The sequence below is a fragment of the Orbicella franksi genome, chromosome 9 (genome assembly GCF_964199315.1).
Source record: "Orbicella franksi chromosome 9, jaOrbFran1.1, whole genome shotgun sequence".
NCBI lineage: Eukaryota > Metazoa > Cnidaria > Anthozoa > Scleractinia > Merulinidae > Orbicella > Orbicella franksi.
In genome coordinates, this window is record NC_138153.1 from 3,790,873 (window position 1) to 3,935,051 (window position 144,179).

Sequence of the window (144,179 nt, forward strand, 5' to 3'; positions counted from 1 at the left end):
CTTTCATTCATAGTTAAACCCAAGGTCCCAATTGTGAAAAAGCTGAGTTAGATTTACCCTGTGCAAAATCAGAAATCTTATAATCAAAGGAAATGTTACGAAATATCGTTTCTGATGCGAACTGTCTCTGTTAACCATTTGTTTTCTTTTTTGCAGAACTTCAATGGTGTTATTTATGAATAAATGAAACTTAATGGTTTTCAAATATAGCGCGCACTGCGAAGGAACTTGCTTTAATTTCTATGTGACTTTATTTCATTGTTTGTACTCTAGATCTCATGGACTAAAAGCCAAAAGTTCTGAGCCAATGGATGTGCGTGAATTCTGACAGTTATTCCAAAAAGGAACATATATGACAGGAAGTGTACTAGTACTATTTGATCACTCAACTTGGTCTCACCTTCGACCTGTATGTTGTATTTGTCTTGTAACTCTCTTCTCCAAGTTCCAAAGCCTTCATGTAGTGTTTCAGTTTAAAGTAAGCAGTCGCTTGATGACTTTCAACTGAACGTTTGAATTTCATTTTTGTGGAACCGTCTTCGGGATGAAACCAAAGTGCAAGGTTGAGGTCCTTGATGGATCTCTCGTAGTTCTTGCTCTTAAAGATTGCAATAGCGAAGTCTTTCCTTTCTTTAGCTACGTTCTAAAAACAAAAAAAGTGGGCAGAGCATTTTTGTGTCAGTTCTAATAAGACAGTACGATATTTTCCTGTGTTGAATATAAACTTCATGAACTTTGACAAATGGTGTTTCACTTCTCCTCACCCTTGCTAGATCACTATCCAGTCTTTTAATTTCGTTTATCTCCCTCCTGGCAGCATTTGTTTTCCCCATTTCATACTGTGCAAACGCCTTGCAAAGACATGCCTGGGCTCTTGTCGTGGAAGTGGTTTGGAAGAACAGGGCAAAATTTGCACACTTTTCGGCTGATACGAAGTCGTTTTTCCGCAGGAGTGTGTTTCCATGATCTGTCCACTTTAACGATTCGTCCTAAAAAAAAATAACAACAGCAATAAAAGCAAATGCGATGGAAAGGAGCTGTATTATATTTAATGTTAATCTTAGTACTTGAGAATGGACTCGTAATCCATTATTTGTTCGAGTTACTCGATCCCAAACATTCAAGCAATGAGCTCAAGAAACGTTCGTATAGTTGGTAGTGTTTGCGAAGCTCCTTAAGGGAAAATATAACTTCCTTGAATCTATATATTGGTGTCAAGTTGTTTTGGAATCCGTTTATACTTTTCAGACCAGGCGCGTGCTCCAAAGATATGACTCAGTAGTTACACCAAGTAAGACCATGCCTATATGCTTGGATTCAAAACGGCAACTGAAGTAAGATAAAAGAAAGGCCAAACACTCAACGAAAAAAGAATAGTATCCGTCATACCAAGGAAAACAATAAAATGGGCTTATGCACAATCGATTATGGCACTTATAGCTGCATTTTGACCAGTAGTTCCGTGTTGGGAAAAATAGGGTCGATCACTAAGCTAAAAGAATTTAAGAGGGAATCCACCACAATTTCCGGTAACAAGCGGACTGAAACTTTGTTCCGAGATTATTTACATTGTATTACAAATCATCTCTAACAGCACCAAATGTTGAAAACAAATTTTGAAGTTCATATGAAACACTTGAAAGTACTTGTGAACCGAAACTGATGATGAAATTTTACCTGTGCTCTTACAATTTCTCTGAACTTTGAAATTTATATTTTCAAGTTCCCATGGGAAATTGTTTTTGGTGTTATTTTAGGAATCTTTAGCTTTTAGAAAATGCAAAAAGGAATTTAATATTCTTAACATTATTCTGATACAAGATTGTTGTCCACAAAAACTAAAATTGCTCGATTTCCTATCGGATTTCGTCTAAATTAAACAAAACAGTCCCCCACATTTCTCAATCTTTTTAATACATAATGTTCATGTCAGTCTTATTGAAAACACAAAGTGTTTAAACACGCAGCTGTTACCTCGGCAAAAAAGTCGTCCCTTGGTAATCCATGACGCAGAGAGTCCTCCATGTCCTGCATCGAAGCTTGGACGTCACCTAACCGCCAGAAGCACTCTGCTCGATCGAGAAGGAATGGGGCAGCACAGTGGGGAGGCAAGCGTAGAAACTGCACCTGATCGAGGCCCATGGTAAACATACGTACAGCGTCAGGATAGTTACCTAGCTGCATGGCTTTTTTTCCCATCATGCCAAGCTGGCGGGGATCTTGCATCGGGTTCATCCCCTCCATGTCTCAAGCAGCTACCTGAAATCGAAACGCAACAATACTTAACGACCACAATATATAATGTTAATAGACCTGAATGCTAAATAAGTCGTTAGAAAACGATATTTAGGGTCTCAATTTTTTCAATGTTCACTGTGAAGTGTCAACCTCCCGGAAATATGGTCGTTTATGTTTCATGTCGAAAACTGTAATAATGAATATCGACTATGAGACATTCTCTTCTGAGACTTTCTCATCTGAGACTTTCTCATGAAGCTTCCAAGAATTAATCCATAACAACAGAAATAATGATTAAAGTGAAAGCACCCTGCTAGAATTGAAACCAGTAACTTCAACAATACCAAGAGCGAATGCTTTCCGTCGTTTGGTTTGGCACAACGAAGAGTCATATACATATTTGACCATATTTTTCATTTACCCTTTCACCAAACAGGAACCAAGTGTTTTCAAATCTTTTTTTCATCTAAAATACTTGTTTGGATGTTTTTACATTTCATAATATATCTGATGAAAGACAGACGTCAGGCTATGGAAGCATTCGCCAAAGGTTTCACGAATTCAGTCCGCTGCCAACTTCAGCTAGTTTCCTGCTCATTGAAATATTTTTTTCCTTAATCAGTGAATGTCACATTATATCAATTTATATTTTTTTACATGTGATTTACGTCGCAATTCAGTCAAGACAACATGCAGTCGTTGGTGATCGTTGCTTTTACTCTCGTTCTTTACTGGTCTATTTGATGATTTGAAGATGCTGCCGATTACCCGTAGAAATTATTATCTTTAATTGTTGATGGAAATAATTTAATAAATTCACTTATTGTACTGCCTCATCGATTAAATCACACTGTACGGCGTCTTCTTCGGCATTATACTATTCCTTAGTGTTCACCTTCATATATATTGACATAAAAAACGAATTACAGTTCAGAACTAGTTATTAATTTGAAAATGTCAAAGTGAAGTGAGGTCTGGCCGAAGCAACGGATTGAACCATGAAGATCTTAAACTTAAGAGCTTAAAGATCGTGACATCAGTCACGATCTGTTCGTGCATGTCTTCAGCACTTTAATTATGTTGTAGATGTATATGCCACGTATCTCTTGATATCTGAAAAGCTGTTGCCATCCTTTGCCAATTTACAGGATACAGAACTTATCAAACACTCCATCGCCAAGGTCGCCAATAATTTTCGACACATTTTTAGCAGGATCTCGAGTCAGTGCATATTGAATTTAGCTGTCATCATTATACAAGCTCGGTCGGTAGTTCTAAATCAATCTACTGCCGTCTGTAGACAGACTCGACTCCACATTCTATGCCTTTCTCCATTGTCGTGGAAACTCGTAAAATAGTTTACCGATACAAGAATTGTCTTTAGCTGATACAGCCAAATATTCACGAGAACCTCGGAAACGAATTCTGAAGCCCATTTAAAGGATTATTTTCTCACGGCAAGAAGAACCTTGTATTTTACGACACTCACCTGACCTTGAAATGCTCGCAGACCCGTTCACGTTACATTTAGTGTCCTCATTTCAATGTTATTAATCAGCGAACTGAGCGAAAACCCTCATCTTTGGATCGCTCCGGTAGAGAAAATATTCAAAACAGCACTTTTATTTCATTCTGTAATTCCAACCAACCGTGACAAACTAGTCGTTATTAGCCAATAGATTTCGTGCTAAGCTAAAACATCCATTGTTATGACTAAGTCGACAAATTCATGTCACGGCAGGTTTTTCTAAGAAACCGAAAACTATTTCCTAGAAAAATCTCTTGCTTAGCGCCTTTTGCCTTGATGCGCAAGGCAAAGACTTATAAATAAAACATATCATCATGCATATCACATAACCGTCATCGCTTGACGCCACTTATGGCAGTAAAAATAGGTCCGCTGTGGGTGCATAATGCTTGTGTGAACAAGACTTTCGATTCTCAGCAGTTTGGCGTTTCGTGCGACTCCAGTATCGTCCTTGTGCTGTGTGTTCAGAAAAAAATATGGGAGATCGCTGCACTTCATTCGATCTCGTCGAGGCGTAAATTCGAGGTCTCGTCGAGGCGTAAATACGACGCCCCAAGGACAAAAGTTGCCCACTCTAATTCATATGTTGAAAGACCTAATTAAACAAGAAAACAAACGATAAGCGATGTTTTTCATCAAACTGCTCACGAAGTAAGACTACTTCTAAGATAAGAACTAGTGCGGTTATGTTTTTTTTATGTCTTAATACTATGCTGTGGATAAAAGGATTAGCTTTGGCAGTGTACCAAGTCCGGCCGACCTCTGTTAGCGTGTAAACGCCAACCTTAGCCAATGATAGTACCTAACAGGGGTAGGGTCAGGACAGAGTTAACCCGGGAAAATTGTCTTTTGCTGTTACCGATTTTGTCCACCCTTCCTCCTCCTGTGGGTTAGTGCGTTCGTCTTCAGATTGAGCGGTCAGGGTCGAGCCGGTTGCCCGGAGACATTGCGCTTTGTTTTTGGGCAAGACGTGTCTCTCTCGACTTAGGTGTATAAATGTGTACCAGCGAACTTAATGCTGGGGGTAACCCTGCGATGGACTAGTATCCCATCCAGGGGGGAGTAGAAATACTCCTACTTAATTGCTTCGCACTACAGAAACCGGGAAAAGCTCCGGCCTGATGGGCCACCTGGCTCATATGCAAACTTTACTTTCACCTCACCCATCCCCCCTTCTACTAACTGCCTCTGGGTCTTCAAGGATGGTTACTAGAGGGACTAAACCCTTTCAAAATGTGACTGCACCCAGCAAAATCTTGGTGTCTTTTTCCAACTGACTGAGATTGAATTAGTTAGAAGTCAAGCCAAAATATTGTTTTGCGAATTAATTTTGTCAAGACCTGGGGCATTTCCAGGATCCTATCTGTTTACCCGTTAAGAAAGGTATTCATAGCTCAAAAGCGGAATTTAAGCATTTGCTCCTGGTGGAGAGTAAGGCAGGAGCACTAGCTTTTTTCTGGAATGACATGGCAAAATAGAGGGTTGTAAGTGACGGATTGAAACGGCGTCGCTGGCAATGTAACGTTTTTAGGCCTCATATTATTTACTGCGAAGGCAGGACTATATGGAGATCGCTACAGGTGACCATCACCATTGCAAATCTTCTTTTCTCGCATTCCACTTCAGAGTGCGTACAAACAAACAAAAAATTTCTACACAAACACACACACACGAGCACAAAAATAAACAAAACAAAACAAAACGAAAACATACTCGATCTCACCCGATAAGGTAAAGTCTGCCTACGGGCCAAGTGGCCCGTCAGGCCAGAGCTTATCCTTAGCATGAAGCGACTAGGAGTATTTCTACTCCCCTTTGGATGGGATGCTAGTCCATCGCAGGGTTACCTGCATTAAGTTCGCCGGTACCCATTTGTACGAATAGGTGGAGAGAGGCACCGTGAGAGTAAAGATTCTTGCCCAAGAACAAACAAAATGTCCCCGGGCAGGGCTCGAACCCGGACCGCTCGCTCCGAAGACGAGCACACTAACCATGAGGCCTCCCACTGATCTCACCCTATACTCTAACAAATTTGTACTGAAGCAGAAAGGCCATGAGATTGCTGTGGTTACAAGTTTTATTTTTAATTTGTTAAACTAAATTTCTACCGCCTCATAAGACTCTTATAATATGAACCAAAGTTTCCCTTAGAAATCAAACTAAATTTCTCCCTTATAAATTAAACTTCTATTATATTGTATTGTATATTTTGAGATTAATCAAGTCAAAACTGAGGGGCAAACAATTTAAAAAGTTACAGAAGTGAAATAAAAATTCTGGCTTAGCTTACCCTTATTAGCTTAAGCGTGCATTGCATAATCTGGCTCTGGTTAACTAGTTTGTTCTTTATTTGCTGACTTTCCAAAATCTAGATCAGTCTTTAGTAGATCCTTCATGTAATGTATGCTTGTCGCAAGCTAGAACTTCACTCGAACCTACCTAAACGACAACCTCTCCCAAACAACAGCGGCCATGTTTGATGCTGACAGCTAGTTTAATATATTGAATCATTTTTTGACCTAAGAAACCCATTTAGTGGGTAAGTCCGATCACTAGTTGAACCTATACGTACAACTTTAGCTTTTATGACGAAAAATTTCGTTCAAGATTACATTAAAACCCTCAATTGCGCGCTGCCCAGTGCTAGCTATACTACATCTAAAAACCGAAAAAAGGGATCATAAAAAAAAAATTAGGATCATAGTAGTAAATTTAAATGCTTCCCATCCCTACTTTCCTCCAAGCAAGCAAAACGCAAAAACGCATCCCTAGTAAAAATCTATTAGTCTTAAGGTGGCTCAAAAGAGTTTCCAGCACTCAGATTTTGATGGGTCAGTATAACCACCCTTTATCACTTGATGCTACAATCAAGGTACCAAAAAAAAACTGCCCAATCATTGGTGAACACGTTGTTATATCATTTTTGTGACACAATATGTTACCATAGCAACAGTATGACCTGCTAAGAACATCCTTAATTACAGCTTTGGGGACTTATAACTCAAAAACCGCACGTTGAAATTTTTTACATTATCAAATTTTAATAAGCATGATAGCACGCAACTTTGGGCAAAGTATGAAAAAAAATCTGTAAATAGGGTTCAGAGCTTTGAACGCTATGTACACATTTTTTTAAACGTTGCCAAAAGTGGTGTCTTATCCTGCTTGTCAAAATTTAATGCCGTTTTTGAATTATAAGCCCCTAAAGCTGTAATTAAGGGTGTTTTAAGCAGGTCATACTGTTGCTATGGTAACCTATTTGGGCAAATGTTTGATACCATGATTGTAGCATCAAAGTGATGAAGAGTGGTTATAATGACCCATCACAATCTAAGAGCTGGAAACTGTTTTGAGACACCTTAATGGAGGCGTTTTAACAGTCATCTAGGATAAGCAATTTCAAGCTGGTTTCATGACCGAAAAAGCTGAAACTGTCTGTAACTCAGGTATTTGCACCTCGAGCCATTTTACTTAAGGCACTTCCCTCCCTATTCATTAGTGTACCAAACCTGCCAAATTCTTCAACCTGGCCATTTTGTAAAACCACTATCATGTCACAGTCTCTAATGGTGTTCAAACGGTGAGCTATAGCTTAGTAATAACTGTGGAGTCCTCCAGTTTCTCACGCACTACATTCCAAATTGTTTGCTCCGTGTCTGGATCCACGTGTGCAGTGGGCTCATCTAAGATGACGATCCTGTTTTGTTGCAACAGCACACGAGCCAAACAGATGAGCTGCCGTTTTCCCACACTGCCATTTGCGCCATGTTCCAACAATTCGTGATCAAGCTGTCCCCCGAGACTTCCCACCAACTCTTTCAGCTGCACATCCTCCAAAGCTCGCCAGAGATCTGCTTCATCAAATTGTCCTAGAACATCGAGGTTTCTTCTTAGCAATCCACTGAAATGGACAGAACTTTGGCCGAGAACGGATATGTACCGCCGAGCCTCTTGCAAGTTGAGATCCCTTATATGAATCTTATCGATAATGATGTCTCCATGGGCATCTGGCATGCGCATAAGAGCTGCTACAAAGGACGACTTCCCAACTCCCGTGCGGCCTGCAACGCCAGTCTTTGCTCCTCCTTTGATGTTAAGATTGATTTTCTTCAGCACTTGAGGTCCTCCCGGATAGTAGGTCATTGATACGTCTCGGAGAGTGATATTTCCTTCGCTAGGCCAGTGTTCAGGGGGAAGTTGCGACACGTGGTATCCAGGCTCAGAGTCCAGCTTGGTGTACGTCATAACTCTTTCAACGGACGTCATGTAATTCTCGACATCTGATGTTTTCCTTACCGTGTATTGGGTCAGTTCCATAGTCTGAATGACGTAAACAAGAGCAAGTCCGGCAAAAGCTGGTTGAAGAGAAAACAAAGCGTTTGTTTCTTTGTTAATGTACCGTTTCAGAAAGCTTTTTGCGTAAACTAACTGCAGAAAGTCGCTGTTTCAAATCAGATTTCTAACTCAGAGATCTACAAGAACTCATTGATGCCGGTACAAGACTGAAATAAAACTCAAGTACAAATCTTTACTCATGCAGTCATCGTAAAGGGGCACTTAATGTTATCGGAGCTGAGTAACTTTGCGTCTGGATAATCTTAACATTAGATTAAAAGTTCAAATGAATGAAGCGGATAAATATAAAATGTTAACAAGTATCGGACTCTGAACCAGCAGTGTCAAACGAAGCCCGGAAGAAGCTCCACGCACGGTCATCAAGGGAGGGGGCGTGAAGGATAGGGGCGGGGGGGGGGAGGGAGGTTATCCTTGTCATGGTATTAAGACTACTGGCCTTAGGCAACATTGTCTTGATAGTAGCAGACACTACGATTAGTAAAGCGTCGTTCCGGGTGCCAGAGAAACAGAATTATTTATCTATGATTGGATACCTACCAGTATCTTGAGATATTAAAACTGCCGCTATAGCCACTAAGCCGATTAATGGGGACGCGAGGAGATCCACGTGCACACCCAGCCATCTTCCACTTGCCATCACCATGATATAAGACTGATTGTAAACATCCAGATATCTACAGGGAGGAACAGTTAGAAATTAAAACCATAATATCTAATATCGGGGATCGGAGGAGCTTCAGGGAAAAAAAAACGAGCCTGGTTCTCAGAACTCATCTGGGTCCATTAAGCCACGAAGCAACAGGCACAATCAATTACCGCGGTAAAGATAGAGGGGTAGCATCTGAGGTTCCCAGCCAACAAAAAATCGGCTGCGGGACAGATATTTCAAAGAACAATTCCGTTGTGACTCCTGGAGTCAGGAGAAATACCGTGCTCAGTAGTTTTCTAGCAAAAGGCGACTAGGAACCATAGATGAGCTGATACTGGCCCAATTTCCCCCTTTCCTTTACCAGCGTTTTGGCAGGTTTTGACAACAATTCGACTGTACGCAATTATTTACACTCTTAAATAAAGAAAGGTGCGAAGAGGATTACCAGATTAAAATAAACTTAATATTACCGAATTGATTATCACGATTATACCTGTGAAACTGATCCACAAAAGCTCTTTGTCTTCCTCTTGTCCGAATCGTGTCCAGTCCATTCAGGGTCTCAGAAAAGTGAGAGAACACTGGACTTCGACAGGTCGACTCCATCCTTTTCAGCTCTCTGGACGTCGTCAAGTAATACTTTGAGATGTACGTTACCAACACTGCCAGAGGAACCACAACAAACAGTGTCCAAGGATTTGTGAAAATGGGTACAAGAATGGATGTGAAAATCAGAGGAACTAACTGAAGTGACCTCAAGAACGTGTTGGGTAGCACCTCATCCATGCAGCCTACGTCTTTTGAGAAGCGATTCATGATTCTTCCCACAGGATTAGAATCAAAGAAATGAACCGGAGCTTGTAGAACGGCCACAACCATTTTATCATGAAGTCTTTCAGAACATCTCAGAGAAGCCAAAAGAAATCCACGAGCTCGCACGAAAGCAAGCACAAAAGATGCACCAACGAGATAACCATAGATTGTTAGATTTCTTCGGTCTTTCTGATCATTCGGGAGTTGCCTCGTAAATATCGAAACTCACACGTCAGGAGAAACTATCATTGCTGAGGAAAAACGAGACAAGGTCGTTTAGTAGAGAGATGGTTGTTGTAATCAGACATCCATCAGTTAAGAGTACGTACAGGCGGTGCACGGTTTTGATGAAAAGACTCGTGGCCGTTGTAAGGAGATCATACCGTAAATTTTAAAGACCTGTTTGAACTCAATATACCGAAATAGTGTAATTTTCATAAGCTAATGTAGACCCATTGACTGAAAAGGTCCTTTGGGTCGACTAAAATAATTCCTCGATACGCCTAGTTTGGTCCAAATTGTACAATAATAGCTGAACAAAATAGGCTGGCCTTTATGTTTCTGACAAAACGTTACAAGGGCGTAGCTAGGAGGGTTGGTCCTGGGATGCCCGTAACCCCCCTTTTGTAGGCCTTTTTTAAGCAAACAACCTACACCAGGTGGCGAAAACGGTGGAGGTCAACATGGCAATCTGGTAAGTACCCTCACTTTGACAAAGTGTGACCCTCCCCCCCACCCCTTTGAAAAATTCCTGGCTACGCCCCTGAGTTATGAAGACTTAGTATACTTTTTAATGCCACTTATAGGCCTTTAATATTCCTAAGGTGCTCCATTTCAGGTTATTCGTAGATGACTTCAGGAAGGTCTAGAGAGAGCCAATCTTGCGATGTGTATTTTTCTCACGCGGGTAACAGAAGATACTAACCACGAATTTTATTTCTCGAGGAAAGATTACCTTCCGAAGAACTGGCTGCCATGTCTAAAACTAAATCGAGAGGGATTACCTTGGAAAAAAAGGCCTTTAAAGGGATTAACCCTCTTATTCTTCATCCTCTCTTGACCTGGTAATGGAATGCAAAGAATTGGTTCTTGAAGTTCTTATTTTGTTTCGGTCAAGGGTCATCACTTTATTTTAATCACCGCAAATTAACCTGAGAAATCAAAGAAATGCAACCACATTTCACGCCACGTTTTTGCTCCTTAAAATGATTTAGGGACCGGAATTGTATTGTTCCTTCACAAGAAACCTTGCTAAACAACTGTGGAACACTTGTCTTTGACAAGTGACAAAAATGTACCGTTTCAGGGTGGACTTATTGAGACTTAAGTAACAAGGCATAAACAAACTATTCCCAAGATTGCCAATGGATGTAGCCCGCTTCTTAAGTAGTCCCAGTAAAGCTTAGATGACACCACTCCAATTGTGCGATCTTCGTCCGATATTTCAAGGTCCTTGGCTTCACTGGCCAAAGGAACCATTCTACCACCGTTCTCAGAGATTTTCCGTTCTTCTTCGTCTTCCTCCTCTACGCTGTTCTTCGACTCGTTTTCCTGCATCACTTTCTTATACAGTGGATCAGCAGTTGTACTGAGAATACCGTTGCTTTGTAGCTCAGTAAAACTTCCTTTCCCCAGTACGTAACCTTTGTACAGGACAATCACTTCGTCGGCTTCTTTCATTTGCTGTTCCTGATGGGAGGTTAATACTCGAGTTTTATCGCCCAGTAGCTCTTTGATGCACCTTTCAAAGATGTGTTTTCCAACTTTTACGTCCACAGCATTCAGAGGGTCGTCCAACAGGTGAATGCCTCCATCAGCGTAGACTTCGCGTGCTAAGTTGACTCTCGCCTGATGACCTCCACTCAAACACGGAAAACTGCACCGCGCTCTCCACCAATAGTTTGGTCGCCGCCGGGAAACTGTTTGATGTCTTCGTTGAGGGCGCATGCTTTGATTGTTCTGGCGTACTTGTGTTCATCGTATGGAGGACCAAACAAAATGTTCTCTCGTATAGTTCCGGAGAAGATCCAAGCTACTTGAGGCACGTAAACAAGAGAGCCTCGACGGCTAATTGCTCCGCTTGTATCCGAGACCTCGCCAGTGATTGCTGAGAGAAGAGTAGATTTTTCTCTGCCCACTGGTCCAGTGATGACGGTCAAACTTGTTGGTGATGCAGTAAATTGGATATCGTTCAGGATAAATTCGTCATCTCGATTAGTTTGCTTATACGTCAAATTGGATACACACAAAGCGAATGACTCGTCAATATCTTCCACCTCATTGTGATCAGCACCGTTTTCCTCAATATTCAGTTTTCTTTCTTCACTATTTGATTTGGTTAAGGTACTGTTGAAAACCCTAACAGCCGATGAAAAATTAACTATTGCAATTGTACATAAATAAAACTGAATCAACAAGTATTCTAAGCTTCGCCTATGATAATACAACCATAGAAGCGTTTTCCTGCTAAAATTAAAGTGCGGAAAGGTTATGGTAATCACTTAATGATCATCAATCCAATTTCTGCAATGACCCAAGTCGTTGATCGGGATTCTGTTATGTCACTCTCGACCAGTCCCGTGAGTAATGTCGAAACAAAAGATCATAATGGCTCTGATGTGGACATAGTTAATAGAGGGCTATGCTCAATTTTTCCTCGCGGTTTATTTACGTTCTCGCTAGACGGACTTTCTAACAAGCTAGAATTTACTAATCAGTTTGCTATCAGAACTCTAATGAATCTGCCCTAGTCAACTCCATATGGGGATCTACTTAATATAGTAAACATCAAGTCCCTGCAGCATCGCAGATACATGCAAGCCCTTATCCTTCTTTATAAATCTTTATTTATTACGGGGCCAAACTACATCTAGACTACGAGTAGTCCCTCTTTCGCTTAGTCCGTCGTGCGTGACGCGAAAGAAATTCGCGAGAAAAAAATGGCCGCGCGAAATCCTGGGGGCTAGGAGCGCGCGAAAGGAGGGACTACCGCCTAAGCCCAAGAGTTTGCCCTTTCACGGCCGAGTGATTTTTCGGTGTAGGATTTCTCATCTTGACGTCCTCTTTATATCGCCTGTTATCAATAGCCCCAGGAGATCTGAAAAAAATTGCTCTACTCTACTCTTCAAGTAGCCAGGCAAAAACATATGCCGTGAGAAGTATATCTTCGTTCAGTGTTCGTTCAGCGAAACTGCCAAAGAAGTTTTAAAAAGAAGACGGCGAAAGAGGCCTCTTGTAACGATTTTCACTGCGTCTAAAAGTTATTGCGAAAATTTCAACAGAGTTTCAACCGAGAATTTACATTATACATTATACATTATACATAGGAGATCATCCAACTGCGGTGAAATGTTTGTCGATAGCAGCGGAAAATTTCAGGTGAATGTCCGGTTTCAAGTGAGAGGCCGGGTCAATCTTTCAAATGGACGGCAGAAAAAGGCCAAGCTCAGTGAATTTATAGTCGCTGACTTTAATAGACGATGCTGTTGAACGGCAAAATCACTAACACGCTCCCAGTCGGGTTGGAGGCAGAAAGCTCTGCCAAACAAAACACTGGATAAATTTAAATCTTTCCACAGCCTGTTGGCAGATTCGTAAGAACATCACGGCTTGCGAAGCTCGATTCCAACGCTTCGATTTGCTCCGGTTCCAAAACATTCCTGCAAGACGTCACAGGTATCTCGAATGTTGACAACACGTTGTCAACGCTCCTAACATAAGCCAATCATATTTTTGCGTTGTGAGAGCAACGCATAATTCAAACTCTTGGGCTTAGACGGTAGTCCCTCCTTTCGCGCGCTCCTCGCCTCCAGGATTTCGCGCTGCCATTTTTTTCTCGCGGTTTTCTTTCGCGTCACGCACGACGGGCTAAGCGAGAGGGACTACTCGTAGTCTAAACTACATCAAGGAATTGTTCTCCTTGCGTTCTAGCAATTATGACCTAAGAGGCTATTGTAAGCTTAATCAGCCTACCTTTAAATCAAAGTATTTGCATAAATCTTATCATTACATAACTTCACGTTTATGGAACAACCTACCTGACAATATAAGAGGAGCGTCCTCTCTTAGAATTTTTAATAATTTACTGAACAATGACGGTTAGCCTGACTACCGAGGCCAATTGTTGCTGTAATCTTTGTATCGATTAGTTTATGTATTTAAATTTTTATAGTCTAGTTTTTAAATTTTATAGTCTAGTTTTTAAATTTTAAATTTTATAATCTAGTTTTTGTACTTTTATTGAATAGATAATATATTTAAATTTTACATTTTAATTTTAGCATACACGTTCACATTTAAACGAGCCCCAGGTTCACTGGTGAAATGTGTCTAAATAAAGCACTTACACACTTACTTACTAAGCGAGAGAGGGACTACTCGTAGTCTGGCCGGGCGCCATCTGACTGTTCAATTCGAATGATCAGCACATCACAAACCCCTATTAAAATCCCAGAATAAATGGGAAACTAGGCGAGAAAATTATTTCTTGTCCTTGAAATCAGAGACTCTTCTAACCAAATAATAACGTCCCACAGTTAGCTGATTGAGACTGTTGAGGCTTCTAACCAGCTGAACTAGCCATGTAATAATTGTCCATTTTATATACAACCACACTCATATTTTCATTATACTGAATAATGAACATGATAGACTGGTGTTATGAACTTGTTAAATATACCTGTCTAGTCTAAAACTTGAAATCTGAAACAATGCTGTAACAGGTTACTCAATTAATCAATCGGGCGCGCAAAATGAAACAGAAATGCCTCCAAAAATTAAGAAAGGTTTTCAAGAGTGGCTTTGACGCTAAACATCATCATTCCTTAATTGATATTAGGGAAGGTACGTTTTTTATTGGGGGGTGGTGGGGGGGGGGAGGGGTGGGTCGGGGTATTTTAGAAATTTTTTGCGGAAAACGTCGTGGCCCTCCCACTTCCCAGAATGGTTTGATGCATGACCCTTCACAAATACCTACACAAAAACATCTGACCCTCCCCCACCCCACCTCCTCCAAGACAAAAATAACCGGAAGTGAAAATAACTAACCGGATGAGTTACTTACATAACCGCGTCTGTGCACAAAGCAGTTAATTGCGTGGCGTGTGATTGCACGGTGAAAACTTGAAAATGGGCAAGGATGTGCGAGGAATAGAAAGAGGGAAATGCGCTTGTGGTGAATGCGAGGATTTCATGAGGTCAGATGGAGCAACTTGCTCAGATCAAGCGATTGTTTGAGGAAAGTGAACTAGTCAGTGAGGACAGCGAGGCTATTAGAAAGTTTTCAGATAAATACATTGTCCCCGAAAAGCTTGTCAGTCCCTCCTTTCGTGCGCTCCTCGCCCCCAGGATTTCGCGCGGCCATTTTTTTCTCGCGGTTTTCTTTCGCGTCACGCACGACGGACTAAGCGAAAGAGTGACTACCCGTAGTCTATCCGGTTTTCCTCTCTCCTCAAAAACCAGCATTTCTAAATTCCAATTCGATCTGGATTATTGTCAGGCACGTTATCATGAGCCTGTGTTTGACATTAAATTTGCATTTACATTTACATTTTTTTACAACATTTTAAACTCTAGCATCAAGAGTGGCCTGGTATGCTTGGGAGGTTGTTACATAGAACGTGCACCCCCTGGGGTACTCCCTGTAATCGCCTATACGGGGAGGTTCCCCCCGAAAGGGATACCTTTTTCAGGCTTTAGGTCAGTATAACAGGGTAAAGAATTCAAATTCAAAATAATAAGAAGATTCTCCTTTTTTGCCAATTATACATAATACGGGCCGGTTATGAGCATGTAAAAAGAGTGCCTTTAAGGGTATAAGAAAGCGGAAGTCTTTCTGTATATAAAAGCGTGTCGAGGCGGATCCACCCCGTGTAAAACTTTGTATAGTACCTCTCTAGATCTTCCTGGGAGAGAGAGGTTGATCTAGTAGATTTGAAACGGTAGTAGATAAAAAACAAACTAGGTAACCAGAGTCCGGTTATTCCAAGCACGATTGAGTTAATCGAGAATTAAAACGAATTTTGATTTCGCTTTTGTAACTTTTCAGTAACGTGTTTTTATGGTATTCGCCCTTCAGTTAATTTTTCACTGGACTAGTCCCGGAATATACAAAAGAAAAGACTTGAAAACATTTTAATATTTAGGGGAAACATTATAATTAAAACTCAGAGTCGACGATCAGTCCCAGAGAAGAATCAGCGATCGGCGATCGAACAACCGGGCGCAGATTTGTAGCAAGAGAAGATCACAGCAAATAATTACGCAAGATCTGGCTTTATCCTAAAGTGGAGTTGGCAATTAAGGGACGCTCGAAAATTAAAATCTGTAACCGAGTATGGAAGATGAAATTAAAATGCGAGGAAGAGAGAATGTCCTCTGTATATACATAACATAACGCTAATAAATCGATGTCTATTTGTTCGTTTGTGTGGATTTTTTTATTCTGCAGCAAACACTGATACCTTATGGGACAACTGGTTTGGATGAACAGCTTATGATGCAACTGTCTAGCATTTGTTTTACTTAACACTGGGGATCGTTTTTAACAACTGCTCTGAGTCACCTTAGGACAGTGAGCCCATTATGGGCTTAGTTAGGTTCATCTTAAAGTTATTTCAAACTGAAGCGTCTTAAAATTTCTACAAAATGACATATCAAATGATTGAAGTCTCCTCGAGGTCAATTTATGTATTTGACTACCTTGCTGTAATGCTGTGAAATAAATATAAATTCACGTCGAAGTGTGCTTAACGGCTTTAAGAAAAAAACGAATCTTCGCATTGATTCAAGCCTCAATGACGTACTGGCCTCCCTCCTTGTAGATGTTCAGGTTTTTCAACGTAGAAACTGTGATCTTCTCTGGTTCTTTCTTCTATATGAAAAAAAATACAGAAAAAAAAAACATGTTAATGTTGATAAAGTATTCACCATTCAAAAACTTTATGGAAGCAATTAAATTATACCGCGGTTGAAAGAAGTAGGCTGTTCTGTTTATTTCACGTTGTCGAAGTTGTAACAGGCCACGTTCGATCTATCAATATTCTAACATGCATTCGAGGCTTTCGGGTAAAAATTTAAATTCTTTTAAGCTTCTTTTGTCTCACAATTCCCAAAAAGACTTGGATACAAAGAAAACACCACCAAATATAGAAGTATGTCCTGAAAGCCTCGGAGCCACTGTTAGTAAGAATATTGATACATCGAACGTGGCCTATCGGTAAATTACATCGCTCTAAGCCAATAATCTTTTTCTACCCTGAAAATGGAACAATTCTCCAACTGATAATGAATTGAAATGAACTCTTATTGTACCTCTTCCACAACATTAGGGTATAGCATTGTGAGCATCATGCTTAGCAATACTAGAAACCGCCCTTATCGGTTTAGAGAGTCTAGAATAAATCGGTTTAACAAGAAGCAAGAAACCATGTCTTCGTTTTCTCTCGCTTGAAGCTTGCAAGCTTCTGGTTAAACTGGTAGCTGAAAATTGGTGGAAATTTTAACTGTCAGCTAAGAAATGACCTGTTGTTTAACTGCATGACAACAGAAAATTAAGGTCTGCAAAATTTACTGACAGTTGAGAATTGGTTGACATTTTCGCTCTAAGCTGAGATGCCAGGTTTTGGCGGCGCAACCGCCAGCGCGATCAAGATCGCAAAGCGCGAGTGCGTGCGCCTAGCGCTCGTGTATCGCGCTTTGCTTTCTGATACGCTTATAAACCGCCTGTTCTGCATGCTACTAAGATGCTAGCATCCCCGTTCACAAAGATGGGCTGTGTTTTTTTTTTTTTTTTAAATTAAAACAGGGACTACGGATGATAAACTTGAGAACAACTGGCCGATTTTTCAAGACGCACCGTCAGTTACCACTAAACACTTTACTACCTGAAAAATTTAAGATCTTTTAAAAGTATTTTAACTTACAGATAACTTTTTCTTTCGAGGTCTCTTCACTTGTCCTTCAGCTAAGTCGGTCTCAGGCTCCCTCGCATCATCAATGGTTTCGTAAATATTTTCGATGGGTTCTTCCGTAACGGCCTCGTTGTCGGCAGCGTTTTCTTCCTGTTTAGTGTTCTCGGGGCGTTTAATGAAGTCCTTTCGACCCTGAGAAATTTTTTAAAAAATATAGAATATATGTATGTTTTGTATCATAGTCTTGAGTAGATCCGGAAATATGGAAATGATGACGCAGTGGTTTGCAAAGTTTTAACACACTTCTCAAAACGACTTTTTTATCTGCAGAATGGTTTCTTTGAATTCTATCTTTAAGCTCAAGAAACATTTACACCAGTAGCTCTTTCCAATAACACGCCCCATCCCCCATTCCCCTCCAATCCCTCTCTACCTTTCTCCTGAATATAAGCCCAACAAAGGCCTTTCAATCAAGCATAAGTAAAGGGTGTAAATAAGAAATTCAACTGTAACTCTGTGGTTCCCGGATAAAGTTTTTATATCTTCCTTGCTTCCATTTTGTTTCACTCCATTTTCCACCTCATAGTACTTACCTCTCTTCCGAAAACAAACATGGCAATGGCCTGAAAAAAGAAAAATAATATTCAGTTCAGAAACTGATTGCTATAAAAGGAACTTGAAGAAGACTGTATAGATAATAGATAATAGATAATTGGGGTGCATATCTAAAGAAACCAGGAGAATCCATTGAAAACACAATACAACACAATAAGGGCAGGCAGGATGCCTCGTCGACATGTAATTTCTTGTTATTTCTAGGATAGAGGGCCACTAGTTCATTGTTGTCTTCTGTTATGTGCCATCCTCTTTAAGTAATTGTAACTTGCTACTACACGGCAGGCGTAGCATGACACAACTCGACACAGTTGCATCATGATACGAAACAGCACGGCACGGCACGGCTCGACACGACACGACAAGGCACGGCACAATTCGACACAGTTACGTCATGACAAGAAACGGCGCGGTACGACGAGGCTCGGCTCGGCACGGCCAGGCACGACACGACACAACACGGTACGGTATGGTATGGTAGGAAAGGTAAAGGTACGAAACGAAACGGTCCGACACGAGACGACAAAACACAACATGACACGACACGAAACGATACGACGCGACACGACACGACACGAAACGAAACGAAACGACTCGACAGAGCAAGACAGGGTATGACACGACTGAAGGCCAAATGTCCAGGAGAAAAGGAAAAACGTAAAGAGAGATAAATTCAACATAATAAAAAGTTGACCTGCAAGACAACAAAGATGGACAGCAAATACTGTTCAAGGAACCGTTCCTCCTCGACAGCTTGATAAGCAAGGGTGCAGGTAAGTCCAAAGCAGGCCAGAAATATGAAGTCCTTGATCACGCGAAACCTGAAACGAATTTACAATACAGTTACTTTCTCTTGCTAAAAATATCCATCCACCCCGAGAGAGAAGACAGCTTTGAAAAACAGTGAAGAGATTTTTATCTAAACCAATAGATTGTTAACTTATACTTAACTTATGTGACGGTCGACATAACAGTAGCAATTTGATAGCAACTGACAGACAGCCATGTTTGGACTGACCTCATTTCTTCATAGTCATAGCCATTCTTAACATCTTCGGTTGGGATCAAAAGCTTCAGCAAAACGGCCACATTGAACTGAAAAAAGAAACATCAATCTAAGCGCTAAACTTGTTTCCAGTAATTGAAGAGAGACTTATCACAGAGCAGATCTTTTTCAACATTCACTAAAAGGGGCAAGAAACAATAACAGTCCCAACAGAAGAAATCATTAGCATCGGCGAAACAATTTACAATTTGTTTTGAATGATATTACTGGATATCCTCAGTTGTCAAAATAAACTGATACTCAGTTTATTACTCACCAAGGCGATGATAATGACAGGCCCAGCATATCCCCACATTGCACTGCCAGCTGCCGCCTCCCAACAACTGTCACGTGATTAAAAACAATCAACGGTAAACAATTAAAGGTAGAAATGCGTTGTACACATTTATTCGTAAGCAACTGCTCAGGTGAAAAAACGTTTGTTTGTTTGCTTGTTTAGTGTTTGTTTGAATTTGCTATTACTAGCAGGGATGGCGCAGTGGTGAGAGCTCTCGCCTCCCACCAATGTGGCCTGGGTTCGATTCCGGTCTGGTGACATATGTGGGTTGAGTTTGTTGTTGTTCCCGCCTTTCTCCGAGGGTTTTTCCCGGGTTCTCCGGTTTTCCGGTTTTCCGGTTTTCCTTCCTCCGAAAAAGTCAATACTCCAATGGGCCACTTTCGATATGTTAAAATTCAGCCTGATAGTGAGGCCAAGAGCACACAAACAAAAGAAATGAATAAACATGGTCATTCAATTTCCTTTGTTTGTGTCCTCTAAGCCTCACTGCCAAGCTGAATTTTAATACACTGGAAACAGTTTATTCGACCAGGATAGAGGACCCGCGTGAAAACATCTAAGCTGATGTGGCTTATCTCTAAATATCGCAATTTATTTTATTTTACTACAATGGTGTCATGGTGATAGGCCAAACCAAAAACCTGTTGCTAGTAGAATTTAGCAAGTATTATTCTCAATAGTAGCTAACTTCATGACAGGAAAATAAAACACTAAATGAATCTTAAAGTGCTTACACGTCGTCCGGGTTCTTCAAATCGATTTGTACTCCAATAGCGATAAGAGCCAACAACATCGGCAATCCTGAAATGAAATACACGTCACGTGACCATTCTTGGTGAAATGGCTTTCTATAGAAAGACCTACTCGGACTGCACTCGGACTGCACTCGGACTGCTCTTGGGCATATCTAATGTTACGTGGGCAAAAGGTGATCATTTATAAAGTCATTATCATATCATCCTTCCTTAAAGCTCCCAGTGGGACATAGGGCCGCTTATGAAGCCGCATTTATAAAGTAAACACAAATATATCAACTGAATGCCAACCGTAAAAAATGTTAGTAAGCAATGACCGGTGCACAATGAAACACAATTTCAGATGAAAACGTGAAGATTGTGAATTCTTTTGCAAAACAAACTGAGATTGAAAATTGAACGTCTTTGCATTTCATGACTAAACAGTGACCATTCTCCTGTCTTCGTTCTCTCCAAAGACCGCTGAACCAAAACATCGGAGGCACTGTGTCTGCTTACCCCATCCAATGACGACATAAACGATCTCAATGTTGAGATTCGAGGCAAAGATTTTCTTGATTTTGCCATGGATTCGTAGACCGTGAAGAAGAAGCCAGCAAAACTCAGCCAACACAGAAAAATAAACTGCAAAGGCCAAGAAGCCACACAGAGTCTAGGAAATGTATGGAAACACAAGAAAAAACCCATTAAACAGGGGAAAATCGCCTAAAAAGTGGTAGAAGTCAAGCATCTTATGTTCAAAGAAGAAAGATTTCTCCTCAGCAAGTCCCTGTTGAAAATCTGGCATTAAGTCAGTGTTACTCTAGGATTTATTTACAAGTAGTCATGTACGTTGTCTTTGTCCTTTAAGCCCCGTTCACATTAGGCCGGTGGAATTTCAAGACGGAGGTTTCGCACTGTAAGCGCATCAAATGTTTTTCGTCCACACTACGCCAGAGGAATTTAAAAACGCAACAGTCACCGGTCATTTTGGATTATAGTGTTTGTGGAAAACTCAGTCAGGGAGATCGCATGATTAACGTGACGCAATCGTTTTCAAAAAGTTCCGTTTTCCATCACATTAAAACTCAAAGCTGGCGTTTTCAAATTCCTTCGGTTTAAAGAGCGCTTTCGAAGAGCTTCGTTTTCGTGACGGGTTAGTGTGGACGGTAGGCCTAACCGTAGAAATAAAGCTGCGTTTTCAAATTCCTCCAGCATAGTGTGGAGAGGACCTTAGTTTCAATTTACTCCAAGGACTCAAGGGGATTGGCTTTGCAACAAATAAAATCCTTTGGAAAGTTGTATTTACAAAAATTTCTACGAAGTGATCATTGCCAACAAAAATCCTTTCTAAGGTAATTATTCAGTGGATCCCAATCAACCTCAATTACAGATGGCAAAAAGATCCTGGGACCGAGAAAACACAATTACCTGTTGAGCTTTGACATGAGCGCCAATAAGAAACACGCTCTGCATAACAATGATGGCGGCACACATGTTAATACGCATGATCTCTCCACCGTGAACTTCACTGTAAGAACACAGAGACTATAGTGTAAGATTAGCTGTGAATCTGGAGTGGGGGAACATACGCCAAGCGCTGAATACTACCGACAAATTCACGATTTGTCCAATGTGATCTGAATTCGTGTCAGTTTAAATCATTGGTGGATAATGCACCTTTGCTCTTTTTGTTCAAACTTCTCTTGAAAAAAATCGTCAACAAAATTAACCTCAGATTGTACTTATTTTTTGGTGTGGTTAGGGACAGTTTGTTACCCGCGCCCCTCCGTACCCCCGCTTGTGAAAGTCACGTGACATTTACGTAAATTCCATTTGCTCTGCAGTTTTGTGCGTTGCGGAACGTTTTTGGAAAGTTTGTTTGTTTGCTTTTTACTTTTTAATTCCGTTTTTGTTTATGTTTGAGTCACCAGTTTGTACTTTGTAATTTTCAGCTGTACCAACCACGAGTATCGACGAGTAACGGATTAAGCATCTTCAGTGCCTCTAGTTTGTTGTGCGGTGGTTTTGTTCAACAGGTGTTATCACAGCAAGTTTCTCTACCTACATTTTCCAGACGATGTGCACAATCGCCAAGATGAGAATGAAAAATGAAATTCCAATTCCAATATAGGTATTCGCCAACAGCTTTAGCTTTTGCGATTCGATCTAGAGAAAGAAAACGAATAAGAGGGGTTCAATTTATTGATCTATCTTTTGCAGTAACGCGTAAGCAGCACTTGACAACATTTAAATACACTTAAACCCTTATGCTCTCAAAAGTCCGTTCTGGTTGTTAATATATCGAGAACTCAGTCTACTCTAAGAACCCAGGGCCGGGTGAACATGTATCGTACCACTTGATTGGATTTTTTGTGGTTGTTTTGCTTTGAGCCAAAATACGGCTGTATCTTGCAGTTTAAAAAAGTTGCACAGTATTTAACATTTTGAGCGAATAGAAAACCCTTGTTTGACAAAGTATCCTAGCGAAAATGTCTTGACAAAATGCCAACTAGATCAAGATCAGGGCTCTTTTTATATTTTGGAGTTGTTTTGAAGTGAGTAAAAATTTACTATACCAGACCTTTGCAAAATCGCAAGATCGTATTATTTCATTCAGGTTTCTATGAAAGCAGCACTTGACAAATAAGTATCTGTCCTACCTTCTTTTTTCCCACCACTGCAAATAACCCTTGATGATCGCAGGCGCAAGACGTGTGTGTGATGTTAGTTCTCGTAACTGTGCAGCCCTTCCTCGTCCATGCACCTGGACTGGAGACTGGAGACTGGAGTCTGTAAGACATTCATCGTGAGATAAATACATAGAGGATATTACACGGTGGCGAGAAGATATGAATTTTATGTTCGAGTGGCAAGAACAATATCTCACGAGTGAGCTTCGTTCACTCGTGAGATATTGTTTTTGCCACGAGAACATAAAATTCATATCTTCGAGCCAACGTGTAATGTTCTTTTTATTATATGGAGAAACCAATTCAACAAAAGCAAAAGGCGGGAATCGTGAGGTCATTGAACGATACGACACTCACAAAGGTGACATACGGAAAATACGCCACTCGGGTCCCGGATGAAGCGGCGTATGGAATTTACGAGTGGTTTAGTTCCCAGTAAAACACTCTTCTCCATATAATAAAAGCCATTAATACAGACATTAGACCAAGTACAACGTTTGCAATGTTCGTCCTGAAAGCGTCGCACCATCATGTTTAGATCGCTTCGAACGACGTCTAGTGAACTTCTGTGGTAGGCCGAGTATTTCAGTTGTTCCCAGCAGACTACACTTCCAGTGGGAAGGGTTACTCTACCCTGCATCCCTTTTCTAAACCCTTGGAATGAAGTCAATGAACAATTATACAGGAGAACACCAAGCATTATTTACCAGAACAAAAAAAAGCAAGTGTCAATTATTTGGTTCCCGTTCACGTTATACCTAAATGACAGATTTCGCTACACTTTCATATACCTCAACTTGTGAAATTCCTACCCTTTCATATGCCTGAAGACCAAGAAAGGTACCCCTTCTCCCCGTATAGGCTGTTATAGGAAGTACCATCCCCCCAGGACTACATTGACAAACATTACATCCTTCATAACTGTGGTGAGAAAACTTTGCTTTTAATAGAATATTATGGTTGTATTATGCGAGAGTAAGGATTTTTAAAATTTTGCGTGTAATGATATGGATTCAATGTAACTGAAATTTGTTAACATCACAAAATGTGGTTTATGATAATGTGTTTACTCTATTTATGAAGGTTTTATGCCCACGTAGGTATATTTCCTTAAGGTGATATAATATGACTAACAACAATCCGGCTAGTAATGACTTACGGATCAGAATCGTCAAAAGGCTCTTTCCTAGAGAATGCGAATCATGCGTTAATAACTACTTATCAACCGACAGTGAGGTCTTTACGGGAAAATCTCAATCTGTGACCTTGCTGTATTGACCGAGCAATAGCGAGGTCAATACGGCAAAACCAAGGTTTGAGATTTTCTCGTAAAGACTGAACCTTCAAGGTTAATAAGTTGCTTATTATATGGCTTTTTGCTTTGTTTTTACAAGCCCGTAATCGGCCCGTGGACGTTACGGGAGAATAATACCCTAGTACTAGCCAATCAGAGCGCGCGTTATATCGGCTGCAAATACAAGCCATATACTGTATTAACAGTAAATAAACTAAGGTCATTTGCAACAAGAAATAAATAGCGCGTCATTTAACCCCTCTTCCTTCCCCCACAAATCACATCATATTTACTTTTTTTTTTTATTCGAACACTTTGGTGGTCTTTTAAAAAAAGAACTTAGAAATGTGGAGAGTCATGAGAGCAATGGCTTTTTAACTCGTTTTGAGATTTTTCGAGATTTACCCTTACGGTATTTCGAGTGTTAAAGATCTTTTTGTGCAAGCTATATTTCTAAAATAACTTACATTGCTTTCTTATTCCAGGTGACACATTGCTTTTCTCCGTTGTAAATTGCTGGAAAGAGTTTTTCGTTCTGAAATGAAATAGATGAATTTAGACGTCGCTTCTATTGCTAATGTATCGCGCTTCCACGTCATAAATACTAAAACGCATGCATACTATAGATTAGGAAAGGTTAAAGGTAATAAAAATGAGGATAACCGGTGATGCGTACATAGCGTACCTATCACATGGTGTTTTGCGACTGAAATGAGGACATCGTAAACTTGTGTGAGGTCGTTAGTTCGTTAACGCGATCTCACCTCACCCACCCAACCCATGGTAACCAGACAGATTTACACGTCACTTAGAATTCGAACGTAGCTCTGCGGGGGTTTTAAAAGTACCCTTCAGGGGACTGAGGGGGGTTAATAGACTTGATTCTGATCTATGTTACCAAAGGCTACGCCAGTGGCTTAACAAACAATGCAACAAAATATCATGCATGTGGTTTTTGTTTCCAGTACGTTTTCAGTCTCAAAAAAGGCAAAGTACACTCTTTAGGAATATTCTCACCATTATGTGCTCAAAGTTTATGACGATCCTGTTTGTACCATCGAGCGGAAGATTGCGGTCAATATGGGCACTTATTAACCGAGAAATTATGAAGACTGTATCATCAAAGATGCATTCTTTGTCAATTGTTTGGCTGAAAATGAAATAGAAATCAAAAAAGGGATGTTATTAGTTGATACTATTTTGGGGTCTCGTTAATTCGAATTTGTACTCATCTACTCGATACAATATACGATACTACTAGATACAATAGTTAGAGCTCTTATTGGCAAGCAGTGCCTCTTATTAAAGGACAGGATTTTTTTTACTCCGGAGAAGGATTAGAAGGATTTATAATCTGGAGGTCCCGGCTTCAAATCCTCCTCCATGCCACTGGATGGATTAATCTGTCATCCCAGATTCACGTACAACGGCCCTTTGTAAATAGCCGGTTGGGACTTTTAACATTTTTTTTATTTACAAATTTGTCTGCTTATTTCAATGTTTCCAATTAGGACAGCAGTGCTAAAATACCCCTACACTTAAATAAAGTGAATCAATAATTTCTTTATTTTAAGTTACTTTTAGGGTTCTATGACATCTTCAGCTATATAAGGCGAATACCTTCGTCGTTTTTCAAAACATTTCCACCCCTAGAAGCAGTACAACACCTAACTGTCACCTATCAATCTACAGAACAAGCAAGTGTCGTGTTTTGTAAATGATCGTAAAAAGATATACAGGGCTTCCGATCCTTATCAGCCAATGAGATGCTTCCATGAGCACACAATGTTACCTAGCAACCCCACCAATAAAATTGCATGCTCAGTTAATTCCATTCCGGCAGAAAGCAGAAAAAAGTGCTCTCTGGTGTTGCCATAAATTATCATGAGTAGCTATGGGGACCAGACTGTATTGCAAGCGGCGCCAAATCGGCGCGTGCGTACCTGTCTGCAGGACATGTGGTTGCCGTCCCAAGCGGATAGTGGGTGTCGTTCACAGTCGGACTGTACATCATGACCAGAGTTGTCACGTGTTGCTCGACGTACTCTATCACTTTCTCCTCTGCAAATAAAGGAAAAAGAGCTGCTTCAAAAACAGTTTTTTTCATTAACATATCTGAGAGCCACGAGTTCCGCATAGCGACAGAACGGCATGCGGAGTGCAGGAATCAGTTTTTCTTTAGCTTAAGACTTGTATCGAGCTTACTCTAGACTACGAGTAGCCATGATTATTTGGCTCTCGTCCAAAATGTTGAAGATTTGACAAAACCTACTATGTTAAGTCTATGTTAAGCCTAAACAGCGCCCCGGTTAGCCTAAATAGCTCTTAGGTTAACCCAAATATCACTGACTTGAGGGTGGTACGTTCTCAATAATTGTAGGGGATAATCGTATCCCACATTAAACTCTCTAATAACATTATTTACGTTACTCGATTTTCTTACTCATTCTTTTAGTTTCCCACACAGCTCGGAACCCCTTGTAGTTTTCACTTTTGTCAGATTTAAACACCACCATAAGCTTCTGTCCCGTGGATTCAAGGGGTTGGGGATCGTGTCTTCCGCACATTCTTTCTCTGAGCAAATGGTGTTCTTCCGTGTCGCCGTCGAAGAACTCCATGTAATCATAAAAACACTTCTTGTCTTTCTCCAAGTGAAATTCTTCCAAATCTAACTTGACGGTATGATTGACCGGCGCCTCCAGGATCCAAACACATCTGACCCCGTCCGGATAGTTGTTAGGAAACAAAGGGGAGGTGATGTTTCCACCCTCGGTCATATTGTAAGCACAATCTGTAGGACAGCAGAAAGGTGAATTCGTGTTAGCATTAACTATAATAGAAGTTTTCTTGAGTTTTTCAACACTTGACTCAGTCGGGGAAACACATGCTCTTGTTACTGTTGTTGTTGTTGTTGTTGTTGTTGTTGCTGTTGCTGTTTCTGTTGTTGCTGTTGCTGTTGACAAATCAGATCTCTTAATTTTCATTACTATCTAGGGTAACTAAAAACGAGGACACGGTCAATTTTTGGGCAAGAGGTTTTGCTCTCAAAACGGTACTTGTTCCTTCAACTGTGTTTTTGTGGATAGGGGTTTATGTCCTACCATTTTAGTCGAATCTGTTGCGTAAGAGCTGCCATTTCAGCAAAAGTAAACCCCTGAAAATTGTTTCAACTGATGTACGTAGACAAAACCAAGTCGTATTATACAAGGAAGGGCAACAAGACCCAATCAATTTCAAAGAATTGAAATAGTCTGACGGCTCGTTATAATCGCAGCTTATCTTCATAAAGAGACCAGGGACTTCAACAATCTTTGGTTAGGATGCTAGCCCATCTGAATTCAGCCCCGCGCATTTATTAAAGTTCCCCAGCAGTTCACTGCAGCTCCCGAGAAAGATTTACTCTCAGCGAGAGTAAAGTGCCTTGCTCAAAAACTGCCTTGGATATGCTCGAACTCGATTGCCATACAAAATGAACCGTTAGGCGACCACACGTACAAGTGTGGATGGTGACCACGGAAAAGACTACAACAAATGCTACTGAGTCGAGCCTTAGAAGAATGTGTGTTCTTTTTTGAACCAGCCTTAAACTTGTAAGGTAAAGTAAAGTCAACATACGAGCCAAGTGGTCCATCAGGCCGGAGCCTATCCTGGTTTCTGCAGCATCAAGCGACTATTTGTACTCCTCCCTGGACGGGATGCTAGTACATCGTAGGGTTACCCCCAGCACTCATTAAATTCGCCGGTACCCATGCAACACAATATCCCCGGCCAGGGCTCGAATCCAGACCGCTTGATCCGGAGTCTAGCGCGCAAACCATGATGCCACCGCGTCTCCAACTTGCCTTGCCCCTTATCAACATGGACCATAGGATCATATTTCTTACCACATTTTCTGATTTCTTCAGGTTCGCCATCACACTTTCCTCCGTGCTCAGTTCCCTGGCATTCCCGGGTTCTATTGGTGTCAAACTTGTTATCACAAACTGACCACGGACTCCACTGGGTGTAATTACCATCAACTAACAACACGAAATTGTATCAGTTTACGAAGTAACAGATCATAATGTAAAAAAGCTATTAATACTGGTTTGCAAGTATTATAATATAACTTCTTCGAGGCGTGATTTAGTTTTATCACATATTGTATACATAAACCAAGCAGGACGCCGTTAGACATTTGCATTTTTATCTTTGCTGAAGAAGGCAACAGTAGTAGCCGAAACGTCCAGAATATATTTTTAGCCAGTGTCAACTTTTTATTTCTTTTTGCCAAAATTTTTAAAATGCCTCGCTACACACCGAATATTTTTAATGCCGCAACTGTATATTGGTATCGTAAATAATGTAAAGTTGCTGTATACATAATGTAAATAATGTAAAGTAGCTGTATTAGTATCGTAAATAGTGTAAAGTAGCTGTAAAAGTATTGTGCGTAGTGTAGAGCAGATTTATTAGTATCGAAAACAATTTTAAGTATCTACCTTTATAAGTAGTTGCAAGTAATGTAAAGTAGCCGTGCTCTAAGTCGGGGAAGTAGATGTATTGTAATGTTAGTTGCGTAAGTATCAGTATTGTACGTAATGAAACTGGCTTTATTGTATAAAAACAAAAGCTTATTATTCAAAAAACTCAGCTAAACAAGATAAGAAGGTGTAAAAAGGTTAATTTGTGAACAGAGGAGAAACTACTCCAACACTCAGTCCAGTGTATTCACCAAGGCAAAAGGAGACCAACAATTTACATGCTTTACAATTTAATGGCCTTTCAGTGATCTAATCTATCTTACATTTTACATCAATTTCAATCCACGCCCACAAAACAGGATCTTGGTATCTCTTTTCAAAATTTCCTAAAGAGCACCCCCGTCTTTGTTGTACAGGAGCCGCTCCGGGCTAGACCGTTAAAGCTTACCTATTTGCTCTGGCTAAAAAAAGCTACTCCTCGAGATTTCAAATTCGCTAACTCGTTACTGCTGTTGATTTACCTTGATCATCTTCAGGTTGATATAAATTTATACATGTAAATAGCTAAGCCGGTCCCACTTGCCCGCGGACACAGTCCAACAGTTTTTTAAGACCTTAATAACCTAAACTTACCAACAATCCTATGTATGGCTTGAAAAGTTGCTGTGTCTACTTCAAACTTGCCAAGAATGTCGTTCACGACAGTTTTGTTCAGTTCATCGATGAGAGTGGAATTTTCAATGTTGCCTTGCACATCGAGATAGAATGTGGCTTTGACCATGTTTCCAGGAGATGCAGAACTGAAATTAATAAGAAGGTGATAAAGGGTAAATTCGCTCGAGCGATATGCACTGTCGAGGCTAAGAAAGGATTAGAAAAACTTACGTGCGAATTCACGGAATCCAATATGGCGTACAACTGCTGAGGTTAGGGTTTTGGCAGAATCTGTTTTGCAGTGCCAATCTAACAGTTTTTAAACAGTTTTAAAAGCATTTTACAGTATGTCGAAGAAATATCGAAGACGAGATGTCTTTAAATTCCTACGTGAGAGTAAATTCATAACTGCAGCAGAGAAATCGTGAAGCTGATGTGTCGAGGGTCAGGCGTTAGTCAGAGCGAAGACTTACTAGTGCCTTCTCCGGAAGACGTTACTCTCACAGGGAACTATAGCTCCAAAGGTCAGCTTTATATTCTCGCTACAGCGGACAATTTACCTTAAATTTAACAACTTTGAGTTGATAAATAGGTGATAATTCACTTGCGCGCCGACACAGTGTTACTTTAGAGAACTGACAAACACCGTGATTTCGCAAAAGAAGAGTCTCAAGAGGGCTTGGTCAATTATTCCAAGTATTACTTGTCCATTGTTTCTTAAAGCAAAATTTGTTTTCAAGTTTCGCAAAGTAATGTTAGCACTGAAAGTCGATATTACTTTGTTTGGACAAATACCGTTAGTTCTCTTGTATACTAACGAGGGAATTAAGACTGAATCACATTTCTCTGTCTTTCCTGTTTGCCTCAGCCAACTCACAACGAGTCGAACCAAATTGCAGTTCGGCATAAATACATATGGGTCATTGACCAAGCATGAAGTCAAGATGGCTGGGTATTGGCCAAGTTCTTTTTTTGCGCGTTTATGGACCGACACGCAGTCGTGGTCCATAAACTCGCAAAAAAAGGACGAGGCCAATATCAAGCCATCTTGAGGGAACAAGCTTGGTCAATAAAGGATTTATTATATGGCTTTCCGGGAAGATAGCTCCATCTTGTCCGCTCGGGCAGCCGATGACAGCGCAGGATTTGATTCATATTGCCCGCTCATGGAGCCAGCCCTATAATAATCTGCATTATTGACCTGTGGTGGCCAAAAAGGGACATATATAACAAATACTTACGAAAAGCGGAGTATTTGTACCGTCTCCAAGGTAGGCGCGAGGTTGGATTTCAGCTAAAGTAAAGAAATAAATATCGATTACTGGCTTACGCTAAGGTGGAGGCGCAGTGGCCTCATGATTAGTGCGTTTGAGCTCTGGCCGGGGACATTGCGTTGTGTTCTTGGGTAAGACACTTACTTAATGCTGGGGGGTAACCCTACGATGGACTAGCATGCCATCCAGGGGGAAGTAGAAATGCTCCTGATCGCTTCACGCTACAGACACAGGGAGAAGCTCCGACCTAACGGGCCACTTGGCTCAGCTTGTACGCAGACTTAACCTTTTACTGGCTTACGCTATGATACCTAAGACCCGACTTATCATGGTAGATTTCAGCTCATTTTAACTTACCGTTTCTTTTAACTGCTCTTCCAACTCTTTGTAGTAAGCTGAGCTTGAGTTGTTAAGGCGAATGTCAAAAGTTCTGTTCTTGATGACGAGAGTAGTCTCAAACCGTTTTACTAGAAAACAATATATAGCAGAATTAATATTGACAGTGAAATAAATTATAATTAAATGGGCTATACGGTAACTTTCCTTCTAGCCAGGGGTCGATGTAATCCAAGATGGCCGCTGGTCAAACAGGAACAATCTTGAATTTGAACACACAGCCCTTTGTGAAATTCAGTCCTCATTTCCAGTTTTATTTTGCTGTTATACTAAGTCCTGTAATCTCATTGAACCAAAGTCGGGCCCTTGCTCGAAATAATAATTCTCCTTACTTAGCTTGCCCAATTTTGCAATTAGCCAATCAGAAGCCATGTCATTCTACTGCCTTGACATTCCGCTGCGATACCAAATCAATATATACCGTACCTAATATCGCCGGATTTGTGGCCAAATAAGTATCTTATCGTACCTTTTAGGTACTTCTTGCAAAATTACGAACCATCGCGTGATCGCACTTGCCATATTAGACCGGCTTGTAAAACGGACTTGAATTCCGATTTGGTATCATAATAGGGACCTTACGCAAACACGACGGCAACGACAACGAAAACGTCACTAAACAAAAGGTTTAATGAGTAGAACAATAGCTATGCACGCGCATTGTAATTCTTGGTACATTTCTTTGCCGTCCTCTGGAAAACAGCAACATGCATGAAATGACCAAATTCGGCGTTGTCTGGAGAACGTGAACCATATTTGGAATTGAACGCATTCGTAGCACATTCAGCAGGGGCAAGTTTTAATACCGACAGACACCCTAGATAGTAAAAAAAAAAATAAACAAATAAATGCGAAATTCCAAAGTAAAATGGAAACATTTTTTATTAGGCGTCGTCCTCGCCGTCGCCGTCGTATAAGCGTAAGGTTGCTAATTACTATTCTATTGGTGTAGTGGCGCTATTTCGGTGAATTTTGGTGAATCCGAGGACACAAAAGACAAAATGGCCTACTTGATGAATTCTTTACTATCATTACTTTTTAAAACGTGGACCAAAATTCTCAAGAAGCAATAGATCAGTTCTTGTTTTGTATACCGGCCCAACATGATTAACTCTTACAAACTGAACAACTGCAATTATAGGTGTCTCTTTAATTAGTTCTCTTACGCTAAGCGTTCCTTAACTTGGTTAAAAAGCAAATTATCTTCATACAATCTTCTTTAAAGTTTGCTTACAGGAGCTGTACGTCACGGTTTGCGCACTCTGTAAGTTTAGCCTAAATTTTTCTTGTTCGTCGTTTGAATTTTAATCCGTATTAGTCTTTTCCATCCTTAAGGGGTTCTACCTGAAAAATGCCCCTTTTTTGCACAGTTGTCACAACCCTGAGTTTCATCAAAACCCTAACAAACTATGTATCAATGAAAAGCTAATTGCTTGTACAATTACAAAATCTATCTGAACCTGTTCTACTCACCATCACACATCCGTGATTGACATTGCTGGTCACTCCTCCTGACTCGGGAGTGGTGATACAGCATCTGAAACTCCTCAAAGTCACCTTCGTCATCAGCACTGATATCCATGGTAACCTCAAACTGCATCTCTCTCAAATCTCGCCTTTTTCTCAAACTTGGACGAGTTGCTGTATGGAGTAAAAGAGACACAAGCAAACTTAAATTATGGTTTAATGTTGTTTGTTTTTCATGTCATTAATAAATCTCTTTGGTGCCCCCCCCCCCCCTTAAAAATGGCTATTTTTGACATGTTTTGGTAAAAAATGACCAGCTCACATTATATTCAACCAATTTTGTTATGCTTTATGTCATTTTAAAGCCAAATAAATAGACATCAAGACTATGTTGTCAGTTTTTCTTAATCTCTTTTAGTTAATTAATTTAGGCTAATTTATGCTAATTAAAGTTTCACGCAGTACACACTTTTTAGGAGAAATTTTTTAGTAACATCTGCTTTTTACATAGCATTGAAAACTAAAAAGAGAAAAGTTGCTTCCCATCAAATACTGAACATTTGACTGAAATTCAATGAAAATTCACAAAGTTATACCTATTTCTTTCAGGTGCCCTCAAAAGCCCCACTTTCTTCTTGGCGAAGATGACAATGATTTTTTAACGATCGAAACATATCTTGTTACAATCTGAAAGTGGTTGTTCTTATTTTTTTAAACAAAAAATATTCTTGGCTTTTACATAGTATTGATTGAATTTCATAGTTAGTAAGTATGAATCAAGTTAAAACTGAATTGTAAATTTGGTTACCAAATACTGTTTTGTTATGCTATTTTTTAATGGCCTGAATTAAAGCGTTCAGAAGACCCAGCACAATAATATAATGATAGTTTTTCTTGAAGTATTCTGATAGCACACATAGCCAACGCATTGGAACTTCAGCAAAATCTTTGACAAAATGTGCCAAAGATTTCAATTCAGGTCCAATTCCATTAAACAAACATGATAAAATTAAACTTCCCATCTTCTCTTATTATTTGGTGTCTTTCTATGTTCCCCAACCACATCAAAATGGAGATCTAGGGAGCGATTTATCTAATTCGCCTATTAATTTAATTTACCATTTTTCACTTTCCATGGACAGTCAAACTTCGCAGACACATAGTCTGTAAATTTTGTCAAGGCTTGGCCTGTGTCCTTATTGGAACGATCAGGTATTGCTGCCGACCTTACTTCGAGGCAGTCAAACTTCTTCATGGCTAGCACTAGGGAAGGAAAAGTAAAACTGACATTCTCTCTGACTAGTACTATAAGAAAAAAAATAGAGACTAGTAAGGAGAATGTGTCTGTCGACTCTAAGGAGACGGAACCAGTTGATAACAGGGGTAGGGGAGAGGGGCGGTTATGCGGTAGTCTGATGTTGTCAAATTGGGATCCAGAGCCCTGGCCTCAGTCATTGCGGGGTGTTCTCTGGGAAGATACTAATTGTGCCTACGTACACCAAACCAGGTGTATCATAAGGTACGGGCGAATTTGACAAAAATGTTAGAGGAAGGCAGACAGTCTCAAACTGTAATACTAACTCTCTCCTAGCGATACTCTGGAGATCAGAAACCAGTGCAGCGCCATCACCAATAGGCCACTAGGCTCCTTAAATCTTTTTTGTTTTACTTTCTATTTTTTAAAAAGTGATCAAAGTCTCAGGAGGGTCTTACTGTCTTTAGCTTTTGGAAACCACAGTCACTGTTTTGTATTGTATGGCCTACACTGCATCTACAGTATGTATTGACTGTATTGAATACGTAGAAAAAGACATTTCGATCTTGACCGTCCTCGCGCATTTTACTCACAACACTTGCCCGAAATCACTCTCTATGAAAAAATAAATATCCAGGCTAAGTGCAGACCACTATAAATAAGATTTACATTTTTTTTTTACAAGCTTTCTACTCTTTGCAGTGAGAACAAACTGATTGAAACATTTTAAAATGAAACACCCCTTCGCCTTGCGCCCCCTCCAGCAGCATTACAAACGCGATCTTACCGAAGCTGAAGTCATCGGTAACGTTAAAGAAGTCCACTGTGGCATTTACAGAGTTGTTATATTTCGTCAAGAGAGACAAGCCCTTCGCTGTCATTTTTGATAGTGTCTCGATAACGCTTGCATCCTTTGGTTTGGATTTTGTTGGATCAACTTCCGTAGTGATTTTCCCACCAAGCTGAAAGTTAAACGTCAAAGAGAGAGATATATAAGTATAAGATTAAGATATATACATATTTGTTAAACTAACCTGTCCCTTTCAACGGACCAGACTCATAACATCATCGACTGACTAACACTATTATATATAATAAAAAAAAAAATGCAGAATTCTTAAAGATTTCAGGTTTTCTGCGTATGTACGGTCTACAATTAACCTGATTTTTTGTTATTTAAGTGTACGAAGTGTAATTAGAGATGTTAAATGGTAAGGCGCAAGATAAAATTGTAATTATAAATAAAGATACTGGAAAGAGCCTTCTCAGGATTTACACTGGCAGTGCCGCAATATACCTCCTCAATTAATGGTGCAAACTCTTTTTGAAGTTCTCGTTCAGCCTCTGTCAATGTCCTCTGGTTTTCCTACAACGGAGACAATAGATTTAATTCAATAAGTGTGTGTTATTTAATCCTGGTGATTTACCTATATGCTTCGGTAAAGGTGGATTACATCGCGAGGTCCCGCACGTCTTGTCAGTTATCTGTAAAATTTCAGGTGATTTCTCAGTTATCAGTTAACATTTCAACCCATTTCTCAGCTTTCTGCAAACTTTTGCATAACTAGATCGCGGCTTAAGCTTAAAACGCGCTATATCTCGTGTGATAGTGAACGTTTTGACTAGTTCTCCTCTATTAGTTACAACCCTCCCCCACCCCTCCCCTTCTCCTCTTTGATTCCCCCCAAATCCAAAATCTCAGGTAGAGTCATGCCACGAGTCATGCTATCAAGAGACGAGTCATTTCGGCAAGTAAACATTTCTAATCATTTGTAAATTGCACAATGGACGTCACTCCGTAAATCTCAACTAGTAATCTGCTAAATGACGTTAAACCTACACAGGAAAACCACTCACCGTGACACTGGAAGACTGTGTAGAAATGACCGACGACGGACTGGGTGCCACTCCGGTATTCAAAATCCCGGTTGTCGTCGTGGTAGCATCTACCACTTCCACAGAGGTTGCCAAACTGGCAGTCTCCTCTACTGAGTAACTGATGGTCCACGTCACGGTCGCTGAAGGCTGAATAGTGACGCTCTCACTGACTGGAAAAAAATGTGGATAAACCAGTCATCATTTCCGGAAATAAGGGGCTCTTTCCCCATATATTGTGCCGGCCAAGCCGACCTTTCCTAACGGGTCGGATAACGTAGTTTATTGAAAACCGGATCATTAGATAACGCATTACAAGAGTTTTCATTGGCTTCGCCACCAAGATATATGACCAATTATAATCCATCAAATCTGTTCGCTCGCGCGCAATTGGTCTAAACGCAACACGTGATTGAATATCCCCCAGCTAAAACTGGGGGATATCCGAGTGATACCGGTATTCCCCAATTTTCAAAACCGCGCGTTGCGAAAAACATTTGTTTGGCGTGAAAAAAAATATGCTGTTTGCTTCTCAGAACAAATGATATGTCCGCGGACAAATATTTAAGCATAAAATAGAGGCTGTTGTTCACCTATTCACCTCTACTTCGAACAGGCTCTATGCAGGAAGGGCCTGCTCGCAAGCTAGATATTCCCCTGATATATGAACCAATTCTGAAAACAAACTTATTAAACTAAAATTGAATGCACAACCATTATGCAGCCAGTAAGGAGGATGAATTGATTTCGAGCTTGGGGCTGCCAAAGACTCAATGGGAGAGCAAGCGATTAATTTTACAAACAGCAGGATTTCGTTTACAATTACTTCAATGAAGTAAATTTTGAGTCAGTGTCTTTTTCTGTGGTTTCTTGAGTTTGACTGTCTGGAAGTCGTATCTTCTTTTCCCCAGTGCATAATGTTGTTTTTATGTTGTCATGTGGCTTGCTTTTTCCGGGGTTTACTTCACAGGATTATGTTCGCAATTAGAGGGGAGTGAACGGATATTTGAATTGATTAAAAACGTTTAAGCTCGTTAACAGCGCCATTAGCATGTCTGGAAAAACTATTTTGACTGTGTGGGAAAAGTTAAACTTATTTGCGGTTTGCTGTTACCAGACGTGGAAAATTAAACTTCCCTTTCTTCGGCCGGATTTTCAAAGTTTGTTTATTTCTGCGGTCACTGTACAATTATTACAGAGCTCGGCACGCTAAGAATATACAGAGCCTATTGTAGATTAAGAATAAAAATCATTTCGAAATAACAACAAATCGACCATCGGCTTCCAACGCGGAACACGACTACCAGCATGAATATTATTTTCTCAATAACTTCGTTCTGATTATCTATGAATGAACTATTTTTAGTCATATCGTCATGTGAAGCCCAAACAATCTTCGACACACAAAAGAAATAATCTACGGAACATTTGTATTGAAATTAAGATCCTCATTTAATTTGGCTTTTCCAGGGAGTTAAAAACAATTGGAATTGCCAAATAATTTCAGTGAACACACAAGCCCATTGCTCATCGTTTTGCCATTCTGTCAGCGAGAAATTACAGGGAACAATAAAGTCATTTCGCCATGCGAAACGCCCCCAAAAAATTTCTCTTCCTTTCTTCTGACACCCAGCTTAGAAGTTACACGAAATTCTCACCGACGCTAGAAATGCCATACTGTGACAATATTTTTTCAAATTTGGCTCTTTTAAAGGGTGATAGCAACGAATAATGCGTAAAGTAAAAGAAACGTTTTGAAGAAATATAACCTGGGCATATCTAGGAACGTTTATGGGGCAAATCATGTTCAAAGACTGACTCCGCATTCTAATAACATTGTCTGACTTTTACATTCTACACTGATAAATAACCAAAAATTTAATTCAGACTAACTCTCCCTGAACTGTGGAGTGCTTCAGGAGTTATAGATTTGAATACATCCTGGCTTCCTCAATAAATTGCATGTGTAAAACAATTACTGGAAAATAACAAAGAGAATAACGTTTACGAGCAATAATCACCCGCATCGAAGGGTTACCACAAATATTTTACCGTGAATTCAGATGTTTCAACCGCGCACAATTTCTAAAACATTGTAAATTTAAGCTTTCCTCTCTAACGGATTTGGGAGCAGTCCTTCCCCACGTCTCCCAGGGTCCTGCATAACCTTAGAAAAGAAATTTTGCGCCAAAGAAATAGAGAAAACAATGATGCGAAAAATTAAGCCTGGCGAGAAACAACCCGTACCGCCCGCCAACTATTTGGTTTCAGCCATGCGTTACACACGCGAGAAAAACATCAGCGCAGACTTAACATTAAAATGGAAGAGGAAAATCGTGATCCTTTGCTTGAAAAAGCTGTCCTAATGGTTTCCTCTATGTTTAAACGTCATTTCTGTTCTATTGACAAACGTACAAGACCCAAGAATGACCATTCTTAAGCTACGGTTAAAACGTTTTTAGGCTTAGAACTGATAAATTTTATCTTCAAAGCGAATACGAGATAGCCGGTCTTCGAATTTGCGCAACATTTAAGTAAAAGTATTTCTTTTGCCTCCGCAGAGGTAAAAATGACGCGAAAATGTCCTTGGCTTATTCCAGTCTTGTTTCGTTAATTAAACGACGAAGATAATTTCCATATTGGAGAGATCGATCGCTTTATACACCTGCTATACATCCTTGCAGAAAGTATTCATACGAGAAGCTAAGAAATTTACCAAAGAAACGTAAAATACAATCCGGGCCGTTTTTAAAGCCAAAAAATTTCGCAGTTATCTAACAAGCTTAGAGAGAAAAGCCCGCTTTACGTTGGCAACGAGACCGTATTCATGAAAACCTGCTTATTTACATTGTCGAGAAGAGTTTGTCAGCTTAAGATGGCCTCTAAGCGATAAGCTGTTGCCATATGCATTAAGTTATAGCGGCGTTTGGTTAAAATGCTAGTTAACAACAGCAAACTCTAGTTTCTTTGCATCGCGCGTCGTCCCTTAACAAGCCTTACGGTAATTTAAAAAACCGATTATTCGTGTGATAACGTTTTTAATTTACCTGTCGTTGTGGACTGAGCAGAAGCAATATACACAAGAAGGAGGCACACAACCTGCGAGTAAGGAAAAAACAAAGCAAGAAAGATCATTTTCTCTCAAAGCTTGGAAAACTTATGATAGCGAATTTTCACTTTGGACTTGTATCTTAATATCCATAGCTAGCGAATTTGCTAATGATCTTCGGAAAGTTAAAAGCCACACGTACTTGTATTGCGTTTTCAACGACATTATCAATCCTACCTTAAGCGGAAAAGACATGTCCGATCTTTTAGTGGCCATACTTATGTTAACCGCACTGAAATTTTCTATTTGGCAACCCGTGTTACAGAACCAAAACACTGTTAACTGACTTGTTTAAGCCAACGGAAGCGCGCCGGGTAGTTTGAGTACAAAATATGTCCAAAAAACTGAGCAGGGCTATACATTAACACTAACAAGCCACTGTGCATAATTTGACCAAGAGCCTAGATAATCATTATTTATTTATAACAGCCGATCTTCATCGATACGAGTATGTTTTATTTAACAGATGACGAATAAAGTTAATTGCTGATAGGTATGCTTCAATTTTATCGCACATTTTAAGCTCGGACAACTCCAATTAGGAACGAGAAACGGTAAACGAACTCAATAAACAAGCTCCAAATCATTGTATGCAATTTTTCTGTTTTCATTTTATTTTATGCTCATCGGGGAGGAAAGTTCTAATTAAGACCATGTTGATTCTGTTGTTTTGTGTCGCCAAGGAAGCCTTGGAAAATTTGCAGACCACCTGCTCAAAATCAAGAGATTTGATTGGCTTGCGGATACAAATCACGTGCTTTCAAATTGTTTGCTCCACGCCCTCCGTCACGGTATTTCATCCGCTTGTTGTCATGAGTGGGCCCGGAACCTTTGCAAGTTTCTTCTTACTCCGTTTCGGCACCTCGGGACTTCCAAAACAAAACCCGAGAACGAGTAAGCGAGTTCCAGCTGGTCACCAGATTGCTTTTATATGCGGTAAGACATGACATGACCTCTATTTCGCTCGCAAGTTTCGCTCAAGATCTCGACTTGCCAAGATATCTAGAAAAAAACTTAGCAACTTTTCAGTTGTGGAAAACGCATCATCGCGGCAATCGAACTCCGCTGAGTCACAGTAAATCCTCTCAAGGAAAACTTGGGCGGCAAACACGACTAAATTTCCGGCCTTGTCTGTGGAGGCGGCGTGGCTTACTGCACGTGGTTAGGGCGCTGGATTTGTAATCCGGAGGTCCCAAATTCAGATCCACCTCCCTGCCGCTGGGTGGTCTGATTTTGTTTGGTAGTCCCAAATTCAACTTCTCCAATTGTGGCAACAAGTCAACCTCCAACTAGTTGGGATTTTTAACGAGCTTCTGTTCACTTTTATAATAATAATAATAATAATAATAATAATAATAATAATAATAACTTTATTTAAGTTCGTTTCATAGAACGGTCTGTGCCACATGTTTGGTAGAGTGACGTTACATAAAGCGCCTGGTCTGTACAGTGTTACGCAGCTCTGGTTTTCCTTCAACACGCATAAATCTTTCGCCTTTTACTAAAGATTTCCGTGGAGGAGAACAACTCGAATGAGTCTATAGACGAATTTTTCGTCGCCCTGCCTTTTGGCGGGGCACCTAACTTAAAAGAATGAGTAACTTAGAGTCTGATGGGAATTGTGAAATTACCACCATTTCCGTAACTGCTTCATCACACGGCAAGTCGCACTCTTAGCCTGATCATGAAACTGTTAAGTCATTTTGGTCATATTTGAGCAGCTTGACAAAGAATACCAGCATGACAAAAGTGATTCTTAGTTTAGAAGGTCTGCATGAGTTTACCAGTTAGAAGTTACGTCATTTCTTAGCTATCGTTAACATTTGAGCTATATCTGAGTTATCAGTTGATTTTGACAAATCTCGGTTAACTTTGACTTCTCACTTGTCAAGCAGCGAAAAAAAAAAAGCATTTTCAATTAATACGAAAGTTGCAAAGTATCTTACAGTAACGTACGCTTTACAGATGCGCATGCTCTGAAGTAAGTGTCATAGACCAGACTGTCCCACATGTTTCGCAGAGTGACGTTACACAAAGCGCCTGATCTGTACAGTGTAACGTGGCTCTGGTTTTCCTTCAACACGCATAAATCTTTCGCCTTTTACTAAAGATTTCCGTGGAGGAGAACAACTAGAATGAGTCTATAGACTAATTTTTTGTCGCCCTGCCTTTCGGCGGGGCACCTAATTAAAAGAGTTAAGAACTTTACAACCGCTAGGTGGCTCCCATGGTAACGACCTATTCACTGATGAAGAAATCCGACAGAATTGATAAACGTTCGCAGACTGAAACAGTCAATGGCAACAATGTAAACTCAAATTCGTAACTTGTCATGAGAGCTTCCCAGAGGTTATCTTCACAGAAGAAGAGAATACAAAATGGGCGGGCAGGCTCTTCTCCATTTTTCCTTTCCCTCTTTTTTTCCCCGTGAGGAAACTGCTCGCAGAATACTTTCTTCACTTCTTAACACGTTAGATATTCGTTGGGTGAATGTTCATTGCTCTCACTTTCGCCCAGGTCTCAAACTCTGATCCATTTCGGAAAACAAATTCACATTCTGACTACCGTACAAATTGGTGTGGCACACCACTACAAATTGGTGTGGCACACCTGTACAACTTGGTGTGGCACACCTCTACAAATTGGTGTGACACACCACTACAAATTGGTTTGGCACACCTCTACAAATTGGTGTGGCACACCTCTACAAATTGGTGCGGCACACCACTACAAATTGGTGTGGCACACCTCTACAAATTGGTATGGCACACCTCTACAAATCGGTGTGGCATGTCTTTCCTCTCCAAGATTGACTTTCCTTTAGCTCCTCTAAAAACAAACATTTCAAATCACCAGACGACAGTGAAAAACGTTGCTATAAAAGAAATGACGCCGAGTGATTTAGTATTTAGCGTATTGGCCCGTGTGAATGCCGATCAATATTTATTTGCTTTTCAGCCCACTCAATTTATCTGAATTTCTGGATCTGGCCCTGTTGTCTAGCTTTAATTTGCAATCACACGAAAACTTGCTCCTAGAAGGTATGGTATACATGAACAAGCTTTAAAATCAAATTAAGTTGTGAAAAGGGTTACTTACAAGTCTTTCCTCTGACACTCGACTTGTTGAGAAACTGTACAAGATAAAAACAATTTACAAGTTTCTGTTGAAAAATTAATGCTTGATAGCTTAACAAGGGAGAACTATTTGCTGTTTACACTAGTAAACTAGCAACTTGTCAAAGAAAATTAATAATAGAAATAGAGGATATTACATGTCCGCGCGTGGATACGAATTTTATCTTCGAGTGTTCAACTCGATATCTCACAAGTGATCGCAGCGAACGAGTGAGATATTGAGTTGAACACGAGAAGATAAAATTCGTATCCACAAGTGGGCATGTAATATTCTGTTTATTGTATAAACATGCTAATAACGACGTTTTAGACGATTTTCTTAAGATTTCCGACCAGTTTCCGAAGATTTCCGAAGATTTCCAAATTTGCTCCGAAGACCAGACGCACGCTTCCGAACATTTTCCGAACACTTCCGAACATTTTCCGAAGATTGCCGAATATTGCTGAAAATTGCCGAAGACGACCAAAGAAGATCCGAAGATGTTTCGATCATACATTAACAAATTTAAAAGAAAAATGTTATAAAAAAGGAATGATATCTTCACAGTGTGAAAGATAAAAATAATAGAGAGGTTAAGCATGGCGTTTACGGCAAACGGCAAACGGCAAAAATGAAACTTGTGCCGTCTCTCGTCAGCTGTGTGTACAGTAGAGTGAAATTATTTGTATTTGCAATGAATAGTAGGAGACGTTATTCCATTTTTGTGTGCTTTATTTACGGATTAGAAGAAAAGAACTCAAAATCAAAGGTTATCTTTGCCGGTTGCCGTCTGCCGTTAACGTCATGCTTAACCTCTCTAATATCTTCACTGCGCGCGATGAAGATGTGAATTCCTAGTAAAAGGAAAAATCCTGGTATTTCACTGGTGTTTATATAATAAATATGTATTTTCAAGTAGCCTTCGAACAGGCTCCTGGCGAGGACGGAAAAAATCATTTGGCGAGCGAAGCGAGCGGACGAGCGAGAAACTGAAGAACTCAGAGAGCGAAGCGATCGGGATGGGACGGAGCCTGTTAGCAGGCTAATTTTCAAGGCGCGGCCCAGTCTTAACCGATACCTGAATGGTGGGAAGAGCAAACCATAACGAATATTGTTGACGATGGATTACATTTCTCCATTTTTTTGACGTGAATGCCTTTCCTGTTTAATCTGTGAGACTTAAGCCTATACCAAGAGGGGATCCGATGTATGGTAAATTACCCTATATCCCCTCTTGCTTAAAAGTATACTCGCTTTCCCCTCAGTCGATCGAGGAATAAACTTAAAATAACGAGTGCCAGGAACAAAATGGCCTCCCGAACATTACTGTTGAAGCGGGTTTAGCCCCTTTTGTATTCACACGAATATTTTTGTCAGTGAGATTTCCGTCCCACATTTTTGTTCCACTCAATGGTATTATGGTGGCCCAATCGAAACTGAAGTTGCCAATCCAAAATGAGATTTGACAGATCGATTTCGGCTTCATAATATGCCTTGTTTGCCGTGAAATCACGTTGGAAAGATGTTATTCGTATCAATGGAGGGTAAAGATTGAATGCTGCCTTAGCTGTTTTCAGTTTGCCACTCTCTTTGCCTCCTACAGCTTTCCACGCAGAAGCTCTTTTCGAACTGGTCAACAAATCTGTCGGCATTTTGTTGGTATCTTTAATATAGCCTTGTCCTCTACTAGCTACGTTTTCATTTCGATCGAATTTCAAATCCCTAACTCCTGGCTCCGTACACACTCACAGTACACTTTGGTCATCTGCGATAAAGCTGGCAAAAACCCAATAACAGCGTATTGTCCTTGCTTGCTAAAGAATGTATTACATGTAAATTTATGGCCCAGTTCAGACGTCGTACTTCTGCCTTACCGAACTAAATTCAGGAAATTAAGTTCGACAAACGCACGGCAGAAGCACGGCGTCTGAATCAAACTTTTGAATTAAGTTCGGCAAGCAATTAAGTTGGACAAGCTCTGCCGAGCTACACGACTCTGGCACGACAGCGATTCAAACATCGTGGTTCTGTCGCGCCAAACTAAATTCATAAATTATGTTAATGCATTTTGGCGAGATTGCGTTCCCTCGGGGAGTTAGGAGGAGGAGAATTGTTACGAGGCTTCAGTAAATGCTGAATTTGATTCGACTCTGTACTGTGTCACGACGTCTGAATCAGAGTTGATATCCTGCCGTGCTACAGTTGAACCAAATTGCAATTTAGTTCGGCACGGCAGAAGCACGACGTCTGAACTGGGCCTAAGTTACTTTTGTTATTGTCCAGAAACTTTTAATCGTTCCAAGATCGCCGATTGGCTCATTTGAACAATCCAAGCCAACGTTCATTGGTGGAAGCAAATGAACACCCGGAGAACGTAAGTGCGACAAGTGTATTCGATCAAAGTACAGTACCAGCAGTACCATCGTCATAAACAACTTCGGTAATTAAGTACCACATTTCATCATTTCTGTATACAGTATTCTTTTGAAAGGTTGTTCTTACCCTTGCCGAAGGACACAAATTTTAATTGGTTAACAAAATTTAATAATTCAATACGTGACGCATTTAATTCTTTGCGTTTTTTTTCGGCAGCACGTAGCCTGCGTAGCAAGCGTTTCCGTACGAGGAGAACGTGGGCCGCGCGAGGGAGTTTTTCGCATTCGGGCCGCGCGAAAAATGGGAAGGAGCAAAAAAGGTGGATGGAGCGGGGTGGGGGAGCGAAGGGAAGAGGTCCCTTCGCTCCCCTCCCCCACTCCCTCCTTCCACCTTTTTTTGCTCGTTCCCATTTTTCGCGCGGCCCGAATGCGAACACCTTCGCGCGGCCCACGTTCGCCTCGTACGGAAACGGTTGCTACGCAGGCTAGCAGCACGTGGTCGATCAGCAGACTTAGCCAGTCTTGAACATGGCGTTTAAGGTGCCTTACGTTCTTCTGTCGCTTTTCGTCGTAATCGCCTCGTCTCAGGCTGTTACCGATAAAGAGATCGACGAATTTCTGGATATCTGCATCGACTCCAAATACCACAAAAGTAAACCCGGGCCAGAAGCTGATGTCTTCAACAAGAAGTTTCACTGCACTCCATGGAAAGGCCACGCTTGTTGCACCGCCAACACCACGTTTAATATTCAAGAAGACGGCGCTTTGTCGCTGTATAATATGCATTGGGATCAGTGCAACACTACCATGTCACCGAAATGTCGCAGATACTTCGAGATTGATACGTGTATGTACGAATGCTCGCCTTATATGAAGCCTTGGATCACCGTCGATCCCAACTCAAAGAAGACACGAAAAGAGAGGTTTACAAACGTCCCGATGTGCAAGTCCGACTGCGATGCGTGGTTCGATGCCTGCAAAGACGACTTAACTTGCTCAGACAACTGGGGGAATTACAAAACCTGGAACTGGAAAACTGGAATGTGCAAGATGGAGTGTAAGACCTTCAAGGATTACTTCGGCGACCCCGAAAAATTCTGCAACAAAATCTTCAACTTCTCATGGAAATACACCGAGGGGAAAGCTGGCGACGATTGCATGACTCTTTGGCCGAACGGTACAACAAATATTAACGAGAACGTCGCTCGCAAGCATGCTAAGAGATTGCTGACTACGAAATCTTCGGGATCAAAGGTGGCTGCGGGCTTAATAGCCGTGATTTTACTAGCGGTCTTGGCGTATAATATATGCTAATTTGAATGGATGAAAAAATGGCGCAGTAAATTTACTACGAGCCAGTTTAATAACACGTGGTATGCGTGACATTTACGTTCCGTACAATGTTTGTTACGATTGTTGTTTTCATAATATTAATCGTCTGTCAACCGATGTGTGTATATTTAGGGACTTTTAATATTTAAATTTGTACAATATATATCGATGTTGTTTCCGCACCTTGACTTGCTTCAATGATCTCTGTTGTTTGTGTTCAGCTTTTTGTTGGTTTTCTCCTATCTGTAACAAAATTCTTGATTGTGATTGGTTCTCCATGCACGCCTGTCTCAATCAATGCTCCATGGTATGGTTGTGTATTGGATACCTATGCCATTACCAGGTCAATTACTGTGCATGAGATTTAATAGCTTCCTTCTCAATGTTCCATACAGTTTTTAACTTGTGAAAACAGTACTGGCTTTTTTGCTCAAAAGACTTTTTTAATCTCCCATTTTGTCATTGATATGGTTAATTAGTAATAGGACCTCATGTCTTACAATTCAGAGAGAAATCATGCTCATTATTTCAAATTGGCCTTAGCGCAGCGTGCTCATCCAATTTCGAAATTACTCGCCTGATTACTTCCTGAGTTGAGTTGAGGTCTAATAATTAAGATTTTGATTACCCTTGGAAGACTTCTGGTTACGGACTAAATTCTCCTTAAGTCAGTGATGGCAAAATGCAAGGGAATAATACAGAGAAATTCAATAATGACCTTGAAACAGAAAAGGATAATCAGTGGTGTTTCAACTTGCCTGCGGAGGATTGGAGTTTTTCTCATTTCTGCCAACAGATCGTGATATGTGGGATGTGAAAATATTGTAGAATGATTATCTTTGATTTCTTGCAATATGCAGGTGTTTTTAGTAACATGTTAAACCGTCTCAAGACAGTGTTTGACCGCAGTTACAAACACCTCTAAGTTTGTCAAAAATACTCCGCTGCATGTCTTATTTTCAACTGTGGAAAATAATGTATGTACGTGGTCAAACACAGTCATTTGAGTCTGATATATTGCTTCTCAGTCGAAACTAAAACTAAGGAGAAATTTTAATTGTAAAAATCTAAGCTACTTAAGATCCGATATCCATACACCGTCATGATCAGACTTTCCTTTATTTAAACTTAATGAATAAATTATTAATTAGTTTGAGAAGTGAATCCATAGGATTCAGTGGAGAAAAACCCCTGGCAATGTGTTTTGTAAAATCTCCAGATTTTCAGTTCTCATGTACTAGCAGGTCTGGGACATGGAAATTATCTTAGATGTACATTTGGCTAGATAAATGTTGTAAAATAAGACATATTCTCTTTGTTACATTCATTATGTTACTGTCTTGCTGAAAGATTTTTTTTTTTGGTTGATGTATTTGATAGGTTGCTGGTTAAACTTCAATACATGGTGGTAGAGAATTGTTTCTTGCAAATAATCACCCAGAAAACTTCCCAGTTAGACAGATAATATATGTAGCAATTAAGTGTAATTGCGAGTTAGCGTTAGAAAGTTGAGTTATTTAATTTCTTCAACATAGTGATTGGACCTGTAGTTTTAATTCTAACTGATGGTTAAGCTTTTATCATTGCAAATTGTGATAATTTCCATTTTACATGTGTTTGTCACAGGAAAATACTGCAAATTAATTCTAAATTTTTAATTTTAGATCTATCTTCCACATTTGAATGTTATTTGCTATTTCAATCATTCTAGTTAGCTATTAATGTATTCGTGTGTAGCAATTATTTTTTTCTACAATAAAAAGTAAAAACAATGAACCAGTTGAATCTACCACATATATAATTAACATGTAGTACATAAGGATGGGAGGGGATAGGATACCACTTCCCTGCATAAGCTAGGTGCTATAACTGACTAAATAAGCCTCCACAGGGACCTTGCACAGAAACTAATCAGACTGGTATCTTATTGTTGAGGTGGAGGGGCTTATTGAAGTTGGAAGTATAATGCTGAAGAGCAAAATGATCAACTGCTCAAACTGTGAATGAAACCTGATGGGCCAAAAATCACTTGGCGCTGATCTGTACTGTCATGGCTGAGTTCAGTGGCGTAAACACTCACTTGGGGTGCAGCACAGCATGCCACACTGAATAGAGATAAATGGAGAGGGATCATTGCTGAATATCCCACATGGGATGAAGATGATTAAGTAAGTATTAATAACTGAATCCCACAGCCTGCCATGTATTGCTATCATGCTTGATATACACATACAACACACAATCCTCTTTAAGTGGCCCTAAGGCTGTTGGCAATACATTCCAATGCTGTCTGTTGGCTGCCCATTGCAGGATCTGTCCCTAGGTCCAGCCAGCCTTTTTTGTTTTTTTTTTTCCCACTGTACTGGTTCACATCAGTTTCTGCTATTCTTTTTTCCTCATCCCTTCCCTTCCTTGGCAGCCCTGAGGATGGGGATGCTTGATGTGGGTATTCACAAATAAAATGGGAGGGAGGGGCGGGGGGTGGGGGGGTGGGGGGTAAGAGTTAGGGTGCTCTTGTAACAAGTGATGTTCAGTAGATAGGGAGCTTATTCAGACCAGGGGAAGCTTATTCAGTCAGTTAAGGTACTTAAGGTGGGTTTGACTTGTTTGGAGTCACCTGTCACCTGCCTTGATCTTCTCACCCATAACACACCTGCCCTGATCTTCACACCCATAGCACTTAGAGTATAACAACAACATGAAAATTCCCGTTTACCTGTAACATGAAGGCCTTGGCAAGCATAATTGGCCATAAACAGGTGTTATGGAATACAGTGCTTAATGGTAGCTTTGCATTAGGTACCAACCACGTGCACCCCAGAGGATATGGACTTTATCATGTTTTAGGCTAAACAATGGCCACATGCTATTTTAGTCTGAAGTTTGGTATCGGTTTGCCTTCTGGTCTGAAAGTCTCTGGTAAAAAAGATGCTGTGCCTCAAAATCCTTTGCGTTACCTTTAATTCTAAAACTTACATACGAGTTTAGATGCCAGTTATGAAATCAAGCATGCAAAATGAAAGATAAGGGTGGGAGGAAGATCCCACCAAACATTCCATGAGTACCCCAGCCCATCACTAAGCTAAAGACCACAATCTGAGCATAAAGTTCGGCCATACCATCACCTGTGCCAAGTTGTTCAAAGGGTCAATTTGTTATTATTTTGAATGAACTAGGATGCTGAAAATAGAAAGCAAGGTGAAATTAGCACCCTGGCTCCAGTCGACCACATAGACCTATAGAGGGGCTTATCTTATCCCCACTCCTACAGTTTTGTCAAGAAGGAAGGTACTGTACCATGTCACTCAGAAGGGTTTGAAGGAGATGTTCACTTAAGTAGTATAAAACAACATTTTGCTTTCCCATTAACAAATGGAAGAGTGGCAATTAATTAGTGTAATTGCCTCATCATTTACAGATGGTCAAAAGGACCATTCAGCTGGACTGCCAGTTTAATCTCCCAACCAAGGAAGAGGTTTGCAACTATTACAAACAACACAAACCATAAAGTAATTCTGTTAGGCTTTATTTCAAGTCACACATTCACTTTAGCTTTTCAACCTTAATTATCCATTAAGAATGCCACTTTTTACAGCTGTATGCACAGTTTCTTGTGGAGTTGAATCACAATAAACAACCCTACGGTATTAAGTAACGGAGCCCTTATCCACAGACAAAATTGCCAGTGATGAAGTGTTTTCTTTTCTTTTTTTTTTTTTTTACATTTTGCATTTTGCATTTTGCATTTTGCACATTCAAGGTACAGCAGTGTCAGTAGTTTTCATTCTAAGCTCCAAAAAATCGAAAAAGGTCACAAATCTTAATATCTCACTGCTCTGTTGAGAAGTTTCAAATACTTTGAAGCCTTAGTTCTCTCAAGAATGGCTCAATGTATCACAGTAAACGAAAATAATGCAATGATTAATTATCTTTCCTGGATCTAAAATTGAATAAATAATAAAAAAATAATAACTGCAATAAGAACACCAACAAGAGGAGAAATATTTCTGAGAAAAGACAAAAGAATAAATCCTACCTAATTTTACTTTGGTCTTGGTAAACTGTTCTGGATTTTGACATTACACCAAAAGTTAAATTAATTCCATCTGTGCACTACTTTGTTTTGAAGAAGATAAAAGACAGTGTGCACCACATGAGAGGAACATTTTCAATCCAACATCACTGGTTAATTCTTTTTTTCTAAAATCTGCCTTAAAAACATCAAATATCAGGCAAGCCGAGAGATATCGCTTCACACTACGTCCTCCCATGGTAGTTTTTACAAAATGTATGAAAAGCATTAGGGGAGTTTTAAAATTGATCTTGTGGATGTGTCCGAGTAACTTGTACAAATATGCCTTTTCTTAAATACTGTACGAAAATAATTTACCAGAGTGACAGGGATAGAAAAGCACAATTATATTAATATGTTTAATCTTACTTCAACTTTAACCTCCATTAGACTAAATAGCCAAGCAGTCTTGCTTCTCCCTGAAGCTTCGTCTAGTGACAAGTGAAACTTGAACATGCACTAAAGAGGCAGATTGCTGTGAAGGAGCTAGAGATGGTTGTCTTACGAAAGGGTAACTGAGTTCTGTCTCTGTTGTCAAAATGTGTAAATATCTGCCAGTGAAGTCTTCAAGCCCCAACAGAGATAAACCTGTATTTTTTTCTCAAAAGATCAATCTCAAGTTTAGCACATGAGTCACAACAAGGGCATGATTACAAAGGAGTAATGATATTATCGCATTGTTCCAATTCCTTCAACTACAGTAATACTCTGCCTAACCATTGATACAACCAACTGGTTATCATGGCCACTTCTTTGGCTCATAGAAAACGCTTGGTCAGTCATTAACTTCTGTTAATTAAGAAACCTGTTTATAAAGCCACCTCTTCAACAGGGTCAGTGTTATGGCCTTAAGCTACAGGTCATATTCACTGTGTACAGAAAATGGCTAGCAAATCAAATTTAATATGAACAGACAACTTAAAGGATAAAATGCTCAATGTGCAGTTCCATGGAATCTCCATTCCCACCCCCAAATGGATATGGAAATTATCATGGAGAGAGGGGTTTCAAAAGCTAAGTTTTAAAAAGATATTTAGTTAGATGTTTAGCTAGAGTTAAAACAGGAAGGTGGGTGGCAGAAGGGAGTCAACCAAAAAAAAAAAAAACTTTCATGGGGGGGAGGGGGGGGGGGTATGGATGCTTTCTGGAACAGCACATTGCCCCATTATCCAAAAATTGTTAATTTTAATTTATTTCCTGATTACTCTGAACTTGCAAAAGAAATGTTTCCTTGTTGCCTAAGCCACATGTACAAGTGTTTGCAGCTGAGTACATTACTTATTTCCTGTTAAAAATATTAGTTTGAAGTTCTGCAGCATGTGTGGTACCAATTGACGCCGGTTAATCATTGTCAGTGAGAGGAAATCTTTGCAACAACACTCCTCTGTTTAAAAAGACTTCACTTTGTACAGTTACTAGTTCTCTGCATTGCAGTATATAACTATTTTGAGCTTGAAGTGTATTTATATAACAATGCTAATCATATCATTATGCTTTCAAGTAAAGTAACATGGTAAATACTGGTACATTCCACACTTTAGGTTAATAATTAATTAACATTAATAATACAATATTTTTTTACCAATACGAGATGGTGGCCAGTGTCTGCCTGCTTCACAAGTTTGCTGCCTAATTTATGAAAAATTAATCTCTATCAACTGGCTAATTAATAAAATTCATGTCATGTGTATTCTAAAATATAATTATTCAAATTCCTGTAATTCCAGTTACTTATAAGGATCTCCTAGATGTTGCAGTTTGTGGGTAAAAGAAGTAAGGTCTCTGTTTGTTAAGATGCAATGCCATCATGGTTATTTGTTTCAGCAATGTTTTTTCTTATGAACAATTTTCTAACATTTTGAAGAAAATTCAAAGTTTTAGTTCCTTGGCTCCAAAACAGAAGTGCAACATGCCTCACTCCCTAATGCATAGGAGTTGCTGAGGAATCTACATGAAAATAATATGCATGTAGATATTAAAGTACAATCTTCATACAGTGGAACCCTCTTTATCTGGTCATGAATGGGCCATGAACGCCTGGCTGTATTAATGGGGTGACCATATTAAAGGAGATCTTTAAATAAGACAATGACTGACTGAGCTTTTGTTCAGGCAAGAATAAAGTGGTGACCATATTAACTGGCTGGCCGTAAGGTGGGGTTCCACTGTACCAGAGTTGTTATGGTTACGGTTTCTTTATGTTGAACAGGAATGCAGTGAGCACCATACAGTCAAATAAAGAAAATGTTACTTGAGATCAATTTCTGTTTTCTTAACACTGGTCTTAATTGCACTTCCTTCATCACAGAATTACAACTAAATTCAAGAATTTAGCATTACATGAAAGGGTGTAAGACCATTTCCTACCAATAACTTCAGTTACATTATTATTATTATTTTTTTTATGATCTGATGAAAAAGTACCAAAATTTACAAGAACCATAACATGGTGTGATAGGTTTAATGAAGTGATGTACTCTGTATATTGGCTTCAAAGTGAATACAAAATTACCTCTACCTGAATGTTTGAATTCTTTTATTAATTTTGCAAAAAGTGGAAATCCTTATACTTTTTCTTTGCTGTGGAGGCCACAAGAAATCAAAAATCAAAAAGGATTGCCTGGGATTGTGGTATATTATCCTCTATCAACGACTTGTTCACCATCTTGTATTGATCAAGCCCAGATGACATTCCACTTTGGGATGGATACAAGATAGCAATCACGTACGGTCAAAAATTTCAAAACAGGAACAAATGGTGCAGACATTTCCTGGGAAAATTTCCAGAAATTGTTCAATTTCCAAAAAGACCATTCTTGGGAATTCTGGAAATTCTGAAAATTCTAAGAGGAAAGCCAAATGGAATGGAAATTCCCAGTAAGAAATTTCTGGAAAGTTTGGTATACCCCATGTCCCCATTTCCAGAAATTATGGAAAATGCTGTTTCGTTTATCACTGGAAATTTCTGGGAATTCAAACCAGAATTTTTCATTGAATGGAGTGCACTCACAATTTTTGTGTCATATACATGTATTACAACAACACACATTGCAAAAATTTCAGCATCCCAACTGCCTAAGAACACATCAATTACAGTGGTGACTCCTGAACAGTGAAGAAAGTTGAAATTGACTGCAAAAAAGTTAAAATTGAGGGCGGAAAGCTGAAATTAAATTGCATGTATATTACTAACAAGTTCTTGTGCAATTTGCAATGAATAAGCACTTGTGAATTTTTTAAAGACTACTGAAAAATTTACTGGTGCTTATTTATTCCAAAATGCACTTGGAATTATTTAGTTACTTACATGTATACTTACTGTAGTCATAGTTAAACATTTACTTCACTTGTTAATTAGAATCAGAGTGAAACAAAAACAAAATCATACAAATTGAATATTGATTAGTGAGACCAAATAGGTCAACAGGAGACGCTTTTTGGTTCTGTCGTTTCTGGATAATGGTACTGACATGAAACTGGACATGACCATTACTGTGAAATCCTAGGGCTAGATTTAGAATAGCAACAAAATAATAAACTTCAGGGTTAACAAATACTTCTAGTTTTATAATCATTTAAATAAAACTCTGAAGGGTGTACTGTCACTTCAACATTAATGGAAATGTATGTTTCCTAGGTAACTGTGGTACCTAGTTGTTATGGACAGGAAATTTTTCAGTACTGCAAAGTTAACTCGAAGTGTCCAAGTTGATTATCGAAGTCTAAGTTAATGATGAAATCATCTTCATCAACAAACTGCTCAATCATGCGGTCATCCATGTTTACAAGGATACTGAAACAAAGAAAATTGTCTATTGTCAATAACAAACAACTCAAGATAATTTGAACAATTATAGCTACATTGTAAGCATCCAATATTTCAGTGCTTCAAAGCTCCCTTGAATTTTATTTTTTAATCCATGTATTTATGCTAATCCATCTATTTGGTATGGGTAATTGTATGAATATGAGACAGTGCAATTAAGGACTTACACTACAAGTGATACATGAGCCTTTAGGTGAGTGCAATTTGAGAGAATTTCCAAATACCACAAGAAGTGTACATCCATAATTGATCAAGCTTTCAATGATTACCCATTTATTACCTAGGACTGCGAAAAATTGCAAACACGCACACATTAATTTGGACTGCAGTGTAAACTAAAAATCAAAGATTAATTGGTTTGCTCTCAGCAAATCCTAGTGAAGTAATTTTCTATGTCATATAACAAATTTGCTAATCCTATCTATTTATTTGCTAATTCATCTATTTTCCAGCTGACAGCAACCTGCAGCTGGTGATGGACAAGAATGGCTGACAATTCCTCAACTTACAACCAAGAAACAAATGTATTCATTTACTACTGTGAGGATTCTTGAACTATAACACCTGACATGTTTTAGTACATTTTTTGTGGCTATAGAACGAGGGCATTTCACAGAGTAAATATTTATGTTAATGTTGTATGAAGATTCCTCATTCTTAAGTCAACAAAAAAATGTTGAATGTTAATGGTTTGAGTGTCTCCACTTTAAGAGTTATACGCAGATGTAGAAGAACACATGACTTGTGTATCTCTTACCCCTTCTTAGTCTTCTTGTACACATTCTTTATCATTTCTGGTGGCATGCCATATTTACTGGCAACCTGAAATATAATCACAAGTCAAATCAATCACACATTGGAAAAAATGGCGACTGGTACATTTACACATAATAATTTTACCTAACACAAAACTTTAACAATAATAATACGCATAACAATACGAGCCATACGAGCCAAGTGGCCCATCAGGCTGGAGCTTATCCCAGTTTCTGTAGCATGAAGCGACTAGGAGTATTTCTACTCCCCCCTGGATGGGATGCTAGTCCATCGCAGGGTTAACCCCAGCGTTAAGTTCGCCGGTACCCATTTATACACCTGGTTGGAGAGAGGCACTGTGAGAGTAAAGTGTCTTGCCCAAGAACACAACACAATGTCCCCGGCCAGGGCTCGAACCCGGACCGCTCGATCCGGAGACGAACGCAGTAACCACGAGGCCACTGCGCCTCCCAGACTCCCACCATGCACAGCTTCAAACCTTACCTGCACAGTGTTGTTAGCACAGGGGCAAATTTTGCAAAAATATGGCTTTCCTTAGCTTGCACTTTATGGGCTGTGTAAGGTTACCATGGTATTATCGGTAAAATGTACAGCTGTCTCCTTTGTTCAACGGAAGATTACTCTCTGATCCCAATACAAAGTTGGTTTTACTTTGCTGATATGGTTTCAATGCAAAGAAATCAATTTACACAGCACAATGCCCTGTGATAAGAGGAGGTAAAATCACTTACTGCCTCAACCATATCTCCAACTGTTAAGCTGTCAAGCATCAGTGCATTATAAACCTTTTCCTCCTCTTTCTTTACATATATGGTAACAGCTACAAGAAAATTAACACAGTCATACAGTACTGATGTCAATTTTACTTTTTTCTAAATAAACAATTCTGGTAAGAATTAAACTATCATTATGAAGTTACTAACCTGGCCTGTTAGGTCTGTGGATTTTTTGCACTTTTAATCTAGGAACGACCTCTAAATCAGCAAGTTCATCCTACCCAAAAAATAAATATTTGTAATTAGTTGGGAATAAATTTCTAAACTACGTAATACCTAAAACTGTCCCAGAAATCCACTTGACACCAAATCATGTGGAAAAGATCTACACAGAGCTAGAAGAAACATACAGTTAGTTAACAGAAAATTATTTACCTTAGCCATGACTAAATGAGACTGTAGTGTTCTCTTGTTTTCTCTATCCCTACAATATCAAAACCAAACTATTAATCTCTAAACATTCCATCACTTAATTCACATTTTTCGGAAAAAAGAATCAATTAATCAACAGTTTAAGTCAACCTACTTAATGGATGCCAAAAGGGACAAGGTCTGCAACGATGACTCCTCAAAAGATGCACCCTGAAAATTACGTACAGAAAGAAAAACGCATCAAAGAAAAGCAAGCGAATTTTAAACAATCAATCCCACAAAGAGAAAATTTAATTGTGTGGTTCCAGAAAACATTCATATACTACCTCCACCAAGGATGGTTATTTGGTTTTTACCCCCCTACCCCTAGAATTTTCAATTTAGCTTCATACTTCAGGGCTTGACCTTCAGGAAAAAACCTTGGGGCCAGCTGGCCCCTAGTTTTCAGATTTGGTCAAAGTGTTTCAGTGAAAAGTGTGAAAAGTTAAATGCAGCTAAAATAAATTGGTAGCATCGGCAAAGCCAGCAGTCACAACATCAAGCTCTGTACTCTCCCTTTAAAAATTTGGCTATTGAGATCCCCCCAACCCCCTTGGAATTTCCAATGACCATCCTTGGTGTGGGTATGAATGTGTTCTGAGCCTGCACATTGTGTTATTAGTTAATGATTCTCTTAAGGTCTCATTAATAACTTGCCAACAGTAAATGGGTCTAGCTGTTAATCTTAGTGTTGCGATTGTCCAGGTGACGGAAGACTTCAATAGCACTGTTTCTGGACACAACCAGTGAGGAAATCAACTTTAGAGTCATGTAAAAAGTTGTATATAAATAAATTAATTAGTTAAATTTACACTATTTAGAGAGGAAGCTACATCAGCCTCACATCAGTAAAGCACTTCAACGATCACTTCTTCCATGAAAAGCAATTCCTGGACATTATCCTTCAAACATTCAGTAGCCTTCATACAAAATCATGTAGAAGTCAACTCACATGTGCACTATGTACAGTCGGAGTAAAAAGAACAGGCTTAGGGCCTAAAGGAGTGGTTGTTTGCAGCTGCGTGTATTTACTGGGAGGATGGAAGAGACTTGTAGGAGAAACCATGTTAGGATCTGAAAATAACAGAATGATTATTTTTACTGATGGACACTTAGAAGTGAATAATTTTATTATTGTATGCTCATCGCTCTTTTAATGCAACAAACCTCTTGCACCGCTAACAACAGTCAATGTTGACATTATCAAAGTAAATCGTGATAAGTTTGGATGACTACATTTGACACACAGTGATCTAAGTTACACCTATTCAAGTGTCCAGTTAAACAATTTCATGAACTTTTGTAATGGGGAATGACTCATTGCAATAAAATATCAGACACAATTAAATTCACTTTGACTTTTATACAGAATGGAAATTCGAATTCATATGACTTATCCAAATCTGATGGATCTAGAAGAGGAACATCCAACTACAAAATAGCAGGACTAAAATCCACCATTAAAATGTTTTGGACATTTTGTTTAAAGCAGAAACTCATGACATCTATAGCTTGAGAATAAAGTTGAACTCCCAGAACAACAGTTGCATTATATCCAGGAAATAATTTCTTCAAGCATTTTGTTTGACTTAAACAAGGACAAAACTGACCAGCACAAGATGAAGTATTTTGCTTCACCCATTTCTGAATCCTTTTTTCTGCACTCTTGGATTCATCTTTGTTCTTTCTTTCTGCACCCTTGGTAAATGACAGTACAATATTTCAGCGTAAGCAAGATTATAGAAACAAGGAAAGAAAATTGCCAAATGACCTGTTTATTGCAGGTGCCAAAGTACATACATGTAGATCAAGTGAAGGGGTGTGTGGGAAAAATCCCTCTCGATCTCATGTCAAATTCTCCTTTCTTTCATAGAAGGAAGAAGAATCCAATTTACTAGAAGAATCTTGCAGTCTATCAGATGTCACTTAAGGTCTTTTTTCCATGCAACCCTTCAAGTATTAACCAAGATTCACTTACTTTGTCACGGAACACTTTAATCTGACAAAAGGTCCTATGCACTGGCTCTGCATCAGGATTAGTTAAATCTTCATAAGTATCTATCTGAAGATGCAGTGGAATTCCCTGCAGAAGAATCAACAGATCCGCCATGATCTGAGTTATAAATAATCCATTACAGAGACACTGTACAGAACAGCCTCTTTTATTAGTTCAAGGAACAACTTAAACATACCTAAACAGACTTGCTAATTCAACAGCAGTAAAGCCTGCTTAATATTAAGGATGGGGTGGGGGAGGGGAAAAGGGGGCAGGGGACTCAACTTAAAAAAAAAAAAGAAAAGAGAAAATGGAGAGAGGCAAATAGATGAAGCCATGATTTTACATTTCTCCCATGGCAAATTCTCCCCCTACCCTGCAAATAAATCTCAAGCTGTTTTACAATGACTTCCCCGAGAAGTACATTGGGTGCCACAATCACTGATTTCACATTCCAGATTTATAACTCTTTACACCTTCCAATGGAGGCCTTATGTGACACCTAGGCACAAAGAGATAGGTACACCTCCCAATCACTACTGTTCAGTACTTTACCTCTTTGGCATTTGCCAAGCTCCATATCTCCCTTACAACAGTCAAAGCAGCCCCTCTTTATCTACACTGCTTGTAGTTAGAGACAAGGGGGCAAAAGGGAAAACATTGTACACATTGATCACCAACCTTGACTCCTTTCTGAGAGGAGAAGTCAGTACTCAAGCAGTTAATCCTGATGACTATCTTGGCATTCAAGTGAGGACTCCATGTAAACCCTGCTGCATTGTAAGATATCTCATCTATATTCTCCTCTATGTTTTGGCAAGATTTGCGATCTGAATAAATGAATGAATCAAAATAATAATGATACAATTTATAATATAAATTGATATAAATCGAAATAGAAGGATATGAATGAATGATTGAATAGACAATGTTTATTTTTAGACTGATGAATATCAATAGACATGTAATTATTAGTAAATTGATTAGTCAAAAGCAATTGGTTATTTCATTATTTTATCATTGAATAAATCACTGATGCCATGCATTTAATTAATCAGAACCGACATACAATGCACAGCTGTAGCAAAGTAACCAAAGTAAGACAAGTCAATGATTCTGTATTATTTTCATTCATCAATTTAAGTTACTTATTAAATCCATTTTGAAATCACTGGCTATCCTTGCAATCTGATTGGCTCTAAATGGTGCGATTTATTCATGAATCGCACTATTTTTTGCTCTAAATCGCATCTTTTTCTCAGCCATTGAAAATGGGACAGTAAAACAAAACAACAAATCAGATTTCAATATTAGTTTAAAGTAAACAATAAAATTTCTGGAAAATGAAAGGCAAAAAGCCATTGTGTGGATAATTTAGCAACTAGTATTGCCAAAACTCTGTTGTTATTGTGTGTTTTTTCCAGAAAACTTGACGAATGTAATTAATTACAGTTTCTAAATGACGATTACCAGCTCCTTCAGGCTGAACACCAACTTTAATGGAAGTTTCCAACTTTCAGTGTCCATTTTGACGAATATTTTGGCGATTTTTCTTCAACATCTGCTCAAAATCCGTATAATACCGAGTCCAGTAAAACATAAACAAACGAAAACCACTCAACAACAAATTCAGGGCCATCTCAAGAAGGTAGATGTTTCCAGGTTTCTGGTAGTTTCAAACGAAGCAACAAAAGAGCTCAACTCTGTCGCTGTGAATAAACATAGTCAAAATACGCCCCGCTCCACAAAACAGTGAATGAATGAACGTCTTACGAAGCTGGTGTTAGTCCTGCCATCTTGGAAATATCTTGAAACAAATGGCGCTGCAAGAACTTGACAAGGTCCTGAGTATTGAGTCCTTCGCCGAGGTCACAAAAAGAAACGGAGATGATAACGAGCTGGACTCCCTTAAAATCATGCCATTAAACGGTATGAAAGAAAAAAAACGTACCATCCACAGGGCATCGTGCACTCGAGGGAGTTTCACAACTCAAAAGAAATCCATCACAGAATTACGCAGGATGCACCTTCAAATTCCTTCTCCAAAGACAATGAAAAGTCTCAGCCTCAACCACAGAAGAAAGAAAGACCTTCCATCATTGATTCAACCGACAAGAATTGAACTTTTATACCTGAAGCAGACTATTTTCGTTCTGACTTCAAAACCGCTTGTTTCTTTGTCATGCTCGGATGAGTTTTCGTCACATGACATCGTTTTGCATACTAAATGAGACGTAAAGGCGTTTCCGGTTCCGCTTTTTTTTAACAAACCGGCTACTGGAACAATACACCAAAAGTCTAAAAATTAAGGCGATAAAATTGTGCGATTTCAAAATGGATCTAATAAAGTGGCAATTGAACTTCATGTCGTGCAATTTTGATCTGAAATCATACTTGTGATTTCAGATCGAACTCGCGCTGTGCGCTCGTTCGATTTTGAAATCACGTGTATGATTTCAGACCAAATTGCACTCCACTCAGTTCAATTACCATTAGAAATCTGTTGATTAATTAATTACTAAATCTGTACATGTTAGCTAAAAAGAAACAATAGTACACAGTACACTGCAGTCAAAACTAAAGTAACATTTTAAGTATTAAAACAACAATGAAATTGCATTTTACTTCTGATTGTTTGATTGCTTCACAATCATACAACACACTAATTTACAGAACTTTTCTGGGAAAAGCAAAAACAGGCACTTTCCATATGATGCATCTAATATCTTAGCCTTGTTTTTGGCTTTATGTCTCACCTAACTGTGGCTATAGCCTTCCATTGGACAAACAAGGTGACACTGAGATTATCCAACTTACCAATATCAAATGCTCGTTGTTGAGGATTTGGTTGCTGACTGTGCCAGTATTGCCAGTGTTCACATTCAGTCCTGGGATCCTTCTCATCACGAAAAACCAGATGTACGTAAGACTGTAATGAAATGGGAAATTGCATTATCTAGGAAAAGCTCTGCAAGATTTACCACATAGGACACAGTTCTCTTTAGTGCAACAGCATAACCAATCATACCTTTACTCTTTGGATTTCACCATCAGTTGTTACAGGATCCACATTACCCTCAAAGCCTATAGCGTAAAATTGTCCTGAAAAAGAGAGAGCAAAGTTCACAGAATTAGACATCACTGTCATTACTCCATTTGCCTGTTTCTTGACCATAAAGTGACTTTGATAGGAATTCTTTTACTTCTTCCCCTGTATGGGAATTAGATGATGAGTTGCAAAGATGACTTGCACTTGTGAGTATCATGCCAGGTTGAATACTTTGATCTCACACCTAGCTGAAAATTGCAACTTTCACAGTTTTTAAATAGTTAATATATGTAAATTAGGTTTTACTCAGAAAAAGTTTAAACTACTGGGTGAAAACAGACACTGTGGAAATAACGTGTTTTACCCAAGAATAAAACACAGTGACCACAGTCAGTCATTGAACTTAGAGTTGTTGATCAAAGTCCAACAGATCACCCTACAGATGTTGACCTATCACTAAGCCCTGAAGCAGATCTACAGTTTATAAAACAACCTGCTAGATACCTTTGTTGAGATATGTTAATGTATCGTCTCCTCTTCTTTGAATGATAGACGTTGGTGCCTCAAGAATGAATGTATACCTTGAAAAAAGCAATAATGCATTGTCAGGGGTGGTAATTTAAAGCTGTGCGAATACAAGTGAACAATTCCAAACAAATATAAAATAATGTATAAATAATCTGTAAATCTTACTTGTCTTGAGCAGAGAAGACAGTTGGTGTGGATTTTAGTGACTGGGTGTACGGAGAGAAGTTAAAGGCCTACAAAAGAAAGCACAAGTCGGTAAAAATACATTACAGTACACGGTTACACACATAACTGATCTACATTTCTATGTTTGTCTCAATACATCTTCTGGGGATGATGGATGACCATTCCTCAACACATTCATATGGGTTGGCCAATGAGACTGTGCAAATGACAATAAAAAGGTTGCACTGACAAAACACATGCAGTATCTACATCATGGGAAGATAAACACTTCTGAAAAGGACAGCATCTGAAGCCCACATGTCAAACAATATCTACAAAAGAGAGCAAATCAGAATATTCTGATCCTAACTCTTCCTGGCCACCCTGAGGTCATAGGGCTCTTGTGTTTCTGACAAGTTCCCCAGCCATAGTTATTGTAAACCAACACTATGTAGATATATTTGAACTCAAATACATGTATAGATGATTTGTACAAGCACATGATACTAGTACATTTCTCAGACAGTTTCTTCTGTAATGTGCAGCTCCAGAAAATATCCATACCCACCCCTTGAAGGATCACTGGAAATTCCAAGGGAGTGGGGGGACGCAAGGGCCAAAACATTTAAAGGAAAGTACAAAGCTAAATTGGCATTTCTGGGAAAGTTGGGGTGGGAGGGGGGGGGGGGGGTCTTACATGGGAAGGGTGTGGATATTTTCTGGAATACAATGTAACTAACCTCAGGGGGAGTGGTGCTAAGTGAAAGTGGCGACACATCACTGACTTGTGGTGTTCCTTTACTGGAAGGTGGGTATGATGAAGGGCGACCAATGGGAATAGGGGTATGGCTACAACTTGACGAGCTAAAAGGAAATTGGGGAGAGAACCGTCACTTAATAATCACTGACAGGTATTACACCCTTGTTAAATGAAATCTGCATTTTGTAACGCTACAAACTCTCAAGACCAATACTATGACATAGTGCTACATGTACACAAAGAGATTAATATATTTTTAGAAGAAATATGCTTCACAGAGAATTTCATCACAAATTTCTTCAAAGAAAATGTTTTTCACCATCTGTAACAAAAATGTTGACTAGAGGTAATGTTGCAAAGAAACAATAAAACATGCTTTTTCTATGTTTTATAATCTGATAAAACATGGGTTTTTGACCAATCAGAGTGCGTGCAGGGTCCTATCCATATTATAATGCTAAGTAAAGAGGATTATATTAATTTATATAGTTCTCAAGTATAAAATTATAAAGTTCAAACCATATTGATATCCTAAAACAATAAATGTCAACAGCTTTATCAAATACATAACATGGTGCTGGGAAAAATTCAAATTTTCACCTTGGCTGCACTTTAATCTGCTGACCAATAGCAAGTGCCTGAGAAACAAATTAAATTTACGCAGCTTGATATTGTGAATTGATTAAGGCCTTATTAAGTCCCATGATGCAATGAGGATCAATGATGATGAATTGTGAATTGATTAAAAGTTCTTGTCCTGAATAAGACAAGTACAGACAAAGAACCAAGCTGATATAAACTTCTGAGACTTTCCACAAAAAAGTACGTACAATAAATAATTGTATTGTAGAGTGAAAAGGGATTGACATCTAGGAACTAAGCCAGGATTAAAATCACATATTTCAATCTTTGCAAACTTTACACTTTTTTCACATCACATGACAATATTACTAAATGGGATAGTTGCTATCGTGCATTAATTCATTTTCTCACACACCACTGGCAGCCATGTCAAACTGACTGCCGCCGTCTGACCTTCATTGCAAAATCAGAGCTAATTCAAGTAGCATTACGCTTAAGACCGGAAATAACAAAAATAGTTCAAGGATTGTACAATATACTGGTACTAGATAAAAACTTAAAATCTTTGGATGGATGGGCGCGAAAGTCAGCAATGGTCGAGACAACAAAAACAACTGCCCGCCCCATAGGTCACATAACCTGTACCCAGATCTCAGCAACGTGTGAGAAAAACATTTTTCACTAATTTCATTTTACTTGGCCAGTGAAAAATTACTCATGTCCCTGTTTTTTTAAATACATATATGCTAATGAGGCCATAAGAGAATGCTCACTGCCAGTGATCACTGTATTGCCATGACTAATTCCGCATGCGTGGAATGTGTAAGGAACGAATCACATAATCAGAATTGTTTTAGTAGTTATATAAGCAGGCATAATGTATGTGCAGTGTGTGTGGAAACCAAGAAGTAACGGTTGATTCGAGTATATTAAAAGTAGATGTTATTTTATTCACCCCGACTCTACAATCGCTTTATTACTAAACATGAAAGAAGACATTAACAATGCACTGTACCTTAACACTTGAGGTCACTTTTTCCTGTTTTAGATTAACATGGTGGTTACCATGGTCACCTTGGACTAACGGTGTACTAAAACAAATAACAAAATGTAACTTATTGCCACTTAACATCATTTCATAATTCAACGATGAAGCTATTTATGACATCAAGAAAGCCTTTCTAAAGACAGTAATGGGCTTAACATGCATTTTTTAATAGCTCTGCAATTAAGCACCTCTCAAACTCATTACTAATTCATCAGGTTTAAACAAAGGAAATCATGACCATGACAGTTTGGATATCCGATCTTAATTAGCATAGATTTTTACAATTTTATTTCTCCGGTTTCTCCTTAGTTTTAGTTTTGATTGAGAAGATATATCAAATGCTCCAGACAGTGTTTGACCACATTTCCAAACAACTGAAAGTTCGTCAAAAATACTCCGCTAGGCGATGCGATGTATTTTCAACTCTCTTCTTGGTGTTTGGAAATGTGGTCAAAAACGCAGTCTTTCGTGCTTGATATATTACATGAAAAGCAGGCCTTTTTATTGCCCCATTCTTTGCATGTTCAAAAATTTGAACTTAATCTGTAAATTTGGAGGACATCTCTCTCAATTCAGGCAGGCATATACATGTGTGTACATATGTAATCTAAGGATTTGAGGCATCAATAACGCCTCAGAAATGTGTTGTTTTGTCAAAAATTAGGTGTCCCTGGCCAATACAAGATCATTATATTTTGTACATTGTAAATCAATATGGCTGATGTGCAAAATCACTTAGGAATATTGACTAATGAGAAATATAATTAAAATACATGTCTTGTATTGACATTGATTGGTATTACTGTAATCTCTCATACAGCTGCTATTCAGGTAGCATATCAATGTTTGGTTAAGGAGGAGCACAACATCACTTAAAAGCCCTAGGATTTCAAATTTCATCTGTAACACTTTTTCAGTTCCGTGTCCAGTCTGTCCAGAAAGATCATGGGAAACAATTGGCCATGGAAAATTGTTGCAGCAAAATTTCACGCTTGATTTGGACACAAATAAAAGAAAATGAAAAATAGCATTGATCTTGTTTGCAAGACCTCACCTGTGTTTTGGACTTTTTATTTGTTGCACTGCTTGCAGAAAGCTGAGTGTAGCTTGCTAAGGAATACGAAAAAATAACAGTAATTAAAACATTATAACACCAACCAATTCTCTGCCACACAGACAGAGTCAAAGCATAATGGTCAGTACAAAATGTAGCTTCAGCTTTGGGCCAGAAAGATCTATGTGTGTCCTATCTCCAAACATTCTTTGGTGAAAATTATGGAAAATGCCCCAACTTAGATGTTACAGTTTTTAACATTTCACTACCACACCAACAAAGTAGCTCTTAATCTTATCTAATGTGATCTCTGGACTGTTTCGCACTGCTTGTTGCTTATCAAAAAACAAAAATAAGCTGAGACCTTGCAGGACAAAGTAATCTCTAAAAAAAGTTTGGGTTTCTTGAGCAGGGAAGAATGAAGTAAGTTAGAGAACTCAATTCTCAGTTCAGAGCTCAGGCCTTAGTTGTTCAAAGGGTGGATAAGGTTATCAAAAAGACAAATCACTGTCCACTACATGTAGATAAGTGTTGGCAAAACAGACTATGTTATCCACGGGACAGTGATTTATGGGTGGATGGCACCACCCACTCTTTGAAAAACTGAGGCAAGATTCCCAGTCTGGCTAAATATGTCAGTTTACCTCTGACTGAGCAGGACTGCCTGAATCTGAATCACTATTTCCACTTTGGGAATGATTATTCCCTGAAGATGAATTTCCTTGACCTGCTGATCCTCCAGATCTAAATGAAGAATAAAACCAAGTTTGAGCTGCCATTTACCGTAGTAAACTGAACATTATACCTATAGCATGAGCCACTGGTTTCAACTTTAATTTCTTTGTCAGAAACTTTTTTGTAACAATTATAATACAAATACACTGCTATACAAACAAAGGAAGCTGGCATCATCAACCTTGAGATAAGAATACTACATTCTTACACAACATAAACCACCTACAGGGTTTGTACTACTCAGAAACAATGAAAATTCACATGTTTGAGGCAAAGGTTATAATGACAACTTCATTTGCTTCTTTGATTCAACTGCTAAATTCCAGGAATTTTCCAGAAGCAGGTAGAAAAATGATAATTTTCAAGGAACTTTCCAAAGCCCTTGAAGAAATGTTCAAATTCCTGGAGTTTTCTAAGAATTCCAGAAGCAAAATAGTTTGTTATGTCAGGGGTTCAAGATAGCTGATAGTAAGTGACTGAAAAAGTATGATCCAAGGAAAAATGATTTGAGTTCAAGATCAGGGAGATACTGGGGAATTCTAAGAGGGAGGTAAAGGGTTTATATGTGACATGTGAAGAGGGCAAAAATTAGTGTTTGATGCATGAAAGCATCTAAAAGACATATGTAAAGAGTGAATTTGGGGAAAAAGCTATTGTTCACAGAGGCTAAAAGTAAAATGTGACTGGTGAATTTTTGTTAAAATTTGTATGTGAAACAGTAGAGCTGATTCCTCACTAACCCATAATTTCAACCTTCACGCTTGAAGACTGAGAGTAACAAGTGAATTTTAATTTACCAAGTTGGTTGATAGGTAATGAAAGCATACCATAAGAACACAAAGACTGCATAAATTGGAAGGGCGTACATTTAAATACTGATAACCTTGAACTGTTTTATAATGTTGACCTTGACAATAGAAAGGGAAAAAGGAAACAATGGGCTGATCGTACGTTAAACAAGGTCATGGTCATATCTTCCACGTGAGATATGGTATTCGCAATTTCTCTGATCTCACGCAAAATAACACATCAACAACAATTGCATTTCATCACTGACTTTGTAACGACGGTATCAAATGTATGCATCAGAATCAGTATTTATTTTGTTTTGAGTTTTTCATTAAATTACATAATTATAAGAACTACCTCAAATAGAATTTAGCATATTTGCTGTTTCTGGAAGCTGAGGCAAGGACAAAAAATGGAAACAAACAGAATCAAAATGGTTAAAAAATCCAATATTTACTCGCTTGAAAACAAGAGTTTTTCAAATGCATATATTGAGTTAGCGTGTAACACTCCATAACTTGACTGTATGAGAGCTTCTTTTCAAATATATAAGAAATTGGAAAGAAATGTCGACATACTGGTACATGCTTTAACCACACCAAATTTACCCAAGCAAACTGAAAATTAACAATGGCGCAGAAAAGATTGCGATCAATCAAACAGTAAAAAGTTAATGGGGTTACCTACTCAGAAGGCGGGCTCTTGACTCAAAAGGGTATTCCTCAAGATAGGAACTGTACATAATTTTCGTACCAATATTCCGATTGAACGCAAAGTTAAATACTGTTTTCCCGGTGCTCTGATTCATGGAGGTCTGTGTTACCAAAATATCAATTAGACGCAAAATTTTTGTACATGTTCTCTTCAGTTTATGTTCGTGAAAACAACAACGTCAAAAACGCGTAATAATAATAACAAAACATAAACATTCCGCTTTAGGTTCGACAGGTCTTTTTTAACAAATGAATCGAACAAAAGACCAACGCAAATTGCCTACATAAGCTAGTAAACGACAGGAGACAAGTAATTTATGAAGGTATTATTCGATTTTTCTGCTCTTAGGCCCAAGATGGCGCTGGCTAACAAACTAACTTACCCCTGGTTTGGTGGCGAAGGGGGAGCCTGGTTTGATTCCTCAGTGACCTCGTAGTAATCGTACAAGAATCCAAGATTCGACGCCATGTTTAAGTCCTCTCCGTTCACCAGTAAGGATGATGATATCGGAGAATCGATCTGCGAAACGTAGGCTTTCCAACTGCGGTCGTCTCGCACTCCTTCACTGGTCGGTGATCCTACTACCGTCTTGGTACTCCCCGACGAAACAACAATCGAATTTCCCTCCGTTGTTACCTTTCCTGCCATATTAACACTCAGTCCAGCGCTTTTCCTTCATAAAAAATGACACGGGAACGACAAGTTATCACAAAGAACTACACAACAGGGACGGATCAACACTTACGCGCGCAAAAGAAAACACCGCGGACGAAACAAAAACTCCGCCGAAGGGAACGCACGCCAAGCGAATAAGTCATGGAAAACAGCCGCAGGAGTGGTAAAAAAAAACTTTTTCAAAAAAGATCCCTTACAATGTTTGCTTCCTAGCTGTATCAACCATGGCAAAAGAAATGCCAAACGCTTGAAACCTTCCAATCCATCTGATTTCCAAAAATTTTATCGTGCGAGTACACGCTGTTTATGGACCCGCTACTCTTGACTCGAGCCGAAACACGATGACTTTCAGTGAAGACTGAGAACGAACGATCACGATCATCATCGGAAGCAGTCAATAACTAATCGTTCACCAAATAAGGGAAAAGTCGTTAAATATTGCGCAATATGAGAATAACAACAAAATTGATCAAATTGACTTCTGCTGTCGCCTTGCCCTGAATTTTCATCATTATTAAGAGTTTTTATCGTTTCGAAGTTTGTGATAAGGTTTGAGGTTTTTTGTTTTCAGGTCTGTCCGGAGGAGGAGTTATATAAGCCTGGGGGTTAATGGTACGTAATCTGCAAAAAAGAGATTGTGAATGTCGCCTCACACGGCAGGATGTGTCTAACTGACCGCGTGCTCAAACCGTACCACTAAAGTCTGTTTCCGACAAGTGCACGCAGTAGTTTCACTTGAGCGGAAAATGAATACTTCCTGGTTTGATGTGTGACAACGTTATCACAGAACAAAGAAAAGCCCTTCTCGATCTAAGCTTATTCGAATCAATGACTCTTTTTCACGTGTGTAAAAACTAAGAAAGCGTCCTTTGTATCTAAACAAGCCATTTTCTGTATGTCTGTGAATTTTTAAGCACTAATTATGAGCCGAGAGATTCACGGAAGTTAATAGATTAACCTGGCGGTTAGACATAGGAAGTTACGGTGGTATAGTTCAACAAAGTCTAAGTCAAGTACTTTCAAACAAAATTCCGCGTGAGTAGTTTTGCAATTTTCTTCAGTACTTTTCAAAAGTTTGACATGTGTTTTGACCTGTATTCGCCACGGCCGGCCACCCAAGAGAAAACATGCAACCCGGGCATTGGTTACTACAGCAAGGTGTTTTGCGTGGAAATGCAAGCACTGTGGTGGTCAAATTAACTTACAATACTGATAAGAGTATGATTTGAACTGGCCACGAATTGTTCATCTAGTGACGTTAGTCCAGGAAATGTGAAGAGGGGCAGGACATAGAACTAATTTACACACTTATTTAATTTGTTGGCCCTGGTTAGCACGACAAATCGAGAAGCTGAGCAGCAACTGATTGCCGGATCCGATGCGCTGGCGACGTCAATCCAACAAGATGCCAGGTTGATCACGGGGAAAACAATATGTGGCAGCCGCACAGATTTTAGAAAGATTTTCGCAAGCAGGATAAAGATTTAAGCAATCAGGAGCACTTTTTCCGTGTTTACATAGCCTCATCTAAACACGAGGAGGGTTAATGTTGGGAGAATTCGAGACAGATGTGCAAAGCCGACACGGAAAAAGTTTTCTGCTAGTCAAAATAATTCTCAAAAATACGCACGAATCTAAAACGTCACAACCGCGCCTCACATACTCTCATCTAAACACACCTATCGACCAATGAGAGCGCGCGTAGTAGCTCAGTCATCATTTGTAACGATAAATCGTTTGTTAAAAAGTACACACTTAGCAGTAATGCGGCTGAGTTACGTGTGGAGTTTACATGCTACTAGTGAATTACCATGACTAGGTAACCCCCAGAAATAATTTGCATGGAGGTATACATTAGGAGCTCAGTTTGAAATCATATCGATTAATAATGGTGACAGGACTGAGTAGAGTCCAATTCGGTCTGTAACTGATACGAGTGATTAACAAAATCGGACGACCGCGATGCATGAGTCCGATTTGTTAATCACGAGTATGATCACACACTGAATTGGACGACACGATGTCCTGTTACGGCAATTAATCATAACCATTACAATTTCCAACAAAAGTAGTCATTTTTAAAAATCATAATTTAAAATATGGAGAAGAGCTTGCAAAATGGTTATTAAGTTTTTTTCAAAACAGTGACTGTAATCAATGTTGTGATTGGTGTATTTAGTGGAGGCAGGAGCCATAATCGGGGACGGAGTCCCCGATTATGGCTCCTGGTGGAGGGGACTTAGGTAACTGTCCGATTTCAGGTGTCCGATTACAGCCAACTGTGTCATTACAACGTAAAACTTTGCAGGCTAATTAGAGCAAAATACAGCAGTTTATGCACCAATCACATTTGAGGAAATTATAGTTGTTATGATTGCACAGGTTTTTCACGGAGTAAAGAATCAAATATTGTTTGCTGTCAATTCTTCTCATCCGTTGGTGTTTAAACGAGATTTGAGCGAATTTTGGTTCTTAACCCTATGGTATTATAGATAAAAAGCCCGAGAGTCACCGTATTCCAGTTGGAATTTCTGGAAATTTCCAATCGCAGTCACCTGTGGAACATCATTCCCCGGAATTTCCAGAAAAGAGGACAGCCTATGCGAGATATACCGAAATTTTCGGAAATTTCTCAGCGGGAATCCTAGCTAATCCTCTTTCCATTTGACTTTCCTAGCGAAATTCCCGAAATTTTCGGTTGAATGGTTAACTTTTCGGAAATTCATCAATTTCCTCATTTTCTGGAAATTTAATTCCGCATTCGTCCCCGTTTGGATCCATGACCTCTCGAGTGTAACAACCGCGAAAAACTGGTTCCAATTTGTGGTGGTGTAAACATGGCGGCCATCAAGCACAATTTGCAGAGGGATCTGTTTAAACCAAGCGAAGAGCGACTTTACGCTGTCGTAAGTGTAACAAAGGCAGGAAAAAAGAAGAAAGCAAGCTTCCTCTGTGTTGCAGGTATGAATTCAGTTTAAACCCGGTCAGCCAATTCTTAGTACTGGTGCGTTCTTCCGTGTTTACATCCGCAGGCTCGATCAGGTCTCTCAAATTAAAAGCGAACTCTAGATCTATGGAATACATGGCAAAATAGCCGTTAAAAGAATTCTTAAATACATATGCGTGTTTATTGTGAATGGAGTTAATTTTTCGTAGGAGCTAACTTTTGAAAATTAACCTAGAGAAGCGTAATACTAAGCTTATAAGCATTGTACTAACTGCATGTAGTTGGAATGAACACAAGCATTCTCTCCCCTGGGGTTAAGACTGAGGGCGGGAGAGGTTAACACAGGCACGGTGCCATGGGTTAGGGCAAATTCAAGTTATGCAGTTATTTGGGCAAGTCACAGACATATTGCTGGGCCATGAGAGATGTGGCAAGGTGTTTTTGTTAAGGTATCCAGATTCAAATCCCCGGACCTGGAATCGATGATGCTGATGCTGCTGCTGATGATAATGATGATGATGATGATGATTATAATAAATGCATTGAAATTTGTGTGGAATGTGTCTTGACCAATCATATACAAGATCTTGAGACCACGAAACCAGACACAATGAACAATTTTTCGTCCATTATAAAATACACCCTCGAGCCCTATGGTAAATGTGTCTCATAGGAATTTAGATAATTCAATTGGTACTCCTTTTTCTTTGAAAATCAAGTACACCATGAAGAATAAAACATATATTTTAAACTTTTGAATTTTTTTTACTGATGTTTGTCTAGTGACTACAGTAAAGCCAGAGACAGTGTCTGTTTATCAAGTGAAAAAGACTGAGAAAGATACTTACAAGAAGAGAACTAACTGGAGGCTGAAAGATCTCAGACTCATTGATGGCAGAGATGAAACTAATGTAAGAACTTCAAAAAAACAATTTGGCTTCTTGCAATGATTCATAACACGAGCTATGTTTCATAATTTATTATTGGCACTTTATTGTTATAGAATATTTTCTGCTGGGTTTATTACATGTACATTGAATTAAAACCTCTGTGATACAGACACCAAAGGTGTCGGTATCATGGAGGTGTTGGTTTTTTAGAGAAAGAGTTAGAAATATAATCAATTCTGGTTTTTCTGAGACCAAGTGAGCTGACCTTGACTGTAGTTCTGTCCAAAGAATTTTCATTGCCTAGCAATTCCTAAAAATATCACAAAATAATTTGACAAGAATCTCAGTCGTACAGTACACTGTATATCTATAGTTATCTGTTTTCATTTTGGCTGCTTTCAGTCTGCAAAGCCTTAATAGGCGTGGTTTAGAAATCATTATGAATTAATGAATTTTATTTGTTAATTGCACAACTGTATGCACTTCCTTTATGAACTCTAGGCAACTTCTAACATTTGGAAAATGACCACACTGTTATAACTATAATAATAAAAGTATACTATTTTCATTGATATAATTGCGCTGAATTGGCCACGCATGCTACATTATTTAGAGCACTTTTCCACTAGAGACCCTCGTAATACCCATGGGTATTGAGCATAATATTTATACGCCCTTTGCACTTAGCTTGTGATCTTCTCTTATGCATTCAAGCCCCGAGAGGTCTGTTCAGAGTTCCCTTTTTTGCCCCACCCACTTCCCCTCAGCAACAGAAATTTCTATCCTGCTGCACTTCTTTACATGTGCAGAGGTTGTTTTCGTCCATATCTTAGTACAGTATCCTTGCATGTGCCATAGAGGTACAGCATAACAATGAAAATTATTCTACTATAGAATTAAGTGTTCATTAAAACTTGCTATTTAAGCATATGTTTTGTCAGGCAATCAGTTTGTTGATGTTCAATACTTTTGTACCTCTTGTAGGAAAATCCAGAATTTCATCTTCATTTTGACAAGACGTACAAGTGGGTGGCAAGCAGTGTTCAAGACAAAAACAATTTCATAACTGCACTCATAAAGGTATTGATTAATTCACTCCTTATTCCTTCATTTAGTTTTATTTTCAGAAGTAACAATTCTAGAAATAGACCATATTCTTATTCTCGGTATTGGACTGGAACTAGCTTGCAACTGAGGCTAATGCGGGGAGACTGTCTTTCAAACGCAAATAGCATTTATCCCTTTTTAATGATATTCCCCTTGCATGAGCCTTCATTACAAGCTAGGTCCAGTACAAATACCAAGAATACAATTTAATATGGTCTATTGAAACATAACAATGTGATTAAATTAAACACTCAATCGCAGCATTGTCACAATATTTGGAAGTAGCTGTTTTTATTGTAAGTTGCTCTAGTAGATGCAGATTTTGCAATCTAAGATACCCCTGGAAAATACAAGTTTCACGTTCATTTATGAATGAAAAATAGCTTAGTAGTTAGAGATGCCAACCAAGATCGTGAAGTAGAATGGCATATTTTTGACAACCCTGTTTATACTGGGTGTAAGATCAAGTTGTACACAATTTAAACCCCTTTTTAAAAGTCAGGTGTATTTCAGATAAGAACATGCTATGATCTGTACTTGATATTGCTGTGTATTTCTCTCTGTCAAAATCTAGTTTCAGCGTATACTCTACTGTCGATAGATCCTTGTTTTTTATAGAGGACAATGTAACACCTCTAAATGATGTACATTCAATGTCACTCAAGAAGTATCCTCATACTGTATGTCTAGTAATATATATGTACAGTGTAGACTATTCTATACTCTAGTTATGCAATGCTTTTGGGTGGGATACTATGGAATATCCCACAAGTCTCATGAATTTTCTTTGTATAAACACAAGCCTTTAGGCGACTGTGTATACCAAGAAAATACAAGTGACAAATGAGATGTTCCATGTTATACCATGAGAGAGCGTTGCATAACTATTTTATACCATGCCATAGAAGATATAGTGGCCAACACAATTGATGCAACATATGCGCAGCGCATGATGGGAAGGTTGGGTGTAATTCCATTCAGTAATATACAATTGCTTTCCTGTTTTGATTGGCTGTATTTGCTATTAATGGCATTTTAATTTATAATGTGCACTTCCAGGAAATATCCATACTCCCCCCACAGAAGGGATTGGAATTTCCTGGGGGGTGGGGGATTCTGAAAGACCAAACAATTTAAAGAAATGTATGAAGCTTAACTGGAATTTCCAGAGGGGTGGGGGAAGGTGTTAGAAAAATCCCTTCCTTGAGGGAGGTATGGACATTTTCTGGAACTACACAATTTATTAAAATATTTTGCTAAATTGCACACACTTTGAGCCAGGAATGTGGTTAATGTATACTTATATTTGATGGTTATCCTTATTAAGTTGGTTGAGAGGCACATAACACAGAGGAAACCAACTTTAGTGAATGTTGGTGTGATTGAAGGTATGTACAGAAATGTATTGTAAGTGATTCAATCTTGTGATAGACTCACATGTAACCTCAACTACTTCTTGGTCCATAAGTAGCAAAAAAAGAACTCGGCCAATACCCAGCCTCCTTCTTCGCAAGCTTGGTGAATAACCTGTATGTCTAAAAGGGAGGGAATTTATTTGGTAGGGAGGGGTTCTTTTTTTGAGACATGATGTTCTTTATATTGGAATGGGGAGTTTGTTTTCCTTTTGACATAGTGTATACATCTAAATGCATTGTTTGAAGAATTGTATGCCTTCTCATGGTAGGGCTGTACTCTAGAAGCACGTGGTTGCCATAGGCAACTAACTTTTTCCTTTGAGCGACTGGAAAAACTTAATTTTTTCATATAAGCGTAAGTTCTTGGCACCCAGGATTTCATGGTTAGGAACCTTTGGGCTCCTTGTAATTTTTCGTACACCACAGCCTTGCAGTGAAATCATAGTTGAGATTACAATTGTTGTGTATCGCTGGCTGGGTTGATGTAAGCAATAAACTAGGGTTGTTGTCAGTTGGTGTACTCTGATGGTACCATTGATGGTATTATTTGAAACAGAATAGGGTAACAATGGCCAAAGGGTATGCAAAGGAGGTGAACTTACATTAGAGAAGGGGTACTTATTGGGTGCAGCACACAACCTTGAACCATTATGATCATAATTATGTACAAGTTTAACTTGTAATTTTTTCCATTCAGGTGTTATTCATGGTGGAGAGAGTAGCAGAGTACAGCAACATACAGATGACGGAGCTGAAGGTAGGTGACTGCTCATTCAAATGTCTACTTTGTAATTTTTCCTACAAAACGACACTTCTATTAGCACACACCTATAACTTGGGCACTCTTTCCTTGAGGATGCCCAGCAAAAATCTGCTCTAAGGGTCACATTCCTAGAGAGGAAGCCTCTCTCAGAGGCCATTCAATCCTCACATGGGACACCCACCTTGAAGATCACCTGAGCAACACTTCCCTTAAGAAACATTACCTGCAGTGCATTAGACAGTTTGTCTACATGTTGAGAAAAAGTGTGGCTTCTCCTATAATGGGACACCTCCTATAAGGGTATGACATGTAAGAGGGCTACGTCCATTAGCGAAGAATATGAGAACACTTCCATTATGGACCCCCTTCACCTCCAAGAAAAGGCATGGTGCTTATCAATTTTTGGTTAGTATGTTGTTTTTACCATTGATTTACAGTGTACCTGTTCCTAAACATAGGTGAAGACTACCAGGAGCTGACACAGCGAGAGGAGAAGGATCTAGAGTACATGATATCACAGACAGAGAATGCCATCAGCAATATTGAAGCATTTACTGAGCAGCTTTCCAAGGACCTATCAGTTTTGGATGGGGTAATACATGAAATCAAAAATATTGATTTGAACAATCTTTACTAATTTAAACAGTCTTTAGTTAGCAACTAGAAAAATGGACATGTGACTATCTGAACATTAGGTTAACTAATGCGACAGTTTATCAAGTGGCTTGGGAGATGTCTTATTCCAACTCATTTGTCTGTCAATGGAAAGATCTTCTGCTTTAACTGCGCAACTATGTGCAATGATATCCACTTTTAATAGGTGCAATATATTTAATATATACTCCCAAAACTGAATATGTTGTTCAGAGAATATCCATACCTCCCTCGAGCTCACAGAAGGGATTTTTTAAGACCCCCACCCCTCTGGAAATTCCAATTAAGCTTCATACAATTCTCTAATTTTTTTGGTCTTACAGACCCCCCTTCCACCCCCAACCCCAGGAAATTCCAATCCCTTCTGTCAGGGAGTATAGATATATTCCGGAACTGCATGACAATCTACTAAATTTGACTATTATTATCCCTCGGGTACATATTTGATGTACTGACAAAGAAAAATGTCTGAATGATTTCTACAGGCTAATATACATTCCATCATGGATGCTGAACCTCAAGTAGAGTCACTGATGCAGCTTTTAAATGATGCTTTAAACGAACTTGATAACTTGGATACACGGCTGACAGGCTATGACAATCTTCTAAGAGTAAGTTGAACTGAAGTAAGTTATCAAAACGTAGTAAATATTATGTTGTTGAAACGCCTGCCATTGTGCAAGGCATTTCTCTTTTGATGATCTCTGCTGACGTTGATATCAATAAACAATAGCCTCCATTTGGTGCAAAAATATGTTCGCATATTTGTCCTGGGACATTATCTGTTCCAAGAAGTGAACAGTTTTCTGAGAGTGTAGCTCGAGGAAAACTGTGAGCTTTGAGGAACAGATAATGTCTAAGGACAAATTAATATCCAAGCATTATTTTTGAGCCAAATGGAGGCTATTGTGTTTATAACCCTTCAAATGGTTTTTGCAACACACGCAGTTTTGAAAAGTGGAGATACAGATATTTCAAGTGGAGATACAGATATTTTACAGTTTTAGCTGGGGCATATTCAGCCACGCAATGCCTTTAGACCAATCATGCATGAACAAAAATATTGATAGATTATAATGAACATTAGTATTCTAATAATATTAGAAAATCTGCGAATCTGATTGGTTCTCTCATCATTTTCTCAGTATTTGCTGATAGGCAACAAGCGGGTGCATGCACTGGTCTTGAAGCTGAAAAATTGTTTTTAATTTTAGGCTTGAAAATGCACAGAATTGAAGGTTTTGTGCTGTAATCCTTTTGAGTGTCTACTAAAACAATTAGACCACTCGCCTTCGTTTTCTATGAGTGATGGTAAACTAGCAAATTGAAAACTCAGGCTCGTAGTCTTATTGTTGAATATTATATTTTATATTAGGAAGTGCGAGCTCAGATGGAACAGATGGAGGACAAGGATAAGCACATGGTAACAGAGAGCAGGAATCGTAAGAAGCTGCTGGAGGAGGTGGAAACCTTAGTGGTCAGTGGATATTCCTATTGCGTATTCAAGAGTTATTTCATCGCTAATCAGTAATGTTTAGCATCATTTTGAGAATAGCCAAAGCAAAAAAGTGAACTAACAACCAGAAGTTTCATTAAGGGCTGGGCACCGGGCAAATTTACCAGTTTTGAGGACAATTTTTCCTGTCTGGTTTGACGGTTTAGAGGAAAGTTTTTCTTATATTAGAGGTTCAGTTCCAATAGTTTCGCCTTTCTGTAAAAACCAGTTGCCCTCTTGTTGAAAACGTCAAATGAAACCCCTGAACAACAAATCCCGGAAAGAAATCATAATGATTGTTACTTGAGCTAACTGTCAACGGTGTAAGAATTTAGCTCCCCTTTCTCAAGGATTGTCCTTCTCCAAGCTCGTTCCTCGGGTCTTCGTTCCTTTCTGCGCAAGCTTGACGAAACAAGCGACTCTCAAGAGTTTCTTTACAGGCTTGACTTCTATTGGTTTTAAAAACAATGGAATTGAGCGAAAGTAAAACATTAGTGACTCGATTGAGTCACCTGTTTGTCAGCTGGGCATACATTTCCCGTTCATTTCCCGACCACTGGCCAAGAAGAACGAAGACTGTGGTTATAAAGTTGATCCTTCACACACTAGTAATTGCTGTTTGCCACCAACTGATTGTTACTACACTTTATCTTGCAGCACTATTTAGATGTTCCTGAACGTAACATCGTGGCTCTCCAAGAAGCTGACCTCTCTAAAGGAATGGGGCTGAAAGAGTGTACCCATGCCGCTTTTGCTGTACTGCATGCTCTGCAAACTGAACTCAGTCCGGGTAAATGTTGCTTTTATTAGTAAACAGGTTTCCGTTGTCTTTGTGGTTTCCCAAAAGATTAAACTCTGAAACGGTGAAAGAATGAACAGCCAAACGAGCACAAAGCAAACGAAAGCCCGGCCGAACAGAAAGACAGCTGAAAGTACAGAAACAACCGTGCTATGAACCGTCTTTTGAAAATCAAAACATGACATTATTTTTCACCACATTTCCCGCCTTTTCGTCTCAGGTAGTTGCGAGAACTGAAGTCGCTTGAGCTGTCCATGCATCATGCGAATAACATCCTCGGATGAACTAAGTACCATGTCTAAAATTAACTTAAGAGGGATTACCTTGGGTAGAACGCCTATATGGGGGATTCACTCTCTTACCTTGATTTTCTCTTGCCGTTCCGTAAAAGCTATCACCCCATTGAGCCCCTCTTATCTACTATATAGAAAACTATGGAATATGGACACGATTGTTGACACTTTGTTTACCGGAAGAAAGTTCTTCATTTTGAAGGTTTGACTGAGATGAGAGCAGTCAAGGAACAGAGAGAAAAGTTCTGGAAGCTTAGCAGTGATTTTGCTCAGCGTCTGAAGTCACATCTTATTGACATCTTTCAGCATCACGTAAGTTCTATATCCCACTGTGTTGGTGTTCATAGTAGGCCATATTCGTATTCTCGATATTGGACTGAAACTACATTCAGGGACAAAAATGTCGAGACATTTTTGCAAATCGGACGTTTTCGAACTGATCAAAGAAACACCTTTTTCGTCAATAGCCACCCCCACCGCCCAATGTTGAAACGGGCTTTGGCAACGCTGTCACGTGGTTTCAACACTGGTACGAGGGGAATGAGGCGAGATAAGAGAAGTGTAAGTAGGATAAATTACACTTGAAGGTAGAAAGTTTGTTTTCGGGTAGTGTCGCTACTACTCTCGTCCCTGATTATAGCTTGCAGGGACTCTTTTCAAATGCAAATGACATTAATCTCTTTTTAATGATATTCCTCCGCCTGAGCCTTCTCTGCAAGCTACTTCCAGTCCAGTACCGGAACACGAATATGGTCTGCTAAATGATGACACTTATTACTGACGGAAAGTCCATGGCAATCCAAGCTCGTTCAGTCTCAGCTGAAAACAGTTAAAAAATATATATATATCAGAATTAATAATGAATTTTGACGATTGAACGATTGGGAGCTGAAAACTTTTTTTTGGTGTCGCTTGCTTGCAAGCTTACAGTTTACGAGCGGGTCAGATTTACTTCACTGCAGTTTCCGACTAGAATGAAAAGATAACTGCACAAAAGTATGAGGCAAACTGAAACCCTTGCCTCAGTAATTTTTGTTTTTGTTTTTGTTTTTGTTTTTGTTTTTGTTTTTGTTTTTTTGAAGGGGGAAATACAACAATGCTATATACCTAGGAAAAGAATTTAACCATGGGCATTGCCTCAGTCATAATTTTGTTCTGGCTATGGTCCTGAAAATCAAGTCCATAAGCTACGAATGTCATTTGCAGGAATTACCATGAATTGACATTTAGCACCAGGGTTTTTGTGTTAACGACAATCCACAAACGGCAGTTTCAGGTCAGGCGTTTGACGTTTGTGGCCTCCACCGTTTTAGCTATACGAAAGCATGAAATAATTATTTCACTTGAAGAGGCCGCCATGCATATTGAATTTCGGGACAACAACAGTGCTTGATTCTCAAATAGCAACAAAAAGACCTATTTTCACTCGTTCGCTCAAAATTACACCTAAACATGTACTAAAAAGACTGGTTTACATAACCCTCTTATCGGTACGTGGCATAGACAGAAATTCAGGATAAAAAACGCAGAGGTAAATCACTTACGTGAAAACCTACTTCGCGGCGTTGAAACTCCAAACGTGACCGCAGCCCTTGGTCACGTGACTTCTAGCGGTTTCTGCTGAAAACCGTGATGCTAAATGTCACTATTGTCTTTACAGGGCACTGATATGGAGACCGTGGTACAGCACTCCAGTGAACTGTGTATACCAAAGCATCTGTCCTGTCACAATGACCTTGCTCCATTCTCGGATCTTATGAAGTGGCTCAAAGAAGTGGACCAGACGGTGTTTCTCGAGCTTTGCCAGGTGCTTGTACAATGCCATTTACCCTCAGATTTAGCTTGCGTGGCCGGCCAGATATCCATTGTAACCTCTAACGAGGCTACAACAAATCGCACGTGTACACGCGTTGAAATATGCTGCGAGGACAGGCGTGCTCAGGTCTTCGATATCCTCGGAATGGAAGGATTTACGTTTTCTCACAGATAACGTAGTACTCGAAGATCTGAATTCAATGTAAAAAAATAGAATGTAAAATGCAATGTTTTCTTACTCTGCCCTTTGAAAACCAAAGAAAAGACGGAGAGAAACCTTAGCTCAAAATTCAGACAAAAAGGTTGGGACACGAAGCAAGCTCTCCCCTCCCCCCTCCCCCCTCCCCCCCCCCCCACTTGCTATGTTGATAATCAGGTGATTTTTTTCCCTTTTTGTTAAAAAAGACGCGACATTTTCCAACATTGATTAGGGGGGATGGGAGATTCGTAATCCAGCTCAACTGTCCCAACTACTTTTGTCGGGGATTTTAGATCTAAAAACCTAGAACTAATAATCGAAAAATTAACATGGGGGATACCGAAAAAGAGCTTATTTAAATTGCATTATAAATGTGATCTGGTGCTCTCCGGAGCCCTTACATGTACATGGCGCGAAAATGAACATTTTCATTCCTGCATGGTCTCAACATGGAAGCCCAGAATCTTCCAAAAACTCAACACTAATATTTCTGAATGTACATCACATTGTTAGGCCTACACTCAGTCTCTGAGCAAAGTATATGAAAAGGAGCTGAGGGATTTCTTTGAAGCTGCAAAACAGAGGGCTTTGACTAAAGGAGTTCGCCGTAAGTGGTTCTTTATATTTCAGAGCCAAGTTTCGCTTTGCTTGTTCTTATTGCAGTTCTCTAATCTTCCCTTGAATAGCCAGTCAACATGTGAGTCAATTTTCTCCAATTCTAACCGTGATGTTTGTGGGATTCCTTAGCTTACACCGCGTTCAAGATGACAGGCTCCTCATCTGCCGTCAACCGTGATGACCCGAGAGCGAGCCCTCGTCCCAGCCCCCGCATAAAGACCGGCTCATTCAGGAAAGGAAAGGGAGAGCCCGTCGAGAGAAAGGACACTGATTCTATTGGTTCAGATACAAGATCTCGATCAGGCTCCATGAGTTCAGTGGATTCATCTGACCAGCTGCAGGAGGGCAGAGGAAAATTTGAAAAGGTTTCTTTACTTGGATTCGTTGACACTCAGTGTTTCCTAAGGAAAGGAAATCTTACAATATGATAGGTTTTCCCGTTGCTGCAACAGTGTGAAATCCGAAAACTTAAAAGGTTATCCTGTTGTTGTCTTTTCGCTCACAGAGCACAATCACGATCACAATCGCGCACGTCACGAGTCACTCTTAAAGCAGCTCAGTCGCGGTATTTTGAGTTATTTTGGCCACAAACAAAATTACATTTAAATATTGAAGGAAACCTGAAAATAATAGCTTACTAGGATAGAAAAACACCAAAGAGATAATAAACCATAAAGGAACAAGGATGGTTAAGGATGGAGAAGATTGACACGGATTAAAAACTTTTTCAAGATGCGCAAATCGTGACGCAGCTCCTTTACTGCAGTTCTTCAGAGTGTCCACTAAAACACACGGACGTCTCGCGCTCCTTTCAGCGAATAGTCAGCTCGACTGCGAGTTTGTAATGTAGTTTTAATTAGATCTTGTTGCTTGTTTTTCTTTCCTTGATCGGTATTACAATAAGGCACAAACACGGACGATAGATGTGTAAACGCATACACTTTTTTGTACAGTTTGCTCTTATTCCTTCTTCACTTTAGTAACTGTTATAATTTGTTCTCATCAGGTGTTCGATATTCTTCTTTTGGAGTTAGAGCCAGTTTGCACAGCTGAGCAGGAATTTGTGCAAAAGTTTTTCGACTTTACTTTAGACGAACCCGAGGTGTGTGTTTGTGGGCATATTGTGGACTGTATTCAATTTGTATTCTTTGACTTTGGATGTCATCTGTTCTTTGGTTTCCTTAAAGGAGCTAAGTCAGGGTTTCTTTTAATATTTTTGGCCGTGTTAAAAGGAAATCTGAAAATAGCCGTTTACTAAGATAGAAAAACACCAAAGAGATACTAATAAACCATAGAGGAGCCTGGGTGGTTAAGGATGGAGAAGATTAACTCGGATTACAAACGACGAACTTGAGAAATTTAGGCTAGGCTTTTCACGATGCACAAGCTGTGACGTAGCTCCTTTAAATATGTGAGAATTCTTTGATACATGTAGGTGAAGTGCTTCGTCGTGTCAATTCTGTACGGACGTTATTTTTCACTTCCTCTGTCTTCATTTGATGTTTCTTCTTCCTTTGTTTTAGCCCTCAGATTCAACGAATATGGACTCGTCTGATGGAGCCATGTTTAGCAAAGCATCATCGCCAAAGCCTACTGACTGCACGTAAGCATAGCAACGAGCATAAATGGCATTAACAACAATTTCACTCCTGTTAAACTTAACATTTTACTGCGGCTATGCTACAAATATTTCACCCATAAGTTGGTATTCTTTGTTTTAAACTACTGTGATGTTCTTTTCGTTTTAGGGACGTGAAAGAGAGAACACCATTGAACGAAGAAGTCAGGTAATCAACGTTGTATAGTACTATATAGAACATCCTTCTCGGAAAGACTCTATACTCTTTTGCCCTTTCTTCTGTAAAGCCTTCAGCCAGTATTTCTAGAGTGGAATAAGCTACAGTTTCAACCATTCACAGAAGTGTTCGCACCGTCCAGCAGTCAGAAATTCAGGTCGCGTTCACACTACACCGGACGAATTTGAAAACGGTGGTTCCACTCTGAAAACGCATCAAATGTTTCCCGTCCACACTACGCCGGAGGAATTTAAAAACGCAACAACCACCGGTCATTTTGGATTTGTGTTTGAGGATAACTCAGCGGCAGGGAAATCACATGGTTATCGCAACGTTATCGTTTACGAAAAGCTCCGTTTTCAAAATGTTTTCAGTCCACATTAAGACGCGAAACCGACGTTTTCAAATTCCACTGGTTTGAAGAGCGTTTTCGAAGTGCTCCGTTTTCGTGACAGATTAGTGTGGACGGTAGGCCCAACCGTAGAAATGAAGCTGCATTTTCAAATTTCTCCAGCTGAATGTTGACGGGGCCTAAGCAGTTCAGCTGAGCTGACTTCGGTCAGAATACTAATTAGAGGACTGAAGTCATCTTTGCATGCTAGGTACAATATTACCTTAAATCGAAAAAAAACTCAAAATAATTATTGACTATAGCACTTAAACACCAACCAAAACTGTTTGTTCTGCAATATTTATCCGTCACCGATGTGTCTTTTTTTTTCAGTCTTCAACTTGGCAATTCTTAGGTTTGAAAGGGTTATAAATGAGAAAATTAACTTTCAGTTAACTGTTACTCCTCCAGAAAAAGAAAACAGCGGATCAATAAAAACCGAGAAGACATGAAGTATGTTGAGTACATTAAACCACAGCACTGCCGCTTATAGGTTAAAAGTAAACTGAGTGTTAAACATTGGCTATCACCTATATCACCTAAGCATAAAATATAAACATGGCACCGGACAATGTTAAATCGAATTTGTAATCGTTAAAGCGTTCGTGTAGCCAGTCTGCCAAAGTTTAAATTGTAAAACGAATAAATTCTGAGTAAAGTCTTAAATTGCACGATAAAATAAATCACGTAAAACTATGTCTAGTGTAATATGCACGCTTTAAAACTAGCACTGTTAGAGTGGTTTTCAGTTAAGTGTCAAAAGTAATTAGACGATTACTTTGGTTTTGCTTTTGGTTTTGGTTTTGGTTTTACTACAGTTTGAGATTTGCTGAGTAGTCCAATTGGTAAATAATTGGTTTGGTTTCGGTTTTACGACACTCAATTGAGAACCGTCCTGGCATGTTAATGGCAATGCGATTAATACTTGAGAGCTAAATATCAGAGCTCTTTCACAGTCTCAACTTTTTGATAAATCTTCCGATTGAAAAAGACTCCAAAGACATCTGAAGAGAAGCAAAAGAATGCGTGGCGCGCGAGGACTGGTGAGCACAAATGTGTTCATCCATCACACCTCGCGCGTCCCGTCTTACCAGTATTCATTCCCAGTCTCTTCGCGACGTAAAATGGGAACAAAAGTGATTGGTTTGAAAACTTCCACATCGAGCTCCTACGCAGACCTCCTATGCTCGTCACGTAATCTTCCTCGAAGATTGCGTGACGAGCCCAAAGGAGGTTAACTTCGAGATGTTCTCCGAAACTTTTATGTGTTTTCCTCAGCTGAAACTGTGAGCGAGCTCTTTAAAATTCACTACCTTCGTTGTGTCTGAAATTTTCTCCTTGCTCCTTATTTTCTCTCTAGGAAAGTCATGCAGGGATTGTTTAGTGTGTTGGAGACTGAGTTACACAGCTACATCCACTTTGCTGATAGACTTGATAACTTGTAAGTACACTTGATTCACTTATAATTAAGGATATTAGGATATCACCTCAAAACAGTCCTAAAGGAGTCCTAAAAAGCTTTTTTTTTCTTAATGGATGTATTCTTTGCATTGTGGTAAAGTTTTATGTCGATTCTTGGATGAAATATCTGAGCCTTTCCAGCTTTCACCGCCTGAGGGATTCCGTAACTCATGACAATGTCTTTAAACCATACGAGGTAAAAATAAGACATTTCACTTTGATGCTACTGAGAATTTCCGTCCAAAAGAGGAAATACAGGAGAAAATCGTGGCTGGGACAAGTGACATTTTACTACTTACAATACGATAGTTTAAGAGACCGTAGCACATGTGCTTTAATCTTGTGTTAACGTTTTTTTTTTTCATTGTGTTACAGTAACACCATGTATATGCTGGTGAAGATCGGTCATTTCGTCATTACAACCCAGCTCTCTGGCTCGCCTGTTTCGTTCCTCAGTCAACAGCTTGGAAACTGCCTCATTTCTGTGAAGAGGCTCTTTGACAAGTTTATAGTGAGTCGCTGATGTGCAAAGCCCCACACTACCCTCCACCACTTCCACTCCACACAATAGTAACTACAGCTTACGAAATATTGCAGAAATCTTTTTTGCATTGTAATAAACCAAAACTTGGTTTTCAAAAATCAATCCTGGTACTCGTCTTCTTCGTGGAGGTGCAGTGGCCTCATGGTTAGCTCGCTCGACTCTGGATCGAGCGGTCCTGGTTCGAACCCTAGCCGGGGACATTGTGTTGGGCAAGACACTAAACGTTACAATGTCTCTCTCCACCCGGGCGTATAAATGGGTGCCGGCGAATTTAATGCTTTGGCGTAACCCTTCGATGGACTAGTATCCCATCCAGGGGGGAGTAGAAATATTCCTAGGTTTTTCGTGTTACAGAATAAGCTCCGGCCTGATGGGCCACTTGGTTCGTAAGCAGACTTTTATTCCTACTCGTCTTCTTTGAGTTATATTCATAACTGTCAGATGGCGTTGGATTTTACAGCTTACTTATTGATTTAAAAATGTATTGTTTACCCAAGACTGGTACAAAAAGTTTCGTTTGATCTTTCCTACAGTCGAACATGAAGAAACAAATTGAGGAAACGAAGATCCAAAAGACAAAGAAATGTGGAATTTTACCTTTCGTGACCAAGTTCGAGGTAAACTGAAAAGAGTGAGTCTTATATTTTCGATTTGTTCTAAGTTACAACGAGTTATACTCTTACCTTCCCCTTAGGAATTTGCAGGCATTTCAGAAAGCGTGTTCAAGAACTCAGATCGTCGTACTGACCTCGACAAGGCTTATCACCATCTTATACGAGTGTTGTTTGAGAACATAGAACGAATGGCTGACGAACATCAAAAGACACCGCGCGCGGTGATCATGATGGGTAAGTCTGCTGGGGACGGGACGGTGGGGCTTTCTTGTGCCTGCACTGCCTCCGTAGTGTACAGTAAAAACCCGCATAAAAGAACAAGTGGATTAAGAACACTCAAGCTGAAATTTGGTCAAAAAAGTGCCGTATACATAAGAACACATTCAGCCTGAAAGATGAAAATTGTTCTTATATAAAAAAATTGGCTGCCAGTTAGATTAGAATAACCTACTAGAGTGCAGTACTGAGTACAGTACTGAGTGGATCAATATATGTACTATACATTAATTAATTAAAATGTTGTGCTTGCACTTTGATTTCTTCTGTTGGTAGTCTATGCAGTATTTCATTTTTAGAAACGATTTTAAGAACACCTTACGAACATTTTCAGGCTGATTTTGCGGAAAACACCCGATATATACGAACAAAATCAGCCTGAACCCCCAAAACATGTGTTCTTTAATGCGGGTTTTCACTGTACTTTATTTTTTTTATATCTCTCAGTTAGTGCGCGCGCTGTGATTGGTCAATTTAATCGGCCGTACTCTTATGTACGGCCCGCTAAAACTTAAAGCTATTTTTGTTGCCAAAATGTTTCGTGATTTATTACCAAGTTTTCTTAACTTTTTTAGCAAGTAAAAGTTTAAAACTTTCTTTTACTTCTGAAATTGTGTATTAAAATCTGATAACGTCTTAAGAGTCACTTAACAACGATTTCAAATTGACTCGTTTTGCTTGCGAGGTGCGTCAGGAATTTGAAGCCGTTCCGCGTGAATAGAAATCGTTCCCGAACCCGTCAAACACATAGTAGAGATATAATAAATATCTTACTAACCTCGGTCCGTAACTCACAGGACGGCCCTCGAACTCGGTTAGTTAGAGGTATCTACCATCTCTCTGTATAGAAGAGTGATTTTCTCAATTTCTTATTGGCTAAGACTAATCTCATTTGTTTTTTTCGCAGAAAACTGTCATCATTTGTTTAGTAAGTATTGAGCTGTACAAGAAGAACTGAACTCTTTTCCTACTACATGCATACATACATACTTTATTGCAGCTCCCTACAAGGGTTTTTCAGTCACATTACTACTTATAACTTATAACTAACTTACTTATAGAACTACTCATAACTATACGAATGAGCACAACAACTTCTACAATTCACATAATGGTCTGAAAAACATAAAAACATGAAAGAGGCGAGCAACGCGCGGGAAATGTAAGAAAATTGGAAATTGGATGCAAAGCAAATTTAATCGAATCAAATCAAATCAAATCACGCAACCTGATTGGTTAGCTCCCTTTGCGCAAGTTTTGTGACCCAATGAGCATAAGCCAAATCAGTGACGTAGAGACTGATGTCACTTCACGCGCTTTTTTTGTGACTTTTCTCAGGGGTTTTGACGCGACTAAAAATTGTTTGCTTGGAGAACGAAAAGAGGGAAGCAAAGAAGAAGTACAACGATAGCCAAAAGATGTACGTGAAGGAAATGCTTGGAAGACCCATGGAGAAACTAAATGTAAGGATTTACAGACAGGCTTTGTGTAGATGAAATGTAGACGGAAGATATTATCTCGTCTTCATTTGCACGCTCTAATGCCCCGTCCACACTACGCCGTTGGAATTTGAAAACGGAGGTTTCACTCCGTCCACATTACGCCGGAGGAATTTAAAAACGCAACAATCACCGGCCATTTTGGATTTGTGTTTGAAGAAAACTCGGTCAGGAAAATCACATGATTATCGTGACGTCATCATTTTCGAAAAACTCCGTTTTCAAAATGTTTCCTGTTCACACAAAAACGAAAAGCCGGCGTTTTCAAATTCCTTCTGTTAGAAGAGCGTTTTCGTGACGGATTAGTGTGGACGGTAGGCTTAACCGGAGAAATAAAGCTGCGGTTCTAAATTCCTCCGGCGTAGTGTGGACGGGACCTAAGAGTGCCTTAGAATGGATTTGTGTGTCTACGAGTTTTAACTTTTGCCTTATTAATTAAGTCTTTTGTGGCGATTTGGGAAAAAAAGCGTTTTCAAGAACAGCTAAAAACGTAAGAAGAGCACAAGTGTGCAGTTGTGGTACGGTGTCTGCAGGAAATTGAGAAACGTATCCAACAAAAGGGCAATCTTACACATTCTAAAAAGATCAATGATCGTACAAGAAATATTGCCAAAGAAAGCGAAAGGTGAACTTGAAAAATCCAGGCTAAATATTTCGAGCTGCGCCGTCCGCGGTTGTCGCGCTTTTAATGACTATACTCTTGGTGTTGCAGATCTTTTTTGAGGGAGTCCAGGAGTGCATCGCAGCTGGAGTCAAGGAGGATGAAGTTGGATATCAGTTGGCATTTAGCAAACAGGAACTGAGAAAGTGTATCAAGGAGTACCCAGCGAAAGAACTTAAGAAAGGATTGGAACAGTTGTACAAAAAAGTAGAAAAGCATTTGTGCGAGGAGGAAAACTTGCTCCAGGTACTAAGATAGCTGCATCGTTAATCTCTTAAGTCTTCTCACGCTTTTTATGACAGTTCTATTTCCTTTGAGAGTGGTACAACGGGGGAACATGTGCCATTTCTGGCCTGTTATCTTTGAAGGGCTCCCACAGATTCTTTGGAGGAGCACACAGTTTGCTCAGGGCTAATCAGTCAGGTTATTTCATCGTTAATACATCGGTCTTTCATATCTTCTGGTCGATTTGGGAGGCAACTGTATTCGCATGGGACATACCAAGCCTGCGTTGAGGCTAGTGTCGTTTATGTTCGGTTTGCGTAAACATGTAATGGCAAGTAGTATTTCTACTCTCTGTGGTTGGGATGCTAGTTCATCACAGGGTTATCCTCCCCCCCCCTAGCATTTAATTCGCCTGAAAGCGAGGCGAAGAAAAAGTCCTGTGAGAGTTGTAACGTACCCAAGAACACGACACAGTGGGCCTGGGCATGGCTCGAGCCCAGACCACTTGAGTCAGAGTCCAGTGCTCTAACCATTAGGCCAGTACGCCTACCACAATGTAGCAAGTGTAACCTCGTTCCCAGGTTTTTTTTCTTTTCTAAGGGAAAAGCCCGGGGAACTAGTGGAGACGTGCAGTTTCCCTTGCTCTTTATTTCAGTGAACTATTGTTAACCAGAGTTAAATGTGAATGTTTTATCCGATCAGGTTGTGTGGCACTCCATGCAGGAAGAATTTATTCAGCAATACAAACACTTTGAAGATCTTATTCAGCGCTGTTATCCTGGTTCCATGATTAATCTTGAAGTGACCATCAATGACATTCTGTCGTACTTCTCTAGCATTGCTCAAAGTCACTGAGCATTGAAACGGTTTTAGTCTTGACTTGTATTTGTAAAGGCCGCTAAGATTAAATGAGGAGTTGTGTCGCTCTAAGATATCTGGGTCGAGTACGTGACGTTTTGGCGGGAACAGCGCTGCTTGCCAACCCTTACCAAAATGAACTCACAACTTAAAAAGGTTGTGCAAGTCTAGATTAGCGATCTATATGGAAAATAAAATCTAAAGGATCATTGCTGCTTGACAAGAGATGACTATTAAAAATATATGTATATATCATGTGAAAAAAAGTGTGGAGCATTAGCAACGGAATGGAAAATAAAATCCCGCCCGGGAACTTATTTGCTTTTATTTTTGTAAAAATAATCAACGGCTTTATCTGTTAAGTGCCAGATCGGTTACAGAGGCCAGAATTTGTTTAATTTTCCTGTTTGTTTTACTAAATCACTAAACAGCCCGATGTTGTCGCACTCAGCGCTTTTTGGACCCGTCACGCAGTCGTTCCTTCCTTATAAGGGGTGAAAAGATTGCGTGACTAGCCAGAAGAACATCTTTGCATGGTTTTACATCAGTGCACAAGTATGTTGAGGTTTATATTTCAGCTTTATTTTCCTCTTTTTCAGGTAAAATCATTAGCTTCAGACAGACTTGTCGATGTTTAGGTACCAAGATTAACGAGAATTACAAATATATGTACTTAATTTACGATTAGAATGTAATAAATAAAAGATATGTTACAGAGTCCTAGTTTAATACCCAGATTTATTTAGACTCTGCCCCAATCTCTTAGGCTGGAAAACTCGGTAGCCACGTTCGACCGCCATCTTAAATTCCCGGGGGGACTCCCATATAAAAAAGACGGGGGTGCTCGTCGGAAAGTTTGAAAAGAACCCCTAAGAGGTACCAAGATCCTGTTCTGTGGGAGTGGCTTAAATATTTTTCACCCCTAAGAGGTTCCAATTCTGAAAAAACAGATTATCTCCTGACATAATTTTTTTTTTTTTGGCTCAATACCCTAAAAGGAACCTCGAACGCGTGCAACCCTTTGAGGTAACCCCTAAAAGGTGAGTAGAGCACCCTTATCCTTTTTATATTGGAGTCCACCCCCCCCCCCCAACCCCTCGGTCTTAAATTATTGATATAAAAGACAATAAAAGCGCTTTTTTTTTCTCTCATTTGCGTTGCAATATAACCTAACCGGGCTATTTTGCAGTTTCAGCCCGAAACATGCCTCTCATCAACGTTAGATTTCATTGTAATGTAAATGATGAAAACTAACCGTGAGAAGGGCTATTGCGAGCATTTGCTGTATATCATTTATGTAGATTAGAAACAAAAGAGTCCTGTAAAATGCACCAGTAACAGTGCGATTCCGCGAAGAGCGCAGTGCGTGAATTATGCTGTTACGCAAAAGCACGTGGCCTTAAGGGTCACGCAAGACATTCCAGTGTCACACTGACTAGGATTAAGAAAGAAACATGTAAATAAGTTCTTACATTTTTCATATCGTTTTGTGTAGTTTCTAAAAAAACATTACATAGCGCCGTTTGCTAGAGGTTGCACCTTTTGACTACACGTAAGACAACTGTGTTTAATTAATGTTTTTTTTTTTTGTAACCTGGTCAGTGTGACACTGGAATTGCATAAGAACAAAATTTATGCATTGTACTCTTCTCGGCATTGCACTGTTACAGCATTCGATCAGTATCTGTGAGGGATCTATCAGTTTGAAAATGAATCCTTATCAATCGATTTACATACTGCACGGTATAGAAATTGCTATGTTCAGTTCAGTTGGGTTGAGGTCATATACACTGCGCACAGTGCTGACCAGAATCTGTACGTATTGTACATGTATTGTTCTATTCATCAATGGATCTAGATTTGCATGGTATTAGAGCCATTGTTATCGTTCAAATCTCGATCTGTCCTCCATCAATTGTTTGCTTTGTCTTTCACTGTGTTAATGCAGCAAGCAGAACAACCAGACTAGCTAGTAGGTACAGCTGAAATTTTGTGCAAAAAGACTCGCTTTAATGTTACCTTTGATTAAGAGATGCGTCGAGTCGGCTGGAAAAGGACTTTGTAAAGTTTATGTGTGTAGAAACCAACACAGTTCTGCTGCCGCATTACTTGCTGTGAAATGCCTGGAGTGGCAGCCAGCCGAGTTTGACGGAATAGAGGTGAATTTGGACCAGCTGGGAGGAAACTATAGCATTGATAAATTTTCTTTTAGGTTGAAAGGTGAGTCAACTTTACCACTGCATTAGTTTTCTAATGTTGAAGATAACATTTCAACATTTTAAGGGTTACGTTCGCCAGTGAAAATTTATAACTTTCATATAGCACGGCAAAGGGCGGCAAAGGGCGACAAAGGGCGGCAAAGGGCGTCTAATCAGGCGATATGTAAATTCACATCCTCTTCACGATTGCGTGCGTTTTCTTGAAGTATTGAGTTGTACAAAAGGAACTAAACTCTTTTCTTTATTCTGGGACAATTGAAAAAACATAAACACGAAAGAGGCGCGCAACTCGCGGGTTCAATGCAAAAAAATTGAAAATTGGATCTTTGCGGGAAATTGGTTGGCGCGTGGCTTAGTGGTTAGAGCGGTCGATTTGTAATCCGGAAGTCCAGGGTTCAAAGCCTCCTCTCTGCCACAAACTTAAGAAGTAGTTGAGTGCTTCGGTTTGGAGCCTAGTGGATTTTTTTATCCTACTCAGGAAGGTGTTGTCAAAGTTGTCAAAGTTGTGATTGGTTTGATGCCACCGCCCTCCTAAATCATCATTTATTGAACGGGAAGAACGTGGATCGTTTGGTATTCTTGGCTTGCATTGTCACGCAGTAAAAACTATAACTCGAAAACCATTCAGTGGATTAAGTCAAGCAATTGTGATGTTATAGGAGATTGATAAAGAAGACACTTCTCCAAGTTTTAAGGCTGTGCGTTTTCCTAAACTTCAGATATTCGTCGAAACATTTTGCACAAATTTACAGAGCCCAGTATGGAGCCGCCATGTTGGTGTACCTCCGTGGTACACCAACATGGCGGCCTGAAAATAGTGTAAACATGAGCAACTTACTTTGGCTATCTAGGAGACTGATTATCTGTACTGAACAAACAAGCGTTTACATAAGCAGTTTTCCTAATACTTTAACTTCTGAATAGGCCAAAAATCCCGAGATAAGTATATACTTTTCGAAAACGCATTCCTAGCTTCATGCATGTCACGCACGCCATAATTCTGAAATTCAAAATGCGCTGGTTTCCAGACGAAGCAAGCTACTGGGCTGAAAAGTTGTACACAGATATAACTATAGCACACTTTATGCCTGATGAGGATAGAAACGGTGGTGTCTCTTTAGTTTTGGATTTTAGAACATCATGACGTCAAGTGCAAGCGATTTTTTCTTTCAAGTTCAAAATGCAAATAAGATCATCTAATAGAAATCAGGAAACTAACTTTTGGTACGTAGAGGGCAGCAAAGACAGTAGGGGTGGGGCAAAGTCCTGTTTACGAGTGTATGCTTTTAATTTTATCCATAATTTGCCCTTCAAGTCGCGTCTGGCTTCATAGAGTACACTAAAAGCACGTCACGCACTCATCACGCGTGACGCGATGTACTTTTCATAACTTACAAGAGACAGGTGCATTTTATCTCCGTTTGTTTTGTTGTCCAGAAAGCATTCTTTATTGGAAGGAAGGCAGAAAAACGTCTGCATGGATGAAAGTACCAATTGCCCAGAGCCATTTGATACCGGTGGCATTTGATCATGGCTTCATTTATCATCACGCTGTCAGTGATTATGCCATGCTGTTAAAATGGCTCCCACAATTCGAGGAAAGTAGAGTGCCACCTTTCGCTACTCACCAAGTTGGAGTCGCAGGTATAACTTTTACTTTATCATATTTCTTCAAAGCTATCAAATCTACCGGAGCGATAGGGTCATCGAAATTTGGCATCCCGTACATAAGTGCTTGAAACAGCTCAGATCACAAGCATATATCACACAGCTTGGGGATCTCAATGGGGCTGGGTCACCTTTGACGGTTGACGGTCAAAAAAATATATACTGTACCTTTCTAACGGTTGGCGTTTAAATTTTCAGCTGTTTAACGGTTAAATTTCCGTGATATAACGAGTATACGGAGAAAATTTCGTTGACGAATTGGACCTTGATCGATGTTTACCGTTGTGTGTGATCATGAGGCGTCATGGATAAACAAGTCCAGGTTTGAATGCAGAAGAATGCATATATCTATTCAAAAGTGCAAATTTATGTAGTTGGTGTTAAAGGTGAACTGAGTAGTAGCGCGTTGGTGAAGACAGTGACCTGCTTTTAAATGTATGATGCCATTACTATTTAATTAAGGCGCGGGTTTAGCGACTGTAAGTGTAGATCTGTCCGGGAAGCCTTTTTGATTGACGCCTGAGTTGGCATACATTTCGTGATCTTCATATTTCCATGCTTTGTAACGGATTCTCATGAAAATTCGCATATTTGTTAAATTACGCATGCGGTTTTAGTTTCTATGAAAAATACGAAAAAAATTGTTGACATGGCGTAACAAAGTCGAAGTGGTGAGATTCTCGTTGCCGCCGTCGTCGTTGTTTGCTTAAGTTCTCTAATTTCCCAGTTAACTCTGTCACCCTTCATCTTCTTGATTTTTACCGTGTGTTTTTTTTTTCTTACGCGATATGTTGATTATTTTCAGGTGTTGTCCTCAACAGTAAAACAAGTGAGGTGTTGGTAGTTCAGGACAAATATACGGTAAGTGCACACAAAACGTGTGGTTAAATATACATTGGCAAATCAGCGTAACGATCTCTGTATCTAATAATAATAATAATAATAATAATAATAATAATAATCACTTTATATAAGTGTCGATGTATTTAGCACTAATGTGCTAATTGGGGACACTGTAAATAAACAAACAAATATTTCAAATATAACATAAACAATTAAGAATCCCAACTGGTGGGAGGCTGACCAGTTGGCTTTTTACACAACGCGGTCGAGGAGTTGAACTCGGGGCTACCGAGAACAAATCCAGATAGCGGTAGGGCGGAGGATTTGAACCAGGGACCTCCAGATTTCAAATCCAGCGCCCTAAACCACTCGGCCACGCCGCCTCCCAAAATTAAAGCTCTCTGCGCGGCATACAGGTGTATCATTATAGGGGTCCATCATAGGAAACAACTTGCTTACACAATCGACGCTAAGAACTCGAATTTTTGTCGTACTTGAAATGTTGTAATTACTGCAATTCAGAACTGACGTTTTTGCGCGTTTTTTTTTTTTGTTTTGACTATCGCAAGGAGCTTCTTACTTTCAGTCCCCGTCCACACTATGCCAGAAAAATTTGAAAACGGAGCTTCGTTTCATTTTTGAATTCCTCCGGCGTAGTGTGGACGGAAAACATTTGATGCGTTTGCAGAGTGAAACCTCCGTTTTCAAATTCCTCCGGTGTAGTGTGGACGAGGCCTCGTACTTTAATTGGTTTTGCTATCGCTTAGCTCTGTGATATGATTGGTTTATAAATTACTGCAGCATGCTTCAGCCAATCAAAGTGAGCATTAAATTTTTCGGCCAGTTTTCCAAAACCAAATCGACACCAGTCGTGACTTGTGAGCGTTTTTGCCAGCCTTGCACCGTATTGTAGGGCGCCTTCCATTCAACCGAAACGTTTTCGGAATTTCCTGCTGAATGGTTCGCGTTTCGGATTATTAGTGAGTGTCGGATTTTCTAGGAACTTTTGTAAGAAATTTCCGTTCCGTTTGTGCCCGTTTCAAAAGTTCAAGAAGTTTCGGTAGTATAGAAAGCGCCACCTCAGTGGTTTTGTTTTGAGCTCTGATGACTGTTGTATAGCGTTCATTTTCCTTTGATAAGACTGACTCAGAAGACGAGTTTACTTTTGGTTTGTTTTTACTACAGTCATCATTCGAAAACCGCCCTACCTAGTAAAACGCTTAGTACAAATAAATAAATTACAATATTACAAAAATCCTCGGAGGAAGGCGAGAACCAACAACAAAGTCAACCCATATATGACACCGGGCGGGGCCATATTGGTGGGAGGTAAGCGCTCTCACCACAGCACCATCCCTGATCCACAGGTTTTGGTGATTAGTTTGGTGATGATAATATTAGCATTGCTCTTAACATTGCAGTATAAATTTGGACAAACAAGGAGACCTAAAATGTGGAAATTTCCTGGAGGACTTTCAAATGAACAGGAAAATTTTGGTGAGTTACTCACGAAAGATATATTTAGCTCTTATTAACCGAGCTGGAGGTCTGTATGGGAGAATCTTGACCGAGGTCGTGAGTACAGACCGAACGCAGTGAGGTCTGTACACACGACCGAGGTCAAGATTCTCCCATACAGACCGACTTAGCTCGGTTAATAAGATGTTTATTATATGGCAAAGAAGAAAACTTTAATTCGTTTAATGTAACCGGTTTGCGGACAGTTTGCTTGCGAACGGCGATGAGCTTAACTTAAACCTGCCGAAATTTGCTCGTTCTCTTTACTTGTTTGTTTTGTCATCAGGCTTTTTGGCAGTGCCATAAATGATTGAGAAGAAAATAAAAGAAAATGGTGAACATTTCTGTAGTTTAGTTTGCTACTTTGTCAACGCAAAATGAAACCGGTCTAGCTAGATGCAGATCTAGATGGGAAAATCTAGACCGCGGTCAATATCGATTTCAGCCAATCATATTCGTGAATTCGGTAGTTCCCAGTCTTTGTGAGACGCAGCCATATAATAAAACATAATATTTAAAATTGAATTTATGAGACCTCAGTTGAAAAGAAACACTGCGACAGATATTTTTGGACTTCTTCATTTTTGGCCTCCATATTCAAATCACCTTTTTTGCAATTGTTTACGTTTTATAAACCTGGGCCTGTAGGAAGTTGGGAATTTCACAAGAGAGTCAGCCTTACCTCTTTTAATTTATTTTTTAACAATAAGCGGCTTTAGCCTCTTTAGAATTACTCAACTCGTTGTGCAATTACTGATGATTACTGATGAAGTTATCGTTTGTAATATATTCTTTTTCCTTGACATGTTTAGAGGAAACAGCCGTTCGTGAAGTAGGGGAAGAAACTGGCGTCCAAGCAGGTAGTGTGTTTTAAGAAGCTCATATCACTCATTCCTAACTGGAAAACAGAGAATTTGTTTTCAAATAAAAAATTGATTAAATCTCATGACTTTCCATGCCGCCCTTAGGTGTAAGAAATTTTAATCTGAAATCATTTCAAATCATATGGTTCACAGCCTCTTTATACATTCTCAGGCCTTGAATATAACAGCTGTACTTTATATTTTGCTCTCTTTAGATTACACAAAACAAAATCTTCACAAAATAAAGAGCATGTATGATTTTAAGTTTGTCTTAACCCTTTTATGTTGGAAATTAAACAAAACGCTAGTTCCAATGACTTAGTTGTTAGAATAAAATCACCCAATCAGAGCGCTTCACTGTCTTTAATGTTGCCAGTCGATTATCTTCTGAGTATTGGACCGGGTAAAGTTTTCATAGCTGACGTCTTTCAATCATGAAGTCATGAAATAAATCTCTTATTGACCTAGCTCGCACGTGACCGCGCACTGGTACAATATCGCCTAACAAATTAACGGTCTCGAACTTTTTTGCTTACTGTGCGAAACTTAAAGCTGATACTCTTTCAGTGCTGCTCGCAGAGCATTTATTAGGCATTAGTATAAATCTACTTGCGTTCTTCCCCGAATGCGGTTCTCTTACTGGCTAATATACGCTACTCACTATATATTCTTTTGTAGCAGGAGTCCATGGCCTATGGGTCATGGGCTCCTGGTTGTAGGTAGTGAGTAGCCTGACACGGTGTACATGTGCGGTTGTTAACAAAACGGGCGACGCTTAATTCTTTCCATTTTCGAAGTGTAAGCGAAGAGCTAAAGTTTTGAAAGAATAGTACACAATTAGATTATTGGCTCGCGACTTCTATGCGAGCTCATAATCAAACTGTCAATTCTTCATCACTGTAAAATGAGCGATCAGTTTTTTTTTAAATCCTAGATTTCAGATCTGTCTTAATGTTCAGGCAGCAACACCAAATGAGGAATGCCTTTGATAAGTCTGACATCTACATTGTGTGTAGATTGGAGCCACTGAGCTCTGAGATCAACCACTGCGAAGAAGAGATTGACAAGTGGATGAAACTAGCAACTCTCCTTACCCACCCAGAGGTCGGTCCATTGACGAAGCTTGTAGGAAGGTTGGCTGCCCATGGATTAAAGAACGGATTTGAAAATGTCGATATGGTACAAAACAGAATGAGGTCTTGGATAAATCCTGAACAGACGATCTCTCTTTATCACAGATATCTGCCCAACTAACAAATTAAAACTGTTAATTTCATTCATCTTTAGTAACAATAAAACTGATAAGCATCTTGATAACTAATTTAGAAATCATTTTGAAGAGATTCAAAATGGCGTTTGGTAATAGAAAAGTTATTAAAATAAAATGTCTTACTACTTATACACCTGTTCTATTTTTACCAGCAGCTACTGATACTTAGCAAGAGATTATGATCATATTCTCGTGTACTTAATCAGCACTGATCTCGAAATTGATGCGTCCCCCAGTTTACGTTTGCTAACGCTACCAGTTGTGTAATTTTGAAAATCAGCCTCGTTTTCATGCTGATAGATCTCGTGACTCTACTTAAGGTATCAGGTACGTGTCGTTTCCACTGCGTTTCATCTTTTCAAGGTGGTATGGTACCCTCAATATGGACCAAAAAGTTTGTTTAAATATGGTAAAGAAAGATCAATTGTGTGCTATTGCACTCAAGAAGAGAAATTAAATTTCTAGAGTTTTACTCAAAATGGTTGCTATGGAAACCAGCCACAGCCTTTTGAAGTAGTGTTTTATAGTATTGACGCCAACACTTCCTGCTCTTTTACAAAACAAGAATAGACTGTCAAATAAGCATATCATGTAAGTTTCTGTTTTGTTCTGTGATATGAACCTAAGTTTTGACAGTTAACTCTTATTTTCAGTGCTTTTTACAGCTTTATTTGGAAATAACCTTATTTTTTACCACACCCAGTGGACAAATCATCTCATGTCACGTGACAGACCTTGAAATGTTACGATTTTTTTGGTTTATATCATCATGACACTATTGGTCTTTGATGAGCCCAAGTTTCAGAAATTCTACTTAAAAACCTTGCAAAGTAGAAATGTTGGCGCGAAGTCAGTCGGTACAAAAGTAACCTTTTGAGAAAAATGCACTTTAAGTTTCTTACACGAAGTATTAAGCATTTAACGAGCCACAAATAGTGGGGGGGGGGGGGGGAGGGTGCAGATTGGATCTCGGGGGAGGGGGTGCAATGGTTTGTTCTATTTTGTAAAAAGTTACCGCAGTTGTGGGAAATATTCCTTGTCATAAGGGAAATGGATGAGCCTGTGATGGCAATTTGAGGCAAAGCTTTTCGCAAATAATTATACCAATCGAGTTGTGCATGTCTTAAAAGTTTTTTCTAAATAGTTTCGTTCATATAAGTTAAAAATAATCTATATTTTTGGTCACGTTCTTATAGTAAACAGTCGTTGCTATGGCCGTTGCCACGTGATAAAACTTACACCACTGTGTACTTTCCTTAAATTTCACACTCATCTGGAAGGAAATTCGGCAAGATCGTTTCAAAATGTTTTTGACAAGTCCTCAAGGGTCTTAAGTCTTGTATTTCCAAGAAATTGAATTTCTCATGAACATCGCCATATTTTAGGGTACCATACCACCTTAATTGTGCCTGCTTTACATTTGCGAAATGGAAAACATAAACATGTACCGTGTTTCTATCGAGTTTTAGTATAAATCTACTAGCGTTCTATCACAAATGGCGTTCTCTGATTAGCTACGCTACTATTCTGTGTTGTAGATAGTGAGTAGCTTAGCAGCGTGCGCTTGTCAACGAACTGCCCTTCAGGCGAGTGTTTCTACAGTTTTTTCTAGGTCTCCCAAACTTTCACTTCATTTGTTAATGAAGTGAACAACAAAATTCGATCGCTTAAGTTTAACTGATGTCGGAATTTATTATGATTTGATTCTTTAGATTTTTAGTTCTCTGCGTTGATAGGTCTTTCTACTTTTATACGATCAATTATTGTACATTTTTTAGTTTTAATTTTGCGAATATACTTGGGCCGTGGATTACCTGTAAACTAGCTGATTAGCTAAGCGTAACTCCACGTTAAATGAAGTATCGTATCGTATCGTATCGTATCGTATCGTATGGTAACGATGGAAACAGCGTCCTTGTTTGAACTCCATGCTACAACTCCCATACTGACGTCAGAAGTCCAATAATGGCAGTCTTACCATTTCAGATCCTCTTCCCGTAGACCATAATTCTAGAAGGAGAAAGGTCATGAGACCACCTGTAAAATGTGTCTTCAATTAGAAAGTTTCTAAATAACTGCAGTTTTTGAATACTCAACATATATTTAAGTAATAACCAGTAATCACAGACTATACTTCGAGGATGGATCGAATTTCTGCAGTTATCGTAAAAACGCTTTCGAAACCTTTCTCAAAACATATATTTCAATTTGTATTTCTTTTTGTAGACGTTTGTGTGGCCGTTGACAACTTACGCTGACATACCAACTTTGTAATTTGACGGCTTTCCAACAGAATTTTGGTGTATGCAATCTCTTGATTTCCCGTGACAGTTACTAAACGGTGCATCCGTCATTACTGATTTGCGTGCCAATATTTTTGCCAGACCAGTCATTTGGTATTATTTTATTTCAACTGAGGTTATTAAAGGCAACTTGACCAAATACGCTTTATTTCAGTAGATTTTAATGTCTCTCAGTAATTGCCTGAGAATTGTAAGTGTTTCTCGCTTAAGTTGTGAAAATACCGACAACACGAATTCAGAGGTAGGGTTGCTAAAGGGGTTGTCTGGAAAACCCGAGTAGCGAATAGCCGCGAATAGCGAATAGTGCAAATAGTACGAATAGTCTCGAATAGTGCGAATAGTGGCAAACAGTCGCGAATAGTGGCGAGTAGTGGACAAATAGTGGCAAATAGTGGCCAAATTGGGGGGAATTTGTTACCTGATTTTTCCGCTAAAAAGCATGGATGCTTATCAGTAGAAAAGGTGTTTCTAAACGTAATTTCTTCTGTTTTCACCGCTGCAAAAGCGTAAATACGTCTTTATTAGGTTATCCTTGTGTTTTCTGTTTTCTTACTGTCGGCCCTAGCCTAAGTCATGAGAAGACAAGGTGATAAATTCACCGAAATTCTCATGCTTGTTTGGATAATTAATTAACACAAGATGTAGCTTAGATGTTGTTGTTTTTATAACTGATTATCAGAGCAGCTCGTTTGTGTCTTTTCAGCTAATTGATAAACTAATCACAGAGCACTTGCCTCACATTCGTATTTTATTGTTTTTTTGTCACGTGATCAGTTTCAACGAATCCAGATCAGTGCTGAACTAAAGTGGTGACTATTGACGACTATTCGCCACCATTCGCTATTCGCTATTCGAGTTTTTTAGACACCCTACTAAAGGTCAGGAAATGGTCAGGAAAAAGACATTTTCCCTATGAAAAAGGAAAATTTGTTAAAATCTTGTCAGTCATAATGAATGGGTGTAAAGGAGGGCTGCCTCCTGAAGGCAGTCTAGAAACCGTTACTATATCTGTTATTTATTTGGTTAGAGAAATTTTATTTTTATCAAGGAAACTGTCAGGAAAAAGCATTGTTCTGGCCCTCTAGTTTTGTCTCTAACTCAAATCCTTGCTTTGTGGGTAACAAATCATGTTTAGAATTCAAGACAGAATTGATGTTAAATAAATTTATCAGAATTATTTTTGATATTTTTAAAGTTTTTGCTTTCACACAATTTTACAGTCCCAGTGTTGTCACCGAATAGTCTGAGCACGCCTTCCGTGCCTATCTTGGTAAACATCTGGCACCTTCAGTTTACAGGGCTTGGCTCTGTAAAATGCTAACACAACTGAGTATAAGACACGTTGTGCATTTAAAACGCGACGATGAATTTCAAGCTCCCGAAGACACATGTTCTGTCTTTCCTTGGGGATTTAGAAGAAAATAACTGGCGACTGAGTGCGTGCTTTATTCGATATTTTTTTATTGATATCATTGTATGCTCTATTATTTGACGCACAGAAATCTCAATGAAATATTCTGATGCAGCAAACACTTTTCTAGTAGGTGGAATGAATTTTAATCGTGTATGTAAGGAAGTCTCAAAGGACATCCCGTTCATTTTAGTGTCAGAAACCGTCGTGTGATGTGAAGGTTGAACCAGCATCTGCGTCGATGTACGAACTCCCCTTCGCAGATAAGTATACGCTTTCGTTTTCTCTTTTCATGACCTTGTTAGCTTTTCGCTTCGTTTCGCTACGCCTGCCCTTTCTCGCAGTTTATTGGTTTAGTACAACCATTTCGTTAAGCATTTTTTTAAGTGCACACAGTGAAGAAATTGTTGGATACTGGGAGGGTGTGAAACTTTCGGAATAAAGAGTTACCAAGTTCGTTTAGACAAGCACATCGGAATAGCAGGTTTGAAAGTTTCTTACTGAATACCACATTTCAGAAATAAGTTAATTTACTAGCTCTCTCGTTCGTCGTTTTTGTACCTGTTTTATGTTGTTCACGGCGGGTCTGTACTACGGGTCACATTCCACAGGTCAGAGCACAGGTCACTGTGCTACAGACAAATAAACAGCACCAAGATTCAGTTTCTTAGCCCTAATTAAACCTAGCACTCTGCGAAAATGTTGTTTTAAATCGAGGGGAAACTTTTGGCATAGCTATTCATCAGTAGAGTAGGGATTTCTACTCTTGACCTGTGGAATGTGACCTGTGTTTTAGACCCGGCTTGCTGTCCATTGCTCTGATGCTCTGAGTTGCTAAGGGTACGAAGATCTGACTGACTTAATATCAACAGTTTTAAAGTTACGTCAATAATATTTCTTGAGCATTTAAATTCTTTTCTCATGCAGGAACAGTTTGTTTCAATACAATTGCTGAACTAACTGCTCGTGAAGGTTTTAACTGGGGTTTAATTTAGTCAGTTTTACTTTGGGAGCGATCTTTGTCCTTTACTTCAGGAGTGATTTCTGATACATTTTCGGGTAAGTAATATCAAAATATTTCGTTAGAATTTCAGACATAAAGGCAGATTTGTGTTATAATTGTCTTTGTGGTTATTGCTCATTTATCTTCGTGTTTTCATAATTGTTTACATTTTGGTGAAATCAGAAATTGCTTGACGAATAGCACCAATTTTGAACAAACTTGCTTTGAATTCTGGCGAGAACATTAAAACTACCTCACTTCAAATAACATAATTCTAGGGGAACATTAAGAAATTTGTCAATGCAGGCGATATTGACCGATGTTACGTTATATGGCCGGTTTCTAACCACCGAACTGATTGACCTACTAAATATATTTTTTGACAGTTTTCTCTCTCCTTCTGGCACTAGACGAACAGAGGGGTATTCAAAGGAAATGCAACCATTATGAGCAGCCGTGTTCAGTTTTGGAGCTCCGTTCTCTCCTTATCAGCAGGGAGTTTAAGCAAATCACTACGGCTGGTGCTAGCACGGCTGCCGTGACTGAAAAGGTCTGGGAAGAGTACGTCTCGGTGGTCTGCCAAGTTTTAAGTTTAGCGAGTAAAGCGAAATAGAAAGATGAAAGAAACATCGGCTAAGGAGTTTAAAATCTCTTTTATTTAGTTTCTCACAGCCAAATGGCTTCGCTCAAAGGACGATGGCCGTTATTCGGTAGGACGAACAGATTATTTCTGAGCGAAAGCGAATGCCATACACTTTGTACTATAACAATTTGATGGCCGGCAGGTTTCTTTCACAGGTCACAGGTCACAGGTCACAGGTCACCAAAAATATGCCAAAACGTCATAAAACAGATGCATACAAGTGCGTCCCATGTGCAACTATAAGACCTCTTTCTTGAAAAAAAAAAGCGCGTAGGGGAAATCAGTTGTAGCACTGAAATAAAAAAAAATTGATCCAAAGAAAGCCAAGACTTATTTCTGTTGAAAACATAAATTGTTTTTAGCCTTTCAATATAATATGAAAACGAAAGAGGCTTACACTGATCCGTGAATTATGCATTTACTTACGCGTGATTTGTGAACCAACGACTTTTGCGGGAATAATTGTTCACTTTTTTTGGAGGTTTTAGCGTCATTAAAGCTCGTAAACTAGACCAAACTAGATGTAAAACCTGTCCATTCCACGCGACTGAGAACTAACCACAGCGACAGTGAACCAGGAGGACCTAGAATCTAGTCTGTCACGATGTGTCACACGTGCGCCCGGCATTTCGATGCATCAAAATGGAGGGATCTGTATGTTTTGCGAAACGTGGATAGAATTTGTATTTTTATGTAACACATGATTTAGCCTTTGCATTTTTACGTGAAAAGTGATATTTTCTGTTAACGTGAAGCTGCTTTCGAATTTTTTGTGATGCGTGAAAAGGCCGATTACTTATGCGTGAAATTGTTTTCAGAGTGGGTATAGGGGACCCTCTTGTTTCTGTTTAGTACATACTCGTTGTAAAGATTTTCAAAAAATATATAGAAATAAAACAGTTCAATTTTCTATCATAATGAATTATCTTATTACGATAAAATATATTAACACTACATGTTTGAAAGCTATATTTCAACCCATTTTGTACATATACCACCCCTAGAAATTTTTTCATTAAAATTATAGAGTAAAACATTTTTAATTAGGGTTTGTTGCATGGAGACATCGATAAACCTCTCGGGAATCTCAGTAATTGTTACATCGCGAAATTTACTGAGTGTTTTGATTGTGACCTGTGACCTGTGACCTGTGACCTGTGACCTGTGACCTGTGACCTGTAAAAGAAACCTGCCGTTTGATGGCTGAAATATATAATTTCAGAGACAAATATCTCAAAGAATATCGAGTGAAGGACACAAATAGATCAAAACTCAAACAAGCAAAACAGCATCGTATAGTTATCCAGATATAAAACATTTTCACTAAACCCTCAAAGCAAACTTAACCGAAGAAAACCAACCTCGTGCTCAACACGAATATTTCACTTGATCCGCTTCGCCATTCCAACTCCTTTGCCAAAACTTATCGTAAATTCAGGATACGGATTTACAAGCTTATGAAAGGTAACTGTGACACAATCTTTGACTTAAATTGAGTTTAAAGGATATAGTATCCAATGGAATTCTTAAAATGCCGAGATGTCCGTTGAAAAGGGCCAGAGAAGCGAAATAAACCCGACGTAGTAGCCACTACGGCAAAACATCCCGACTCACGTAGTCAGATTTCACCCTACGGCTGGATGCAACCGACGTACATGCGCAGTGTCTCATTTTGGGGGAAATTTACTTCCGGCAGCCGTATCAGAGCCAGCCGTAGCGATTTGCTTAAACTCCCTAGCCTCTTCATGTTGCGGTCAACTCCAATTTCAGGAAAATTCTAGGTTCTGTTTTACCTTTATTTTACACGTCTCATCTGACCTTGTTGCAAAGTCTGATTTAAAAATTGAGTAAGATAGCTATCACGATAAATGCGTTGTTATGGTTCAGTTTGACCCTTGCTACAATTTTATAACTTTTTTGTTCTAGTGTATGTTAATTTAAATTAAAACGTAACAGAAATCTTTTTGGATTGCAGGTTGTAGTTCTTGGGCTCTAGCGCAACCTGGAAGTTGACTATAGGAAATGACTGATTTCAGATAAGTAAGAATGTAGCAACATTGTACAACTACAAGACTGTTCTATTGAATAAAAGGAGATTTACTTCATTTATTGACATTTGCTCTCTTTTTTTCCAAGGTTGAACACAGAGTGCACGTGCACTGAAAGAAAAAGCAACCATTTTGGATTGTGGTGTTTCACCCTTCGCTCCGACGCAAGCAGACGACATCTGAAAGATCTTATAGTCAGATAAGCTCGTTGTCATTTAATTATTACTTGGCTTCACACTAGAAGCTAAGTTAGTTTCAAGCAAACAGTTTGAACTACGAAGGTTTCCATGGTCACTAAGTAAAGTCCAAGAAAGCACATTTTACCCCTTCACACTCAAAGTAGGTTCCAAGTGCACTTAGATTATACTTACAAGCTCTAGTGTGAAGCCAAGTATTTTCTTAACTATTCTGTCTTATACCATTTACAGTATCAGTCCAAGAAAGAGAAGAACTAATTTCTTTTAACATGTTGAGTACATCCTGAGGGAAATAACCAAATGAACTGTCTTCATGTAGCAAAAACATAATAATTTTATACTGCTTTGTGCGCGTTCAAACGCAGCCTGAATAGCATTTATGCTTTAAATGTCTCTGTAAACCGCTGGCTCTGCATTGTTTTTGACCAAATTCCTAAACCTAACCCAATTTAAGTCAGTATATCAAAGCTTCCTCTTTCCTTTTTCATGCAGGTTTTAAAATAGATATGCTGAGAGAAAACAAGTCCATTTTCTACGACAGTGCGTGGCTCTAATGTTCTTTGGTACAAAGTAAGTATTGTAAACATCTTGGTTCAGATAGACCAGATATTATCTTCGCAGTTTTCTATTCATTAACTGAGAAATGTTGTCTAAATGTACTACCAAAAGCTCAGCAGTAACGTTCATAAAATATTTTTTGCCGGTGTTAGAAATTTATCAGCAACTTGCCTCACCTGGTTTCTGGAAAATTTATGAAACGAACGACTGAAAATTTGCCAATGCAAGAAAAGCAACTTCGTTAGCTCTTGGACTCAGTGGTTTCAATCAGTAGTTCACTGCTTGCTATTGGCTGGAAACGCTTTTTCTCTACAATAAGTCCAGCACCTCAAATTTTCCGTTTTTTTCGGTTTCAGTCCAAAGTTAATAAATTAAAATCTCTTTCCATTTCAATACATTTCAAAGTATCTTGCAGAGAAAATCTTTAACTATTTTAATGCTTGTCCTCGGCAGAACCAGGAAGTTTGTTTGAGATTTGCCAGCCAACAAAAATTTAGTGTTTTCTTAAATAATTTTACCATGCAGTATTGATACCTGCTTTAAGAAGTCACTGCAGAATTGTCTGTTATGAAATTTATAAACACGTTTCGAATTTGCTGATGAAAAAAATAGTTCGTTTTATGTTTAATCTCCCTTTTTGCCAGGTGAACTCGGATATTGAAGAGAAAGCGTGGCCATTTTGGATTGCAGTGTGTAATTCTTGAACGCTGGTGCACTATGAGATACTGGAAAAATCTTATTAATTCAGATAAGTTCACCCTTTCCTTATTTTACTTGAATTTGTCGTCGACCACTTTAATAACTGTGTCATTCCAAGTATCCTGTAGAGAAATCTAATCGGGAGTAGTGAAAGATGAAATTTTGATCCTGTGGTGAGCGTGGGACAAAGAATTGAACATCTCAGTCCGTGACGGGATTCGAACCCATAAACTCTTAGATACCGGTTGGGCAATGAGGAATTGTTCTGACGTCCGAACGAATTCTTAAAAGTAACTCGATTGCGAGAGATTTGTTCATCAATTTCAATAAAGAAATGCTTCAGAAAAGCACTGTAAATGTGTATTTAGGAGCAAATATTCGAAATTAACACAACTGGAGATCCGATAGTCGTTGGAAAGACATTTATTTATTTGTGTTTTGCTCTTTTTATCACCAGGTTGAATGCAAATATCGTTTCAATAGAAAGTGTAGCCATGCTGGATCAAAGTGTGTAAGCTCTCGAAGCCTGGCTCAAGTTGACAGCCATTGAAAACACCTTTTTTCAGGTAAGTCGTTTTCTTCTCTGTTTACCATTGAACGGTTTCAGTCCAAAGAGTGATCAGAGTCTGACCATATAAATGCCTTCCTAACCCTTGTTATAAGTATCTCAGTTGGAGAGAAAATATTGAAATCAGGATATATTGTAACTAGTAAGAAGAATTTTACTTGAAGATTGGAGACTTGTCCAGTGACATAATGGAATCAAAGTTAACAGAATAAAACAACACGCTGGTGCTAATTATCATAACTTTCGCAAGAACGTTGTGAAAACAGTAAGTGTTAAGTGATACAATCAATATTAACCAGCTATTTTGTTGATGTTTCCTTTCCTTCTAGGTTAAATGCCCTTTCAAAGAAATATGTAGTCATTTTGGATTGCGGTGTACTGGCTCTTGGACCCTGGCCTGGAAATATCTTACTTCAGATAAGTCGTTTTCTTGTTTCTCTAGTCGTTTACCATTAACGGTTTCAGTCCAAGAGTGATCAAAATATAACCTCATCGTACCTCGTTGCGTTGTCAAGTATGTTACAAAGGCAATGTTACCAAATTCATAAACTAAGAACAAAAGAAATGTATGACAATCAATTGGGAAAATTAATATTTTGAGTTTGAGACTTATCAAGTGAAAGGTTGAACATCGCAATTTATTATTTTAAAGGACAACTTGAAACGGCCGAATATTCTCCGCAATGCAAAATTGAAGTGTTTTTTCCTGACATTTTGAATTCAAATTTAACAGAATAAAAACGTGGTGGTGGTACTAGTAATTGTTACAAATTTATTTTGATATAAACAATGTGAAAAACAAAGATTCTAAAGTAGCATTTCAGCTTACTCTCGGCCTGGCTTTGCGAACGAAGATTTAAGGAAGTGATCCACTTATGCTGCAGACAGAGAACCATGTAGGACAATTTACGAGGACAATTCCAGTTTAATAGTACAGTGATAACTTGCAGTGCGAACAATGCTTTCCTTATACGAGGCCGCAAATGAACTTTAAAGGCGATTCATTTAGAGAAGGAATTGCTCAAAATCAAATGTGTTTTAAAATAGTATTGTCAGGCATTCAAGAACGAAAAGCAATTTAATTTATAACGACTGATAGAGCTCGTGACTTTATCGGCATGACAATTCTAATTGCGCTTTGGTAAACACGATAATTTTTTGGTCATCAATGTTCGAAGCTTGACCGAAATCTATATAAACATGCACGACTTTTCTGTCTGTATAACTGATATAAACACAATGTTAAACATGGAGGTGAATGAAAAAAATATCATCGCCTAGGGCAAACTAGTGTCTTGCTACACCATTTAATATGGAAAATTAACGTTTAGAACAGAGAAAACACAATTAATTTTTCAGGTGGCTGAAAATATTTACGAGCGTTGTTTGGTTTCGATACGTACTTGCATGTCCGGGCACAAGTGCGCTCAAGCCTTGAGAGAAATGTCATGTTTTCGATGTAGCGATGGTTCACTGACATGGATTTCAAAGTGTAGTTTGAGTATTTTCTTTTTCTCAAGAAAAGAACAGTTTGTTGCCCGTGAATGAAGTTTTTGTGTCAGTATTCAAACAAACAAGAAACAAATAACATTCCAGCCAGAATAAATACGTGACGCTAGTCTCGCAGGGTAGCTGAAATGATAAATTGAAGTAATGGTCGATACATTTTAAAACAAACAGCAAAAAAAAAGTGGACTCTGAGAAAAATAGATAAATAAAACAAGTACACAGGTCAAAAGGTGTCAAAACTACTGTTTATACATATGAAATGTAATAATGAAATGGAAAATAGATGAAATAGAATCGAAAACTTTAGAAAGCTTTGAATTTACATAGTATGTTAATTGCTGCACGAGCAGTTTCCCGCTTCCTTGGAATGTCGTTTTCCGTAAAAAAATAAACAATCTTCAATCTAAGCAGGAGCCATAACCGGGGACGGAGACCGTAAGTCTCGGGATCTGCGCGCACCTAATGATATGGGGCACTTTTGCTATTTTTAGAACAAATTGCGCCACCCTGACGACATACATCCGCGCGGATCCACGCACATGTTGTGGGCTCTCGCGTGGATGTTGCCTAAAGAATAAAGTTTATGTAAGAAATCTCTCTACTCTGGTATCGAGGTAATTTGTGAATTTCTCAAACAGCGCTTAATCATAACCAAAACCTGTTTTTGATAGTTTCTTATTATTTCTGCTCGTTTGGCAAGTTTGCAAAAGTTTTTGGAAGGAAAGTCTGACGCGTACAAGTAGCTCCAGGGCGTGCACTTTAAAGCCCGAGTCGGTGTTTTCAATTGTAGCTAATTGTCAACAAATCTTGACAAAGATTTCTTTCGTTATCTTTTGTGCTGAGATTCTGCAACAATTTTCACCAACGCCAAAAGGCTACTATCATGTGTGTTTCTTCAACGTAGTGAAATTTTACACAGCTGCGAAAATAAAATAGACAAGGAGTTTTGATAACTCAGCCAACAAAATCGAAATCCTTATTCGAGTTGATTAAAGAAAGCGTCATCGTAACTTTGTTGATTATTCCTGCTGTATTCACATATTTTCAGCTAAGCAGTTTAATATGTTCTCAAACATTTATCAACCTTGAACATATTTAAAAACTGGAGATATTATTGCGGAAGTCCAATTTGTCATGTTTACTGACTGTACAAAACACGCATCGGCGGGCGCTCTCATTCATCGACAACAGACAATTTATTGAATTTTTACACAAACAAAGCCTAGCCGTATCTACAGACGTAAACTTATTGGGCTTTGATGAAATATCAAGTGTTGCTTACAATTCAGGCGAAATGCAAACTTGCAATTTTTTACTACTTTTCGGTGGCGATAGACTGGCGAAATCCCCGCAAGCGTGTGGCAAGAGGAGGGAAACTTTGAAGTCCTAAAACGCTGCAATATCCAAATTTTTCCAACTAGCTTTTTGCTGTGTCACGGAAAAGCTGTTAATCTTCAGCATGCGTGAAATTTTGAGTGGAGTAATGTGGAACTCTTGTAAAAGAAGCAGTGGAATACAAGTTGGTCTGAGTGAAAAAAAAAAAAAACGGGACATACCTAAATTCGACACTGCCTTACTTCAGTCGAATTGAAGCAGCTTACGACGAAAATACTTTAGCAAAATTCCAACAGACATAAACGTATCGAGTTGTGGGCCAAAAGCATAAAATATGTCGGGAATTTCGGATGCCATTTCTCACGCGCTACAACCGAAAAAATCCTCGCAGCATGTACACGCACTTTCCGCACACGATGGCGCAACTTGTTCTAAAAATAGAAAAATTGTCCTATATAATAGGGACAGCCCCAATACTAGAAATGGCGCGTGCTTACGGTCTCCGTCCCCGATTATGGCTCCTGATCTAAGCTCATTTTAGCAACTCAGTGTACAATTGTCACATCGATTCGACATAGGGAAGATTAGTAAAAAGTTATTGCATTGAAAAACGTTATTATCAGAAGTTAGAAACTAGTCTCAGTGCAGGAACTGTGATTTTACAAAAGTACTTACAAGCAGTATTACTGAGGAAAGGTTTCAAGACCTAATTACCATTAAGGTGTAAATTTTGCTTTGGAACTTTTGAACAAACCTTTTGAATTTTAATCATATTCGTCTATGCTTTTCATCTTTTATATGGAGTTCTTAAAAATGAAACAAATTTTAAAACATGCAAAGGGTGAAGGTTAACTGAGAGTGTCTCTTTCCATGTTCATCAAATTATAAATGCGGTATAGTGATAAAACATATATGCAGTATGTGGTGATTAATTATCTAGAAATGTTAATTTTCGTGCAAAAAGTTGTCAGGTAAAAATGATATCGTGCTTTTGAAAAGGACCTCCATCTTGGATTTCAAAATTTTGCAAATATGTCAAAAAGCTTGAAAATACTAAAAATATGGCGATTCAAAATTTTCTTTTTTTAATTAAGACTTTGCAAAAACCCAAACATAGTTAATAGAGGGAAATGGTTATGAATCATGGCAAATTTCTTTGTTGTATGTTTTTGTTGGCTGTTTTTTTTTGAGGGGGGGGGGGGTAGGGGAGGTTTACCCTACATAAAATGTGGAAAAAATACAAAAAGGGGTTATGTGTGCTCATACAACCAACCAATAGAAACATTGCGATTACGTAATTCATGCACAGTCTAGGAGCATAAAACACAAAGATCTACAGGGTTAAAGACCTTCCAACATTACTCCTAGCCTGTTTGTTTGCTTTTTTGATGTTTGCTGGGATTCTTAACCATTTCCTCTATTAACTATGATCTGAACAAATACAATTGTCTTAAGGATATGCTTGAAATTGTATCGATGACCTATAAGAAACTGGAACCCCGAATCAAACACGTAACCGTGAGGAAATTTAGTCGTGGACATGTTAACAGGTCGTTGATAATTTGCAGCAGGATATCATTTCACATCATTGCTGATGAAGGCTGTATTTTTACCCCGCATTTGTAAGTCTATTTCTTAACTGGTCGGTAATAGCAGATCGAGTTTTGATGTTGTTTCCGAAGCAATATTTGTTTTTCAACTCCTTGGCAGGCAAGTGTACTATGGTTTCTGATAGTTAAATAAGCGACGCTTTGGTAAGCAGTGAAAACACAAGGTCAATTTGAAAGGACCGACGCAACCTAATAATAATAAAAAAAAAGTACCGGACCCTGTCCCTGCAAAGGATGTAATTGGACTTGGTGATGTCAGACTACTGACAAAAACGCTAGGCTGATAAAAAGGTTTGAGAACGACATAATCAATTCATATATTTCGAAAAGCTTAAAAAAAATGCCTAATGCCTTGAAAAGATTGCAGAGGCTGATTTTTCAGTTTTACATTCTTTTATCAATAATATCAATACTTTTGAAGCATGAATCGGTGGTACCCTATTAAAAGTTAAAGGGACACAGTCAGCTGGAGCACATGCGCATTAGATACCATTTGATTTCATAGTTAATTTGCATATCACAGACACACGATCCATACTGTTTTTAACCAAATATGATAAAAAACTATCATAGGATGAGCAAAAGCCCACTCAAAAACTGGTTTTTGAGTAAACGATTGAAACTCAAGCAAAACACTGCGAAGATTGAAGCGCATTTCTAGATGTACTCGACGAGTATTTTTGATTTCAGGTTGACGTGAACTTTTTCAAAGTAAGAAAACTAGTGTCCAGGTCAGCGCGGTCCCAAAGCCCACTGTGTCCCTTTAAGGATACCAAAAACATGAAAAACCATCTTTAACAAGAAGTGCTGTTTTCTGTAAGAGATAATCCAACCAAGTTTTAACACAGCGGAGCAAGGCTTAAGTTTTGTATCACTCGACTTCAGTTTGCAGAGAAATATTGAGCCACGGCCCATCCAAGGATGCGAATAAGACAAGTGGAAATGAATATGTCAGTTTCTTTCTTAAGATTTGTTAAGTGCGGTTCAGAAAACCTGAAAAAAGACATTAAATGCAAGTCATTTCTTCCCTACTGGTTCAGATCGAAGCAGAGCGTGTTGTTGATCATAAGTAAGGAAACAAGGTCGTGTCAACATGCCAGCAGAAGTAAATAGTTGCTGCAAAGTTAAAGTTTTAACTTTGAAAATTAAATTTACAATTTTAACTTTAAAATTTTTAGGTCCAAAAATGTTTTCTAACAAAAGAATTCACAAAGTCAATCAGTCTTCATAATGATTTCATGAAAACGTCTAATTGTGATCACTCTTGATCATTATGTAAGAATTAATAACCAACAGTTATTGTGCTTGACAACGGTACAGTAATCTTTTTATCACTAGTACAAATCTAACGGATGAGACTAATGCAATACTGCATTCTGATTGGCTAAGGTATATCTTGTACGATCACCCATTACTATTCAGTGGTTGAAGATTGTCTGCAAAATAGGGACATTTTTTCTCGCTTCACCGAAGTTTCGGAAGGGGATTTAGAACTGTTGAATGGATAATCAAATTCTCCAGAAGGCTGAAACAAGGCCATTTGCTGTCACAGCACTCGAAATTTTACAGAAAAAAAGATAATCGCTCGGACAAAGCTGAAAGATGGACTCAAAAGACAGTTCAATCTGCCCTCGATAACACTATGGAGACGTTTTAAAGTGTAGAGATTTAATTGGCAATCATTTAGCAAGAGTTCTATATTTAACAACTAGTTTATTTTGCTTAGTATTTGTTTATATATTTTTTTCTGAAGCCAAAAGCTAGCGTTACCTTGTGAACATTTCATTATACATGTAAGCATCGTAAGTTTTATTTGGAAAGAATATATTGAACAAGTAGCAGAGTATCGCAGCAGCACCCTCACTCCGACAGTTCATGACATAATAATACATGTTGATTGTGCGTGACACATTCTGATGAACTGTTAATATTTGATTCTATCAACAGGTGGCTTGAGGAATAGTAAGGAAAGTGAACAATGATACACCACAGCGAACAACTGGCTACAAGACAAATGCAGAAACACTTTCAAATAAACTCTCTTTGAGCTTGGAAATAAACTTTAAGAAAAGCACCTGTACTCCGTTTATCGTAAATCTGTCGATCCTCAGAGTAAGTTACGATGGAATAGTTGATTAACAAATGAAGCGGAATATATAATATCAAGTCTGTATGAGGGAAGAATAAAAAGAGAGATTTTCGCAAATAACGAAAGTAAACTTAGCTGCTGTAAGGAAGGTGCAAAGAGCAAATTAAAGATTAGACGGCAATAAGCTCTCACACCTTCCTGTGATAAAATATTATTTAGAAAATAACTGTAGAAAAAAATATGCCGCAGAACCAGAACGGTGAATGCGGTTAAACCTGTGTCGTTGTCCTTTACTTTGCATTTAAATTCAGTTTAATCCAATGAACATTGCTCATTCCCAAAGCAGAGGGCAATGCCAGAAAAAAATCGTCAAATAATCAAAAAATCGTGAGATACCCCTACACGAGCCATTATGCACAGTAGATTATCTTCGGCCAAAAATCCCCCACCATCTTAAAGGGGAAGATTGTTCGAAGAGTCTTAATTCCTGTCCTCCCAAACCCCCACTCCCCTGAATGAAACAATCGCGAAGGAGGATTAAATCTCATCCATAATCCTTTACTTTCCTAGAGAGAATATTTGGAGAGGAAGTTTAACTCTCATCTATAATCCTCCAATTGTCCTTTAAAGTTCAAAAAGGGGTTGTAATATGAGTTAAACCTCCTCCCAAAGTACTTTTCTCTGAGAGGGTTAAAGGTTAAGAAGTAGCGGTAAGACTAAAGTACACTGTGTCGACACTATAGGCACAAATAAGCCGTCTAGTCTTACAGCCATTTCCTAAACCTTGACCATCTTAAAGAAAATTACTTTGGGAGGAAGTTTTACTCAAAATATAACCATTTTTGACTTTTAAGGAAAGATTAAGAGATTATGGTTAAGACTTACACTTCGCTCCAAATCTCCTTCCTAGGAAAGCAGAGGATTATGAAAGAAATTTCTTTCTCACGTGCGATTGTTTCATTCAGGGGAGTGGAGGTTTAAGAAACAGAAATTAATGCTCTTTGAACAATATTCCCCAGTAAGATAGTGGGAAAATTTGGCCAAAAGATAAACCACTGCGCCCAAAACATCGTTTAAGGGTATCTCCCACTGACGATTTTCTTAAGGCATTGCGCTCCGCTTTGAGAATAGAAAAGGTACCTTGGATTCCACTAAATTATAATGCAAAGTAATTCTCCTTCCAAGCAAGGTGAAGGAAAATCACCGTTATTAATAAAAACATTTGCACCTTGTTTATTACAATTTCTGAAGTCATTAACTAAATTGAATATATGAATAAATTACCATGGAAAGAGTCATCTTGCTCCCTACTACCTCCTCTGGGGAGGAGCAAGGAGGGAAAAAGAGTCATCTTGCTCCCTACTACCTCCTCTGGGGAGGAGCAAGGAGGGAAAAAGAGTCATCTTGCTCCCTACTACCTCCTCTGGGGAGGAGCAAGGAGGGAAAAAGAGTCATCTTGCTCCCTACTACCTCCTCTGGGGAGGAGCAAGGAGGGAAAAAGAGTCATCTTGCTCCCTACTACCTCCTCTGGGGAGGAGCAAGGAGGGAAAAAGAGTCATCTTGCTCCCTACTACCTCCTCTGGGGAGGAGCAAGGAGGGAAAAAGAGTCATCTTGCTCCCTACTACCTCCTCTGGGGAGGAGCAAGGAGGGAAAAAGAGTCATCTTGCTCCCTACTACCTCCTCTGGGGAGGAGCAAGGAGGGAAAAAGAGTCATCTTGCTCCCTACTACCTCCTCTGGGGAGGAGCAAGGAGGGAAAAAGAGTCATCTTGCTCCCTACTACCTCCTCTGGGGAGGAGCAAGGAGGGAAAAAGAGTCATCTTGCTCCCTACTACCTCCTCTGGGGAGGAGCAAGGAGGGAAAAAGAGTCATCTTGCATTAGGGGGGGTTAGATCTTTATTGATTGCGATACTTTGTTTAATTATTTAAGTAATGGACAAGGACACAAGATTTGGCCGCAAACTTAGTTTGCGGCTTGTTTATATATCTTTTTTTGTTATTTAATGATCTTAAGTTGTAGAAGGTTTCAAGAGCGCTTAGTGGCGAGTCCTTTAATTAGCCCTTACACCTTCTTAACACCAGGAGAGGCTTAACGAAAATTCATTTAAGTATTGTACTTTGATTCACATTGTTTCAGAGAAGAAAATGCTGATGAAAGCTACTTTGCAAGTCTTGTTTATTGATTAAATAGTTTTCAAAAATTCAGTTATGTTTTTGCAAAACGTCACTTAACTCTTTTCGAAGTCTTTCTCACCTCCTTTTTTTAACACTTTATTTTAAGGTGGTTGAATTTAATATTGATAAGTGCTGCAGCCCATTTTCTTAACGGATCCCTCTAATCTCTGTGAACCTGTTGACAAGAATTATCATTATTGATCAGTTAGAAGGCAAGTGTAAGTGTTATCTAGACAATTGAAATACGTGCACTGAGACACTATATGTTAATTTACCAACCGTACTGGTTTAACAAGAACGAGCGCAAAAATTTCAAATCTCTATGTCAAGTTTTTTCTCTCTTTAATTTCTTTTCATATACACAAGCTATTCGTATCTTTTGGGTTTGATAGGTTGCCATCAATATTTGGGTGCTACTTTATCACAAAATCCGTTAACCAGGATTCTATTATCGTTCTATAGAAAGTCAAGTCAACAACGTCTTATGCTAAAATGAACAAGAACTGTAGATCTACTTCAGCTACCTTAAAAACAGCAAGGAACACACATGGTATCCATGGATACACTGACTAAACTTATACTAGAAAATTCGGCAATATTGCCAGATTTGATATCAAGACAATATCCTACACAGTTGCTTTATTTCTTTATTCTCATCAGTTGACTTTTTGAGAATGTTTTAAGACAGCTAGGAGAAATTGTATGTTGATTTCTAGTTCTTGAGAATTGAAAAGTTTATTCAGGTCTACCTTACCGCTATTTTCTACGTGACGAACACATTGCCCTTACACTGTCAATTTTAAACCTTAATTATTCATAAGACAAAGCATTTAACTTGACTTATTTACTATTTTATAATGTGCCCATGAAATGATCTTTCGAGCTAAATCAAGAACCTCAAATCACCGTTTATTTGTGCAACTGAAGTATGAAGAAACATATTTTAATTAAACTCAAAATTGGTAGAAAAAGCTCTATTTCGTTTAATTTTGGAGACTGATGGCAAAATCAGATTTGTAAATCTCGCTTGTCAGTTTCCCACTGTCAGACATATTAAACAGTGTGCGTTTAGTTTCTCACTGAACTTGTCGTGTATAGTAAGTCATTTTATACAGAGAACGGGTTTGTTGGGGAATTTGATGCCTCGCTGACACCTCTCTCAAGACCGTAGCTAGAAACGCTCCAAACATGCATGGGGTTACCACTTTTTATCGGTACTAACTGGAAAATTTAATATCCGTTCACCACAAACAGAAATATTTTATTATTCTAGGCTATATTCCTTCCAGGAATCTTAAAGGTAGTGAATAATTTTAAAATGCCTTAAGCTATCCCGCAGCATTTCTAACAGAGTGTTGCCAAATTATTTCTGGTTACAATTAAATGATGGAAAATCGAAAACTAATCATTATGGAATAATATAACTTTACTTCTAGTTTACTTTTGCAACAAAGTGGGCAGCACTATTGAACGTTGGAAATGAATAATTAACTTAACTCACGTGTCTGCGTATTGAATATCTTACTTTTTAATTGTCATCGTACACAAAGAAATTTGAAAAAACTCAGAAGTCGAGAGTGAAATTTGCCTTCCATACATAGCAAAAGTGATTTTGCATGAGAACTCGTTTTCAAACAGAAGGACAAGGTAAACTCGGAAATGGCCTATTCACTGCTCCATCAAGACAATGATCCAAAGTTGACAACTTCCTTTTTTCTCATCATCTGGTTGAAATTAATGTTATAATTAACTGAAATTAATTGAAATTCTCATCATCTGCAGAAAATGAGCTGTCGATCACTATTTCTTGGAAATAATAAAGTTCATTTCTATAATCGACATAACACGTTTCAGTGATGAACGACTTTTAAACTTGAATTTGTTATCGCTTTCTAGGAACAATACGTGAAAACTGGAGCGGAGCGAACGCTGGAAAATCACATCTCCGTTAGCACCGAAATCGCAAAGATGTCTTTCTCTTGAATTTGTAAACAATCCACCTCTGAATTACAGCTCAACAGTTTCTCACTTTTTCTTCTACAAATCACCAGTTAAAAACTTCACAACCTTAACTTTTTTGTACAGGACGCTTAAAGCAAAAGTACTGTTTTTCCTTATCATTTTTCATGTGACTGTACCATGCAAGGAATTAAATTCGCACTCCTGGTATTACTTTGGAATTTTTTCCTATTTTGTCGTTGACCATCTTAGTCGTCATTTCGTTTTTTTTAAAAAAACATGCTAAGTTGAGCTGCCAAAAATTGCAGTCGCTTGATTTAATGATCTAAAAAAACGACTGTATCGAGATGAAATCTACACAATATGCGCAAGAACAGTTCTTACAACCTGTCTGTGGGTAATTTATAAATCCAGAATTACTCAATCAAACGCAATGGTTATTTTGGGAGCATTGATTTTCCCTTCTTGAACATGTACTGCAATTTTGGTGTCAAGATTGAACTTAAACAAAGTTTTCAAACACATAAGTCCAATTCTTTTTTCTGACCTTTTCCAATAAGAACGCCGCAAAGAGCTTGTAAATTATACATTTCTTCTACCTAGCCTCCTCTTTAACAATGCATAGAGTCAGCTTTCGTCACGACCCACGACTGAAAACAATCTGCTGCTGGTGTTTTGTGGCGCTATTTCAGCCCACAATGCGAGCGATTTGACAAAATAAATCTTACGTTTGATATTTTTTCCACTTAAAAGTACGAACCATTCAATACTTAGCTGCTACATTCTTTCTCGTATATTTTTATATGCGAAAGATGAAAATTTGGCAATAAATATTGCAAATTTTGACATCATGGCAATATCTCATAGTTGATATATTATTTATTCTCATCACCTGACTCTTTGGCAATGTCTTAATTCAGTCAAGAGATTTAATTGCTGATCCACTGTCAATTTTATAACTTTACTATCCGTTGGCTCATTTGCAATTTTTAAAGCGGAGCCCTTGAAATGAGCTTTCGAGCTGAGTCAAGTCACTTTTTTGCGCAAGTGATGTACGAAAAGTCCGTTTTTAACTCGAAATTGGCAAGAAAGCCGTCTATTTATTTCCCTTTGGGCTGGTATACACGCAGCCAAACAGTTTTGTAAACTCTCTCGCCTGTCACAATTTTTCCTTTGTCAAACATAACCATAATACATTTATTTTTTAGTCATGTGATGCAGTGAACCACCGGATTTGGTTTAGAATTGATGTCTCGCTGACATCTGTCTTCAGACCCTTTTCGTATCAGTTCTAGCTGGAAATTATCCACTCACGAAAATCATGAACACTTATTGTCTGATGTCACCAAAGAAAAAAAAAATAATAACACAGGAAAATTGCGTTAACTACTCTCGGAATTTCGCTAAAAGAGGCGGAGAAACAAATCATTTGCAAGCAGTTATCCCACAAAGGTAATATGATTATAAATTTGAATTTACGGAAATGTCTTACGAAACACCGCCCTACGCTCCCAGTTACCCGTGTGTTCTAACTTTCAGAACATTAGGGAGCTCAAGCAATCACGACGGCAACGGCAACGAAAAGGTTTCGACGGAAGGACAGTCTCAGTCACGTAGAAATTTATTAATCTAAATATTATGTTAATAATGATTGCCTATTTTTTTTTCCAATCTTCTTACATTGCGTAGCACAGTAAAGGCAAGCGCTAATGTGACTTTGACTATTGTTTTCCTATAAAAGAAAAATTGGAAAAGCCAAATAAATGGGTCAAGCTAAAGAAAGAATTTAGCCTTGATGACAAGCAAGTTTCAGAGGCGTTTCTTCTGCCAATGAGGACTGCTAATGAACCGTATCTACGCTCCTTTCGGTACAAAGTGTTGAATTCTGTTCTGTATACTAATGACCGCCTGTGTAAAATAGGTTACGTTTCTAATCCCAACTGCACCTGTCATAAGCTAACGGAAACAATATCCCATTTTAATTCGGTTGTTTTTTTATATTCTCTTTGGCATGAGGTTAATGAAAATTTTTTGAGTAAAATCAAGAATTGCAGAAGCCTCTCGCTTACACATTGCGACGTAACCGTTGGGTCTTTTGAGGAGGAGAAAGATCTATTTAATTATGTACTAATTTTAGGAAAATCTTTCTGGTGGACTTGTCGATGTAGAGAAACGTTACCTTCCTTGAGCCACTTCATAAGAATTTAGGCAATTAAATATGAAACTGAAAAACACATATATTTCAAATCGAATAAAACGAATTTGTTTAAAGAATAATAGAAGATCTTTGAGGAAACAATTTTAACTAATAATTAAAGTAGACAACGCTATTATTAAGGAAAATCGTTAAGCTAAATAAGTATCAAGATATAAGAATTGACAAAATCTTTTTTCCTAATTAATTCAATATGGTGTGATTGTTAACTTCTGTAAACCAAACTTTATTCGTTCTTCTGTAACTTAGTTGTTGAAAAAAAGAATTCCAATTGATGTAATTGTGGAAATTAAAAAAAATCCCAAATAAAGAAAAAGAAAACATAAAACGGCAACGAAAATGTCACCAAACAAAAGATTTATTGAGTAGAAGAATGGCTGTGCACGTGCGTTTTAAATCTTTGTGCAATTTGTAGCCGTGACGTGAAATGAACAGGTCCTGTGCATTTTGAAGAGCGTAGGTCGGGATGGCAAATTTTTTTTTATTTCGTTTTGGAATTGATCGCTGGCATTACATATTTAGTTTGAGCAAGTTTTAAGTACTGATTGGCGTACGGAGCAGATATCCAGATATTTACGAGATTAGAAATATCATTTTTCGTTCCAGGAGTCGTCCCTGGCGTAGGTATCGTCGTTTAAGCTAACTGTTTCATTTCTTATCTGCAACTCAAAATTCATTCTTTCATGTATGAAAAACAGAGGTTTTCGCATGCAGTTTCTAATGATGTTGAAAACAAAGTAATGAGTTTAAAACCAGTCAAGAAGTATGATCTTTAAAGTCGATTTCAGTAAACGACAGAAATTCCATTTATTAATTATATAAACTGCGTTTTTTTTCCCAAAGATTTCCAGTTCCACTTCTAACTGACCTTTTATCAGTTTAATATCGATGTGTTAACACAGTTTTAATTTTCGGTCTATGATCAGCTATAATAATTCATGATGCATTCTTTAAAACTAATATTTTCTGAATATTTTAGCACATTGGAATGTCATTCAAAACGTTTTTTCCCAAGTAAGTACAATTTTGTTTTGTTGTTAATTTAACTTTGGTACGTTTTCGGCTAACATTGCATCACGGAAATTTGATGAGAGAAACTTTATTCTTAGAAAGAGAACTCATCGCCGCAAATTGCGAAAAAACGTTTTCTCCGCGAAATTTAACCTGTAGACCTAAATTAAGTCATAGCAATGTTTTTTGAAACTTTTCGGTCTTTCTGATCTATCTACGAATCTGTGAAAGATTTAATCCTCCAAAGGCATTGTACAGATTTTGAAGGGCCAATGTCCAAATATATTCTGAAATCCCCTATCGACGGTCACTGTTTTGGCTGTTTTTCATTCTTTTTTGGGGGTGGGTTGGCGGTGGAGGGTCAGTTGCAGTATGAAAAACAGTATCCTTACGTGCTTTCATAAGCATGACGTTACGGAAAAAAATTCACTCAGGGCTCCATAGATGTAAACATTATGCAAGTAAACACTAATTAGCTAATTTCAAAGGCACTTCAATAAGCTTGTATACTGTGGTATTGGTGTAAGTCATATTGCCAAATCCCGTGTTAAAAAATTCCAGTGACGGTATAAAAGTTGTTTCATGGTCTCCTCTTACAATTGGTCACCAAGTTCATTCAATAATCTCCCTCCAAGTAATTAAGAAGGAATCCACAAGGCGTTCGAGTAACAAGTGATGGAAAAAAAAACTTTGTACCGAGATTATTCACATCGTTAGCAAACTTCTGTGCGACTGTTTCAAATATCTTCTCAAAGGAAATTATTTTTAACAACACCAAATGTCTAAAACAGATTTTGAAGTTCATATGAAACACTGGAAATTACTGGTGAAATGAAACTGATGCTGACATGTTACCTTTGTTTGCACAACTTCTCTGAACTTTGAAATTTATTTTCTCACGTTTCCATGGGAAATTGTTTTCGTTTTTTATTTCAGGCAACTATTTATATCTCAAGCTTTTAGAAAATGCAAAAAGGACTGTAATATGCTTACAAACATTCTGGAATAAGGTTTTTGTCCAATAAAAACTGAAATTGGTCGATTTCCTCTCGGATTTTGTCTTAATTATTATTGTAGAACTAATTAATGATTAGATCTGAATAAAGAGACTTTATTCCATGCTCAATTTAATGGAACGTTTTCACGTGATGTCATCAAGTTTTAAAATCCAAACCTAAAGAGCCACTAGAGTTTCTATCCTCACCAGGCATAAGAGGTGCGAAAAGTATATATCTTCACAAAATTTCAGCGGAATAACGTCCTTCGTTTGGAAACAACTGCATTTTGAATTTTAGAGTTATGGCAGTGCGGGACATAGAGCTACGATCGCGTTTGTCGATATACTTATCTCATGATTGTTACCCCTTTGTGAAATAAAAAAAGTAGTATTAAAGTGTTAATTTATAGGTTTGTGCAGTGCAGGCAAACAGTGGCCTAGATAATCAAGTAGGCTCCAGATTATCAAACTATTTTCCGGCCGCCATATTGGCGAATCTTTGCCGACTTATTTGCTGACATCTTTCCTCATTAACATACCACTTTGCACGGAGAAGGTATCACGCTAGACACGAATTGACTACAACAATTTAAAGAGCTTGTGAAACTTAGTAACTGGTGAAGCTTTTGGCTCTTTGGGTGTAATATTCGAGGAGAAATTGGCTTTCAAAAACTGCAAAATTTCTCGGTGGCAAAAGCGCTAAATGAGCTTATACATTCTTCGTAAAATTTTGAGCTTTTAAGCCCGCGTCGCGCAAAAAGTATGCAATACATCGAGTTGAAATTCCTTGACACAGTTGATCGTGCTATGCCCTTTCAATATTCAGAACTAGTATTTTGGTAGATCCATCAGAAACTCTATAACTTATGGAGCAAATATTCCAAACAAAGATTAGTTTACCACGTAGGTAGACCAATATGGCGGCACCATACTGGGCTCTGTAAATTTGTGCAAAACATTTAGGCGAATATCTGAAGTTTGGTATAGCACATAGACCTAAAACCTGCAGGTGCCTTCTTTATTTATCTTCTATAAGATAGCATTTTCTTGTTTGTTTGTTTTTCTTTTTTTATGGCATGACAGTAAAAACGATCTATTGTAGTCCGGATATCTGACATGCTGTGTCCATGATTTTTTCAAGACTCAAAACCTTCTTTATTCGACAAAAACAAAACAAAACAGCTTTTCCAAAATTTTTTAAAGATTCAAAATCCTTCTTTACTCGACAGAAACACAAACAAAACAGAAGAAGCCCTTTTTAGAGCGATCTTACTTTAAATTTTAAAAGTAATTTTAATACGGTCGTACTCAAACAGCACTCTTACAAGTAGTTTGCGATGTATGAGAAGTGAAGAACTGGAAGATTAATATTAAAACCTTTCAATTAAGATACTTCACTTAATATTCTCGAGAATACTGCTCAAATGTAAAGGGTTTATACATGTAAAACAACAATTCGATGTATCATTCATCTCAGGCTTAATGGGAAAACTAGCGAGCATTCACGAGTTGATTTTACTGACAAGCCGCGGTCATGTCTTAATTACTACCCCTTCCTCTTCCTTTAAATTTTTCTCGAAAAGAAACCACCATTGTTTTCAATGAAGCAAAATATTTTTTTCTCTTATCTACGTTTCCGCAACGTTTGGTTTTGGTCTTCATCAAGACCTTGAAAAAATATGAATTACAAGAAATGATATTCAAGAGTTTCAGGGTGACCCTCAGCATAACGAACTGAGTGGTAACTTTTAACACATCCCATGCTCAAAATGGATATTCTCATTACTGGTTTTCTCATATTGTTTTAAATGTCAACTCTGAGAATTTCGTTTTTCAAAGTGGTAACTCTTAAGTACGTCCCATGCTCAAAATGTGTATTCTCGTTACTGATTTTCTCATATTGTTGTTAATATTAATTCTGAGAATTTGGTTCTTCATCAAGACAATAACTCTAGTTAGTCTGTTTCGTAAATTACTGAAACCGTTAAAAGTTAACGAGAGTAGAAATAATGTACTTATCTGAGATCTGATGTCTTCAATAGTCAACTTGTGCCAGATTCCAACAGTGCACTGCGATTTAAGATAGCTGCCCCCTCTGTCAACAGTGATACATCAGCCGTCTGGAGCGAGAGAGGGAGAGAGACAAAAAGAATATTTAATCAACACTACCTTGTCAACTAATAAATTTACAGTCGTGTTAGATACAGTTGATAACTATGTAAATTCTCAGAAAACAATAGTGTTTTGATCCGGTTTCGAATTTTGGCATTTTCTTCAAAAATGAAATAGCTAGAATTCCCATGGAATCCAATATGGGCTGTGTTGTTCGCGCTTCTAAGAATTACGGATAATGCTTTGTAACTTAGTTAATAGTATGAGCTAGCTGTTAAAATTGGATTTAATGATTATTAATGAATCTTTTTATGACCTTTTACGTCGTGGTATTCTCCTCTTCACCGAAACGTTTTCAGACGCTAAATTCCAAGAACAGCTAAGAACGTAAAATGAAAAGTGAAAGATGTCCTTTCACATAATAACTCCACCCCCTCTCCCTCCCACGCGAAAATGATCTAGGTCAACAAACGTTTGACCCAAAGTAGCTCAAAGTCCTTTCAAACAAACGGTAGTCTCATTATAATAATTATTCTCGAAAATAATACAGTGCACCTGTATTGTATTGATCTAAATTATGGCATTTTGTGTACAGGACAACCGTACCCTTGTATACAGCAATAGTACGAAACTTGAAAATCTATCAATTTTGCAATCAGAATCACGATTTTTAACACTCTTGGACTGTAAAGATAGGAAAACCATTATCTACTTATCTGAGCTGGGATGTTTTTCCAATAGTCATCGTACGCCAGAGGTGAAGCTCTGCACACTGCCATCCAAAATTCAGTTAAAGTTGATGAAATTCAATTAATTAAGGTTGACGGATGAATGCATCCAGAAACTCCTGAACTGTCCTTCAACATATCTTTGGTCATCCTGGAGCAGAGGAGACAGCAGCAACTTAAGATATTTAATCACCTAGGTTTACTTATGATTATTTGATGGACAGATAACTTGCTCACTCCGAAAACTTCTTCGGAGTCAGAGAGTTGAATCATTATAACCAATGTTCTGGCCGTCACAAATTAAACAATCAATTTGGAACAACTCTTAATCTTTCATGTATTTCTATTCCACTTGGTAGCGTAAGCGAATGAGTTGATAATGAAGGACAGCCGCCATTTAAGATAACAGACTTGTAAGGTTGATAACAAGATTTACTTACTTAATCGTCTTCGTTCTCTGTGGGACACAAGGCAGCCACAATCCCTCTAACATTTATCCGTTTTTGCACGATATGTTAACGTTGTTCCTCATTGAGCTCATGACAGGCGCCAGGTGGTTTTTGGCCAACCAGGTTTGCTGTTGTCAGTTGGTGTCCATCTCTAAGCAACCTTGGGAAGTGTGTGGTCAATCCATCGGATTCATCTGCGTTTAATTTCCATGACAACATTCTAGCGCCGGCGATACGTTTTTCTGTCAAAGGATCCGAGATGAAGAACAATATTCACTGCTTGCAGACATTGCTGTCAATTGTTTTTAATTTAATTTTTCTAACCAAAGAACTATTTGTTTGAAAAGCCAATTGATCTCTTGTTGGCGAACAAATAACAATACAGCGAGCCTAACGAGCTTGCAAATCTTTTCCTGCGCCGAGATTCTTTTCAATTTTTTGTTCATTTTTTCTAATTGAACTATGCCCATATTAAACATTATACACAGCTAAGCGCCCGTCAGTTGCTTAAGCTAAGATTTTTGTTTGATTTTTTTAGAATTAATAAACGAGATTGCCGATGAAGTCAATAAATAAGAAGTTATCAGATTCTTGCTATGGATTTCAAAAAAATCTTTTAAACAGAAAAACTCAATCACAGGACGATAAACTGAAGCAATCAACCATGTAAAAAATAAAAAAAAAATAAAAAAAAACAGTAAAACTTTAGTGCCACCAAATCGTAAGATCTTTGACTCAGTATTCGATTTCCTGTCTTTGTAAGAAAAATGAAAAAAGTTCTAACTTAAAAGTACGAAATAAATTATACGTGCTACTTTTGTTCGTGGGTTAATTTTAAGCAAAAATACGTCCAAAAACGAAGTCTATGGTGGAGACTCGTCCATTAAAATTACGAAACATGCATTCAGCACCAAGGCATGCAAAAATGCAACGACATTCACTCATTTTCAAACCGGTTACATTGTTTATTAAATTACAAACCGGTTCTAATGTTACGTCTCAATGCCCCTAAACTGGATTTATCTGCAAATCTTCAAAGAAACGAAGATCATAAATTTTGTTCAATTAATTCACAGCGATAACAGTTATCCACTTATCTGAACTTCAACGGAATTGTTGCCAACATGAAACTTGCCAGGAGTCCATTGCTGGTCGTGCTACACTTCATTTGAATTGGCGATTGACGCCTGTCACTCCAAGTCAATTCCTTTGGATACAGTTGCTGCTTCTGGTCAACTCTTGTGAAAAAACAGGAAAGCCATGGTTAAGTTTATCGAAGGTTAACTCAAGCAAAACTGACTTGATTGAGTATTAGCCGGTATCAGTTAACGGACGTCTATCGGCCTTGCGCTTAACAAAACTCCTTCAAAATGTGGAATAACACTTTTGAACGGCTACCAACAAAGTGGTGCACTGCAGTGGGAAAGGAATGGAGATTAGTTATAGGTTTTGATATAAACTATATAACTGTTCTCTTCATATCAGAGAAAAGGCAAAGGCGGTGGGAATTTTCTGTTTTTATAACAGTTAGAAAGAGTGTACATGGTAGCGCTCCGAGGTGACGAAACAAATTGCGAATGACAAAGTCAAACGGCAAACCAAGCAGATTATCAAGCTGTAAACAAACATTTTATTAAAAATAACCATTTAGTTACTCAAAAGAGAAATGTTTGCTATTCGGTATATCAACTTCGCCTATATACAGTCTTCGGTGTCACCGAAAAATACATGCACCTCGAAGCTTTCAGAGCACTGAGGAAAGTTTTATTATACCATGCCACTAAATGATCAAATTGAAAGACCAGGGAAACATGCAGCTAGGACACGTAACTAGTGGAGAAAATGTGGACTTACCTGAAGGAAGCGCATCGACTAAGATGTCTTCGCCTTGCCTTCAATTCAACGGAGATAAATAAAGAAAATATGGACTTGCCTGAAGGAAGCACGGCGACCAAGATGTCTTCGCCCTTGCCTTCAATGTAACGGCGACCGACGCTAGAATGGGTGTGTCATTCTACACTTCTTTATATATACCCACATTAAAATTCATTACAGCCACGAGAAATATGCTTTGAACAAAAGAAATGCATTCCACGTTAAGATTGTGTGCTTTGAATTGTGAAAAATGAGCAACTTGGGAAAAAAACACGCACCTGAAAGGAATTTTGATACGAACATGCTATGTTTATAGTTGTATAGGCCAATTTCGATATATTAAAATTCTAACTTGGCTCAGAGGCGTAAGGAAATAAAAAAAAGAAGTTAATTATTCATCCGTTATACCCGATGCGGTCTCTTTTGTTTTATTCCCCTAAGCCTCGGAGCCAATTAGTAAGACATTTAATAAATCGAAGCCCCTAACTGTCGAAAATCTCACAGACAAGAATACCGCGGTGAAGCGTCGTAAAACGTACTTTTCGTCCAGCTAAGTAATTATAGTTGCGTCATAATTCAACTTTAATCATGACGAAATTTATGCGCGCGCAAATTATGACGCATACTCAGTTTTCTTACCTCTTTTTCACGTCTTTGGAAAATATCTTTGGAAGAAAAACTTTTCTCTGACAATGAATAAGCTTACGCAATCGCATGAAGATCTAACCGTCGATACAACCAACATTTTTAATTTTGACTGTAAAAATTCCTGCGGACGAAGTTCGCTGGAAAGAACGTGCGGTACTACGGAATTTTAATTTAGCGCTTCTATATCTAGAATCAGGAGCCATAACAATTCAGTTTCTTCGCAGAATTTAAATCTTGCTATTTATTCTGTTTCTTTTTAACATTTTCTTTAGTTCTTATAATTTCTGGTGATTTTTCTTTTTTACGGAAATCGCCAAATTTAAGCTTAATTGTCGCCTTGCAGTAGTGTTATAGAACTGCTCTATCTGCAAAAAGAACCTCCTGCGGCGGTCTATAGACGTTTGTTCTTTGTATTCGATTTTTATCTTTCGTTATTTTAAAGTGCACCTAACCCCAAAATTGTCTTTTTCGTTAATATGAATCTACTTGTTATTTGAAATAGTTCTGCGAAAAAGTTTTGGATTCCGTTAAATCCTCGATTTTCTGTGCCCCGACGAAATCTCGAAAATAGCTCCAAAACACCGCCATTTTGTTTCACGACCGAGTTTGAGGAGAATGGGTCCAGCGGCTCTTGTGACGTCTACCCAGGAAGGTTGGATATCTCACGTCCTCTCATTTCCTTCAGGATGGTGCAATACACATTCGAAAAGTGTGCAGAAACGCCTTCCAGAGGTGCTATCGGGTGTTGCAGCAATATTCCAGATTTAAAGAAAGATATACTGTACAATTTACTGACGATGATCGGCTAATGGTGCAATAAAGATGTAAACGATGGTTGATTTTGTCGAACCGAAACAAGCGAACTGAATCTGTGAGAACCACTGAAGAACTCTCACTGGAATTTGTTCCGCAGACTTTCGAACTCTATTTTCATAAATTTTCTGCTTCAAGCTAACCAGCAATTTGTAGAAATACTACCGACAACCTATATCTTCCAATCCCGCAGTATTTATAACATAACCGGCAAAGTTGTGTGATCCGATCATGATCAAGAAGCGTTATACTGATATGTAAATAGATCGCAACTGTACGCCACTAACCAACACTTATTTCTCTTTCGATTTAGAAGAAAGTCGAAGATTAGTCCTTTAGAATTACATGATAACAAAATTGTGAGACTCACATAGTTTTTCGAAGGTTTGGAAATCAGCAGTGCGACAAAGATTCTGTGCAATAGTGTCGAAAATATGACCGCGTAATATTATCTGCGGACCGCTTAGGGAACACATCCTTTTCGCTTATCCGACGAATTTCACTGCAAACTTTGAGAACAATTTACATTGGTTATTTGAAGTTACGACTTAAAACGTCTGACAATGTGAAATCGGTAATTGTATGAAATGTTTCCTTCCGCCTTGCTTCCCGCAGCTTCAAAAATACAGGTCCAAACAAAACGATTTTCAATCGATCGAAGCCAATGTTTTGGAGGTCATCAAGTCTCGAAAACTGCAACACGTACGTCGCTCTTATAAACATGAAGCATTCAACTGAAAGTAAAACACAAACTGGACTTAACAGAACAATTACACCTTGACAAAATACATTCTCGCTAAGGACAAATGTAAACGGGTTATAAACACGCGTGGGAATCTTATGTTTAGTTGACGAAATTACCATCCAAAGCAGTCCTTGAGTTTTCTTTCCTGCTCTTCCACTTCGTATCTAGCTTTCCATTCCTAATATACAAGCAGCTCGTCCGCAAAGAAGTCTTCCCCTTCGTCGCGTGAAATATTGTAAATTGCTCTCAAAGCTCTAAGCAGTGAGTTCACAGTTGTCGAACGTGCTCGATCGAAGTTTATTTCGGAGTCTTCCGAATCGAAAATTAACTCTGACTCCAGTGACGAAGAAGAAATGATTCTGAGACAAAACTTGGACGTTTTAGTCCCAAAATACATCGGAACGATTAGTTTTGTGTACCATTTTCTTGAACAAATACAGAGAGTTGACTGAGGCGCTATTGTGTTTGGTTCCTGGGTAGACGTCATCAGGTACCGCCGCCCCAGACTCCCTAAAACGCGGTCGTGAAATACTTCAAGCGCGACTTTGAAAGGGCATAGAAAATCGAGGATTCAACCAAATTCAAAAATTTCTTCGCCCAAATGCTTCAAATAAAGTCTAGATTCGTTTTAGCGAAAAAACATTTTGGGGTTAGGTGCACTTTAACTACATGAAATCTATATCAGAGTAAGCTGTAAAAGCGCTTTTAAAGAAACGCTCTGTACCTTCCATATCTGAAGGCCTTATCCTGTCCATTTGACGCGGTGGACCAGCTTTTTCACTACAAAAGCACACAAAGGAAAGGTTAACAAAGATTGCCAGAGATAAAGGTAAGGTCGAAGTTCGATCGACTTTAAACAAGGGTAGCGAGGCGAAAGTCCTTCGATAAAGTAAAAGAACAAGGAATCTGACAATAAAAGAAAAGTCTAGTTTGTGATTATTCGATTAAGTCCTTTCCTTTTTTGGATCTGGCGTAAAAATGTTTCAATCTGTTTTGTGATTAAATATATATTTAAAAAAATGGGAAGCTCGGTTCCCGGCCTAGAGTCAGTTTCAGTTGACCTGGTTTATTTTACAACAAGGTCTGTAAGAAAACATCGTAAGATAATTCCCCTTACCAGTACCATTCGCATATTGGTCATTCGCAATTTTCCATCCGCAATTTTAAGATTCTAAAAGAAGATGAGTCAGGCTTTATGAAAAGTTTTTCAGAAAACTTCAAAGATGACCTTGGCCCGAATGCTGAAGAAAAAATAGCCGAAGACCGATACACCATCAGAGAACAACGCAAAATTTTGAGAGAGGCGGAGATCCAACTACAACAGGCGGAAAAACTCTCTTCGCAAATAGAAGAAAAAAGAAAGAAATAGAAGTTTTAAGACGAAAAATCGAGCAAACTCAAGCTAAGATTGATGCAATTCATGACGAAAAAGGTTCGAATCTTGAAATGGAAGCAGAACTGCGTAGGCTGAAACACTGAAAAAAGAACTATCAAACCGAGCTTGAAAACAAGGAAAAAGAATTGGCCTCGCTTAGAAAACAAGAAAAAAACGTAGATAAAGAAAAAGACAAGGTTGACAGACTCAGGGCCAGACTCGCAGCACAAGAAAGTGAAACAAACGCCATGGTAGAAAGGCTCAACCAAACAAAACCGTTGGACGACCTAAAAGAGCAGGAAAGCGAGCTGCAGCGCCAAAACGAGGAAGACCAGGCGATCATCCAAAATGAGAATGCCTCGCCCTCCGACAAACAAGCCGCAGAAGGCAGAGTGGCAGAAAGAAACGAGGAGCTCGCGCGTTTGCAAACTCAGATTGCGGAAAGAGAAAGGGGGCGGCCCCTCTCGGAAAGGGTCAAAGAGATCTTCAAAAAATATGGCGTGACGGTCACTTCAATTCTTCTAGCCGCAGGGGTCACAATAGGGGCTGTCGTCGGTTCAATCACTAATGCTTTGAAAGCCACCGGGAAAGCTTTGGGGAAAGGCCTAAAAGATATTGGCGCGAAGCTTGGTTCTCTGCTGCCCGGGCTGATTGGATCGATTGCGACTTTTCTATTCAAAGCTGCGGGCCAAGTCGTCGGGTTTCTGGCCGAACACACCTGGCTGCTTATTCTTGCCGCGGTGGCCTTTTTGTTCGAAAAATATCTTAAGAAGCAGCGGTAGCTTACCGCCAAGCCATCAACAGCAACGCCGATAATCCTACTACACCGACAATAACAGCTGTTTTGTTTATTTCATGTTGCGATGTTTTATCTGGAGCCTTTGGCTCTATTTTTTGCGCCGTTGGTTGTGTTTGCTGAGTTTCAGGCAAAGAGGCTTTTTTTGATTCGGCTGTTGCGGCTTTGTGTATCGGGTTTGAAGGATGGCTGTTGCGCGGGTTAATTTTTGACGGGCCGCCTGCCATTAGTTTGAGCGCAGCTTTTTTTGTCTCCGGGTTTACCTGGTTGTTCACCCCAAGTTTCATCCCGGAGACTGCCTGTTTCAGCTTGTTGTTGTAACCGATTGTGCTTTCGGTGTTGATTATCATTTGTGCGGGCATAAGCCAGGCCATGGGGGCTACGGCAAGATTGAGCCTGACCTTCGCTTGATCCACCGCGAGCTGGTACCTTTGCACGCTCTCGGCCAGGTCGGGCTGTCTGATCGCGTCTTCCATCAGCACCAGGAACTCGCTTTGGGCTTCTTTCGCCCGGCCACCCGAACCGAGAATACTGCTGCGCACATTAACGTGCGATCCCAGAATGCAGTAAACGAAGGCTTCGATTGACTGGTTGATTCTCGCCAACCCTGCCTGCGTCAAACCGGAGGTTGTGTTTGGCGCGAACCAGTCTGATTGGGTATCAGAAGCGGCCCCCGGCTCGATGTAATAAATCAAGTCCCCTTTTATCGCTTTGCCGCCTTCATCGTTGAACTTGTTCCACCCCGGGTATTGATAGTCGGTTTTAGTCGCGCCAGACGCGTATACGTAAATGCTTCCCAGACCGTGGTTTTCCCCGTGCGTGAAGCGAAAATCGCTCGAAGGGTCTATTCCGAACTCCCCGCATAGCCTTTTGTACGAAGGAACGTCATAATGATTATTGAATTGGTTGAAAGGCGGATCTCCGGGCAAAGCGCTCATGCTCTGAATTCCTCCTAGCTGGTACAAAATGCGCCTGACGGTGAAATACACGTGGAAGGTGTAAAAAGCTCTTATCTGCGGGGGGAGATTTATCCCGTTGTCAAAGATTTCGCGTGAAATTCCACACCCCTGTGTCGCGCAGAAAACCGCGAAGTTGAGCTGTTGCGGCCAATATTTCACGTCAGGCCCTCCTAACCAGTGTTTTGATTCGGCTCCAGAAGTATGCCTGAGTTTGTTTTTTTGGAATATTTCTCTGAAGTTTCTCGTGAAATATTTGTCAGGCGTGACGTAGATTTTGATTTCGGCGTTGAATATTTTCGTCAAGCTTGGCGCTTTTCCGTCGAAAGGTTCCGCAGGGATAGCCAAAGAAACTTTTAAACCCAGCGGCGACAATTGATAAGGAAAACCTCCGCTGTCTCCCAAACCGAGCGCTTGTTTCATTTCCGCGCTCCAATACCGCCTGTCTGAGCCGAAGACGCTTTGTAACGAGCCTTCGCTTTGTTTGAAAAACTCCTCTGCGGTTGCGTTATTTTTCTTGTCGATGCTTTATTGTGAAACGAACCGGCTTTTTTCCGCTTTGGGAAAGTGGTTTAAAAAATTTGTCCACGCCTTTTCCTTCGCGATTGCCGCTTTTTTCAGAAACTCAGGATCTTTCCACATATTCGCCATTGTATTTGAACACAATTTTGTATGTTAAATATAAAATGGTTGTTCTAACTATTGTCACACAAGAGAACGGAGGGACTATCTATTTTGAAAACCCGATACCGAAAGTACATTTCATGAAACTCATATCTTGTAGTTTATTCAACAGCTGGGACACTTTGAAAAAAGAAGGTTCAGCCGCCTTGGGAGATAAAGACAAAGATAAAGCTTTATCAATCAGTAAATTACTCCTAGGGCATTATAGTTTAGAAAGAATGGCAAAAGAAATAGAAGGTCTGTTCGGCAAATATAACTATAAGTTGGAAACAGCAATAAATCAACCTGTTGGCCAGCTTGTAATCAGAAATTTTGGGTTAAAACCGATTGAACTTGATTACAATTTAGCCGATTTGCTTGGTATTGGGCGAAAGTTGAAGACTATAACATTCGTAAAAAGGCTTACAGCTCCAACGACATATTTTATTCATTGTGATTTGATCGACAAAGAACGGAATCTGTTCAATGGCAAGAGGTCAGATGTCTTAGCCCTGTTTGATGTGAAAGGGAAGCCTTTTGAAAAGGTAAGCTACCAGGGTACTCCGTAACAGGTTTTGCGAGACTGCTCTACAGACGAGTTTATAAATAGCATCACTCTTAGCGTCAAAGATGAGAATGGCGAACTCTTTGATTTCAAGGGCTTCCCGCTTATTTTTGAATTAGAGTTAAATTAAATTTCTTTATATACACAATGTCTTCGGCAAATGTGTTACTAAGCGCGCCGCCTGTCGAACCTATCTATCCAGTACTGGCGGCTCCTTCTGAAAATTTCCGCTTGCAAAAGATCAACGAGATTTCAAACACTTTGGACCACGAGGTCGGCCACTATCGCCTCGTCGCAAAAAAATACAAACAGGCAAGAAAATTCGTTAATTGGAGTGCTGCCGGCTCCTGTGTTCTCTCGGCAGCGTTTTCCAACGCAAGTTTTGGCTCCGCTCTGTCTGTGGTTGGCCTGCCGGCAACAGTTCCTTTAGGCGGCGTTGGGGGGTGTTTCGCTTTCGTTTCTTCGGGGCTGATACTCGCCAGCAAAAAACTTGATTCGAAAATAAAGAAACATCAAGAGATTACCACGCTCGCCGTTGCCAAGCGGGATACAATCAACAGATTGCTCTCCAAATCTTTGAACAACAACGAAGTGTCTTCCCACGAGTTTGACACCATCCTTTCCGAGTTTCAACAGTATAACGCGCTGAAGGAACAAGTACGAGCAAAGATGCTTCGCCAACCATCAAAGAGAAAGCTTGCTGACGTTGATGTTCAGAAACTGGAGAAAGACATCCGCGGCAGACTTGAAGCTGAACTGATAAAAAAAATAACAGAGCCCCTCCCCCCCCCCCCCCCCCGCTTCGAACTGACTTTTAGAAACAGACGGTTTTATTTCCATATTATAAAAACATGCTCGTCTGTTTCCACTTGATTGCGTTTCTCGCCCACGAATATTTCACACCTGAGTGGCAAAAAAATGTTCGTGATATTACGCGCGAGGTCGTTTCGGCTATGCTTGAGGCGAATTCCTTTGATGGCGATGAGGTTTTTTACTAGGAAACACCCACCTTTTTTGCTAACGCTCCCTGCCAAACAGGAACCACTCATGCCAATCATAACCCCAGGAGCATACTTTTAAAAAATTCTTGTACTCGATGTTGTCTTCTATGAGAGGTGGGATTGGCGATATTTTATGAAGAGTTCCCTCCCTTTCGAAACAGGGGAAATAACAACCCTCGAAACGGCAGTTCGCATATTCAAAACAAATTATCGTTGGTACAATCTGCTGCATGTATTGACAAAAAGGCAGTTTTGAAATATGCTCGTGTACATTGCCCCAGCCCAAATCCTTTTTTTCCCTTCTTTTTATTGCGAGATACTCCTTGTAAATCATCTCGCGAAGCTCTGGAGGGAGGTTTTGAATGGAATCTGAAAGTTGGCAGTTGTTTGATTGTTCGGCAGCCATCTCGGCGTATATACTGTGCGGATACTTCTTCAATAGGAAGTATTTCTGTGACACTTTTTATTACACTCGATCGCATGACGCCGATGCTTCGGAATCGGAACAATACCCTGCTGACCCTGCATATCCTTTCCGCGCTTTTTTTTCTTTCATGGACACACACATAGAGACTACAGTTTCTGTGCACAGCATGTGTAAACAGAACTGTTTTCAGCTGCTGAAACGACTCCCACAGTTAAACCCGGGGTGGGGGTGGTTGGGGTTTAACGGTGGGGGTCGTTTTAGCAGCTGAAAACAGTTCTGTTTACACATCTGTCACAGAAACTGTAGTCTCTATGTGTGTTCTCATATTTATTTAATTATAATACTGATGTAAATTAATTCTGTAAATAATGCACAATAAAAGTTGATTGATTGATTTAATTTGACAGTTTAATGATCTGTTGATTGTGTAAGACCTTTTTTTTTGTAAAAAAAAAAACAACAACAACAACAGAATAGGGTTACTTGAAAAAATGAGGACACATATATGAAAGTGAGTACCTTTATTACATTCCTTGCAAGGAAACATGAACAAAACTCCAATACAACAAAACTTTCCTGAGTTCAACAGATTTTTATTCTGCTGCAGCTTACAAACCTATGTAAATAACCAGGGAGTAAATAGTTCTTACCATTAAAAAATTTTCCCTTCATCTATCAGCACGGCTTATATTTATTTATTTATTTATTTATTTTATTTATTTATTTGCAATAACAGAAGGGAAACCAATGCTTACTTACAACACTAACTCTATTTACATTATATTGCTCTAATTATTTACACTATTTAAATTACAATAACTAAACGACTTACGTTACTAACAAATACAGTTACTCGACTTACACAATTAAGAAATACAGTGACGACAAGGGGCAAAGAAAAAAAAAAAACTGAGAAGAAAAATAGCTAGTTATCATTACAGCTTGAGGTTGTAGTACAGAAACATAAAAAAACAGACCAAAGGCATGTGGTACATTAAAAGTAAAATGAGTTATGCATCTGACAGGAGATTAGAAATAGATTAATGGGTAGGAGATAGATAACCCTACAGAAAATATAATCTAAAATATTAATTAAATCCTCATGTATCCTGTAAGAGGTTTCCATTTCTTCGTGTCCCCACTTTTTGTTTCTATCTCATATTGTAATTTTAGTGTGCATATGAAAAGCGTAAGATTTGGATGATCATTTTTTGTTTTAGCGAGCCATATGTGATATCGTGCTAAGAGAAAGCAGTAATTTATAAGAAGCGCAAATTGAGAGATATCTGGCCTCAGACCCAAAGCAGTAATATTTGTCAAAGCATAATCTCTAGGAAGTAAATTTAAGTTTTTCAGCCATTCAGTAAGTTTATTCCAAAAGTGAGATGTTTGACGGCATGACCAAAAAAGATGAATTATTGACTCAGAGGAGGTGTGACAAAAACTGCACTTTTCATCGCCCTGTAGACCTATTCTAAATAAAAAGTTATTGGTTGCTATACGTCTATGTAAGAATTTAAACTGAAACTCTATCAGCTTAGTGCTCTTTGTGCATTTTTTAGCTAAAAGATAGGCAGCATTCCAATTCATGTTGTCATTTATTGGTAGGCCACAATCCTCTAGCCACTTCTTTTGACTTGACTCTGGGGTTAAACTCTTGTTACTAATCAGTTTTTTATATATTATTGTAGTTGCATTTTTGACCTGCAAAATTCTTGTTGTAAGTGGCTCATATTCGTGGTCGGTGTTCTGTAAATCTTGAAAATTAGAATCAGTCCGAAGAGACTTTACAGCCGATATTAATCCGTAGAAGCTGAGAGGGCGAGGGTCTATTTCATACTTACAGCGGAAATCATTTAACGAGAGAAAGTTGTTGTCCGGTCCTAAAAGATGTTTCACCCGAGTTATTCCCTTGGTGAACCAATTTTTTAAAAAAACTGTTTTGTTGGCTATCTTTATTAGGGAGTTATGCCAAAGTTGTTGATCCAGAAAGTGATCTTTCGATGTTATTTCAGGTTCAAAGTTAACTTCCGCCCAGATTCCTAATAGTTCTTTTAAAAAGGCATCCGAAGTTGTTATTGTCGATAAGGTGTCTCTAACGTTGAGGTTGTAGGAAAAAAAGTTTTGACAGCCATATTTTTTTAGGGTTATATCAAAAAAGATTTTCCATTTTCCCTTATTGTTGTTATCTAAATATTTTTTAATCCATGTGGTTTTGAGAGATTTATTGAAGGAACTAATATCAATCATTTTTAGGCCACCACCACCGAAATCATTGATCATTACCTTCCGTTTTATCTTGTCGCCTTTACCATTCCATAGAAAAGTGTAGAGTAAATCATTTATTTCTTTTAAAACCCTGTAGTTTGAGCGAAGAGGCGAGAGTAGATAAACCAATTGGGAGACCACTAGTGATTTGATAACAGTGATTTTCCCTAACAATGTGAGTCGGCGGTATTTCCAGCATCTCAGGATTTCTTTCACTTTTTCAAGTTTCTCATTGTAGTTTAAAGAGGCAGATAGGTCGGGATCTGTTGAAATCCATAGACCTAGGGATTTTACTTTGTCTTTTGGCCATTTAAGCTCTTTTCCTGATAACAGAATTTTATCACTTCCAATACTTGCGCCAATCCATAGAGCTTCCGTTTTCTTATCATTGAGTCTGAGGCCAGAGACTTTGCTGAAATCGTCAAGCATTGCAAGGGATGAAAGGAGAGATTCACGTGACCCGTCTAATATAAGTGTTGTGTCATCGGCATACTGACTTAACTTAATTTCCACATTATTTACAGAGATTCCCTTTATATTAGTATTTTTCCTAATTGCCGTGGCCAGCACCTCTGCCGATAGGATAAATAAATAAGGTGAGAGCGGGCAGCCTTGCCTAACACCTCTTTGAATTTCAAAAAAATTACTTGCCCATCCATTATTCAGAATACAGCTTTCAGTATGACTATACAGGGTTTTCACCCAGTTAATTAGCGAAGCACCAAAACCGTAGGATCTTAATGTTCCATATATGAAGGACCATTCGAGAGAATCAAATGCCTTTTCAAAGTCAATAAAAAGTAACAGGCCCGGGATATTCTTTTCTGTGGCATATTGGATAATAGAGTCAATGAGTCTGATATTTTCGTCTATAAATCTGCCCTTCAAAAATCCTGTTTGATCGTGATTGATAAGGTTTGGAGGTACTAATTTAATTCGGTTTGCAATAGATTTTGCTGCGATTTTGTAATCAGTGTTCAAAAGGGTAATAGGCCTCTAATTTTTGATGAAGTATAGTTCCACATCTTTTTTTGGAATTAGTTTTATAACCCCTCGTCTTTGTGTTACTGAGAGGCAGCCAGAGTCAAAAGCATAGTTGAGGGCCGAGATTAAAAAAGAAGAAATGTCTTTCCAAAAAACTTTGTAGAATTCGGCGGGAAGTCCATCCGTGCCTGGCGTTTTGTCAGACTCCATCTTCTTCAGGGCTTCGAAACATTCCTTTTGAGTTAAGGGGCCTTCACATAAAGTTTGTTCTTCATTGGTCAAAGAAGTGGAGTTCACTTCAGAGAGGAATGTTGACTGGATGCTGTCGGGGCTTTTTGACGTATAAAGATTTTTATAAAAAGTCGTACATTCAGATAAGATATCTTTGTCTGTGGTGACAAAGTCGGTGTCATTAATTTTTAATTGACTAATTGTTCCTTGTTTACAGTGCCTTTTTTCGAGGTTTAGAAAATATCCGGAGTTCTTTTCGCCCTCGTTGTACCATTGCGACTTTGACCTAATGATAGCGCCTTTGGTTCGATACTCAAAAATGTTTTCTAGCTCTTTCTTTAAGGTAAAAATTCTTTCAGCAACAATATGATATGAGGGGTTACTATTGCTTGCATTGTCTAAATGTTTTTCTAACAAGGCGATTTCGCGTTCCAACATTTCTTCGCGTTTCCTTGTTGTCGCGTTTTTGTATGCAGCATAAGATATTGATTTTTCTCGCACCTTTAATTTAATCATCTCCCAAACCAGAGCTGGGTTCACTGAGGTGTCGTCTTTGTATTGTTTCACAGTGCTTTCAATTGTTGTTTTAATTTCTTGGACATATCTCATTTCGGATAAAGGGGACGTGTTCAACTTCCAAAAACCTTTGCCTCTGGGGTTCGAGTGTAAAGCTAGATTCAGAGTAATCATCGAATGATCCGTTTTGAAACCAGGAAAAATATCTGCATGGGTCACATCACATAAAGATGATTCACTTACTAGAAAAAAATCGAGTCGGCAATGTATGACTGGTTGGTTTTGGCGCCAAGTATATCTCCTGGCTTCTGGGTTGAAAAGTCTCCAAATATCAGTCAAACCAAGATTTTCAGAGAAATCTCGAATCACTTTTAAGGCATTTTTGTGTGTTCTGGCAAGGCCACCCCTCTTGTCTTTTTCGACGTCAAGAACTAAGTTAAAGTCCCCACCAATTATGATTTCACCACATTTAAAGTTTGATAAATGATCGAAAAAACCTGAAAGAAGTTTGGATCGTCTTCATTCGGAGCGTAGATGTTAGCCGCAGTCAGACGCTTGCTATCAGCAACGATATCACATATTAAAAAGCGTCCATTCGGATCCGAGAAAACCTTGTGGATCTGGCAATTGAAATTATTATTGAAAAGAATACCAACCCCTGCTTTGTTGCTGCTGCAGCAGCTGAAGAGCGCTTTGTACCCCCATTCACAAGACCATATATCGGTAGTTTCTCGAGAACAATGGACCTCTTGCAGCATATATATAGATTGCTTTTTCGCTCTCAGCCAGTTAAACACCTCTTTTCTTTTGGCATTGTTTCCCAATCCCCTGACATTGAGGGAAATTATTTTCAGATCTGTTGTATTGTGAGTAATGAAGGAGGCTGAGTTGACTGTTTTGCATTTTCACAATAAAAGATATCTAAATGACCACATGCCTTTAAACTATTGTTAATTAGATAGATTTTTATGCCCTGGAGACAGTAAAACGAAAACACACACAAAATGAATAAAATTACTAAAGGACTTATGGTGGAGAAATTAGGCAACTTGATTGCTTGCTACAGCAAAAAAGAGAAAAAGCCTGCAACTCTATTAGCCCGTTTAAGTTGCCGACCGCCTCTAATTGGTGAAAAGCATATTGGCAATAACGAAACTGCGAGAAGTTTGAACAATTTACCGGTCAATCTGAACAAAGTTTATTTAGTGTTAATTAAATAGTAAATTTTTGCCCGATCGGCCACAATATACCTCTGATATACAATTTATCCGGTTGAGATTGGCTGAAGGAGGCAGCAACTCCATTTTTCCTGGCATCCTTAAAAGCTCCCATCTGTACTTTGCGACGGGTAATGATTTCCTGGGGCAGGTCTCGGAACATTTGAAAGTTAGTGCCTCATGTTTCCTTGCAAGGAAACATGAGCAAAACTCCAATACAACAAAACTTTCCTGAGTTCAACAGATTTTTATTCTGCTGCAGCTTACAAACCTATGTAAATAACCAGGGAGTAAATAGTTCTTACCATTAAAAAATTTTCCCTTCATCTATCAGCACGGCTTATATTTAAATCCTCTGGTCAGTGATGCAATTTCCACGGCTGATTTCCACAAACGCTTCCGTGTGTCCATAAACAAATTTTACCGTGTCATCGATAGACGTAATACATGTCGTATCCTGATTACTTTGCTTGAAAGCTTTAACAACTGCACCCCGCTCTTTAAACTTCTCCTTTTTTTTATCGAATATGAAGAGAAGAAACAACAAGAACACAGCTATCGATTCCTGAATTTTTCCAGACGGTCCACCACAGAATGCACCGCGATACCCGTTGATAAAATATTACACAAGCTGGCAATCGTGTTTGAAGCGGCGACTGTATTTGAGGCCGCTTTGTACTCCCTTTTTAACTCTAAATCACCTAACTTAAGCGAAGTGAAAACACATGTCAACGTTCCGATCTGTTCACATCTGAAAAATACACTCTATTCCTCTCTCCCCTCTCTAAGGATTAGTTTCTGAACATGAGCAGATATGCAGGCCAAAACTACGCATGCGTTACCGGATGTCCGTAAATCACGGACATCCGGTAATGGCTGTCAGTCTCTTAATACATTTAAGAAAACAATTCGGAAACGCGACTACAGTAACTTTTTAAACAATGAAAGATGCAATTGCCGCCTTCGTGAATTTTAATAATAATCATGTATATAGCTTTTTTATCACATAAATTTTTCTTATTATTGTGATAGTTGTAATTTTTTTAGGTAGGTGTCCACAATTAGTAGAGGGGACGCTTCCCCTCAGCTAAACATTTTAGACACGGTAATAAAGTTTATTATTATTATTATTATTATTTGGTCACGTGGTCGCGGAAACGAAGTGCTCTGGTAGCAGCCAAACAACTGAAGACCTGCATTAATAAGTTTTATGGCTGCAGTGATCTTAGGGTTATTTTCCAAAGCGCTTATCGCATCAAGTCTTTATTTCCCTATAAAGATAGGATCAACCGTTCCCAACTGTCAAAAGTCGTGTATAAGGCTAGTTGTTGGGACTGCCAGGATTTCTACATTGGAAAAACAAAACGTAGATTGCATGACAGAAAAACTGAACATTTTAAATCGATTACGAGTAGCTGTCATGCTTCTGCTATTGCAGACCACGACACGTCAACTGGTCACAACTTCAAATGGGACCACTTTGATATATCAGCAAAAGGTCGGACAGATACACATTGCAAGATAAAAGAGACTCTGTTAATAGGGGAATTAAAACCCACTCTAGCTAAATGATAATGTAAGCAGCGGGAAGCTTCAGTTTATCTTTATTAGTTTGCATTGTTTATATGCAAATTTTTCTCAGCTTCTGTCATTGTAATTGTTAATTAGTTACTAATTTTAAATTTGAATTTAGTTGTTACTTCTATAATAATAATAATAATAATAATAATAATAATAATAATAATAATAATAAACTTTATTACCGTGTCTAAAATGTTTAGCTGAGGGGAAGCGTCCCCTCTACTAATTGTGGACACCTACCTAAAAAAATTACAACTATCACAATAATGAGAAAAATTTATGTGATAAAAAAGCTATATACATGATTATTATTAAAATTCACAAAGGCGGCAATTGCATCTTTCATTGTTTAAAAAGTTACTGAAGTCGCGTTTCCGAATTGTTTTCTTAAATGTATTAAGAGACTGACAGTTTCTTTCATCGGTCGTCAGGTGACTCCAGAGCTTTGGCCCCAGGTATCAAGTAAATGAACTTTGTTTCTTAACATACGTTTTATTGTCATGTTTATCACCGCAGTTTGCGTGTTATTTCTTATCAAGCTACGATGGCCAAAGAAAAAGAGTATTTTACTATTTAAGGGGAAAGAAGACTCTGGGAACGAGATTGAAAGCTTCGCAAAAAGCTGCCCTTGCGCAACCAATCAAAGGTTGTTTGAATAATTCATGTTTATACTTCATACATAAGCTGACAGACGCTAAGACACAATTAAATATCAAAGGTGCTATTGTTAAGTCCATTTTTCTTGACTTGAACCCTGCGGACGGGCGGACAAAACCAGGGTCGGATCGGACCACGGATCGGATCAAGGAAAAAAATTCAAAATTCAAAATTCAAGATTCAAAGTTTAAATTCTGTTGAGCAAATTACACTAGAGTGCCTACTGTGAGCAGAACGTTTTATTTAATTCAGGTGTGATATTCCTTTATTCTTTTATAATATCAAGCCAACTGGGAGCTGGTCACAGATGAATTTTTTCAGGCTGTTGGCTTTTGATTGCGATGATCAATCATGTCTTCATATCTTTCTCCGCAGTTCAACTATATGATATTTCGTATATTCACTTGCACTCTTCACCATCTATGGGTATATTACGAACTCACAATGTAACCAGCTCCCAGTTGGCTTGATAGCTCAGTTGGTAGAGCACTGCACCGGTATCGCATAGGTCATGGGTTCGGGTCCCGTTCAGACCTGAATTTTTTTTCAGGCTTTAATTTCACAACTGCTTAAGTTGTGTATATAATTGCGATGATCAATCATGTCTTCATATCTTTCTCCGCAGTTCAGATAAATGATATTTTGTATATTCACTTACATCAAAGGTAAACTGAAATAAAACGAGTCAGCATGGAAACACAAAAACTAAAAACACTAGAAAAGTTAAACACCTGATGATTTCAAACAATTTCCGTTTTTGAGACAAGTCTGTACTTTTGCAAGATGTGAACTTGGAATACGATATTTCGCACTGAAATAAAACGAAACAAACCATTTGTATTTCAAGGAAATATTGCTGTTTTACAAAAAATTATAGGAATAACATCGATAGTGTGAACGATAACGCAGCCCGAGAATGAAACAACTTTTTAACAGTTACGTCACGATTTTTAGAGTCATTTTTAGGGTCGTAAAGAGTTGCCTTTCAATAGAATAAAACCTTAAAATGACCGTGTTCCAGGATAGAAAACACTTAAGAGGCAAGAACAAATCAAAGCGCAGTGAGGATCGTTAAGGATGGTAAAGATTTACGAGGACTGCAAATGACGAAATTGAAAAACTTGGCTAGTTTTTTCAAGATGCGCAAGTCATGTCCTTAAGCTTCCGTACGTAAGTTTTCTCATTAACTGCAACGCACACTGTAACGCTCACATCCGACACGAAAATGTAGCCGAGAATTAGCTACATATACTAACAAAAATTTCAAAAACGAGAATGGGAGGTTCACGCAATCTTCGAGCCAACTAACGTTCAAATATAACTACATCTGCCTGTTCATTACAATTTAAATTTGCCGTAAATTAGGCGCTTATGTGGCTTTTTCTCTTGACTGCTACAGTGTACACGGTTATAAGTCTTTGTTGTGTACTCAAGCTTTTGCCTATCATTTGTTCATGTTAAAAGGACAATATAAGGTAAGATTTTAATGCTTGTTTATGTTTGCTTCCAATCTTTTATCTTTGTCGGAAAAGTTCCCAATTTCTGCGCTTCGGCAAAATGGCTGTCATCCCTCAAAATGCCATATAAATCACGAGTGAGTGTCAAGTAATTCTCTGCATGATGTGCAAAAAGATCCTAAAAATCGCTGCTTCAATATATCGAAGATCTGAAAGTTGATTCATCTCGAATTACATGTAACTTCTCTGTTTGATACGTAAAAAACACGCACCGAGTCGAGTGCGATTGGGGCTTCTTCGCCAGACTCCTTCCCGCCGAATCGCTTCCTTCTTCGCTGCTCCCGGGTGTGGCGCAAAGGTGAGCCTGCTCGCAGGCTATAGTAAAATTGGCAATGTACAGACTTTCATAGTTAAGCCTAAGTGATTAAATCGAATAACGACGATTTTCAAAATGACGGTGTCACAGTGATCTGGGTATCCCCGTGTTTTGGGTACCGCCGTACCCAAATCCCTAGTGTTTTGGGTACCCAAAACACTAAAATCGTTAAATACCACCGACTGGGGCAAGTGAAATCATCCATAATTCTGCTGAAAAACCATTTATCTTCTTACGAAGCTTTGTCTCAATAAATTAAAAC

The 144,179-nt window shown here is 38.8% G+C and overlaps 6 protein-coding genes, 2 non-coding genes and 1 pseudogene across 11 annotated transcripts in view; 5 read left to right on the top strand and 4 right to left on the bottom strand.

Annotated features, from left to right (window-relative positions):
• LOC145496912 (TPR and ankyrin repeat-containing protein 1-like) overlaps positions 1–3,960 on the bottom strand; it is a 47,507-nt gene extending 43,547 nt beyond the window's left edge. The window contains exons 1-4 of the mRNA XM_081476677.1: positions 3,728–3,960; positions 1,975–2,259; positions 765–989; positions 401–643 (exon numbers count right to left, since the gene is read on the bottom strand). Of these exons, the coding sequence (XP_081332803.1) occupies positions 401–643; positions 765–989; positions 1,975–2,244 (738 nt within the window). The 5' untranslated portion in view covers positions 2,245–2,259; positions 3,728–3,960. The remainder of the gene's footprint in view (positions 1–400; positions 644–764; positions 990–1,974; positions 2,260–3,727) is intronic.
• Positions 3,961–5,116: 1,156 nt separating this feature from the next.
• Positions 5,117–14,181, bottom strand: LOC145497458 (ATP-binding cassette sub-family C member 4-like; annotated as a pseudogene).
• Positions 14,182–14,474: 293 nt separating this feature from the next.
• Positions 14,475–39,982, bottom strand: LOC145496704 (uncharacterized). Its single transcript, XM_081476438.1, has 26 exons — positions 38,844–39,982; positions 38,605–38,656; positions 35,540–35,730; positions 34,980–35,048; positions 34,470–34,644; positions 33,547–33,690; positions 32,434–32,601; positions 30,922–31,031; positions 30,532–30,584; positions 29,270–29,436; positions 28,058–28,192; positions 26,617–26,964; positions 26,117–26,234; positions 25,191–25,323; positions 24,641–24,708; positions 22,850–22,979; positions 22,255–22,355; positions 21,618–21,717; positions 20,706–20,859; positions 20,187–20,253; positions 19,432–19,498; positions 19,128–19,204; positions 18,804–18,930; positions 18,088–18,117; positions 17,507–17,686; positions 14,475–16,455 (listed from the first exon to the last, which is right to left on the bottom strand). The coding sequence occupies exons 1-26, from the start codon at positions 38,880–38,882 to the stop codon at positions 16,369–16,371; spliced, it is 3,090 nt and encodes a 1,029-aa protein (XP_081332564.1). The 5' UTR covers positions 38,883–39,982; the 3' UTR covers positions 14,475–16,368.
• Positions 39,983–40,123: 141 nt separating this feature from the next.
• On the top strand, positions 40,124–40,245 carry LOC145498813 (U5 spliceosomal RNA). The gene has a single exon (XR_014050901.1). It is a non-coding gene; the product is annotated as a U5 spliceosomal RNA (small nuclear RNA).
• Positions 40,246–40,726: 481 nt separating this feature from the next.
• On the top strand, positions 40,727–40,848 carry LOC145498808 (U5 spliceosomal RNA). Its single transcript, XR_014050896.1, has one exon. It is a non-coding gene; the product is annotated as a U5 spliceosomal RNA (small nuclear RNA).
• Positions 40,849–43,322: 2,474 nt separating this feature from the next.
• LOC145498679 (folate receptor gamma-like) lies at positions 43,323–45,678 on the top strand. The gene has a single exon (XM_081478594.1). It carries the CDS (start codon positions 44,687–44,689, stop codon positions 45,470–45,472), a length of 786 nt encoding a protein of 261 aa, XP_081334720.1. The 5' UTR covers positions 43,323–44,686; the 3' UTR covers positions 45,473–45,678.
• A 3,508-nt stretch (positions 45,679–49,186) lies between these two features.
• Positions 49,187–67,813, bottom strand: LOC145498678 (grainyhead-like protein 2 homolog). The gene is made up of 21 exons (XM_081478593.1): positions 67,645–67,813; positions 67,155–67,445; positions 65,179–65,278; positions 64,535–64,590; positions 63,448–63,523; positions 62,451–62,488; positions 61,831–61,954; positions 61,091–61,158; positions 60,902–60,978; positions 60,377–60,450; positions 60,166–60,277; positions 58,030–58,178; positions 57,331–57,435; positions 56,963–57,050; positions 56,305–56,426; positions 55,468–55,523; positions 55,317–55,365; positions 55,089–55,158; positions 54,897–54,985; positions 54,146–54,210; positions 49,187–53,355 (listed from the first exon to the last, which is right to left on the bottom strand). Exons 1-21 carry the CDS (start codon positions 67,671–67,673, stop codon positions 53,238–53,240), a joined length of 1,956 nt encoding a protein of 651 aa, XP_081334719.1. The 5' UTR covers positions 67,674–67,813; the 3' UTR covers positions 49,187–53,237.
• Positions 67,814–69,955: 2,142 nt separating this feature from the next.
• Positions 69,956–89,496, top strand: LOC145496647 (exocyst complex component 1-like). 2 transcript variants are annotated; one of them, XM_081476359.1, is made up of 25 exons: positions 69,956–70,408; positions 71,178–71,305; positions 72,269–72,364; positions 73,719–73,779; positions 74,504–74,563; positions 75,028–75,161; positions 75,709–75,834; positions 76,599–76,700; positions 77,376–77,508; positions 78,013–78,122; positions 79,471–79,617; positions 80,338–80,431; positions 80,572–80,807; positions 81,449–81,544; positions 81,966–82,045; positions 82,191–82,229; positions 83,041–83,082; positions 83,990–84,070; positions 84,466–84,601; positions 85,168–85,251; positions 85,329–85,482; positions 86,432–86,452; positions 86,863–86,987; positions 87,736–87,930; positions 88,612–89,496. In XM_081476359.1, exons 1-25 carry the CDS (start codon positions 70,285–70,287, stop codon positions 88,762–88,764), a joined length of 2,757 nt encoding a protein of 918 aa, XP_081332485.1. In that variant the 5' UTR covers positions 69,956–70,284; the 3' UTR covers positions 88,765–89,496. The 2 variants fall into 2 exon arrangements, with proteins under 2 accessions (XP_081332485.1, XP_081332487.1); XM_081476361.1 differs by lacking the exon at positions 83,041–83,082.
• Positions 89,497–90,309: 813 nt separating this feature from the next.
• On the top strand, positions 90,310–97,507 carry LOC145497554 (nucleoside diphosphate-linked moiety X motif 6-like). Of its 3 annotated transcripts, XM_081477370.1 has the most exons (6): positions 90,310–90,987; positions 92,424–92,630; positions 93,460–93,515; positions 94,919–94,994; positions 95,828–95,875; positions 96,813–97,507. In XM_081477370.1, the coding sequence occupies exons 1-6, from the start codon at positions 90,780–90,782 to the stop codon at positions 97,130–97,132; spliced, it is 915 nt and encodes a 304-aa protein (XP_081333496.1). In that variant the 5' UTR covers positions 90,310–90,779; the 3' UTR covers positions 97,133–97,507. The 3 variants fall into 3 exon arrangements, with proteins under 3 accessions (XP_081333496.1, XP_081333497.1, XP_081333498.1); XM_081477371.1 differs by lacking the exon at positions 95,828–95,875; XM_081477372.1 differs by lacking the exons at positions 93,460–93,515; positions 94,919–94,994; positions 95,828–95,875.
• The last annotated feature ends 46,672 nt before the right edge of the window (positions 97,508–144,179 follow it).

Coding starts and splice junctions, on each gene's coding strand:
- LOC145496704 (XM_081476438.1), bottom strand. CDS start 38,882: ATGGCCACTAAAAGATCGGACATGTCTTTTCCGCTTAAG. Junction 35,731..38,604: donor TGCTCAGTCCACAACGACAG/GTAAATTAAAAA, acceptor ATTTTTTTCCAG/TCAGTGAGAGCGTCACTATT. Junction 20,860..21,617: donor CTCATGTCAAAGCTCAACAG/GTAATTGTGTTT, acceptor TACATTTCCTAG/ACTCTGTGTGGCTTCTTGGC.
- LOC145498679 (XM_081478594.1), top strand. CDS start 44,687: ATGGCGTTTAAGGTGCCTTACGTTCTTCTGTCGCTTTTCGTCGTAATC.
- LOC145498678 (XM_081478593.1), bottom strand. CDS start 67,673: ATGGTTGATACAGCTAGGAAGCAAACATT. Junction 61,159..61,830: donor TTAGCACCACTCCCCCTGAG/GTTAGTTACATT, acceptor TTTCTTTTGTAG/GCCTTTAACTTCTCTCCGTA. Junction 53,356..54,145: donor TACAAGAAGACTAAGAAGGG/GTAAGAGATACA, acceptor TCTTTGTTTCAG/TATCCTTGTAAACATGGATG.
- LOC145496647 (XM_081476359.1), top strand. CDS start 70,285: ATGGCGGCCATCAAGCACAATTTGCAGAGGGATCTGTTTAAACCAAGC. Junction 80,808..81,448: donor GCAGAGGAAAATTTGAAAAG/GTTTCTTTACTT, acceptor TGTTCTCATCAG/GTGTTCGATATTCTTCTTTT. Junction 85,252..85,328: donor CTTTCGTGACCAAGTTCGAG/GTAAACTGAAAA, acceptor CCTTCCCCTTAG/GAATTTGCAGGCATTTCAGA.
- LOC145497554 (XM_081477370.1), top strand. CDS start 90,780: ATGTTACCTTTGATTAAGAGATGCGTCGAGTCGGCTGGAAAAGGACTT. Junction 92,631..93,459: donor TCACCAAGTTGGAGTCGCAG/GTATAACTTTTA, acceptor GATTATTTTCAG/GTGTTGTCCTCAACAGTAAA. Junction 93,516..94,918: donor TAGTTCAGGACAAATATACG/GTAAGTGCACAC, acceptor TTAACATTGCAG/TATAAATTTGGACAAACAAG.